At 39.0% G+C, this 144,179-nt stretch overlaps 1 protein-coding gene and 1 non-coding gene across 2 annotated transcripts; one reads left to right on the forward strand and one right to left on the reverse strand.

The window, feature by feature from the left end:
- Positions 1–5,389: 5,389 nt before the first annotated feature.
- Positions 5,390–89,996, forward strand: LOC129406440 (complement factor H-like). Its single transcript, XM_055144205.1, has 16 exons — positions 5,390–5,492; positions 13,989–14,081; positions 17,154–17,287; positions 19,787–19,932; positions 29,232–29,467; positions 59,283–59,465; positions 61,894–62,070; positions 63,977–64,153; positions 64,912–65,094; positions 65,198–65,377; positions 69,837–70,019; positions 70,471–70,665; positions 83,290–83,466; positions 85,494–85,673; positions 88,985–89,167; positions 89,794–89,996. Exons 1-16 carry the CDS (start codon positions 5,390–5,392, stop codon positions 89,994–89,996), a joined length of 2,733 nt encoding a protein of 910 aa, XP_055000180.1.
- LOC129406732 (U6 spliceosomal RNA) lies at positions 19,237–19,343 on the reverse strand. Its single transcript, XR_008631191.1, has one exon. It is a non-coding gene; the product is annotated as a U6 spliceosomal RNA (small nuclear RNA).
- Positions 89,997–144,179: the final 54,183 nt, after the last annotated feature.

Here is a 144,179-nt window from a genome sequence, read left to right on the forward strand (position 1 = left end):
TTATGGAAGAAAGTCAGTTTCTAAGTAGTGGAAGGACTGCTGATGATATTTAAGCTACTACATTCTTATGGTTAGGTAAATTATATATTTCATCTGAATATATTAATCCTAATTTAATGAAGAATGACAAATTACATTATTGAATATTCAATGCAAAACATCTGGAAATTCATAATATGTAGAGCAATTTTACGTAAGTTTGGGGCCAGAGAGATAGTTTAGCAGGTAGGGCATTTAATTTGCACCAGTACTCTTTTCTCAGGGATAGGTGTAGATCCATCAGCCACTGAGATCTTTTAAGTGACCCACTTGCTTTCTGTTCGAACTCTGTCATCTTTATATCATGGGAAGCCAGGGTGTTTTCAGTTCAATATACTAATTCTGTGGATTTGACTGATTGAGTCAGTCTCTCTAAGATAGGACAATATTCTTATTTCTGTTTTCTCACTGAAGCAGCCTAATTTTATAATGTGTTTGTGTGTGTGTGTGTGTGTTGCAGTTTTATGGGTTCTCTTAGTACAGGTGTCTAGGGACAGACTATTGGGTTTTTTCCCTGTGATGGATTGGAATTGGTAGCCATGACTCTGATGGCCAGCAGGGCTGCTCTTTCCACAATTTCTTCGAGATTCTTAGAGGAGACTGTGTGAGCAATTTCAGCACAGGAGATGCCCACGTGGATATGGAACTTCCGGAAGTACTGGGCAGCATGGGGTTCATTTACATGTTATCCTTACAATCAAATCTGAGCTTCAAGATTACACTTGAATAGATGTGGCTCACTGCTGGGAGTTTCTATATTTGTTGCCTACACAACACCATCCAACTACGACAGAGAAGAAACTGAGAAGTCTACATGGAGCTGGAGAAGTTCTATAAAGAAGACCACACCTTCTATAAGGTCATTGTTGGTGATTTTAAAGCCAAGATTTGTCAAAGAAGGCCTCCTGTAGAACTCCACATTGGATCCCATGGCCTAGAATGGAACAATCAGGGTGAGAGACTGTCTGAGGTCATCATGTTGACCAAGAGCATCCATGGTAACTCACAGTTCCAGGAGGCCAAATCGAAACATTGGAATGGAAGTCCTCAGGTGGACAGTTCCACAGCGAAATTGACCTCATCATAGTCAATCGAAGGTTTTGCCTGACCGATATCGCTGTTGTCCCAAAATTCCAAATGGGAATGGACCACCGTCTCCTTCATGCAAAATTCTACTTCACAGAGCATGGAGAAAGGTCTGCAAAGTTTAACTTTAAAAAGAGAACTTCCAGAATGACCACCAACTGGGAGCTCTTTGGCACTACTGGGGCAACATGGGAAGATGCTGTCATTGATGACATCAATGAGGATTACGATCGACTGGTTCAGCACCTTCATGACTACTAGAAGAATGCCAACAGTGAGAAAACTACAGACGCCTGTCTTAGGAAACTATCGAGCTCATTCGCCAACGCGGTTTGGCACGATCCTCAGAAAACCACAAGCTAACATCCAAGCTCGCAAAGCTGTGCAGAGAAGCGATAGAGGAAGACCTCAAACAGAGAAGAACAGCAGTGTTGGCTGATGCAGCAGACCCGGGAAAAGTATTCATAATGCTTGCCTGTCCTTCACCAACTATAAGACCAAGATGACTGCCCTCTGTTGCATACAATATAAGACTATAAATTATTGAACAGCTGAACAAACAATAAACTATTGGAAATTGATAACAGAACTAGGTTATGTGAGGAAATATAGGCAAAGTTCAGAAAAAGAGAAGAGCTATAAAGAAACTTCTGGCATTTAGTTTATAAAAAGTACATTTATGAATAAAAAATAAAAGCACAGCAAACAATAAAAAATGTTTATTTATCATAATAATGTTGGTCAAATAGAGTTTAAATATATGATTGGTTTTCATAGGAGGCTAAGGAACTAAATGTGTGAAGGTAAATAAATTATAAGAGAAAATCTACTGCCATGAATTCAAAACCTTTCATGTATAATTTGCTTGGTGAAGAAAGAATTCACCTATTTTAAGTAATGTATGATTTAAAAATTAATTTCTATGCCTGTTAAAATCAATCTCTGTAGCAAGTTCTTTCTCTTATGCAAGTTGCCAAAACATGAAGTATTGGGAAAGTACGTAGGAGCAGAGTTCGTGCAAATTTCTTTGAACTTTGATATTTACTAAGTGACCTGAGTTTTCTGGGTTTCTGGAACTTCACTTAAAATCAGAGTCAAGCTTGCTCTTAACTGTACTGAAGCAACAAACCTCTGACCTCAAACCTCGTCAAAGCTCAAGGAGCACAACTTGTCTGCTCAGACTCATCAGCTCTTGGGAACAGCTGAAATGTGGATGCTGATCAGTGTCATCCTCATCGGGTGGGGATCCTGTGCTCCCGGGCAAGGTCATGTCAACCGAACATCTGGACACTTAGCTTCACTGTAACCTTGTTTCTTATCTAATTTCATGTCTGTATTTTTTAAGATGCAAACAGAAAGGAATATCACTTCCTTGAGATTATCATTGCTCTAATGCCAGACAAGTGTTAGAAAGTGATGGTGTCACGAATGATGGCCAAGTTTTGGACAGAAAACTTGGATGAAGAGTGAGACTGCAGCACCCGATGGTCAGGCAGGGAAGGAAACTCAAAGGACTGGGGCACAGGCTCCTGTGTGTGAGAGTCAATCAGCTCTCACTGATGCAGAAAATCCCAGGTCAAGGCAAGCTCTAGACCATACCCAGTCCTTTTGGGTCCTTTGCTTTTACTCTCAGAAAAGAATCTCAGGAAGAGAGGGGCAATTTAGTAAAAGCAGGTATCATTTAGATGTGTTGAGAAAGGGGAAGGAAAGAGAAAAATCATTAATGCTCTCAGGCAAAAATGTTGGGCTTCTCCAAAGACAACTTGCTTTTATATCAATATTCTTCAAAATATTTCTTCAAGAATTGTTGGGCGAAGTGTGGCAACTTTCTGAAATCCTCTTGGCAGACACCTAGATATATGAATTTTACTTGAAGTTAGAATAAATCATATTTTTTGGGGGGGGTCACACCCAACGATGCTCAGGGGTTACTCCTGGCTCTTCACTCAGGAATTACGCCTGGTGGTGCTTGGGGGACCATATGGGATGCCGGGGATCGAACCAGGGTCGGCCGCGTGCAAGGCAAACGCCCTACCCGCTGTGCTATCGCTCCGGCCCCAGAATAAATCATATTTATTAAATTTTAGTCAACAGAGAGATTTTTCAGTTGCCATGGCATGGAGTTTTCTACGATATGAGAGCTAAACAGCTATTGTTAAAAATGAAGAGCTTTGAAGATTTTGGTGTTCTTCTTTTATGTCCTTATACCAGTGTTTTCCCCTGCTGTAATTTTTCCTCTCTGTAGAGGATCAAGCCTGCTTGGGTTCGGCAGTGGTGCTTGGGGTAGTTCTGCTCCGTCTTGAATTTCTGTGTTCACAACGTGAGATTTTTGTAGTCTTGGGTCTTGGTTTTTACTTTCTCTTAATTCATTTCATGGGGTTGGGAGGATGTGGAGGTCTGGGCTGGGTGCTTCCCTGAATGCCTGCATGCTTACCCAATGTATAAAGAAAATACAATATACATTTGCCAATATGAAACAGAGATGATCAAACCAGTTAATCTACAATAGGACATATTTATCATCCAAAGTAGTCTTTTGTAATCAAAGAAAAGAATGATCAGTAAACAAAGACAGCCCACAGAAATCACCTGTATCACTTTTCCTCCTGTGGTTCGTTGATTTGTTCGAGCTGGTGCCAGTAACGTCTCCATTTGTCCTTGTCACGTTCTAGAGTAGCCCAATGGCGTCTGCTTGCTCCAGGATCAAAAAGAGCCTCAAACCGTTCATTCAGGGTTTTGACGAAGAATCCTGACCATATCGTAGGTGGGTGACCATGTGGTCTTTTGACATTCGTGGAATCCAGTCGGTACAGCTCTAGTCCAGTGGTCGTCTCTAAATCGAATTAGATGTCCGGCCCATCTGATTTTTGACTCCTTGGCAAATGAGACAGCATCCCTGATTCTTGATCATTGATGGAGGTCAGAACTCCAGATTCCTTCTTTCACTTGAGTGAAACATGATACTCCAAGCAAAGCACTTTCGATTTCTCTTTGGGATGCCCTATTAGTGTTCTCATTCTGTTTTCATAGAGCCCAGGTCTCTGAGGCATATATGGTGCAGGGAGTACAGTGGAGTTGAAAAGATGTGTCCAGAGCTGGATGTTCTTCATCCTCTTAACCACTTCTTTGATGCTCTTGAAGGTGTTCCACGCTGCTCTCTTCCTCCTGCACAGTTCAGGTGCCAGGTCTCTTTACATCCATGATCGCTTCTTTGTAGAATGGTGGGATTATGGTGGTGAATCCGTAATACAACTCACAGAGGATCCTGATGTACTGAATTTGAACACCTGTTTGGCTAGGGTTTTGATGACTGCTTCAGTCTCAAAAGAGTCAAAGGCCTTCTTTAAATTAATGAATATTTGACAGAGCGGCATCTGGAACCCAAAAAGAGAGAAATTATTTGCTCACCACTAGTCTGAAAAGGGTTAATACCTAGCATTTATTCAGCTCCATTAGAACTTTACAAGAAAAAACATCTAACCCCATCAATAATTGGGAAATTTCTTTGAGGTTTTCTCATAGAATAAATACAACTGGCCAAATGCATATGAAGAAATACATTTCCCCCTAATTATCTGTGAATTACAAATTAAAACAACAAGATACCAGCACACAATAAAGACTGGCATTAACCAAAAAAAAAAAACATAGCAAAAAAACCAAACCAAAAATACCATGTGTTGGCAAGGATGTGAGGAAAAAGGATAGTCAATTCATTGCTCATGGGCATGCTGACTGGTTCCCTCCTTTTCGGAAGATATTTGATACTTCCTGCAAAAATTAGGATCACTCCTGGAATGCTCAGACCCAATGGGATGCTGGAGATTGAACCTGGGTCACCTGTGATCAAGGCAAGCACCCCACATACTGTACTATACCTCTGGCCCCAATTTTGATGATTCACTTCACTTTGTATTTAGTTCTTTTACCATTATTGAGTTATTATTCTCTAGCTTTTTTAATATTCCACATGTGAAAAAATTAATTCTCAAACATTGAATACCTGAAATTCAGGTGTAAATTTCTTTGAAAATCATGCCTTAATACTTTAAAAAAAAGAATTTCCTCTGCGTCAGTCCTCCTTTCTCTGGCTTATTTCACTCGATACAGTATCATCTCAGAATTCTCTGTCTCATATGTGGGATATACAGAAACCTTGTAGAGGAACATCCCATTTTAATAATCATTGGGAAAATGCCTCTTCAATTATTTGGAAAATGGAAAGGGGTCATGGAGATCATACACATATTTCCAAGGTGAATCGATGATACCTCAGTGCAATAGTGGCTTTAGTCTTTCAAATGGGGAGACAGTCATGACATGTACAGAGAATGGCTGGTCCCCACCTCCCAAATGCGTCCGAATCAGTAAGTAAAGGAGTCTGAGCCACCAGTTTACATTTATTTTTATGTTTTTAAATTAATTTGTATCAATTGCACATAGTTCATATGTGTAATTGATACTGTCTTATTTTTATGCTTATAAAACTTCCTTGGGCAGGAGCGATAACACAGCAGGTAGGGCGTTTACCTTGCACGCAACCAACCCAAGTTCAATTCCTCCGCCTCTCTTGGATAGTCCAGCAAGCTACCGAGTGTATTTCGCCTACAAGGCAGAGTTTGGCAAGCTACCTGTGGCATATTCAATATGCCAAAAACAGTAACAAGTCTTAAAATGGAGATGGTACTGGTGCCCATTTGAGCAAATCAAAGAACAACGAGATGACAGTGATACAGTGATAGAACTTTTTTAATTTTAAACTTTTGTTTCATTTTTATACTTAGGTTTTATTTTTCTGCTCATATACCTTTCTTACTTTAAACTTATGTTTTCTGTGTATGAGTGGATAGCACACATATTTCTTGATAAGTATGTGTCAAGAATGCAGTAAAATAGAAAAAAACATTGAAATCTGTAGGAAAGACTCAGATAAGCAAGATGGCAGGATAGGAATGACTTCTGCAAATGACCCACATGCTGACAATCACCTTGATGACTATCATTGTGGGATTCAGAGACTCTAGCAGAAATATTTTCACACAGTTGCTGAAAATTGATTCTGGCATTCAAAAAAGAGGCTCAAACATCACTAATGGATCTTACTAACCAGTTTTCTGAGCTTCTGGAAACCTCATTTCCAAGACTCATTAAAACCCTTGTCTGTTGATTCTTTTCACTCATGGATCCACCTAATTTCCTGCACAACTGACTCAACCCAATCCTCATGCCATGATCTGTCCCATTTTTCACTGCAAAAGCCAAGCATTTGTAGATGTCTAATGTTTGCACCCAAAGAGCCAACTCTCAGTCCTCTGGGAAGGAAGAAGGAAGACAGCATTCAGCATTGATCTTGAGAAAGCAAAGAGGATGCCACCTATAGGTGGGTTGGTTCTGCAAGTGTGAGGGAAGACTTACTTTCCTTTTTTTATTTATTCCTTTTTTTAAAATTTATTTATTTTTATTGACTCAACATGTGGCAAGTTACAAAGCTTTCAGTCTTAGGTCTCAGTTACACAATGCTCAAACACCTACCCCTTCACCAGTGCACATATTCCACCACCAAGAACCACAGTAAATCTCCATCCCCATCCCCTCCCCTCGCACGCCCCCTACCCGGGAAGACTTACTTTCACGTAACTTCTCCAAACAGGGTAAAAGACATGTAGAGTAGGAGGATTCGTAAACGGAAGCTCATAAGAAGTCTTAGAAATCCTAGTTTGGCTTATAGGATTTATTTCTCTCTGTAAGACTGTAAGTAAACTCTGTATGAGAAAACACAAAATCGATTCTAGGTACTTGATTTTCATAGGTACTATCATGAAAGTGATTGTTTTTTAATATCTCTTTCTTCTCTTTCATAATTTGTAGATTATGCAGCTGTTAGGATAGATGAACTCATGAAATTTGCTTATAAGTGATTGGTGATGGATAGTATCATGCTAAGTAGAATGAGTCAGAAAGGGAGGGACAGACATAGAATGATTGCACACATTTATGGAAAACAAAATAACATAACATGAGACGGACACCCAAGGACAGTAGACACAAGGACCAGGAAGACTGGGGGAAAAGGCAAGCTGGAATAGAGAAGGGATCACTAAGTCAGTGAGGGTTGAAGGGATCATTTGGAATGGGATACATATGCTGAAAGTAGATAAAGGACAAAACGTGATATCCTCTCAATATCTACATTGTATACCATGAAGCCCCAAATTAGAGAGAGAGTATGGGGGAAATTGTCTGCCACAGAGGCAGGGCGAGTTTGGAAATATTCAGAAGGGTATACAGGGAACATTGATGGTGAAGAATGTGCACTGTTGGAAGGATAGATGTTTGATCATTGTATGACTGAAACTCGAACATGAAAGCTTTGGAATCGTATCTCACTGTGATTCAATTAAAAAAATTTAAATCCCCCCCCCCATGAAATCATACAGTTTGTTTTTATGTGGATAGATCTTGAGTATTGTGCTCATTGTACTTAGTCATGGGAGAAGGGAAGAGAGAATGATCTCTCTCATCTGCAGGATATAAACAAATATAGTAGGGAAGTAACATGCATTCTCTAAGCTTTTTTAAAAAATATTTCGCATGTGAAAGAATTTATTCTTGAAGACTATATGCATGAAATTCAGCTATGAATTACATTTTTAACTCATGCCTTAATTCTTCTTTTTAAATAAAAGAATTCCCACTGTGTAAGTCCTCCTGCTGACTTATTCTAGTCAACACAGTTTCATCACAGAATGCTCTATCTCAGGGCTGGAGCAATAGCACAGCCGGTAGGGCATTTGCCTTGCACGCGTCCGACCCAGAATCCATACGGTCCCCTGAGCACCACCAAGGGAAATTCCTGAGTGCAGAGTCAGGAGTAACCCCTGTGCAGTGCGGGATGTGACTCAAAAAGAAAAAAAAATTAGAATTCTCTATCTCATATGTGTGATATGAAGAAACCTTATAGGTAAAATATCAAATGGCCAAAGTCAAAATAGAGGAAGGGCAGATGTGGTCTTCAGTAGGAAGATTGTCACTGGGGTAGGGATAAGTGGGATAAACTAGAGAAGGGAGTGCTAGGACAATAGATAGGTGGAAAATGCCAGCCGCAGAGGCAGGCTGAGGTTGGATGGAAAACTGTGGACCCTGCTGGAGGATAATGTACTAGAAAAGAGATAAAACTTCATATGTGTGAAACAAAAATGGAATACCACAATTTTTAAATCAAATATTATCAATAAAACTTAGCAATTTCAAACCAAAAGAAAATGTTTTATTAATAGAATGAGACCATAGTATTATCTCCCTCCATCCACATCGCAGCAAACTGCAGGATGTCACCAGTTCATATAGCTGAGCAGTCTTCTGTTGTGCATATGGACTTTCGTTTCTTTATCTACTCCTCTGTTCTTAGGCATGTGGGCTGTTCCTGGAACTTGGCTAATCTGGATCACCCTATATTAAACACAAAATTGCAAATGTCTTTTCTTGCAATAGTGGTTTTGGAACCTTCGGACTTATGCAAGAAGTGGAATTGCCGGTTGTGATTATTTTCCAAAAAGGCTGAAACAATGATCATTCTCATGAGCAGTGGATGAGGGGTCCTTTTCTATACATTCTTGTAGGCACTTGTTTATTCCCATCTTTTTGACAGGCCCTAGTCTTTCTGGTGGGAAGTCATATCTTGACTGGCATTTCCCTGATAAAGATAATTTGGGTAAAGAAAAGTTTCTAATCTTCTCTTTCCTGAAACAGGTTTAGCTATTCTGGGAAATTTATCACTTCATCTAACCTATTACTTCTATATCATTAGATATGCCATAAAAAGAGTTCAGTCCTTTTATGTCTGTCCCTCTATTTCTGACTCATTTTACTTATCATGATACTCTTCATGTCTATCCATTTATAAGCAAATTTCATAACTTCATCTCTCCTAACTGCTGCATAGTATTCCATTGTGTGATGTACCAACGTTTCTTTAACCAGTAATCTGTTCTAGAGCACTTGTGTTTTTTCAAGATTTTGGATATTGTGAACAGTGCTGCAATGAAAATTTAGGTAAAGATGTAATTTCTACTCTAGTTTTTTGCATTCTTGGGATATATTCCCAGAAGTTGTATTGTGGTGTCGTATGGAAGCTCAATTTCTAGTTTTTGAAGAATAGAATAACAATTACATGAGACTGACACCCAAGGACAGTAGACACAAGTGCCAGGAGGATTGCCCTATAGCTGGAAGACTGGTTCAAGAGCAGAGGGGAGAACACAGATGGAATAGAGAAGGGATCACTAAGAAAATGATGGCTACAGGAATCAGTTTGGAAGGGAGATGCATGCCATATAGTAGATAATGGACCAAACATAATGACCTTTCAGTGTCTGTGTTTCAAGCTATAATGCCCAAAAGTAGAGAGAAAGTATGGGGAATATAATCTGCCATGGAGGCAGGGGGGAAATGAGAAAAGGGGTGTATACTGGGATATTGGTGGTGGGGAATGTGCACTCATGGAGGGATGGGTGTTCGATCATTGTGTGATTGTAACCCAAATGTGCAACCTTGTAACTATCTCATGATGATTCAATAAAATTTAAAAAAAAGAGACGTACAATGGGCCAGAGATATACTACAATGAATAAGATGCTTATCTTAATTGTAGTTGCCCTGGTTTCAACGACTGACTTCCCATATGGTCCTTTGAACACTACCTGGAGTTTATATCTGAGTGCAGAGCAGGGCAGTGTCCTCTGAGCATTGCTGGCTGTGACAATCAATCAATTGAAATAATTATAAAAAGTCACATAAATATTTATAGGTATAGCACTGATAATATAATATGACTGTTTTAACAATAATAATCCTTCAAACCATTAACAGTGGATGTGTTTCAAATTCTTTGCATTTTCTTCTATGTCAATGATTGATAACTTATTTTTTTAATGTTTTCCATCTCTATGGTTTAGTGGATTTCCAAGTATTAGTTTCTTTAGGGTACAGTGTGAATGAGACTGCTTTACTTTAATTTTTCTCTTTTCCACTGTTAGCATATGAAATGCAATGGATTTCTGCCACTTTCCTGTATAGATATATTACTTCTAGGAGTTTTTCATAGTTTTTAGGCTTTTTTATAAGTATGATGTTATGTTACCTACAAAAAGTGTGATTCATTTTTCTGTCTGGATACCCTTTGACATCATTTCTTGTCCTGTTGCTGTGAAAAGACTTACAAGCTAGGTGGAATTGTGGTGAGGTAGAAATCCAATTCCTGGGCCTGATATTTGAAGAAGATCCTTTTTATACCATTGAGTATTATGTTAGCTTGAATTTGTAAATGCCTTCCAGTATATTGAGGAAAATTTCTCTCCCCATTTTGTTCTGGGTTTTTATCATAAATGGGTATTTTACTCTAAAAGGAAGGAAAGATTAAAGTCATAGATGCAGAAAAACATTGGACAAAATCCACGTTTCCTTGCTCATATTAGTGTGATATACTGTATTGATTTGCATGTACTTAACCAAACCTGTGTCTCTGATGTCAATCCGAATTGATCATGGTTTATAATTCCTTTAATGCTTTGTAGGCTGGGGTTTGGTTCATCTTGAATTTATTGAGGATCTTCCCATCTATGTTCATCATGGATGTTGTTCTTTAAGTTTCTTTTATATGCTGTTTCTGTCTGTTTTTGATATCAGGTAACAATGGCCTCAGAGGCTGAGCTAGAGAGACAGTACAGCAGGTAAGGCATTCTGCATGTGGCCAAACCACGTTCAATCTCAGGAATCCATATGGTTCCCTGACTAATGCCAGGAGTAATTCCTGAGAGCAGATCCTGGAGTAAATTCTGATCATGTAGGGATGTGGGATCCAGACAAAACAAAACAAAAAGTTTGCAGATAATTGTAGTTTCATTAGCCTTCTAAAAGAAATTTTTTAAATTGTCATTATATTTATTTATTTATTTATATATTTATTTACTTATTTCCTTTTTTGGGTCACACCTGGCAATGCACAGGAGCTACTCCTGGCTCTGCAGTCAGAAATTACTAATGGCGGTGCTCAGGGGACCATATTGGGTGCTGGGAATTGAACCCAGGTCGGTCGCGTCCAAGGCAAACGCCCTATCTGCTGCGTTATCACTCCAACCCCCCGTCTAAAAGAAATTTAAGAATAGAAGAAAGGAAAATTTCTTTAATAGTTTAGGAAAATTGTCTAGTAAAACCTTTTAAATGGGGCTTTTATTTTTAGTGTGACTTCTTTTGTTGGTTGTTTTGATTTGCTTATTTTTTTGTTGGGTGGAAACTGGGCATCAAAAGTGAAGCTCAGGGACTCAGGGGTCACACAGGAAAGTCATCGTTAGCTGTGGTGGCAGTTTAGTGTAAAACTCTGAAGATCTGATGTTGACCAGATCCTGTGAGGTTAGAGATACTAGGGATACTCCAGAGGACTGTGGGAAAAGCTCTCTTGGGTGACCGTTCAGAGCTGGGAGTTGAACTTGCATCTGGACCAAGCTAATTATGTGTCCTAATCACTGTATTATTTCCCAATCCCTTGAGGAGACAAAAAATTATTATTTTCACTGCCTCACTAGAAACTAATGAGGTATGCTGCTTCCTCCTGACTTAGCCTTGAGAGATTAAAGAATTCCAAGATAAAATATTTATATCTTTTAGGTTTTCCAAGTTCATGGCAATTTTTTAATAGAATCTTAGATGATACTGTGAAATATTTTGTGGTATTGTTTAGAACTTCCTTTAATTCTGATATGGTGTTTCATAATTTTCTGTGTTTTATTTTTTTCTAAATTGAATTAGAATGACTAGTTTCACAATCTTGTTTCTACTACTTAAAAGGCAATGCTGGTTTCGTTGTTATTCTGTAGAATTGTTTCAATTACATTGAATTTTCTTAAGTTTTGATATTTCTCCCCTTCTGCTTTGTTGGGTTTTATCTGTTGATCTTTTTCTAGTAATTTAAGAAGAGATGTGAGGTTATAATTTGGGCTATTTCTTGATGGATGCTTGAATTGTATGAACAAGTTATATTGCCAACTATATATTGATTTGGAAAGCTTTCAGTAACTAGCTGTGTAATGGGATTCTTTCCAACTTTCTTTTTTTTTACTTTCTTGCACTGAATTTGCTTAATCAGTATTCATTGTTCTTTTCATTTGTATAAATATAATGTTCAAATTTCTCTGTCATAACTACTTTATCCCATCTTATATAGTTTTATTTATGATGTTTTTCTTTAATCACTTCAAAATGTTTTGATCCATATACTACTGAATACATGTTGAGTTCTGGAAAGACAAGTAGTAACTGACATGAATGTGCTCTGAAGTAAAATGGCATTCTGTAAGTTTGGCTTTAGAAGATAGTTGAATGAATGTGCTGATATTCATCAAATTGATTGAAAAGCATAAATTCATATGGCATTAAGCAAGAATTTAAATCATTTAAAAATAAATAAATAAGAAGAAAAAGAATTTCCAAGACAAACATTTCGCACTCTCAGTGTCAAAAGCTGTAATAGCTGTTGTGAAAGGGCCTAAGCTGAGATGATCAGGGTCTAAATTGAGATGTGGCAATTGGGTTTCTTAAGAGAATCAGGCTAGGGGAATATGATGCCAAATACAGGTCAACCTATACCTCTGGGGCAAATGGAAGAGAAGCCTGATGATGTCTTTCGGCTTCCTAATACCCCAAAATTATTACTCTGCCTTTGGCCAGACCCCAGCAACTTGGGACCAAGTTTACTGGGAAATTAAAGGGTCAAAAGTTAGTTATATGGGAGTCACATCCACAAACCACCACCACCTCAGTTGTGACAGCTCATTTTTTGGCCTTATTTCAGAGACACGTAGATAAATCTCAAAAATTATCAAAAGCCAGAGTTCATCTTGGACCCACGCATGGCTGAACGGAATGGGGTAAATCATAGGTGGGCATGTTGGTCTGGTGGCTTGCCCAAGCAGAGCCCCCAGCAGCCTCTTGCTTATATAATCCCAAATCATCACCATACTCCTGGCCTGATTCCACTGTCTCAGGACAGACCTCACCAAGATATAATCTGTTGAAAATTCTGGCATACAGATTTTGTGACTGAAATCTCCTGTCTACCTCAAAGTTGGGATGGTCTATCTCCCCCCACTTTCTAATACTCATGGAAGCATTGGCAGTCACCACCACAAAACAACTCCAGCATCACCCTGTAATCTCTACCAGTGACCTTGCCTCAGGGACCCAAAAATAAATCTCAAAAGAAATCAAAGGCAGTATTTAAGCTCAGACTCACACATGTCTGAAGAGACAAGGGCAAATTGGAGGGGGTGTGGTATCCCTGTGACCACCCAAGCAGAGTCCTGAGCAGCCACTTGTTTCCACAATCCAAAATCTCTCATAATGAGAAACGTTACTGGTGCCCGCTCAAACAAATCGGTGAGCAACGGGATGACAGTGACAATATAATGATTCTCTCTCCAATGCAAATGTCTTCTCCAAATACGAAGATAAACTTGACTTACAGATACTTCTAGGATGCAAATGTAAGTTCTATTAATCAGGAAAATGTAACTGTGTTTGTTTCTATAATGTATCTTTCCTTTCAGGCCCAGAGACAAGGAAAACTATTGGACAAAATACTTGTTCTTCTCCCCTAATTATTCCTGCCTCACTCTACAAGGAGAGTGATCTATTCATTCTCTGTTAGATGCAACAGAAAGGAGATGGGTGGCTAGAAGACCTACTAAGCTGGTATTATACCTTATTCACAGGAGAATGACCAGTTATGCATGGAAACCAATTTGGTTCATTCTATCTACTGCCTAAGTGAATTTTTATTTTTCTAATTTACCATAATTTATCCTCAACAGTTTTCAATGGTCAACAAAAATTTTTGATCATGAAAACTGCTTTTCCTTTTAATAAAAAGATTCTTAACAAGAAGTACACTCTTCTAACCTCAGGTAAGTGAGATTTTGGTGAACAGATCTCAAAATCCATTAAGGTACAAAACTGCAATGTGTCTTCCAAAAATATGCACTAAAGTATTATTGTAAATGGGTCGTATGCTTAGACATTGTTGAATAGATGATGTTTCTTTTTTCATACTCATTTTTAAGACTCTGCATTGTGAAACACTAGAAAGCTTTACTAACTTTTTTATTTCTGGAACTTGCTCAACTCTTTTGCACCAGAAAGTTTGGCTTTATACTTCCAACCTCAGTGCAAAGTTCTGCAGGTCTTGAAACAAGTTATTTCTTTAACACCATGACAGAGACCTAGTGGACTATTTTTCATAAGTCTCTTGAATGTTTGTGGTGCATTCAATTTTTCTAGGATTATAAATAAGACTATGTTTCTAGGGAAAATCAGATAGAGAGAAAGAGCAACTCAAGTCAATGAAACAGTCTGTGTAAGACACAGTAATAAAGAAATATTAAGGTTAATGGACTCTACTAAAGATGGGGATGACATAAAAATGGAAGAGGAGAGGAGATATACAAACATAGACAAGCAGGTGTATAAAAGTTATTGTCAATTGTTTTCATGGAAATGCGAAACAAAACAATGAAATATTCACATCAGTGAGAATGGCATATACTTAGGTGGTAGACTGTGAAAAATCAGTGCTAGTGGGGTGTGCCCAAAAAGGAAACTTCACCCACTATAGATGTTAATGTTGTGTGTTTTAGCCTCCATGTAAAACAATATGCAGAAGGGCCACAGCTGTCATTCAGAAGGTAGGGGACTTGCCTTGCATGCTGTCGACCTGAGATCGATCACTGGCACCACATATGGTCCTCTGAGCAGTGCGGAGTGAGCCCTGAGCAGAGATACATATGGCCATAAAATAAATAACATGAAAAACTAAAAGAATGTTAGTGTATATAATAAAGGATATTCTGCAAAATCAGATTAGAAAAAAATCTCTAGGGATAACAGATGTTGTAGGAAAATTCTTAAAGAAGACATAAATTATTTAATGTTGAAGCCTACGGGGTGCAGCTAGATAGGTCCTAAATTTGATTCTGTCCTAAATGTGCATCTTAAAGCAGCAACTCATCTTTAGTGGATATCAGGATATTAGGTCTTCTGCTCCACCAAAGGTCTTCTGTTTCCTTTTGACCAAATAAACCAATAAACCAAATCTAAATGTACTAAAAGAATTAATAAAAGTTTTCATTTGAACTCTTATAATAATATCATTATGTTATAGTTGTTTTAAGTTTTAGAGTAATCTGGCTTTTGTCTGGAATGTTAAATGGATAATTTTACCTGATAAACAAAACAAATTTTAGACTTTCAAAGTCTAAAATCATTAATAAATTTAAACTATTTTACAAATGATTTGCAGGTATTAACTTGCATTCACTTGATTTAACTTAGAAATCTGGATGTCTTAAATCAGCTTTCAATGTACACTGTGTGGCCACAATGCACTTTTTGGTGATGTTACTTACATTGTGCCTAGTAATCCACCTTGAAATAGTTTTTTTCCTATGTGGCATTGACCTCTGCTGGACTGAAGTTGTTTATTCCAAAGGGAGCAATGTTCCATCAGAAGACATAATAATGATGGCTTTTAACAGATATTTGAGTGTTACCTACTTTGTTTCTTGGCTTAGAAGATTTTGATCCATATCTTTAGATATACCTCCTTGGAATACTGGAAATATTTTCTGCCCCCCCCACATAAACAAATGCTCTTTAATTTCACAATAAAATTGTAGATTTTTTAATTCTGAAATTGCTTCAAATAGTAGACTGTTCCTTCAGTCAGAAATCATATTCTAAATAGTTTAAGTTTGCTGTATGTTACAGTGGCTTGGCATTCTATAGAACCTTGCTAAATGGGAAATGATGAAGTAGGAGAATGCCTTGGTATGTGAACAACCCAGTCGTCATTGTCTCTATTCGAACTTTTAGCCCAAGGAGGAAGGAATCTTTTCTCATATCATTCCAGGAAGATGCCGAATATTTCAAGAGCATCTCTAAAACTTTAGTCAGACAAAATTCTTCAAACTAGCCCATGGCAATCAGTTCACTCTGTCCAGACCCAGGTTTGTCTACATGAAACTCATGAAGGTCAAAATCTTAACTTTTCTTTTCTTCCTACCTAGAGACTCTTCTTTTGTCTCTAGGACTTCTGAGGTAGTTTGCATTTTTCCTGAATGTATCATTGTACCTAGAAGAGCTTATCAAAAACTAATATGAACAATTTTTCAAGTGTACAAATACTAATCCTGATATTTTCAGAAAATGTTTTTACATTTTCATCTTTTATGGAGGGTTCTGCCAAGCAGTGCTCTGGCAACAGGGGGCCATATGAAGAGAAAATCAGCCAGCAGTGAGGGCTTGAGGAGGCTTGGTCACACCCAGCAGTGGATGTGGCCTTATGAGCTGGCCTGGGGAAATTGCAGTCATGAAAGTAATTTTGCAACTGTTTTGTTTTCTCAATATAATTAGCAATAGAACACCTACTACAGATATAGACCCCTCAGCCATCTACTGGGATAGAGAACTCCTAAAATACATCCTCTTAAGTTTAACTGTGCCATGTAACCCTGTCAATGGACAGCATCCAGAGACTTAAAAGCCAGCTCACAGAACAGAGCAATGCAATGCAGAGAGTCTCTTGCCTGAGTGCCTGGTTGTCTTCCCCGGGGCCTCCTTGGAGAGGATGGGCTCCAGCTTCCATCCCCACCCCGAGCAGAACTCCCCGCGGCCAAAGACCTCTGGAGTCTCGCCACAGCCATGCTCAAGGCTAACTCATCTTAAAATTTAAATATTCTTGAAAATGTAAGGTCTTAAATTACACCGAGGTCAACGTGTATTGTTAATACTTTAATATACACCTACTGAGAAAAATATATGTTAGCAATATAATGTTATGAATATTTCTCTCGCCAATGCAAATGTCTTCTCCAAATACGAAGATAAACTTGACTTACAGATACTCCTAGGAAGGAAATGTAAGTTCCATCAATCATAAAAATGTAACTGTGATTGTTTCTATAATGTATCTTTCCTTTCAGGCCCAGAGACAAAGAAAACTATTGGACAAAATACTTGCTCTTCTCCCCTAATTATTCCTGCCTCTCTCTACAAGGAGAGTGATCTATTCATTCTCTGTCAGATGCAACAGAAAGGAGATGGGTGGCTAGAAGACGTACTAAGCTGGTAGTATAGCTTATTCACAGGAGAATGACCAGTTATGCATGGAAACCAATTTGGATAATTCTATGTACTGCCTAAGTGAATTTTTATATTTTCTAATTTACTAGAATTTATTCTCAACAGTTTATAATGGTGAACAAAAATTTTTGATCATAAAAACTGCTTTTGATTTTAATTAAAAAATTCTTTTTTTATTAGTTTATTTTTAATTAGAGAGTCATCGTGAGGGTACAGTTACAGATCCATACATCTTTGTGCTCATGCTTCCCCCATACAAAGTTCGATAACCCATCCCTTCACCAGTGCCCATTCTCCACCACCCGTAAACCCAACATCCCTCGCCCCCTCCCCAGTCCCGTCTCCCCCCACCCCACCCTGCCACTATGGCAGGGAATTCCCTTTTGTTCTCTCTCTCTGATTAGGTGTTGTGGTTTGCAATAAGGGTGTTGAGTGGCCATTGTGTTCAGTCTCTAGTCTGTATTCGGCCCGCCTAACCCTTCCCCCACATGACCTCCAATCACATTTTACTTGGTGGTCCCTTCCCTGAGTTACCCAGAATGAGAGAACAGCCTCCAAGCCATGGAAACAATTTCCTGGTACTTATTTCTACTATTCTTGGGCGTTAGTCTTATAGTCTATTATTCTATATTCCATAGATGAGTGCAATCTTTCTATGTCTGTCTCTCTCTTTCTGACTCATTTCACTTAGCATGATACTTTCCATGTTGATCCACTTATATGCAAACGTCATGACCTCATTTTTTCTAACAGCTGCATAGTATTCCATTGTATAGAATACTATATACTATATGCAAGAGTTTCTTCAACCAGTCATCTGTTTTAGGGCACTCGGGTTTTTTCCAGATTCTGGCTATTGTAAATAGCTCTGCGGTGAACATATAAGTGCATATGTCACTTCGACTATACTTTTTGGCTTTTCTGGGATATATTCCCAGCAGTGGTATTGCTGGGTCAAATGGGAGCTCAACCTCTAGTTTTTTGAGAATCGTCCATGTTGTTTTCCAAAAGGGCTGAACCAGTCGGCATTCCCACCAGCAGTGCAGAAGGGTCCCTTTCTCTCCACATGCTCTCCAACAGCGGTTGCTTTTGTTCTTTTCGATGTGTGCTAGTCTCTGTGGTGTGAGGTGGTATCTCATTGTTTTTTTGATCTGCATCTCTCTGACCACTAGTGATTTAGAGCACTTTTTCATGTGCCTTTTGGCCATTCGTATCTCTTCCTTGGTAAAGTTTCTGTTCATTTCTTCGCCCCATTTTTTGATGGGGTTGGATGTTTTCTTCTTGTAGAGTTCAACCAGTGCTTTATATACCCTTGATATCAACCCCTTATCTGATGGGTATTGTGTGAATATCCTTTCCCATTCTGTAGATAGTCTTTTTCTTCTGGTCACTGTATCTTTTGCGATGCAGAAGCTTTTTAGTTTAATGTAGTCCCATTTGTTGATCTCTGTTTTTACTAGATTGCTTAGTTCCGTGTCATCTTTGAAGATACCTTTATCTTCAATATCCTGGAGGGTTTTGCCGACCTTGTCTTCAATGTACCTTATGATTTGTGGTCTGATGTTGAGGTCTTTAATCCATTTTGATCTGACTTTTGTACATGGTGTCAGGTCGAGTTCTAAGCCCATTTTTTTGCATGTGATTGTCCAGTTGTGCCAGCACCATTTGTTAAAGAGACTTTCCTTGCTCCACTTCACATCTCTTGCTCCTTTATCAAAGATTAGATGATCATACATTTGAGGTTGTGTGTGGGGATATTCCACCCTGTTCCATTGGTCTGCAGCTCTGCCTTTGTTCCAGTACCATGCTGTTTTAATTGTTACCGCTTTGTAGTAGAGTTTAAGGTTGGGGAGGGTGATGCCTCCCATCATCTTTTTTCCCAAGAATTGTTTTAGCTATCCGTGGGCGTTTATTGTTCCATATAAAAATATGGAACGCTTCACGAATTTGCGTGTCATCCTTGCGCAGGGGCCATGCTAATCTTCTCTGTATCGTTCCAATTTTAGTATATGTGCTGCCGAAGCGAGCACTAATTAAAAAATTCTTAACAAAGAGTACACTATTCTAACCTCAGGTAAGTGAGATTTGGGTGACCAGATCTCAAGATCCAATAAGGTACAAAACTGCAATGTGTCTTCCAAAAACATGCACTAAATTATTATTTTACATGGGAAAATACTTAGATGTTGTTGAGTAGAGGACGTTTCTTTGTTCATACTCATTTTAAGACTCTGCATTGTGAAACACTAGAAAGCTTTACTAACTTTTTTTATTTCTGGAACTTGCTCAACTCTTTTGCACCAGAAAATTTGGCTTTATACTTCCAACCTCAGTGGAAAGTTCTAAAGGTCTTGAAACAACTTTTTTCTTTAAAACAATGACTAAGATATAGAGGACTATTTTTCATAAGTCTCTTGAATGTTTGTGGTGCATTCAATTTTTCTACGATTATAAATACTACTATCTCTGTAAGGGAAATCACATAGGGAGATTAATTCAAGTCAAGGAAACAGTTTGTGTAAGACACAGTCGTAAAGAAATATTAAGGCTAATGGACTCTACTAAAGATTTGGATGACATAAAAATGGAAGAGGAGAGGAGATATGCAAACATGGACAAGTAGGTGTATAAAAAAATTATAGCACAGTGGGTAGGGCGTTTGCTTTGCCCTCGGCTGACCAGGGTTCGATTCCCAAATCCCATATGGTCTCCTGAGTACCACCAGTGGTGATTCCAGAGTGCAGAGCCAGGACTGACCCCTGTGTTTTGCTGGGAGTAAGCCAAAAAGCAAAAAAAAATATATTGTCATTCATATTCATGGAAATTAAAAACAAAATAATGAAATATCTCACGTCAATGAGAATGGCATATACTGAGGTGGTAGACTGTGAAAAACAGTGCTGGTGGGGTGTGACCAAAAAAGAAACTGCACCCAGCATTGATGTGAATGTTGTGTGGTTTAGCCTCTCTGTAAAACAATATGCAGAGGGGCTGGAGAGATCAATCAGCAGGTACGGAGTTTGCCTTGCAGGCTGTCAACCTGAGATCAATCCCTGGCACCACATGTGGTCCTCTGAGCAATGCCAAGAGTGAGCCCTGAGCAGAGATACATATCACAATATGAATAACGTGAACAGCTAAAAGAATGTTAGTGTATATAATAAAGTGCAAAATCAGATTACAAAAAAAAACCCCTAGTGATAACAGATGTTGTAGGAAAATTCTTAAAGAAGATATGAGTATTTAATGTTGAAACCTACTGAATGCAGCTCGGTAGATTCTAAATTTGATTCCATTCCTAAATGTGCATCTTAAAGCAGCAACTCATCTTCAGTGGATATTAGAATATTTGGTCATCTGCTCCACCAAGGTTTTTCCGGTTTGACCAAGTAAACCAAATTTTAGAAGTATTATAAATGTACAAAAGAATAAAAAACTGTTCTCACTTGAACACTCATAATAATATCATGTTATAATTGTTTTAGATTTTAGAGTAATCTGGCTTTGTGTCTGAATGATAAAGGGATAATTTTGCCTTAAACAAAACAAATTTTAGACTTTCAAAGTCTAAAATCGTTAATAAATTTAAACTATTTTATAAATAAGGACAGATCAGCAGGCATTAACTTACATTCACTTGATTTACCTTAGAAAACTGGATGTCTTAAATCAGCATTCAATGTATACTGTGTGGCTACAATGCACTTTTTGGTGATATTACTTATATTGTCCCTAGTAATCCACCTTCAAATCTTTCCTTTCCTCTGTGTTATTGTCCTCTGCTGGACTGAAGCTGTTTTTTCCAAACGGAGCAATGTTCCATTAGAAGGCATAATAATTATGGCTTTTGACAGCGATTTGAGAGTGTTTCCTATTTTCTTACTTGGTTTAGAACACTTTTTGCTTTTACATCCATAATTTTAGATATCCATTTTCTGTGGAATACTGGAAATATTTTCTAACACCCCCTGCAAACAATGCTCTTTAATTTCACAATGATATTGCAATTTTTTATAATTCTGACATTGCTTCAAATGATAGACTGTTCCTGTAGTAGGAAATCATATTCTAAACTGTTTTAAGTTTCCTGTATATTACAGTGGCTTGGCATTCTACAGAACCTTGCTTAATGGGAAATGATGAAGCAGGAGCATGCCTTGGTATGTGAACAACCTAGTCATCATCGTTTCTATTGGAACTTTTATTTTTTTAATATTTATTTAAATTTATTTACATATTTTATTTTAATTAGCGAATCACCGTGAGGTACAGTTACATACTTACAAATTTTCATGCTTGCGTTTCAGTCATGCAATGATCGAGTACGCATCCCTCCATCAGTGCCCATTCTCCACCACCAATGATCCCAGGAGCCCCCGACCCCATCCCCCTAACTACACCCCGCCTCTGTGGCAGGGCATTCCCTTTTTTATTTTATTTTATTTTTATATAATTTATTTCTTTTTAATTAGTGAATCACCGTGAGGGTACAGTTACAGATTTATATATTTTTGTGCTCATGCTTTCCCCATACAAAGTTCAAGAACCCATCCCTTCACCAGTGCCCATTCTCTACCACCAGTAAACCAAGCATCCTCCCACCCTCCCCAGTCCCATCTCCCACCCCCGCCACACCGCCACTATGGCAGGGTATTCCCTTTTGTTCTCTCTCTCTGATTAGGTGTTGTGGTTTGCAATAAAGGTGTTGCGTGGCCACTGTGTTCAATCTCTAGTCTACATTTGGCACACATCACCCTTCACCCGCATGACCTCCAACCACATTTCACTTGGTGTTCCCTTCTGTGAGTTGCCCAGAATGAGAGATCAGCCTCCAAGCCATGGAGTCAACCCCATTATATATTTATACTATTCTTGGGTGTTGGTCTCCTAGTCTATTATTCTATATTCCACAGATGAGTGCAATCTTTTTATGTCTGTCTCTCTCTGACTCATTTCACTTAGCATGATACTTTCCAGGCTGATCCACTTATATGCAAACTTCATGATCTCATTTTTTCTAACAGCTGCATAGTATTCCATTGTATAGATGTACAAGAGTTTCTTCAACCAGTCATCTGTTTTAGGGCACTCGGGTTTTTTCCAGATTCTGGCTATTGTAAACAGTGCTGCGATGAACACATAAGTGCAGATGTCATTTCGATTATACTTTTTTGTTCCTCTGGGATATATTTCCAGCAGTGGTATTGCTGGGTCAAATGGGAGCTCAACCTCTAATTTTTTGAGAATCGTCCATATTGTTTTCCAAAAGGGCTGAACTAGTTGGCATTCCCACCAGCAGTGTACAAGGGTGCCTTTCTCCCAACATCCTCTCCCTCCAACACTGGTTGCTTTTGTTCTTTTGGATGTGTGCTAGTGTCTGTGGTGTGAGGTGGTATCTCATGGTTGTTTTGATCTGCATCTCTCTGATGATTAGTGATGTAGAGCACTTTACATGCGCCTTTTGGCCATTCATATCTCTTCCTTGGAAAAGTTTCTGTTCATTTCTTCGCCCCCTTTTTTGAGGGGCTTGGATGTTTTCTTCTTGTAGAGTTCAACCAGTGCTTTATATACCATTGATATCAACCCCTTATCTGATGGGTATTGTGTAAAAATCCTTTCCCATTCTGTAGATAGTCTTTGTATTCTGGTCACTGTATCTTTTGCGGTGCAGAAGCTTTTTAGTTTAATGTAGTCCCATTTGTTGATCTCTGTTTTTGCTAGATTGCTTAGTTCTGTGTTATCTTTGAAGATACCTTTATCTTCAATATCGTGGAGGGTTTTGCGGACCTTGTCTTCAATGTACCTTATGGTTTGTGGTCTGATGTTGAGGTCTTTAATCCATTTTGATCTGACTTTTGTGCATGGTGTCAGGTCGAGTTCTAAGCCCATTTTTTTTGCATGTGGTTTTCCAGTTGTGCCAGCACCATTTGTTAAAGAGGATTTCCTTGCTCCACTTCACATCTCTTGCTCCCTTATCAAAGATTAGATGATCATACACTTGAGGTTGTGTGTAGGGATATTCCACCCTGTTCCATTGGTCTTCGGCTCTGCCTTTGTTCCAATACCATGCTGTTTTAATTGTTACCGCTTTGTAGTAGAGTTTAAGGTTGGGGAGGGTGATGCCTCCCATCATTTTTTTACCAAGAATTGTTTTAGCTATCCGTGTGCGTTTGTTGTTCCATATGAATTTCAGGATTGCTTGATCCGTTTCTTTGAAGAATGACATGGGTATCCTTATATGGATCGCGTTAAATCTGTATAATGCTTTGGGGAGTATTTGACAATGTTTATTCTCCCTATCCATGAGCAGGGGATATGTTTCCATTTCCTCATGTCCTCTTTTATTTCATGGAGTAGCGTTTTATAGTTTTCTTTGTAGAGGTCCTTTACTTCTTTAGTTTAGCTGATTCCAAGGTATTTGATTTTCTGGGGCAGGATTGTGAACGGGATTGATTTTTTCATGTCCCTTTCCTCTGTCTCATTGTTTACATATAGGAAGGCCACGGATTTTTGGGTATTGATTTTATAGCCTGCGACTTTACTGTACAGGCCAATTATTTCTAAGAGTTTCTTACTAGAGCTTTCAGGCTTCTCTATGTATAGTATCATATCGTGTGCGAATAGCGAGAGCTTGATTTCTTCCTGTCTGATCTGAATCCCCTTAATATCTTTTTCTTGCCTGATGGCTATTGCTAATATTTCCAGTACTATATTAAAGAGAAGTGGTGAGAGTGGGCATCCTTGTCTTGTCCCTGATCTTAGAGGAATAGCCCTTAGTTTTTCTCCAATGATGATAATGCTTGCCATAGGTTTGTTGTAAATGGCTTCAACAATCTTGAGGAAAGTTCCTCCAAAACCCATTTTGGTGAGAGTTTTTATCATGAATGGGTGTTGGATCTTATCGAATGCTTTCTCTGCATCTATTGATATGATCATATGGTTTTTATCTTTACTTTTGTTGATATGATGGATTATGTTGATTGATTTCCGAATGTCAAACCATCCTTGCATCCCTGGGATGAATCCCACTTGGTCGTGGTGTATGATCTTTTTGATGAGTTGTTGTTTTCTATTTGCTAGTATTTTGTTGAGGATCTTTGCATCGGTGTTCATCAAGGATATTGGTCTATAGTTTTCTTTGTTAGTGGAGTCTTTGTTTGCTTTTGGTATTAGGGAGATATGTGCCTCATAGAAACTGCTCGGAAGGGTTCCTGTCTTTTCAATTTCCTGGAAAAGCTTGAGGAGAACTGGCAATAAGTCTTCTTTAAATGTTTGGAAGAATTCCCCTGTGAATCCGTCTGGATCTGGGCTTTTGTTTTGGGGGAGACTTTTGATTACAGTTTCAATTTCCTTGATATTTATGGGCCTATTCAGAAATTTCAAGTCTTCTTGGTTCAGTCTTGGGAGATTGTGGGAGTCAAGGAATTTGTCCATTTCTTTTAGGTTCTCTTGTTTAGTGGCATATAGACTTTCAAAGTAGTCTCTGATGATCTTTTGAATCTCCTTGGTTTTTGTTGTAATGTCTCCCTTTTCATTTCTGATTCGGTTTATTAGGGTTTTCTCTCTTTCTTTCTTTGTGAATCTTGTTAGCGGTTTATCAATCTTATTTATTTTCTCGAAGAACCAGCTCTTTGTTTCATCGATCTTTCGGATTGTTTTTCGGGTTTCCATATCGTTAATTTCTGCTCTAAGTTTTATTATCTATTGGAATTTTTAGTGCAAGGAGGAAGGAATCTTTTCCCATATCATTCCAGGAATTCGATGAATATTTCAAGGGCATCTCTAAAACTTTAGTCAGTCAAAAGTCTTCATACTAGCCCATGGCAATCAGTTCACCCTATCCATACCCAGGTCTGTCTAGATGAAATTCATGAAGGTCAAAATCTTAACTTTTCTCTCCGTCCTCTCTTCTTTTGTCTCTAGGACTTCTGAGGTAGTTTGCATTTTTCCTGAATGTATCATTGTACCTGGAAGAGCTTTTCAAAACCGAATATGAAGAACTTTCCAAGTGTACCACTACTGATCTTGAGATTTTCATTATTGGTATTGTTCTTACATTTTCATCTTTTATGGAGGGTTCTGCCAAACAGTGCTCTGGGAACAGGGGGCCACATCAAGAGACAATCAGCCAGCGTGAGGGCTTGAGGAGGCTTGGTCACACCCAGCAGTGCTCTGGGGCCCCATGAGCTGGCCTGGGGAGATTGCAGTCTTGAAAGTCATTTTGCAACTGTTTTGTTTTCCAGATGTAGTGAGCAATAGAACCCCTACTACAGATATAGAGCCCTCAGACATCTAATGCGATAGAGAACTCCTAAAATACATCCTCTTAAGTTTGTAGGGCGCCCTGTAATCCTGTCAACGGCGACCATCCAGAGACTTAAAAGCCAGCTCAAGGAAGAGAGTGACACAGAGAGTCTCTTGCCCGAGGGCCTGGCTGGCTTCCCCGGGGCTTCCTTTGAGGGGTTGGGCTCCTGCTTCCTTCCCCACCCCGAGCAGAACTCCCGGCGGCCGAAGACCTCTCTGGAGCCTAGCCACAGCGATGCTCAAGGCCGCTTTCCCCATATTCGGACAAGCCTCACGCATGAAAGCAGAGGAATCCAGGTGTGTGGGACCCGGGGCTGCGACCTCCAAGGCTGCGCAGACCAAGACTGGGCCTCCTCTGCCCAGATTTCCCATCCCTCAGTAGCTAGGTGGTCACACCCAGGGCCTGCTCCCGGCGCTATGTAACTCTGTCAAGGGGCAGCATCCAGAGACTTAAAAGCCAGCTCCTGGAAGTGCTGAGACGCTTTGCGGCCACTCGACATCTTATAGCTTACTTCTCACTATGGGAGAACCTGGCAAACTACTTCTAAAATCTCAGGGCTTGGACGAATAGAGATGTTATTGAGACCGCTTGAGAAACTTCATCAATGGGATAAAGTTTAATCAGAGTGATTTAATCATACTGCCCTTGACCCTTACACTCTTCCTCTCCACAGAGTGTTATCTGAATGTTTCAGTTTTTGGTCTTGCAGCAGTTGCTTTCAACAGGGCTCCATGGAGTTTGACCCAGTGCAGGCTCAGCCTGTGTATAAGGGAATTTGACCCCCTGCTGTGCTCAGTGTAGATACAAGGGGAAATCAACAGGTTGAATCAGGATTCCTCATTGGGATGCCTGTGGTTTCTTTTCTCAGGGCAGATGTAGATCCATCAGCCACTGAGATCTTTTAAGTAACCCACTTGCTTTCTGTTAAAACTCTGTCATCTTTATATCATAGGAATTCAAGGTGTTTTCAGTGCAATATACGAATTCTGTGGATTTGACTGATTAAGTCATTCTCTCTAAGATTGGACGATATTCTTATTTCCGTTTTCTCACTGAAGCAGCCTAATTTTATAATGTGTTTGTGTGTTGCAGTTTTATGGGTTCTATTAGTACAGGTGTCTAGGCACAGATTATTGGGTATTTTCCCTGTGATGGATTGGAATTGGTAGCCATGACTCTGATGGCCAGCTGGGCTGCTCTTTCCACAATTTCTTCGGGATTCTTAGAGGAGACTGTGTGAGCAATTTCAGCACAGGAGATGCCCACATGGATATGGAACTTCCGGAAGTACTGGGCAGCATGGGCTTCATCTACTTGTTATCCTCACAATCAAATTTGAGCTTCAAGATTACCTTGAGTAGATGTGGCTCACTGTTGGGAGTTTCTATCTTTGTCACCTACACACCAAGATCCAAATATGATAAAGAAGAAATTAAGAAATTTTACATGGAGCTGGAGAAGTTCTGTAAAGAAGAACACACCTTCTACAAGATCATTGTTGGTGATTTTTATGCCAAGATAGGACTGAGAAGGTCTCCCAAAGAACTCCACATTGGGTCCCATGGCCTATAATGGAACAATCAGGGTAAGAGACTAACTTCATCATGTCGACCAAGACCATCCAAGGTAACTCAGTGTTCCAGAAGGCCAAATCAAAACATTGGACATGGTGAACATATCCACTACGAAATTGACCACATCATATTTGATCGAAGGTTTTGCCTGACCGATGTCGCTTTTCTCCAAAAATTCCAAGAGGGATCGGACCACCATCTCCATTGTGCAAAATTCTACTTCACAGAGCGGGCAGAAAGGTCTACAAAGTTTAAGTTTAAAAAGAGAACTCCAAGAATGACCACCAACTGGGAGCTTTTTGTCACTATTGCAGCAATGTGGGAAGGTGCTGTCATTGACAACATCAATGAGGATTACGATAGACTGGTTTAGCACCTCCATGACTGCGAGAAGAATGACAAGAGTGAAAAAAGTACAAACAGACACCTGTCTTAGGAAACTCTCAAGCTCATTCGCTAACGAGATTTGGCACAAACCTCAGGCAACCACAAGCTAACATCCGAGCTCGCAAAGCTGTGCAGAGAAGCCATAGAGGAAGACCTCAAAGAGAGAAAAGCAGCAGTGTTCGCTGATGTGGCAGAAGCCGGAAAAGGTATTCACAATGCTTACCTGTCCTTCGCCAACTACAAGACAAAGATGACAGCCCTCTGACGCATACAATATAAGACTATAAAATATTGAACAGCTGAACAAACAATAAACTATTGGAAATTGATAACAGAACCAGATTATTTCAGGTAATATAGGAGAAATTCAGAAAAAGAGAAGAGCTATACAGAATGTGCTGGCATTTAGTTTTTAAAATGTACATTTTGAATTAAAAATAAAAGCACAGCAAATAATAAGTAATTTTTATTTATTATAATGATGTTTGTAAAAATGGGTTTAAATATATGGTTGATTTTCATAGGTGGCTAAGAAACTAAATGTGTAAAGGTAAATAATATATAAGAGAAAATATACTGCCATGAAGTCAAAACCTTTCATGTACAATTTGCTTGGTGAAGAAAGAATTCACCCTTTTTAAGTAATGTATGATTGAAAAGTTAATTTCTATGCCTCTTGAAATCAATCTCTGAAGCAAGTTCTTTCTCTAATGCAAGTTGTCAAAACATGAAGTATTGGGAAAGTATGTAGGAATAGATTTCGTGCAAATTTCTTTGAACTTTGATATTTACTAAGTGACCTGAGCTTTCTGGGTTTCTGGAACTGCACTTAAAATCAGAGTCGAACTTGCTCTTGCCTCTAGTGAAGCGACAAACCTCTGACCTCAAACCTCGTCAAAGCTCAAGGAGCACAACTTGTCTGCTCAGACTCATCGGCTCTTGGGAACAGCTGAAATGTGGATTCTGCTCAGTGTCATCCTCATCGGGTGGGGATCCTGTGCTCACGGGCAAGGTTAGTCCATCTATATATCTGGACAGTTAGCTTCACTGTAACCTTGTGTCTTATCTAATTTCATGTCTATATTTTTTAAGATGCAAGCAGAGAGGAATATCTCTTCTTTGAGATTATCGTTGCTCTCATGCCAGGCAAGTGTTAGAAAGTGATGGTGTCATAGACAATGGGCAAGATTTGGACAGAAAACTTGGATGGAGAATGAGACTGCAGCAGCAGATGGTCAGGCGGGGAAGGAAACTCAAAGGACTGGGGCACAGGTTCCTGTGTGTGAGTCAATCAGCTCTCATGGCCACAGCAAATCCCAGAACAAGGCAAGCCTTAGACCTTACCCAGTCCTTTTGGGTCCTTCGTTTTTTTCTCAGAAAAAACATCTCGGGAAGAGAGGAGCAACGAAGTAAAAGCAGGTTTCATTATATGTGTTGAGAAAGGGGAGGGAAGGGGAAAAAGAAAGTAATTCATTCAGGCAAAAAATGTTGGGCTTCTCCAAAGACAACTTGCTTTTATATCAATATTCTTTAGAATATTTCTTCAAGAGTCATTGGCAGAAGTGTGGCAACTTTCTGAAATCCTCTTGGCAGACACCCCAAAATATGAGTTTTACTTGAAGTTAGAATAAATCATATTTATTAAATTTTAGCGAACAGACAGATATTTCAGTTTGCAATGGCCTGGAGTTTTCTATGGATATGAGAGCTAAAGAGCTATTGATAAAGAGGAAGAGCTTTGAAGATTTTGGTGTTTTTCCTTTGTGTCCTTATAGCAGTGTTTTCCCCCTGCTGAAGTTTTTCCTCTCTGTAAAGGATCAAGCCTCTTTGGGGTCTGCAATGGTGCCAGGGGTAGGTCTGATCCGTCTTGAATTTCTGTGTGCACAAGGTGAGATTTTTGTAGTCTTGGGTCTTGGATTTTTACTTTCCCTTAATTTATTTCATGGGATTGGGAGGGTGTGGAGGTCTGGGCTGGGTGCTTCCCTGAATGCCTGCATGCATACCCCAATGTATAAAGAATATACACCATACATTTGCCAATGTAAAACAGACGATCAAACCAGTTAATCTACAATAGGACATATTTATCATCCAAAGTAGTCTTTTGTGCTCAAAGGAATCCATGATCAGAAAACAAAGATAGCCCACAGAAATCAACTGTATCACTTGTCCTCCTGTTGAGCAGGCACCAGTAGCATCTCCATTTGTCCCTGTCGCGTGTTAGTGTAGCCCAGTGGCGTCTGCTTGCTCTAGGAGCACAAAGAGCCTGAAACCGTTCATTCGGGGTTTTGATGAAGAAGTCTGACCATATCATAGGTGGGTGGCCACGCGGTGTTTTGAAGTCCGAGGAATCCAGTTGGTAACAGCTCTAGTCCAGCGGTCATCTCTAAATCGAATTAAATGTCTGGCCTATCTGATTTTTGACTCCTTGGCAAATGAGACAGCGTCTCTGATTCTTGATCATCAATGGAGGTCAGAACTCCAGATTCCTTCTTTTACTTGAGTGAAACATCATACTCCAAGCAAAGCACTTTGGATTCCTCTTTGGGATACACTTATATTGTTCTCATCCTGTTTTCAGAGGGTCCAGGTCTCTGAGGTGTATATTAGTGCAGGCAGAACGGTAGAGTTGAAAATATGTGTCCGGAGCCAGAGTTTCTTCATCCTCTTAACCACTTCTTTGACTCTCTTGAAGGCGTTCCACGCTGCTCTCTTCCTCCTGCACAGTTCCGGTGCTAGGTCTCTTTACATCCATGATCACTTCTTTGTAGAATGGTGGGATCACAGTTGTGAATCCGTATTACAACTCGCAGAGGATCCTGATGTACTGAGTTTGAACACCCTGTTTGGCTAGGGTTTCGATAACCGCTTCAGTCTCTAAAGAGTCAAAGGCCTTCTTTAAATCAATGAACGTTAGAGCGGCATCTGGAATTCAAAAAGGGAGAAATTATTTGCCCACCACACATCTGATAAAAGTTTAATACCTAGAATATATTCAGCTCCAGTAGAACATTACAAAAAAAATCTAACCCCATCAATAATTGGAAAATTTCTTTGAGGTTTTCTCATAGAATAAATACAACTGGTCAAATGCATATGAAGAAATACTTTTTCCACTAATTATCTGTGAAATACAAATTAAAACAACTAAGTACCAGCTCACAACAAAGACTGGTATTCAGAAAAAAAAACAACAATACCATGTGTTGGCGAGGATGTGAGGAATAAAGATAGTCAACTCATTGCTGATGAGGATGCCGACTGGTTCCCTCCTTCTGGGAAGATATCTGATATTTCCCCCCAAAATTAGGATCACTCCTGGCATGCTCAGACCCAATGGGATGCTGGAGATTGAACCTGGGTCAGCTACGATCAAGACAAGCACCCCATCCATTGTACGATACCTCTGGCCCCAAGTTTGATGATTCACTTCACTTTTTATTTAGTGCTTTTACTGTTATTCAGTTATTAAACTCTAGCTTTTTAAATATTCCACATGTAAAAAAATTCATTCTCGAACATTGAATACCTGAAATTCAGGTATAAAGTAATTTGTAAGTCATGACTTAATACTTTAAAAAAATAAAAGAAGGACTCTGTATCAGTCCTCCTCCCTCTGGCTTATTTCACTCAATACAGTATCATCTCAGAATGCTCAGTCTGATATGTGGGATATACAGAAACCTTGTCGGGGACCATCAGATGCCCAAAGGCAAGAGAGATGAGGAACAGGGTATGTGGTCTTAAGTAGGAAGATTGGCACTGGGGTAGGGATGAATGGGATAAATCAGGAAAGGGAACACGAGGACAATGGAGAGAGGGAAAGGGCTAGCCACAGAGGCGGGCTGGGGTTTGAAAGAGAAACTGGGGACACTGGTGGAGGAAAGTGCACTGGAAAAGGGATTGAAATGTATATGTCTGACACCTACATGGAATACAGAAAACATACAAAAAATTGAAGATCATCAACAAGACTCAGCAACCCAAAATCACGTTAAAACATTTTATTAATAGATTAAAACCATAGTATCATCTCGCTCATCCACATTGCAGCAAAATACATGATTTCACGAGTCCCCATATCTGAATAGTCTTTCATGGTGCATTTGAACTGTGCTCTCTTTATTCACTCCTCTGTTTTTAGGCACTTGGCTTTTTTCCAGAACTTGGCTATTGTGAACACCGTATAATAGACACAAGAGTGTAAATAACTTTACTTGTGATAGTGTTTTGGGATTCTTGGGTTATTTAAAGAAGTGGAATTGCTGGTTCTGATTATTTTCCAAAGAGTCTGAACCAGAGCCCATTCATACTGACAGTGGATGAAGGTTCCTTTTATACAAATCCTTGTCAGCACTTGTTGGTTTGCCTCTTTTGACATGTCCCAATCTCACTGGTAGGAAGTGCTACCTTAATCTTTTGATTCATTTTCATGATAACAGAGAGCATGGGTAAAGAAGGTTTCTCATCTTTATTTTCCTAGAATTGCTTGGGATACTCTGGAAATTTATTACTCTATAAGTTACTCCACAGAAGTAACAACAAAAAACTAAAAACCAAACCAAACCACAACAAAAATACCAAAAACCTAAGGAATAAAAATTAATATGGGGACAATAAATAATTCCCTAACTTCTATTTATTAGAAAACAGAGGTTTTAGAAGAATTCTTTGAATTAAAAGACAGCCAGTTCTAAGGAGGATCAAGACCACTTCTGAAACTTAGAGAAGTTTTGGTAGACCCGAGACACAGTGGAGTAGTCAGGGCATTTGCTGTGCATGCAAATGGAGGAAAGTGCACTGGAAAAGAGATTGTAATGTATATGTCTGAAACCAACATGGAATACAGAAAACGTCCAAAAATTGAAGTCCAAGGTATTTCATCAACTTATTTTGTCATGATATTTACATTTTAGAACATAGTTCTTTAAACAAGGGGAACTTTTTAAAATGTGGCTTATTGCCACTTGTGCATCCACATCAAAGATTATACTCATATGAAACATTTTATTTTACAATTTATATAGTATTTGTGTCACAAACTACTCAAAACTATATATTGTGGGCTTTTTTAAAAAAAGACAAAACACTGAATGGGAATGTACTGAACTTAAATATTCTCTTCAACATAGTAACTTTTTAACATTGAATTAAAATTTATGTGGTTTACTCTAAATGAGAAAAGCATCTAACAGTGTTTTATTTTTGTTGAACTGAGCTTAAATTTATAGATATCAAGGAGCCTCTTATGAGTAGGAAACTCCTCTTTCATCTAATGTGTCACAAATACATTTCAGTTGCTTTCTGTGAAAACAAGACAGACCCTTTGACAAAGAAGACATTGTGTTAGGTCCCTTGAAGAAAGGAAGGAGGCCATAAGTCTCTTCATTTGGGAAATGCAAAAAGAAGTACACGAGGAGCTTGCAAACAGATTTCAGGCAATACTTATTTCCCACCACAGCTCTTAGTCCCAATGAAGAATGGCACCCATATAAGAACTCTGCAGCATAATATTTGTAACACAAGATAATTTATTAGCAAAGGAATATTACAATGAGATTCATTACTATCAGAGCAAAGTTGAGTGGACTAAGTAATTTATAAAACACAGGTTTTATTAGTTATCATGACCTAGTCGAAGGGATACATACAAACCATCACCCACAGGTAAAATCAGCCCATCAATTTTATAAACAGAGTTTTATTAGAACATTTTCATTTGGTTATGCATTTTTGTGGCCATATTTGCACAACACAGAGTTGAGCCATTGCTTGAGAATTTTTATTATTTACTCTTTGCAATAATAGTTTCCCCAAACACAATGCACTAAATTAGCTAATTGTAGTAAGGAACAGCAGCTATAAATGTACAAATGTTTATATATTTCAAATCTAACAAGTTTAATAAGCAAATTTACTTCTACCTATGTTCACTTCTAATGTAGTTTGTAAGGGAATCTGCTCACGATATTAACTGCAATAAACAGAATAAATCTATCTTATCAACTTATTTCCATAAGCTAGAATAGACAACTTTCTAAAATGCCTTTTCCCACTATAAGGGAATGGGAGACAACTTAAAAATTCATGACAGGACCTCCTCCTTAAGGGGGACATCTGACTTGCACATTCACTTCATGGTTCTGGTTTAGTCATTTGGTCATACCTACTTCACATGGGTAGAAAGATGCAATTTTACCACATGTCTTGAAGGAAAAGACAAGTGATTTTATTTTATTTATTTATTTATTGCTTTTTGCTTTTTGGGTCACACCTGGCGATGCACAGGGTTTACTCCTGGCTCTGCACTCAGGAATTACCTCTGGCGGTGCTCAGGGGACCATAAGGGATGCTGGGAATCGAACCTGGGTCGGCCACGTGCAAGGCAAATGCCCTACACGCTGTGCTATCGCTCCAGCCCCAAGACAAGTGATTTTAACAGCTTTATGAGAATTACAGAAGTTAAAGAAATTGAAGGGAATGAAAGAATAGTTGACATGATATTATTACTGAGCTTCTTGCCCTGTAGGGAATTGTGATGGTGAAAGAGAAGAAAAGATTCAAGAGACCAGGAGGGGAATGGTACATCATATCAAAAAGAATGGAGAAACTCTGAGTGATACAGCAGGAAATACCTGAGGCTGTGTATATTTTTAGCAGATACGAACAAAAAATTCCACCCATTACATTATTTTTATATAGTTGATTATTTCAATGCATACTGATTTCTACTGTTCACATATCTTTTTTTTCCTCTTCAGAAGTAACATGTACTCCTCCTTATATTCAAAATGGAATTGTCAGACCTAAAAAATCCACATATAGAGATTAAGGTTTAGTCACATACGAGTGCATAAATAACTTTTACCCTACAACTCGGGGAACAACAATAAACTTCACAGTGGCAGGATTGGTACCAAGTCCAAGATGTTCTTGTAAGTTCCACTTATTATTTACCACTTCGTTATGAAATCACTTCCTCTTAACCACAAAAACATAAAGATGGGGCCGGAAGGAAGTGTATTCGTCCAGCAGGTAAGTGTATTCGTCCTGCACACTGCTGAACCAGGCATGCTTCCTGGCACTGAAGATCGTCTCCCGAACCCTCACAGGAGAAATCCCTGAGCAAAGGGTCATGAGCAAGCTTTGAGCACTGCAAGATGTAGCACAGCAATAACAACAAAAACCAAAAGCCTAAGGAACAAAAATTAATATGGGCACAATAAATATTTCCCTAACTGCTATTTATTAGAAAATAGAGGTTTTAGAAGAATTCTTTGAATTTCAAGACAGCCAGTTCTAAGGAGGATCAAGAGCACATCTTAATATTAGAGAAGTTTTGGTAGAGCTGAGCCATAGTGGAGTAGTCAGGGCGTTTGCTGTGCATGCAGCTGACCAAGGCAGGATTTCTAGAGTCCCGTATGGTGGTCACTGGAGTACCACCACGAATAATTCCTGAGTGCAGAGCTAGGAGGAAGCCCTGTACACTTCCAGGTGTAACCCCAAACCAAAGAATAAAACATTTAAAAGTACAAAACTCTTAAAATTGCTATTTAATGTTAGGTTTGGATATATCTATTTTTCTAATATAATGTAATTTCATTAGAATGCAAACATACGAGAAAGATGCTGGGAAATCATAGTGCCATCTAACATTTATGTATTGGCTACTTATTCTAGGTATGAATTTTCCCCCAAACTATTGACTCGAAAGAACAATTATGTTCCCTCAGCCTTTCTTTGATTTGAGACTTTGGAAGTGATTTACCAGACTATTTCTGAGTCACACTCTTCTGGGCTGCAGAGGGGTTGCGGTCTAGGCTGTAAGTAGGTAATAGCTTGGCTAGGCAAGAGCACCACCTTTTTGGATGACATTCTCACATGGTTTGGGCAGGAAATATCAGCAGCTCACTACATGGCCTGGCGATAGGTTGCTGGAAGGACAGCTGATGTTCTCTAGGGTTAGTGTTCTGCAATCGGAGAGGAAGCTTCCATGCCAAATCTGGGACAAATGAGTCCAGGACAAATACTGACAAATACTGACACTACAACTGCATGACTGCCTTTTACTTAACTGATTTTGGGTTTTGCAGGCAGGACTTGAAGGTTACTCCTTGTTTAGTGTTTGAGGGATGCCCCTGATGATCAGGGCTACCATGAAGCACCAGAGAATGAACCTAGGCCTCCAGCATGCAGAGCATGTGTTCCAGTTTCTTGAACTCTCTCTTAGGCCCTGAGCCATATAAATTATTAAGAAGTGAGTCATTCAGAAGGGCTGAACTAGTCAGCATTCCCACCAACAATGTAGAAGGGTCCCTTTCTCCCCACATCCCCTCCAACATCAGTTGCTTTTGTTCTTTTGGATTTGTGCCATTCTCTGTGGTGTGAGGTGGTATCAAATAGTTGTTTTGATCTGCATCTCCCTGATAATTAGTGATGCAGAGCATTTTTTCCTGTGCCTTTTGGCCATTCGTATCTCTTTTTTGGGAAAGTTTTTGTTTATTTCTTTGCCCTATTTTCTGATGAGGTTGGATGTTTTCTTCTTGTAAAGTTCAACCAGTGCTTTATATACCCTTGATATCAACCCGTTATCGGATGGGTATTGGGTGACTTGTTCACCCCTTCTGGAAAATAATATGGACGTTTCTCAAAAAATTATAAATTGAGCTCCCATTTGATCCAGCAATACCACTTCTGGGGATATATCCCAGATACGCAAAAAATATATAGTCTAAATGACATTTGCACTTATATGTTCATTGCTCCCAGTTGGTGGTCATTCTGGGAGTTGTCTTTTTAGACTTAAATTTTGCAGACTTTTCTCCCAGCTCTGTGAAGTAGAATTTCACACCTAACGTCTGAGCTTACAAAGCTGTGCAGAGATTCGATAAAGGAAGACCTGAAAGAGAGAAGAGCAGCAGTTTTGGCCAGTGCAGTAGAAGCCGGGAAAAGTATTCACAATGCTCGCCTGTCCTTTGCCAACTACAAGACCAAGATGACTGTCCTCCAACGTCCCGATGGATCTATCACATCCTCCAGAAATGCAATGGAGAAAATTATTCATGACTTCTACTTGGATCTCTTTGACAGCCATGTCCACCTGCCCACATACCAAAGTCTGCAGGATGTATATGTCGTTCCCAGTGTTCTCTCTTCTGAAATCCAACACGCCATTTCACTGGTAAAGATTCGAACAGCATCTGCTCCGGACAAGTTCAGACCCAAACACCTGAAGAATCTGCCGTCAGTACTCATCAATACACCGGTTCGACTCTTCACACGTTACCTGTCTGAATGCAAGGTTCTGTCCCAGTGGAAAACCAGTAGGACCGTTCTGTTGTACAAGAAGGGAGACATCCACGACATCAGCAACAATCGCCCAATCTGCCTGTTGTCTGTCATCTACAAGTTGTTCACTTGTGTCATCCTGAATAGAATAGGCAGAGCACTTGAAGAAGGACAACCATGCGAGCAAGCCTGGTTCCGAAGAGGATTCAGCATGATAAACCATATCCACACAGTGACCAAACTCATTGAAGTTTCACGAGAGTTGAAGATGCCACTCTGTCTAACATTCATCAACTTAAAGAAGGCTTTCGTTTCTGTTGAGACTGAGGCAGCCATCAAAGCCTTGGCCAAACAGGGAGTTCAAACTCAGTATATCAAAATCCTCCGTGAGCTGTACTGTGGATTCACCACCAGGATCTCACCATTCTACAAGGAAGTGATCATTGATGTAAAGAGAGGGGTGCGGCACAGTGATACCATTTCACCGAAACTCTTCAGTGCCGCCCTTGAGAACATCATGCGACGACTGGAATGGGAAGAAATGGGAGTGAAGATAGATGTCGGCAATTACACCACCTACACTTCGCTGATGACATCGTTCTCATAACGCCAAACATAAGCCAAGCGGCACAAATGCTGGCCGACTTCGACCTCGAGGGTGGAAGGGTCAGATTGCAGCTGAATCTCAGCAAGACGATGTTCATGAAAAATGAACTGGTCCCTGAAGCTCCATTTGCTCTCAATGGAACGAACCTCTTCGAATGCAGCAGCTATGTGTACCTGGGTCGGGAAATCAACATGAGGAATGACTTGGTGCCAGAACTGCTCAGGAGGAAGAGAACAGCGTGGAATGCCTTCTAGAGCCTCGAAGAGGTGGTTAAGAGAATGAAGAACCTCCGACTCTGGGCACATCTTTTCGATTCCACCATTCTTCCTGCACTAACATATGTCTCAGAGACCTGGACCCTACACAAGCAGGACGAGAATGCTATTAGGGTATCCCAAAGAGGAATCGAAAGAGCTACGCTGGGAATATCATGTTTCACTCAAGTGAGAGAAGGAATCCTGAGTTCTAACCTCTGTCGATGGTAAAAAATCAGGGATGCTGTCTTGTTTGCCAAGGCATCAAAAATCAGATGGGCCGGTCATATAATGCGAATCAGAGATGACCGTTGGACTAGAGCTCTTACAGACTGGATTCCACGGGACGTTAGAAGACCTCATGGCTGCCCACCAACTAGATGGTCAGATTTCTTCGTCAAATCTCTGAATGAACTATTTGAGGTGCTTTCTGTTCCTGGAGCGAGCAAGTATCATTGGGGTACACTAGCTCACAACAGGAACAAATAGAGATTTTACTGGTGTCCGCTCAAGCAAATAGAAGATCAACGGGACTATAAGTGATGCAAGTGAAGTGTTCATTGCAGCACTGTTCACAATAGCCAGAACCTGGTAAAATCCGAGTGCCCAAGAACAGATGAGTGGCTAAAGAAACTTTGGTACATGTATACAATGGAATACTATGCAACTGTTAGAAAAGATGAAGTCATGAATTTTGCATATAAGTGGATCAACATGGAAAGTATCATGCTAAGTGAAATGAGTCAGAAAGATGTAGAGAGACATAGAAAGATTGCACTCATCTGTGGAATATAAAATAACAGAGTAGGAGAATAAAACCCAAGAATAGTAGAAATGAGCACCAAGAATTTGGGTCCATGGTTTGGAAGCTGGCTTCACATGTTAGGGGAAAAGGCAGTTCAGATAAAGAAGGAAACATCAAGTAACCTCCGATTGGAGGATCCTCTTGGGAGGGGAGATGCGTGCTGAAAGTAAACTATAGATTGAACAAGATGGCCAGTCAATACCCCTATTACAGACCACTACACCTCCAAAGAGAGAGAGATCAAAAGGGAATGCCCTGCCACAGCGGCAGGGGCGGGGGAGAGGGGATGGGATTGGGAGGTGGGAGGGATATAGGTACATTGTAGTAGAGAATGGACACTGGTAGATGGAGGGGTGTTCCAACATTGTATGAGGGAAACACAAGTATGAAAATGTGTAAATCTGTTACTATACTCCCACGGTGATTCATTAATTAATTAAATAAATAAATAAATTTAAAAAAAAAAAGTGAGTCACTCAGCCCACCACCAATAAGGAGAAGTGCAATTAGTCTTCACTTTGTCAAGGGATGAGAATGGAAGATGGAGAATTTCCTAAAATCGGACTGGATTCCACTGGATGCCTCATGATATTCCTAAAACTATAATTAATATATTTCATTCAGTATTTCATTTCAGTTTTTAGAAATTCATTTCTGTGTGTGCAATAAAATTCCTTTTCTTTATATTTCACAGCTTATTGAGAAGTGGTACCATAATTAAATTGGAACTCCCATGAAGAGAATGTAATAATGCAGTTATTAAGTAAAAGACAAAATTTTAAATAACTCAGCATAAGTTCAAGATAAGTTTACAAAGCATGAATTTGAAGAAAATATCACTATCAGATAATGTGTGTAATAATTATCAGGGAGTTATTTCATTTTCTATGATTGGTTTATGAAATGGTAGAGCACCACACTGAATCTCAATATCAACAGGATTCTTCACAAGAGACTTGTGAAATTCTCATCGACAGCACAGGGAGACTGCCAGGTCGATAGTTTATTAGAAAGTTCCCAACTCATTAAATACATCTGTCAGATACTTAAGAGATATTTGGTAAGTTGTTTTTTGATAAGTCCTCAGGCCTACTCTATTCTTTATTTTCTCCAGCAATTTAATGGAATGGAGGAAATGCAATAAAAATTAACAGTTCAGAGTATAAGAATAACTCAATAAATATAATAACATTCCTATTTTGAAAATAAGAATTAAAAGTTCCCTGTCCTCCAGCTGCAATATTAAAAAATATTTCTCATTATCTTAGATACCTGAAAACTAAAAATTATAATGTGGGGCCAGTGAAGGTACAGGAGTTGCATGCATGCTGCCAACTTTGCTTAATTTCCAGAACTAAATATTGTTTCCAGAGCACTACCAGGAATGTTCTCTGAGCTCAGAGCCAGGAATAAGTCCTGAGCATTGATAGGTGTGACCTATAATTCTCTCTGCATTACCCTCTCAAAAAAAGATCCCCCAATGAACAAAGCAAGAATGTTATTTCCATAAATAAATTAATTAATTCATGGATTAATTCATTGATTTGAATTATGGATAGAAACCTTTTTTCATTTTTTATCTTTTCTCTCCTTTCCTTTCCTTTCTTTTCTTTTCTTTTTCGAACCACACCTGATGATACTATAGTGTTACTCCTAACTCAAGAATCAATCCTGGTGGATTGTGGGAATTATATGGAATGTTGAGATCAAACCCTGGTTGGCTATTTGCAAGACAAGCACCTAATGTGATAAACTCTCTTTCAGCCCCAGAAATACTACTCCGGCCAATATGTTCAACCAAACATTCTGTTTCTCTATATTTAATGTTGTTTCTGCAAATTAAAAGAAATAGCTAATAGTTATTAGTTTCTACAGCAAATAAACCCTGCTATCTGCCTACATTGCTTTGTATTAGAGAAAAAGACATACCTATGATTTCTAATGATGTCGAAAAATATAAAGAAGAAATTGTGAATGATGAAATCAATATTATTATCACACAAGCAGAATGGGACTAGGCTTAAAGACAATTCATTAAATATATGTGAGCAATTTTTATCTTGGAGAGTCTAAAAAAAGTTTAGGCATTGCATGTCTCATAAGATACACACATACATATATGTTTGAACAGGTATGCGTGTATGTGTAACATTGGGAATCAAACAGAGACCTTTAACATGCAAGGCACAAGATTTATCACTGATGCTCATACTAAGCCCAAAGATATACCTTTATTAGCAAGGACCTCATGCTCACATACCTCTGTTCTTGTCCTTGAAACCCATGAAATAAGTATAAACATACAGGACATACTTTATGCACAGGAAGATTTCTAATTGATTCCTTTAAATCTCTGACTATAGTTACTCTTTTTTTTACATTACAAGTCAAAAATTGTGAATTTCCAAACATAACACATGGATTCCTATATAAGGAAAGCAGATACAAACCAGAGTTTCCAGTACCTGTAGGAAAACAGTACTACTATAGATGTCATGAAAATTTTGCGACGCCTTCCGACTCCACCTGGGAATACATCAAGTGCACACAAACAGGATGGAAGCCAGAAGTGCCTTGCCGCAGTGAGTCACTGTCACTGTCACTGTCATCCCATTGCTCATGTATATGTTCAAGAGGGCACTAGTAACATCTCTCATTGAGAGACTTATTGTTACTGTTTTTGGCATATCCAATATGCACGGGTAGCTTGACAGGCTCTGCTGCATCGCAGTGAGTAAATGTTGTTTTGATTGTGTATGTTGCAATAAGACAATGAGATGAGATTTGATGTGGATGGGAGTGGAGAAAATCTCCCCAGCAGTGTTGGGGCTACCCGGGCTATATGCAGTTTATGCAGGATCGGGGATGCAACCCAGAACCTAGTACATGCCAGGCCTGCATTCCAGCTCTTTGGACCTTTTCCCCACATCCCAGCATTGAGGAGGCAAAGTAAGTCTTTGTACTAGGATTGTTTCTTCATGGAAAATTATCTAGAATATCAATAGAAAATTTATAACTGTAACGTATACATATTTTAACTACAAAAAAGATAAATATAGTGAAAATTAATTTGTCTTTTAAAAAAATATTGTATAGGGGCTAGAGTGATTGCACAGCGGGTAGTGCATTTCCCTTGCACACGGTTGGCCTGGGTTCAATTCCCAACATCCCCAATGGTCCCCTGAGCACCGACAGGAGTAATTCCTGAATTCAAAGACAGGAGTAACCCCTGTACATCCCCAGGTGTAACTCAAAAAGCAAACAAAAATTATTGTATACTAAGAAGCATTAGATAATCCCTATGCTTATGCATCCTCAGCTGACACTGAGGTGAAATTACTAAACTTTTATTTTTCATTTTAATAATCATTAGGAAAATGCCTCTTCAATTTTTTGGAAAATGGAAAGTGGTCATGGAGATCAAAAGAATATTTCCAAGGTGAATCGATGATACCTGAGTGCAATCCTGGCTTTAGTCTTCCAAATGGGCAGATAGTCATGACATGTACAGAGAATGGCTGGTCCCCTCCTCCCATATGCGTTCAAATCAGTAAGTAAAGGGGTCTGAGCGGCGAATGTACATTTGTTTTTATGTTTTTAAATTAACTTGTATCAATAGCACATAGTTCATATGTGTAATTGATACTTTCTTATTTTTCTGCTTATAAAACTTCCTTGGGCTGGAGCAGTAACACAGCGGGTAGGGCGTTTGCACACATTTATGGAATACAAAATAGCATAACATGACTGACACTCAAGGACATTAGAGAAACGGACCAGGAAGACTGGGAGAGAAGGGAAGCTGGAATAGAGAAGGGAACGCTAAGTCACTGATGGTTGAAGGGATCATTCGGGATGGGAGATATGTGCTGAAAGTAAATAAAGGACAAAACGTGATAGCCTCTCAGTATCTACATTGTATACCATAGAGCCCCAAATTAGAGAGAGAGTATGGGGGAAATTGTCTGCCACAGAGGCTGGAGAGTTTGGAAAAGGGAGAAGGCTATACATGGGACATTGTTGGTGAAGAATGTGCACTGTGGGAAGGATGGGTGTTTGATCATTCTATTACTGAAACTCGAACATGAAAGCTTTGTAATCGTTTCTCACAGTGATTCAATTAAAATAATGAAAAAATTAACCATGCAATCATACAGTTTTTTTTTATGTGGATAGATCTTGTGTATTGTGCTCATTGAACTTAGTCAGGGGAGAAGGGAAGAAAGAATGATCTCTTTCATCTGCAGGACATGAACAAATATAGTAGGGAAATAACACATGCATTCTCTAAGCTTTTTAAAAAATATTCCATATTTGAAAGAATTTATTCTGGAATATAAAATTCAGCTATGAATTCCTTTTTTAACTCATGCCTTAATTCTTCTTTTAAAATAAAAGAATTCCCACTGTGTAAGTCCTCCTGCTGACTTATTTCAATCAATACAGTTTCATCACAGAATGTTCTATCTCAGGGCTGAAGCAACAGCACAGCAGGTAGAGCATCTGCTTTCCACATAGCTGACCAGGTTCAATTCCCATGATCCATAAGGTCCCCTGTGCACCACCAGGAGTAATTCCTGAGTGAAAAGGCAGGAGTAAACCCTGTGCATCGCCAGGTGTGACTCAAAAAGAAAAAAAAATTATTGTATAGTTAAGAAGAATTAGATATTCCCTATGCTTATTTATCCTCAGCTCACACTTATGTGAAATTACTAAACTTTTATTTTTCATTTTAATATTCATTAGGACAATGCCTCTTCAATTTTTTGGAAAATGGAAAGTGGTCATGGAGATCAAAAACATATTTCCAAGGTGAATCGATGATACCTGAGTGCAATCCTGGCTTTAGTCTTCCAAATGGGCAGACAGTCATGACATGTACAGAGAATGGCTGGTCCCCTCCTCCCAAATGCGTCCGAATCAGTAAGTAAAGGAGTCTGAGCTGCCAGTTTACATTTGTTTTTATGTTTTTAAATTAACTTGTATCAATTGCACATAGTTCATATGTGTAATTGATACTTTCTTATTTTTCTGCTTATAAAACTTCCTTGGGCTGGAGTGATAACACAGCGGGTAGGGCGGTTGACTTGCACGCAGCCAACCCAAGTTCGATTCCTCCGCCCCTCTTGGAGAGTCTAGCAAGCTACGATAAGTATTTCCTCAGCAAGGCAGAGCCTGACAAGCTACCCATGGTGTATTAGATATGCCAAGAAACAGTAACAAGTCTTACAATAGAGATGTTACTGGTGCCCGCTTGAGCAAATCAAAGAACAACGAGATGACAGTGACACAGTGATAGAACTTTCTTAATTTTAAACTTATGTTTCATTTTAATCTTATATTTTATTTTTCTGTTCATATACCCTTCTTATTTTATTTATTTATTTATTTATTTATAATTTATTTATTATTGAGTCACAGTGAGGGTACAGTTACAGATTTATACATTTGCGTGCTCATATTTCCCTCATACAAAGTTCGAGAACCCGTCCCTTCACCAGTGCCCATTCTCCACCACATATAAACCCAGCATCCCTCCCACCCACCCCCAATCCCATCTCCCTCACCCTACCCTGCCACTGTGGCAGCATATTCCCTTTTGTTCTCTCTCTCTCTAATTAGGTGTTGTGCTTTGCAAATAAAGGTGTTGAGTGGCCATTGTGTTCAGTCTTTAGTCTACATTCAGCAGGCATCACGCTTCCCCTGCATGGCCTCCAACCACATTTTACTTGATGTTGCCTTCTCTATCTGAGTTGCTCTCTCCCCAAAACGTTAGGCCAGCTTCCAAGCCATGGAGTCAACCTCCTGATACTTATTTCTACTATTCTTGGGTGTTAGTCTCCTACTCTGTTATTCTATATTCCACAGATGAGTGCAATCTTTCTATGTCTGTCTCTCTCTTTCTGACTCATTTCACTTAGCATGATACTTTCCATGTTGATCCACTTATATGCAAACTTCATGACCTCATTTTTTTCTAACAGCTACATAGTATTCCATTGTATAGATGTACAAGAGTTTCTTCAACCAGTCATCTGTTCTAGGGCACTCGGGTTTTTTCCAGATTCTGGCTATTGTAAATAGCGCTGCGATGAACATATGAGTGCAGATGTCATTTCCATTATAACTTTTTGCTTCTCTGGGATATATTTCCAGCAGTGGTATTGCTGGGTCTAATGGGAGCTCAATTTCTAATTTTTTGAGAATCGTCCATGTTGTTTTCCAAAAGGGCTGAACCAGTCGACATTCCCACAGCAGTATAGAAGGGTCCCTTTCTCTCCACAACCTTTCCTACAGCGGTTGCTTTTGTTTTGCTTTTGTTGCTTTTGTTCTTTGCCAGTCTCTGTGGTGTGAGGTGGTATCTCATGGTTATTTTGATCTGTATCTCCCTGATGATTAGTGATGCAGAGCACTTTTTCATGTGCCTTTTGGCCATTCGTATCTCCTTTTTGGGAAAGTTTCTGTTCATTTCTTCACCCCATTTTCTGATGGGGTTGGATATTTTCTTCTTGTAAAGTTCAACCAGTGCTTTATATACCCTTGACATCAACCCCTTTTCGGGTGGCTATTGGGTGAATATCCTTTCCCATTCTATAGATTGTCTTTGTATTTTGGTCACCATATCTTTTGCGGTGCAGAAGCTTTTTAGTTTAATGTAGTCCCATTTGTTGATCTTTGTTTCCACTTGGTTGGCCAGTTGCATGTCATCTTTGAAGATACCTTTATCTTCAATATAGTAGAGGGTTTTGCCGACCTTGTCTTCAATGTCCCTTATGGTTTGTGGTCTGATGTTGAGGTCTTTAATCCATTTTGATCTGACTTTTGTGCATGGTGTCAGGTCGAGGTCTAAGCCCATTCTTTTGCATGTAGTTGTCCAGTTGTGCCAGCACCATTTGGAGGCTTTCCTTGCTCCACTTCACATTTCTTGCACCACTTCACATTTCTTGCGCCCTTGTCAAAGAATAGATGATCATACATTTGGGGTTGTGTGTAGAGATATTCCACTCTGTTCCATTGGTCTGTAGATATGCCTTTGTTCCAGTACCATGGTGTTTTAATTGTTACCGCTTTGTAGTAGAGTTTAAGGTTGCGGAGGGTGATGCCTCCCATCATCTTTTTCCCAAGAATTGTTTTAGCTATCCGTGGGAATTTGTTGTTCCATATAAATTTTAGGATTGCTTGATCCATTTCTTTGAAGAATGTCATGGGTGTCCTTATAGGGATCATGTTGAATCTGTATAATGCTTTGGGAGTATTGCCATTTTGACAATATTAATTCTCACTATCCATGAACAGGGTATATGTTTCCATTTCCTCATATCCTCTTTTATTTCATGGAGTAGTGTTTTATAGTTTTCTTTGTAGAGGTCTTTTACTTCCTCGGTTAAGCTGATTCCGAGGTACTTGATTTTCTGGGGCACAATTGTGAATGGGATTGCTTTTTTCATGTCCCTTTCCTCTGCCTATTGTTTGTGTATAGGAAGGCCATGGATTTTTGGGTATTGATTTTGTAGCCTGCAACTTTAATGTATAATTATATTGTTTCTAAGAGTTTCTTAGTAGAGGCTTTAGGCTTCTCTAGGTATAGTATCATATCGTCTGTGAATAGTGAGAGTTTGATTTCTTCCTTTCCTATCTGGATGCCCATAATTTCTTGTCTAACAGCTATCGCAAATACTTCCAGGACTATATTGAACAGAAGTGGTGAGAGTGGGCATCCTTGTCTTGTGCCTGATCTTAGAGGAAAGGCCCTTAGTTTTTCTCCATTGATGATAATGCTTGCCATAGGTTCGTGGTAGATGGCTTCGACTATCTTGAGGAAAGTTCCTCCAAAACCCATTTTGGTGAGGATTTTCATCATGAACGGATGTTGGATCTTGTCAAATGCTTTCTCTGCATCTATTAATATGATCGTATGGTTTTTATCTTTACTTTTGTTGATAGATGGATTATGTTGATTGATTTCCGAATGTTAAAACATCCTTGCATCCCTAGGATGCATTCCACTTGGTCATGGTGTATGATCTTTTTGATGAGTTGTTAGATCCTATTTGCTAATATTTTGTTGAGGATCTTCTCATCGGTGTTCATCTGGGATATTTGTCTATAATTTTCTCTTTCTTGTCTTCGTTTGCTTTTGGTATTAGGGAGATACGTGTGTGCTTCATAGAAACTGTTTGGGAGAGTTCCTGTTTTTTCAATTTCCTGGAAAAGCTTGAGGAGAACTGGCAACAATCTTCTTTAAATGTTTGGAAGAATTCGCCTGTGAATCCATCTGGACCTGGGCTTTTGTTTTGGGGAAATTTTTGATTACCGTTTCAATTTCCATAATATTAATGAGTCTATTCAGGTATTCCAAGTCTTCTTTGTTCAGTCTTTTGAGAGTGTAGGAATCAAGAATTCATCCATTTCTTTTAGGTTCTTTTGTTTCGTAGCATACAAGCTTTCGAAGTAATCTCTGACAATCTTTTGAATTTCATTGGTTTCTATTGTGATGTCCCCCTTTTCATTCTTGATTCGGTTTATTAGGGTCCTCTCTCTGTTTCTTTTTGAGTCTTGCTAGTGGTTTGTAAATCTTGTTTATTTTCTCAGAGCCAGATTTGGTTTCATTGATCTTTCGGAATGTTTTCTGGGTTTCCATGTCGTTAATTTTTGCTCTAATTTTTATTATTTCTTTCTTTCGTTGTAGTTTGGGTTCCTTTTTCTGATCCTTTTCTAAGGCCTTGAGCTGTGAAGACAAGCTATCTATGTAGACCCTTTCTTTCTTCCTAAGGAATGCTTGCAGAGCCACAATTTTTCCCCTTAACACAGCTTTATCTGAGTCCCATAGGTTTTGGTAGCTTGTGTCTTCTTTTTCATTTGTTTCGAGTTATCTCGTGATTTCTTCCTTGATTCCCTTGCTGACCCACTTGTTGTTCAACATTGAGCTGTTTAATTTCCAGGTGTTTGCTTTGATTCTCTGCGTCTGTGTGTGATTAGCTTCTATCTTCAGTGCATCATGGTCTGAGAAGATAGTTGATACAATTTCTATTTTTCTGATTTTATTGAGATATGTTTTGTGACCCAGTACATGGTCTGTTTTGGAGAATGTTCTATGTGCACTGGAAAAGAATGTGTATTCTTTCTTTTTGGGGTGTAAAGCCTTGTATAGGTCTATTAGGTCTCTCTCTTCTATTTCTTTCTTCAGAGTCGGTGTTTCCTTGCTGAGTTTTGTTCTTGTCGATCTATCCAGAGGTGATAGGGCAGTGTTGAAGTCTCCGACTACTATTGTGCTGTTAGCGATATCCTTTTTAAAGTCTGTTAGGAGTTGTTTTAAGTATTTAGCCTGTCTCTCATTAGGTGCATATAGGTTTAAGAGTGTGATTTCTTCCTGTTGTACATATCCCTTGATAAATAGGAAGTGACCTTCATTGTCCCTCCTAATCTTTTCAACCTGAAATCTATGTTGTCCGATACTAGTATTGCCACCCCAGCTTTATTGAGGGAGTTGTTTGCTTGCGGGATAATTTTCCACCCTTTGACTTTGAGTCTGTGTTTGCCCTGACTGTTCAGGTGTGTTTTTTGTAGGCAGTATGTGGGTGGACTCTTTGGAGATTTTGGAATCTTTTCTTCATCTTCTCTTCATGGAGGGGATTTTAGCTGTTTCTTCATATTGTTGTGGAAGTCTAGAGTTGTAGCCTTCTAGTTGTCTATCCCTATTCCTTCTTTCTGCAGGGGCGATTCTGTTAGTGCTAAGTTGATGTTGGAGGCTTTATACCAATTCCAGAATACTTTCTTTTTTTTTTTTTTTTTGCTTTTTGAGTCACACCTGGCGATGCACAGGGGTTACTCCTGGCTTTTCACTCAGGAATTACCCCTGGCTGTGCTCAGGGGACCATATGGGATGCTGGGATTTGAACCTGGGTCGGCCCATTGCAAGGCAAACGCCCTACCCGCTGTGCTATCTCTCCAGCCCCTCCAGAATACTTTCTTATTCTCACAATCTCCTCTTGGTTTATGTGGGGCCTTTAGTGATGACATAAGGCCATGCTGTCTTTATGAGGAGTTTGTGGAGATTCTATTATCCACTGACAGCTTTTGGGAAGTACAACTCAGCTAAGGGACTATTTTTGCAAAAAATGATTCAGATGAACAGGGTGATATTCAAAGAAACAGGTTATAGAGTATGTAATGTAAGAAAAATTAAAACTGCGGCCACATAAGCGGCTGACACTCTGTAAGTGACCACGCCCCCTTTGAGGCCACGCCTCTGAGCTACAGGCCACGCCCCAAGTAAACTTTGGGGGGCAGGGCCGGGTAGTCTGGTGGCAGAGTGCCCTTTGGGTCGGTAGTTGGAGTCCAGATCCTCTTTGTCAGTACCTGATTGGGAGTTTCAGCATTACAGAGGAGCTGAGAGGCACTTCCATGCACCGCAGGGAGTTGGGGGGGGGGGTTTCCAGGGGAGCCCTACCCTTCTTATTTTAAACTTATGTCTTCTGTGTATGAATGGATACCATACATATTTCTTGATAAGTATGTGTCAAGAATGCAGTAAAATAGAAAAAAACGTTGAAACTTGTAGGAAAGACTCAGATAAGCAAGACGGCAGGATAGGAGTAACTTCTGCAAATGACCCGCGTGCTGACATTTACCCTGATGACTATCATTGTGGGATTCAGAGACTCTAGCAGAAATATTTTCACACAGTTGCTGAAAACTGATTCTGGCATTCCAAAAAGAGGCTCAAAAGCCATTAATGGATCCTACTAACCAGTTTTCTGACCTTCTGGAAACCCCACTTCCAAGACTCATAGAAACCCTTGCTATTGATTCTTTTCACTCATGGACCCACCTAATTCCCTGCACACCTGACTCACACCCAATCCTCATGCCATGATCTGTCCCATTTTTCACTGTGAAAGCCAAGTATTTGTAGATGTCTAATATTTGCACCCAAAGAGCTAACTCTCAGTCCTCTGGAAAGGAAGAAGTCAGCGTCCAGCATTGATCTTGAGAAAACAAAGAGAATGCCACCTATAGCTGGGTTGGTTCTGCAAGTGTGAGGGAAGACTTACTTTCATGCAGCTTCTCCCAACAGGGAAAAAGACATGTCGAGTAGGAGGATTCATAAATGGAGGCTCATTAGAAGTCTTAGAAATCCTCCTATGGCTTATAGAATTTATTTCTCTCTCAAAGACCATAAGTAAACTCTGTATGAGAAAACATGAAATTGATTCCGGGTACTTGATTTTCATAGGTACTATTATGAAAGTGATTGTTTTTTAATATCTCTCCTCTTTCATAATTTGTATATTATGCAGCTGTTAGGAAAGATGAAGTCATGAAATTTGCTTATAAGTGGATGGTCATGGATAGTATGCTAAGTAGAATGAGTCAGAAAGAGAGGGAAAGACATAGAATGTTTGCACACATTTATGGAATATAAAATAGCATAACATGAGACTGACACCCAAGGACAATAGAGAAATGGACCAGAAAGACTGGGGGAGAAGGGAAGCTGGAATAGAGAAGGGAACGCTAAGTCACTGATGGTTGAAGGGATCATTCGGGATGGGAGATATGTGCTGAAAGTAAATAAAGGACAAAACGTGATAGCCTCTCAGTATCTACTTTGTATACCATAGAGCCCCTAATTAGAGAGAGTATGGGGGAAATTGTCTGCCACAGAGGCTGGAGAGTTTAGAAAAAGGGAGAAGGGTATACAGGGGACATTGATGGTCAAGAATGTGCACTGTGGGAAGGATGGGTGTTTGATCATTCTATGACTGAATCTCGAACATGAAAGCTTTGTAATCGTATCTCACAGTGATTCAATTAAAAAATTAAAAAAGAACCCCATGAAACCATACAGTTTGTTTTCATGTGGATAGATCTTGTGTATTGTGCTCATTGAACTTAGTCAGTGGAGAAGGGAAGAAAGAATGATCTGTCTCATCTGCAGGACATGAACAAATATAGTAGGGAATAACACATGCATTCTTCTAAGCTTTTTCAAAAAATATTCCGCATGTGAAAGAATTTATTCTTGAACACTATATACATGAAATTCAGCTATGAATTCCTTTTTTAACTCATGCCTTAATTCTTCTTTTAAAATAAAAGAATTCCCACAGTGTAAGTCCTCCTTCTGACTTATTTCTATCAACACAGTTTCATCACAGAATGCTCTATCTCAGGACTGGAGCAATAGCACAACCGGTAGGGCATTTGCCTTGCACGCATCCGACCCAGGTTCAATTCCCATGATCCATACGGTCCCCTGAGCACCGCAAAGGGTAATTCTGAGTGCAGAGCCAGGAGTAACCCCTGTGCATTACAGGGTTGACTCAAAAAGAAAAAAATATTTAGAATGCTCTATCTCATATGTGTGCTATGAGGAAACCATGTAGGGAACCATCAAAGGGCCAAAGTCAAGAGAGAGGAAGGATAGAAGTGGTTTTCAGTAGGAATATTGTCACTGGGTGAGGGATGAGTAGGATAAACTAGAGAAGGGAGTACTAGGACAATAGAAGGGGGAAAGTGCCAGCAGCAGAGGCAGGCTGGGGTTGGATGGAAAACTGGGGACCCTGCTGGAGGATAGTGCATTGGAAAAGGGATAAAACTCTACATGCCTGGAACAAAAATGGAATACAACAATTTTTTAAATTGAATATTATCAATAAAAGTTAGCAATTTTAAACCAAAATAAGTGTTTTATTAATAGACTGAGACCATAGTATGTGTCATCTACCTCCACCCACATTGAAGCAAATTGCAGGATGTCACCAGTTCATATAGCTGAGCAGTCTTCTGTTTTGCATACGGACTTTTGTTTCTTTATCCACTCCTCTATTCTTAGGTATGTGGGCTTTTCCTGGAACTTGGCTATTCTGGATCACCCTATATTAAATACAAAAGTGCAAATGTCTTTTCTCGCAATAGTGTTTTTGAAGCCTTAGGATATATGCAAGAAGTGGAATTGCCGGTGTGGAGGTCGATGTGGAGGTCTCGTTCTGTTCAGCAGGGAGAACCCTTCATGGGGCTGAGAAGGGGACGCAGCTGAATGAAAAGATGCAGAGCCCGGAGGAGGGAGAAAAGGCATTGATTCTGAGGCAGTTATTATTTATACCTCCCTGCTGGGAGGAGGTGGTATAGTATGCATGCCTGCACCCCCAATTGAAATGCAGGGTGTGGCATGGGCTTTGGCTAATAATAAACAAATTCTGATAGGATAAGATCAGTAAGATTAGGAGTGGCAACATTTGCTAGGTGTGGCATGGGGTTAGCTAGTGATAAACAAATAGTGACAGGATAAGATCAGTAAGATAAAATGGCTCCCTACATACTGGTTGTTATTATTTTCAAAAGACGCTGAACCAAGGATCATTCTCATCAACAGCGGATGAGGGTTCCTTTTCTATACATTCTTGTCAGCACTGGTTTATTCGCATCTTTTTAACAGGTCCTAGTCTTACTGGTGGGAAGTCATATCTTGACTTGCATTTCCCTGATAAAGATAATTTGGGTAAAGAAAAGTTTCTCATCTTCTCTTTCCTGAAACTGCTTTGGCTATTCTGGGAAATTTATTACTACATTTAACCTATAACTTCTATATCATTAAAGCTACCTTACAAATCAGTGCAGTCCTTTTATGTCTGTCCCTCTATTTCTGACTCATTTCACTTAGCATGATACTCTCCATGTATATCCATTTATAAGCAAATTTCATGACAGCTGTATATATTCCATTGTGTAGATGTACCAATGTTTCTTTAACCAGTCCTCTGTTCTAGGACACTTTGGTTGCTTCCAGATTTTGGCTATTGTGAACCATGGTACAATGAAAAAATCTAGGTACAGATGTCATTTTTACTGTATTTTTTTTGCATTCTCGGGATATATTCCCGGAAGTGGTATTGTTGGGTCATATGGTAGCTCAATTTCTAGTTTTTGAAGAAAAGAATAACAATTACAAGAAACTGACACCCAAGGACAGTAGATACAAGGGCCAGGAGGATATGAGGTCATATTCATTATCAACAATGAAAACAAATTATCAAAAGCTTCTTTCCAGCAAGTCTTAATTTGTTGGTGGTGGGGGGGGGGACTCCAAACAATAATACTGAGATTTTTGTGGAAATATTGAATATAATCAAAGTAAAGAGAAAGTAAAGTGAAATTTATCAGCTACACAGGTGGGGTGAGGGGCTGGGGAGGGGGGTGGATGTTTACTGTGGTTCTGTGGTTCTTGGTTGTGGAATATGTGCACTGGTGAAGGCATGGGTGTTTGAGCATTGTGTAACTGAGACTTAAGCCTGAAAGCTTTGTAAATTTCCACATGGTAATTCAATAAAAAAAATAATTAAATAATTAAGTAAATAAATAAATAAATAAAGGGCTAGGAGGATTGTCCCATAGCTGGAAGACTGCTTCAAGAGCGGAGAGAAGAAGGCAGATGAAATAGAACAGGGATCACTAAGAAAATGATGCCTGAGGAATCAGTCGGGATGGGAGATGCATGCCGAAAGTAGATAATGGACCAAACCTGAGGACCTTTCACTGTCTCTATTGCAAGCCATAATGACGAAAGTAGAGAGAGAGTATGGGGAATATTGTCTATCATGGAGGTAAGGGGAGGGTGGGAAAGGGGGGATATACCGGATATATTCGTGCTGAGGAATATGCACTGGTGGAGGGATGGGTGTTTGACCATTGATCATTGATAGTTTGTCCATTGGATAGTTCCATACAAGGTTTCTTCATAGCTCACATATGAGTATGATAGTTTGATAGTTACATGAAAGCTTGTAACTATCTCACGATGATTCAATAAATTTTTTTGAAAATGCCCTACAATGGGCCAGAGAGATACTACAATGAGTAAGATGCTTATCTAACTTTTAGTTGACCTGGGTTCAACAACTGACTTCCAATATGGTCCTTTGAACACTGCCTGGAATTTATACCTGAGTGCAGAGCCGGGGAGTGTCCTCTGAGCATTGCTGGGTGTGACAATCAATCAATTGAAATAATTATAAAAAGTCACACGAATATTGATAGGTATAGCACTGAATATGTAATATCACCATTTTAACTATAGTAACCTTCAAACCATTAACAGTTTATGTGTTTCAAATTCTTTGCATTTATTTCTATTTCAATGATTGATACTTTTATCTCTTTTGTTTAGTGGATTTCCAGGTATTAGTTTCTTTAGGGCACAGTGTGAATGACATTGCTTTATTTTTATTTTTCTCTTTTCCACTGTTAGCATGTAAAATGCAATGGATTTCTGCCACTTTCCTGTATATATATATTATTTCTAGGAGTTTTTCATAGCTTTTAGGGTTTTTGTAAGTATGATATTATGTTACCTACAAAAAGTGTGATTCATTTTCCTCTCTGGATTCTCTTTAATATCATTTCTTGTCCTGTTGCTGTGAAAAGACTTAGAAGCTAGGTGGAATTGTGATGAGAGTGGAAATCCATTTCCTGGGCCTGATCTTTAAAGAAAATCTCTCCATCTTATGCCATTGAGTATTATTTTAGCTTGAATTTGTAAATTCCTTCGAGTATATTGAGGTAAATTTCTCTCCCCATTTTGGTCTGGGTTTTTCTCATAAATGGGTATTTTACTCTAAAAGGAAGGAACGATTAAAGTCATAGATGTAGAGAAATATTGGACGAAATTAATGTTTCCTTGCTCGTGTTGTTGTGATATACTGTATTGATTCGCATGTACTTAACCAAACCTGTCTCTGATGTGACTCCGACTTAGTCATGATTTATTATTCCCTTAATGCTTCGTGGGCTGGGGTTTGGTTCATCTTGAATTTATTGAGGATCTTCCCATCTATGTTCATCATGGATGTTGTTCTTTAAGTTTCTTTTATATACTGCTTCTGTCTGTTTTTGATATCAGGATAACAATGGCCTCAGAGGCAGAGCTGGAGAGATAGTACAGCAGGTAAGGCATTCTGCATGTGGCCAACCCAGGTTCAATCTCAGGAATCCATATGGTTCCCTGACTAATGCCAGGAGTAATTCCTGAGGGCAGATCCAGGAGTAAATTCTGAGCATGTAGGGGTGTGGGATCCAGACACAAAACAAAATAAAAAGTGTCCAGATAATTCCAGTTTCATTAAGCTTCTGAAAGACATTTGAGAATAAAAAAAGAAAAAGTTCTTTAACAGTTTGGAAAAATTGTCTAGTAAAATCTTTTGGTTGGGGCTCTTATTTTTAGTACTATTTTTTGTTCGTAATTTTGATTTGCTTATTTTTTCTTAGGGGGAAACTGGGCATAAAAAGTGAAGCTCAGGGGGCTGGAGAGATAGCACAGTGGGTAGGGCGTTTGCCTTGCATGCGGCCTACTCGGGTTCGATTCCGAGTATCCCATATAATCCCTTGAGCATGGCCAGGTGTAATTCCTGAGTGCAAAGCCAGGAGTAACACCTGTGTATCGCCAGGTGTGACCAAAAAACTAAAAAAAACCCAAAAAACCAAAAAAACTGAAGCTCAGTGACTCAGTGGTCACACAGGAAATTCATCATCAGATATTGCAGCAGTTTAGTGTAAAACTCTGAAGACCTGATGTTGACCAGATTCTGTGAGGATAGAGATACTTGAGACACTCCAGAGAACTGTGGGAAAAGCTCTCTTGGGAGACCGTTCAGTGCTGGGAGTTGAACTTGCATCTAAACCAATTTCTCAAACCCTTTAGGGCGACTTACAATTATTATTTTCATTTCCTTATTAATAACTAATGAGGTATGCAGATTCCTCCTGACTTAGCCTTGAGAGATTAAAGAATTCCAAGAAAAAATATTTATAGGTTTTTGTTTTTCCAATTTCATGGAAAATCTTTTTTATAGAATCTTGGATGATACTGTGAAATTTTTTGTGTTATTTTTTAGAACTTCCTTTATTTCTGATATGGCATTTTTGAATTGTCTATCTTTTGTTTCTTTCTAAATTGAATTAGAATGACCAGTTTCACACTCTTGTTTCCTCTACTTAAAAGGCAATGCTGGTTTTGTTGTTATTCTACAGAATTGTTTCTATTTCATTGAATTTTCTTAAGTTTTGATATTTCTCCTTTTCCACTTTGTTGGGTTTCCTTTGTTGGTCTTTTTCTAGTAATTTAGGAGGTGCCCTGAGGTTATAATTTGGGCTATTTCTTGATGGATGCTTGAATTGTATGAACAAGTTATATTGTCAATTATATATTGATTTAGAAAGCTTTCAGTAACTAGCTGTGTAATAAGATGCTTTCCAACTTTCTTTTTTTACTTTCTTGCAGTGAATTTGGTTTAGTGTTCTTTTCATTTATATAAATATAATGGTCAAATTTCTCTGTCATAACTACTTTATCCCATCTTATGAAGTTTTATTTATGATGTTTTTTAAATCATTTTAAAATATTTTGATCCATATACTACTGAATAAATGTTGAGTTCTGGAAAGAGAAGTAGTAACTGACATGAATGTGCTCTGAAGTAAAATGGCATTCTGTAAGTTTGGCTTTAGAAGATAGTTAAATGAATTTGCTGATATTCCTCAAGTTGATTGAAAAGCATAAATTCATATGGCATTAAGCAAGAATTTAAGTCATTTAGAAGTAAAAAAAATTCGAAAAAGGAAAAGAATTTCCAAGGCAAACATTTTGCACTCTCAGTGTCAAAAGCTGTAATAGCTGTTGTGGAAGGGCCTAAGCTGAGATAATCAGGGTCTAAATTGAGATGTGGCAATTGGTTTTCTTAAGAGAATCAGACTAGGGGAATATGATGCCAAAAACAGGTCAACCTGTACCTCTGGGGCAAGTGGAAGATCAGCCTGATGGTTTCTTTGGGCTTCCTAATACCCAAAAATTATTGCTCTGCCTCTGGCCAGACCCCAGTAACTTGGGACCAAGTTTACTGAGAAAATAAAGGGCCAAAAGTTAGGTATGTGGGAGTCTCACCCACAAACCACCTCCAACTCAGTTGTGACAGCTCATTTATTGGCCTTATTTCAGAGACCCATATAAATCTAGAAAGAGATCAAAGGTCACAGTTCATCTCCGACCCACACATGGCTGAACAGAGTGGGGTAAATAATAGGGGGACAAGTTGGCCTGGTGGCTTGCCCAAGCAGAGCCCCCAGCAACCACTTGTTTATATAATCCCAAATCATTGCCATACCCCTGTCTGATTCCACTGTCTCAGGACAGACCTCACCAAGATATAATCTGTTGAAAATACTCGTATACAGATTTTGTGACTGAAATCTTCTGTCTACCTCAAAGTTGGGATGGTCTATCTCCCCCCACTTTCTAATACTCATGGAAGTACTGGCAGTCACCACCACAAACCAACTCCAGCATCACCCTGTAAGCTCTATCACTGACCTTGCCTCAGGGACCCATAAATAAATTTCAAAAGAGATCAAAAGCAGCAGTTAAGCTCGGACTCACAGATGTCTGAAGAGACCAGGGTAAATTGGAGGGGGTGTGGTTTCCCCTGTGACCACCCAAGCAGAGTCCTGAGCCGCTGCTTGTTTCCACAATTCAAAATCGCCTCCATACACCAAGCCTGACTCCACCACCTCAGGACAGATCTCACCAAGACACAATCTGCTGAAAATTTTTTATGCGAGTTTTGGGACTGAAATCTCCAGGCTTTCTTAGTGTTGAGATGGGCTACCTCCCCAACCCCCCTCTGTACTTCCAGAAGCCTCAGCAATCAAATCCCCACTCTAAGCTTCCACCCAATTGAAAAGCTACTCCAGCCTTACCATTCTGATAAAAATATCAAATGCCTTCAACAAACATCATGATGTCTTAGCACCTGTCCTGAAAACTATAATGCATAAAACAAAAAGGAGAGAGAGAACAAGAAGGAAAGTGACTTTCATAGAGGTAGGCTTGGGGCATGGGGTGGGGGCTTAGGGGATGGTGGTGGGGAAAGGGAGGACATTGGTGGTGGGAAAGGTACACTGGTGGAGGGATGGGTGCTAGATCTTTGTATGACTAAGAAAACCAATTATGAACAGATTTTTAATGGTCTATCTCAGATATCCAATAAAATTTTTTATAAAATGTAGAGTTCATATCCAATTAAATCATCTGAATCAATAACTGAATAAATAGCAGCACTCCTACATTAAAGAGAGAGAGAGAGAGAGCCAAACTATGCAGTATTTAAAATAAGACCTAGTACAGAACTCAATATATAAAGAGCTCTGGGATATAATTGTATTCATATAAAAGAAGGGCTCCATGCTTCTTAAACAGGCAAATCTCTCATGATTCCAGATTAGAAAATGGAGTGTTGTCATATTGCTTTGCTTCAACCTTGTTTGTTTAAGTTTCCCAACCAGGGGCCCCCAACCAGTAGCAGTTCAATGCAAAGACTAGAGTGTTCATTGGTTCTCTGGCCCTGCAGTTCATGGGATACCTGCCCACCTCAACAGGGTTCAGAGCCCTTCAGCTCTGCACACAGGATGCCCTCAGTACCACATGGCATGGAGCTGGGACCATCCATAGACAAAACATGTACCTTAGCACCTGTACTGTTGTTCCTCCAGGCCTCAATAAATTTTTCATGATATATGCTGATAAAATCTCTTGAGAAACTCAGTCTATTTTCTCTGACAAAGGAACTGGCATATTACAATCTTTTCTTTTTTTTAACAGATATTTATTTTTATTTATTTATTTATTTATTTATTTATTCTTTAATTTATGTTTTTTATTGAATCACTATGTTGAAAGTTACAAAGCTTTCAGGCTTAAGTTTCAGTTACATAATGCTCGAACACCCATGCCTTCACCAGTGCACATATTCCACCACTGAGAACCACAGTAAAGCTACCCCCGACCCCCAACCCCCCAACCCCCCACCCCATCCTCTGTAGTTGATAAATTTCACTTTACTTTCTCTTTACTTTGATTACATACAAACAAAAAAACCCTCACTATTATTGTTTGGAGTTTCCCCCCCCAGATTCGGACCTGTTGGAAAGGAAGCATTTGATAATTTGTTTTCCACTGCTGAGAATGAGGAGATATGAGGTCATGTGGCCACAGTAGCGGTAGTGAGGTTCTAGATTTCTGTATTTTAGTATTTTAATGACTAAGTCCACAGAGCTTTCTGCCAGAGGTTGCATCATTGCTAGCTCGTACTCTCTGATACTTTATATTCCACATATGAGTGCAATCTTTCTGTGTTTGTCTCTTTCTTTCTGACTCATTTCACTCAATATGATACTTTCCATGTTGATCCAATTATATGCAAATTTCATGACTTCTTGCTTTCTAATAGCTGCATAGTATTCCATTGTGTAAATGTACCAAAGATTTTTTAACCAGTCATCTATTCTCAGGCATTCGGTTTTTTTTCCAGATTCTGACTATTGTAAACTGTGCTGCGATAAACATACAGGTGCAGATGTCATTTTGACTATACTTTTTTGCTTCTCTCGGGTACATTCCCAGGAGTGGTATTGCTGGATCTAATGGGAGCTCAATTTCTAATTTTTTGAGAATCGACCATATTGTTTTCCAAAAGGGCTGAACCAGTCAACATTCCCACCAACAGTGTAGGAGGGTTCCTTTCTCCCCACATTCAAGCGGTTGTTTTTGTTCTTCTGGATGTGAGCCAGTCTCTGTGGTGTGAGGTGGTATCTCATTTTCTTTAAAATTTTGTTTTATATGATTATGTATTATTTGACTTGTTATGAAAACAATTATTGAATGCATACTTTTCTTTTCTTCATGCTTTCTCCTTTTTAGAAACATGTTCACATTCAGACATAGAAATTCAGAATGGTTTTTTTTCTGAAGCTACTACTCAATATCCCTTAAATAAACAAGCAGAATACAAGTGCAAACCAGGATTTGCAACAGCAAATGGTGAAACTTCAGGAACAATTACCTGTCAGCTAACTGGATGGTCAGCTCAACCTAAATGCTTTAGTAAGTAATTGTTAGCATTCATGGTCTTAGTCACCATTACACAAAGGATTACTGTTAATAATGTCTCAAAAGTTGGGGTGAGGTGCTCATGTACTTTCAAATTTCAGAAAATATAAATACTGGTCGTATGAGCCCTCCAGAGTAATTTGAACATAGAGCCAATATTGATGCCTGAACTATACTGAGTGTCATCCAAAACCCAAAGAAAATTAGAAAATTAAGTATTAAAAATAAATAAATTTCTTCTTAAACATAGAATAACGTAGGGCATTTAAGATAAATGTTATGTAAGGGAAAAATATCAGCATACCTTTCAGTTCAAGTAATTTTCACTTTGAAACACAGCATACAGGCTAGAGAGATAGTATAGCAGATCACCTTGCATGCAGCACATCTGAGTTTCATCTCTGGCTTCCCAAATGGACCTCAAAGAATCAAAAGCCGTAATTTCTGAGTGCAGAGGCAGGAGCAACCCCTGAGTATCTCCATGTGTGAGCCAAAGGCAAATAGAAAAAGTACAATGTAATTGAGAACTCATTCAAACGGTAAAAAAGTTTTTGTGTATTTTTATTTAAGTTCCATGTGACTTACTCAGTGTCACAATCTCTACTCCAAAATAGGAAATTTATTTTTTTTATTTTTTTGTTTTTTTTTAAATTTATTTATTTTTAATTAGAGAATCACCGTGAGGGTACAGTTACAGATTTATACACTTTTGTGCTTATACTTCCCTCATACAAAGTTTGGGAACCCATCCCTTCACCAGTGCCCATTCTCCACCACCCCTAAACCCAGTGTCCCTCCCACCCTCCCCAATCCCATCTCCCCCCCACCCCACCCTGCCACTGTGGCAAGGCATTCCCTTCTGTTCTCTCTCTCTAATTAGCTGTTGTGGTTTGCAATAAAGGTGTTGAGTGGCCGCTGTGCTCAGTCTCTAGCCTTCATTCAGCCCGCAACTCCCTTCCCCCACATGGCCTTCGACTACAATGTAGTTGGTGATCGCTTCTCTGAGTTGCCCTTTCCCCGGAACGTGAGGCCAGCCTCGAAGCCATGGAGTCAACCTCCTGGTACTTATTTCTACAGTTCTTGGGTGTTAGTCTCCCACTCTGTTATTCTATATACCATAGATGAGTGCAATCAAGTATGGGGGCTGGAGCTATAATACAGTGGGTAGGTTGTTTGCCTTGCAAGCCACCCACTTGGGTTCCATCCCGTATGGTTTCCCAAGCACCGTCTGGAGTAATTCCTGAATGCAGAACCAGGAGTAACCCCTGTGCATCGCAGGATATGAACCAAAAAGCAAAATATATATATGCATATGTATTTACAATTACATGATGAATAATTTTTCTGTCATATAACCTGGATGATTTGTTTCTTATTTTTCATTTTTATTCTATGTATATTAACCAAAAAAAAAAGAAAAGAAAATATTGCCCTCAAGTCAAAGTCATTTTACACTAATTGATATTCGATTCAAGATTGTAACACACTTATTATGGGAGACAAATATTTTTAATATTTATTTTATTAGCATTGACTATATATTTGTAAATTTCAACCTACCTGGGTATTTAACAAATTTTCATATTTGACATAAATCAGTAAATCTTTATAAGCTTTATCAACATCACTGTAGTATAACTTTCTTTAAAATGGAATTTTCTTGTCATTTTACTTTTTTCACACTTATTCTAAACAATAGAACTATGTATGTATTCAAATTAATAGGCATAAAAACCACTAGTAAAATATTTAAGAAAACAAAATTGTATGTGCATTATAAAATTGCATATATTAAAAAATAAGAGATTTATGGAATATTTAAAAATTTAATTTCCTTATTAAAATTAATCCTTTTATTTAATAAATAATTTTTCACTGTTATATATATTAGAACTTCTAATATTGTTGGTACAGTACTACACTAAATGAATTTTAGTTAGTGAAAAAATGCACAAATCTGAGCTAGAAAGATAGTGTAATGTGTAGTGTGCTTTTCTTACAAGTGACCAACATGGGTTCAATCCCAAGCATCAGAATATGGTCCCCTTAGCAACACCAGGAGTGATTCCTAAGCTCAGTGTGACCCCTCACCTTCACTAGCTGTGGGCAAAAACCACAACAAACAAATGCAATTTCAAATACATAAATCTGTTATGACACAATTTATTATCAGTATGCTATGAATCTATAAGTCTAAATGAAAATAATGTGGTTTAATTTTTCAAGAAGGCAAATATAGAAACTTTTGTTTCCTCTTGAGTAACTCCAATCAGTGGTCTGCCATTGATTTTTCTGGATAATTTTATGATACCTTTGAAAAGCATACTAATGAATACGTCTTTAACCCCTTTGGGATGGGAGTTGCACCATTAGATTACTTCATTAGGTAAGAATAGGAACATCTAATTCTCATATGCATTAGAATCTTGTGATAGGCCGGGATTTGAAAATGCTCTAATTAAAAGAATTGGTGCACGGTTTATGCTCAATGACCAGCTGGAGTATCAATGCAAACCTGGCTATGAAACCAAAGCAGGAAGGACCGGTGGTTCCATAGTGTGTGAGCTCAACGGTTGGTCTGATCAACCTTTATGTCTTGGTAAGTCCTGTTTCTGTGTTTTTATTCTTTTACAGAATCATCAGATGAATAATTATCTAGAGGTATTTTTAAGAAATGATGATATAAATCAAGGTGCTGTCTTGCAAATTGATGTAAACTAGGAAAAATGGGTGTTTTGAAGCACAAAGAGGGTGATCTATGTTGAACACAATGCATTGTTACAGTACTATACTTTCTGGATCCAATATGTTATGGCATTGTGAGTGAAGGATGATTATTTTGTTATCCTAGTTAAAGATCTCCACATTAAGTAAATATAGAAACTTGTTCTCTCTCTCTCTCCTTTTGGGAATTATGGCTTGTAATACAGATGATGAAGGTTATCATTTTTGTTCCTTTACCTATTTTCAGCTCACAGTGCTTATTCAGAGCGATCAGATTCAACCAACTTTAATTCAAAGAAGCAAAAGAATTCAAGGATTTAGAAAATAGAGATGTGGGTATTTTAATTCAATTTAGTAATGCAGCTTTGCAAAGAAGCATTCCTAAATAAAAGTTTTCTGGGTAGAGAGTTATGTGCAACAGGTGAGGGAGCAAAGAAGTGGACCTAGTTTTAAGCATCTAGACTGGAACAAGAGTGCAGCAGGTAGGGCATTTGCATTGCAAGCTGCAAACCTAGGTGGCATCCCTGCCTCCCTGACCCCGGACCCCCTATGTTTACTTGAGCCCTTCACGGAGTGATCCCTGATCCCAGAGCTGGGAGTAAGTGCTGCGCTTCTTGATTTAAAACAACAACAACAACAACAACAAAACACAAAAAAACTCAAGCATTATAAAGCCTGAGACTGGATTCACATTGAAGCTAGAGATAATATGGAAAGAATTGTATCATAAGAGCTAAATCAGACTCTCACTCAATGGTGAGTACTTTTAAAAAGAAATTATGATAGGGGAGATTAGAGGCAATTTGATATCTTATGAGTAGCCTATATCCAGGCTCTCTACTTTTTTGGCTCATGCCTTTGGGTGTTTGGGCCACACCTGGCTGGCTGTGCTCAGGGCTTACTCCTGGCTCTGCAGCATCCAGGGATCACTTTTTCAGGTGCTCCGGGAACCAGATGCCCTGAGGACTGCACCTGAGTCAGACACATTAAGGCGAGAACTTTACCTTCTGCACTAGCTCTCCGACCCTCTAATAAAGCTCTTTTAGTTGCTGTTGAGGCCATGTTTTCCCAACAATGACCCAGAGATGCTGGAACAAGAAATCCAGAGCAGCATCAGGTCCTTGAGTCCTTATACTGAATCAACCCCTGGTGGACAGCAGATGCATCTTTGTACTCTTGAGACCCACTTTGAGAACACCCCCTCCCAATGTGAACAAAAATACAAACAAGAGAGGAAGAACACAAGAGTATATTATGTATACATTCAGGACGCCTAATGTATACCCAGTCATCAGCTCTGAGCACCATACTTTTCATGTTTAAATGAGATGGTTTTTAAGTTTAATTTCTCCATTACAGATGATTTTATTTGTCATCTAGGGTACATTGAAACGCCTTTATGCCTTCAAGTTTTATAATTATTTTAAATAGGCATAGTGTTCTTGTTTCTTTGCAGCTTAAAGATTGTGGAATTTTTTAATATGAAAGGTTACTTTTATGGTTTAATAATACAAGTGTTTACACTAATATATATGTTGATAAATTTACATTCAGTCAAGGAAGTTGATTTCCCAAATATTGATGGGATCTATTGCTGCTCAGTAAATTAGCATCACTCAGATGCCAAAACTAAATTACAGGACACTTAAAATAATGATTATTTATTATTTCCAAGAAGAGGAATTATTTGACATTGTAGACCTCCTATTCACGTGACATGTGATGTTTACTTTCCAATGATTGTGTTCATATTTTCATTTAGCTGCTCTATCATTTTATAGAAAAACAATGCACTGTTCCGAATTTAGATGAAAACATATTGGCTATGCCCTCAAAAAGAAAATATAGAATTGGAGAGGTGTTGAAATTCTCTTGTCGAAATGAACTTGAGAGAGTTGGACCAGATTCAATTCAGTGCTATCACTTTGGATGGTCTCCTAGTCCTCCAACATGTAGAGGTAAATATTTATCTTACAATTGCTGAATGAAGAATTCAGATTTTTTTGCACCAACATTTTTTCTTCTCAGTTTTATGCTGGCTTCTAGTGTTGCTGTGATGTAATACAATTAGACAGATTCTTTTCCATGAAGGATGTATATTTGGTAGCAGATATCTCACATTTCTTTATTAAAGAAATTAATTTATGATTTTTCCATGAAATATTTAGTGTGAGTATAGTTAGACACTGTGTGATTTCTAATATGTTGCTCCTGCCAACCATTGCACCAACAACATTGAATCTAATTCTCATCTTTGGCTTCATTTCAAATTTCATTTAGCACTTGAGTATTTCTAAATAATATTCTAGAAGGTCATATTCAACTCATTAATATGTATGGCTTAAACAATATCCAAATAGAGTAAAAAAATGGAAGCATCAATGAAGGCATTTTAAATATTTTAATGTTTTAATTGAATATGAGCATTGGATTTTGCAATTTATGTTGAAATACATATGAGTGGAATTTAAATCAAGTTTATAATAATTGGATTCATGAATGCATTTTCTGGACTTAAACATAGTTATAATATTTAAGTTCAATATTAGAGATCTGAGAAACATCAATCTTGTATAATGATATATTTTTTGCACAGCTTGCTTAAGAATGCTATAATAAATTATTAAATAAATATATCAAGGAAAAATTACCATGAAGTCAATATCTATGTTCGAAATATTATAAATCAATCAATTGTCACACATTTCTGCTACAGATCGTGTTAAACGTTGTGGTTCCCCGCCTTCACTTTTGAATGGAAAATCGACAGAAGTGGAGAGAGAAGCCTATGAACACAGTGCCGTGGTGGAATATGTTTGTGATCCTCAGTTTCTGATGATAGGTTCTAGGAAGATTCAGTGTGTTGATGGAAATTGGACACCTCTGCCTATATGCATTGGTACTGTCTAAGCACTAATGAAATGAAGACTTTTGTGTTTTTATATGTATAAGTATAACTTGCATCCTGAGGAGAAATAATAATTTTATGACAATTTTTGCAGCGGAGAAGAGTACATGCCGAGATAAACCTGAACTTGAGAATGGCTTTGCTGATTCCTCTGCTCCTTTTTATTATCATGGAGAGTCAATCGAGTTCAAATGCACAGATGGATTCACAATGATTGGAGAGAAATCAGTTACATGTTTCCGTGGAAGATGGACCCAACTTCCTACGTGCATCGGTATGAGCATATCTCTCAAATTTCATTATTAAATGTATGGTTTTCATATGAAAACCCATTTTTAATTTAAATATTTATTCTTGAATATGTGTATAGTTTTGTTTGTAATTTGGTGTAGAGGGCTTCCCTGGCTTTCACCAGGGAATTCTGGAAGTTGACTTGTTTTGTTCTATATTACATTTTTTCAATTTGTGCAACTCAGAGGTTTTTCCGAAGTTCAGATTTAATCAGCCCAGACTTATGTCAGTGACTTGTCATTACCTTTTGTAATTAAGACCAAACTCCTCCTTCTGAGATGCTGCTCATTTTAGTTTAATCTATGTATTTCAAAGTTAGAAAAATGGCCCAATAAGATAATCCTCCAAATCCTCTTTATAAGAACAGAAAGGAAATACAAACATGACCAATTTTACAAGCATAAAGCTTGAAGTTCTGTCAGGAAGTATGCAAGGTCATTTTTAAATTTTTTTTCTAGGGCTGGAGCGATAGCAGGCCCAAAACAGTAACAACAAATTTCACAATGGATACATTACTGGTGCCCACGCAAGCAAATCGATGAGCAAAGGGATGACAGTGATACAGTGACAGCGATGTACAATCTTAACTTACAACAGTCACACTGTCACTGTCACTGTCATCCTGTTGCTCATTGATTTATTTGCTCAAGCAGGGCTCAGTAATGTCTCCGTTGTGAGACTTGTTACTGGTTTTGGCATATCGAGTACACATGGATTGCTTGCCAGGCTCTGCCGTGTGGGCTAGATACTCTCGGTACCTTGCCGGGCTCTCCGAGAGGGGTGGAGGAATCAGAACCCCGGTCGTCTGCATAATAGGCAAGCGCCCTACCCACTATGCTATTGCTCCAGCCCAATTACAACAGTAATTGCACAAAATCTTTCAATAGAGGAAAAGTAGAAATTGAGGATACTATCTCATGAATCTCTCTATCCCTGATATAAAATTATTTACAAGTGTTGAGCTATGTCTTACTCATGAATTAAACTACTAGTTCTAATAAAAAGGAGAAAATGATGGCTTCTAATACAGTATCTTTTCTTTTGGCCCCTGAAACGAAAAAACATTTACTTGTTCTACTCCTCATAGGAGTTTTGCCTCTCTAAAAATGATAGTGAGCAATTTTCTTTCAATTTTCTTTCAGATACAACAAAACAGAAGTTAATATTCAGGGCAGAACCAGGAATAGCCCCTGTGCATTGCCGGGTGTGACCCCCAAAAGAAAAAAAAAACATAAAACACCAAAAATAATCTCAACCCCCACCCCGAAAAAATACCTGTCTATCCTCATTCCATTCTCATTCTCTAAGGACACTTGTTCTTTTTTTCTTTTTTTTATTTAATTAATTTATTTTTTAATTAATGTCTTTAATTGTGTTTTTTTCATTGGGATTGGTTCCCTGTGGTTCTGGTACTCCAATGATTCTTATGCTGTTTCTCTTGAGGTCATCCCCTAGGACTCTAATTTGCTCTAGAGCCATTTTGAGGTCTTTTTCCATTATTTGTTGTTGCCTATATGCTTTCTACAGGTTGTCTTCAAGCTCACTGATTCTATCTTTGGCTTGTAGTCATTCTACTATTGAGGGCTCCTACCAAGTTTATAATTTCATCTACTGATTCTTTTAATTGTGTCACTTCTGTTCGTAGCTTTGAAATTTCTGCTCTCATTTCTTCCTGGATTATCTTTGTGGACCATTCCAATGCTGCATCCAAATCATCCCTCAATATATTGGATGTTCATTCCATAGTTGCTTTGAGTTCATCAACCATCTTCACGATTTCCTCTATGAATTCTTTATCCAAGAGAAGGTTGTATTTCCTGGAAGTTGCTGCTGAGGCTACTGAGATCCACTCTTCCATCTCTCCTGGTGGTGGGGATTTTCGCTGTTTCTTCATGTTGTTATGGGCTTTACTATCAGGCGCTCTCCTTAGCTTGAGAGGGGCCTCAACTGAAGACATGGGGCTATGATCTTTTTACAAAGGACTTTATGTTCAGCTTGATGCATTCACTGAAATTTTTTGTGGAGTTACGATAGGCTAGGCTAGTTGACTATCAAAACATAGTGACTAAGATGACCAGGGTATTCTTCAAAGGAATAGATTACATCAATTATGGCCAAAGCACAAAGCATTGAATTGGAGAAATAAATGCGGCCACTCCAGAAATACGCCACGCCCATTTTTGAAGCCATGCTTTCTGACGTGATGACATGCCCATAACCTGGGGAAGAGGGAGGGGTCAGGGTGGTCTTTGAGGTGGATCAAAGGGGCCAAGCAGGGCTGGGGGCTTCCGAGTGAGCCCCAAACCACAAGCAGGGGACTAGGGAAGGGCTTCTGCACGTTGGGCGTGATCTCCAAAGACACTTGTTATTTTGTAATCTCACAAATCTGGAATGATAAGCAAGTTCTTAAGTAAATTCTTAAGAATTTAGTAGTAGAAAATACTTTAAATAAATAAAATTAACATGATGGCAGAACACACTGAAATCTATGGGTATAGTGTAAGCCAAGGTACCTATAGCTTTAAAACAGACATGAGAAAACAAGGAACAAAGTTAAAGCAAGATTGCAATCTAATGCCTAGAAAATCAAAAGGACACAAATGCTAACTAGAAGTAAATTGACACAAACATTTAAAAACTTAAACAGGTGATATATAAAATGATGAGAGATGTCTTATGGTTGGTCCAGCAAATGGCATAGCTACCAAGGCACAGTGCAGAATAAGGTGTTCCTTGTGAACATATTGAAAAGAAAACTCCACCAAGATATTAAAATCAGAAATAACAAAGTAGTTTTGCGGGGAGTTGGGCCACATCCAGGTAGAGTGCTGCCTCTGCACTCAGAGATTTGTTTCTGGAAACATCAGGGGTCCACATGAGATTCTGAGGATTGAACCAGGGTCGGCACATACATGACAAGTGCTTGTGTATTATGCTGTGCTCAGCCACAGGAAAAATATTTTGGTTAACTTCAAAGTTCTAAATCTGATGATATTAATAATTATGAATAAACTATACTCAGTCAGTCAATTATTTTTTTGAGTTGAATATGCCATTTTGGAAAATTGAGAAGTCTTTTAATTTTCACTCTATGTATTTCAATATAGCTTTCAATGAAATCAAGATTTACTACGAAAGAAGAGAGCAAAACTCAAGGAGCAATAGTGGAGTCAAAACTTTTCTAGGTACAAACATCCAGGATCCTTCTCATTTGAAGACGTCTTCAGAATATGTTATGTTTTATAGGAACTCATGATTATATGATTATAGAGGAATCTTTTAAATTCTGCTGCTCTTCAAACTAATATCAGACAGATGATCTGTTAACCAGGTGCATTTTGTCAAGCTATATGTTTCTTTCTAGACAGTGCAAAAGAACAGTTATTGTACCTCTGGGGAAGTTTTACATTTTTAATCTTATAACTAGGGATCATATTTCCTTCTTATCTTGGCCAAAAACTTGTTTGTATGTTTTGTTATCTTCTAAATAGATTCTTTCCCTGATAAATCAGCATCTCTTGGTAGACTATATTGAAAAGTTTTTGTTCTTTTAAAAAGTTACTTTTGGTAGGGCTGGAGTGATAGCACAGCAGGTAGGGTGTATGTAGGACAAATCCTTGCACGTGGCTGACCCGGATTCGATTCCCAGCATTTCATATGGTCTCCCAAGCACCACCAGGAGTAATTACTGAATGCAGAGCCAGGAGTAACCCCTGAGCAATGCTGGGTGTGACCCCCCCCAAAAAAAAAGAAAAAGCAAAATTTAAAAAAGTTGCTTTTGGCCCACACCCAGAGGGGCTCAGGGACGATTCCCGGGTCCTGTGTGTTAGCAGTTGCTCCTAAATGTGCTCAGGAGACTATGTGGTGCCAAGGAGTGAACCTTGGCCTTCCCAAAGCAGCATGAACTCCAGTCCTTTGACTTATTCTTTCCCCCACCTTTAAGATGGTTTTAATCCAATCCTTAAGCATTGTTGTAGTCATATATGTATATAGATTTGTTTAAAAACCCTAGATCAATATTTAGTGTCTATGAAAGAATCTGTAATAGGTATGAAATTTAAAAAATTTGAAGATTATTAAATCTGCCCACAATGCTATAAAAGTACAAAACTCCAGGGGCTGGAGTGATAGCACAGTGGGTAGGGTGTTTGCCTTGCACGAGGCTGACCCGGGTTTGATTCCCAGCATCCCATATGTTCCTCCGACAACACCAGGAGTAATTCCTGAGTGCAGAGCAAGGAGTAACACCTGTGCATCTCTGGGTGTGACCTGATTGACAAAAACAAAACACTGAAAATCTCCAAAATCACGACATATTATACATAGAGCATATAATCACATAAAAATTATGATACTTTATTACTGAATTTTGCATTTCTTAAATTAGTTTTGTATTCTTTTAACCTGATTTTTATCAAGAAATTTAATTTTAATAATTTTAGGTCAAACAATACAGGTCTGCCCACCTCCACCTCAGATTCCCAATAGTCAAATTATGACGACCACAGTCAATTACCGGGATGGAGAAAGAATATCAATTCTCTGCCAAGAAAATTATGTAATGCAGGAATCAGAAGAAATGGAGTGCAAAAATGGAACCTGGCAGTCAATACCACGCTGTGTAGGTCAGTATTATCTAGTTTGCAACAACTATTCCCAAAACGGTTGGTTTGTTTAAATGAAAGTAGTGAAACTTGTTCATTTACTTTCTCTTAAAATAGCAAATTACCAATACAAGCAAACAGATCAATTAAAATTTTTCTATTTGTCCAGAGAAACTAAAGGGAAAAAATGGAGGTTTCTATGTAAAACAGCTACAAGTTTTACTTATGACTATTTTTACTCCTCATGAAAAAAAAATTGGAGAAGTCGGTTGGGGCAAGTTGAACATATATGGGAGATTTGCTAAGGATATCTAATCATGCAAGCTTCATGTTTTTTGACCTTGTAATTTATTTTTGTTGACGTTTCTCTCAGATGAAATGCCATTGTTGGATTGATTTTTTCAATTTCATATTTTAATTGATACCAAAGTTATACAACACATTTTCTTTTGGATCTCTGTTGTTCCTCCAGAAAAACTTCCATGTTCTCAGCCACCTCAGATTGAACATGGAAGCACTACATCAGCTAGGTCTTCACTGGGGCCCGAAGTTTACCCACATGGCACCATACTGAATTACACTTGTCAAGCTGGCTTTAAGATATTTGAAGAAGACAACAAGATAACGTGCTCCCTGGGAGAATGGAGTATTCCACCTCGGTGTGTAGGTGAGCATAGTGCAACAACTAATTTTTTTTCAGTTAAATTTGTAAAAAGAATCATTTCCCATCAAAATAATATGGGAGAACTATTCTGATTTATAAATTTATATTCTTTGACATGTTAGAATGGATTTTTGCACTCTAGCAAAGAATTTTGGTATGATCAAATCATCTACTATTGGCAACCACATAGGCTCATTATAAATATCAATTGTAATTCTGGCAATTTTTGTATTGTAACTCAGTATAGAGTGAAATTAAGTTTACCACTTCATATACAGTGCTTCTGAATACACATAACTTATGGGAACTATGCAGTGTTTTGTTTGAATGTAGTGATTACTTTTCAGTCATGTTTCTTTTTTAAATCACTAATTATAATTTTATTTTTTATTTTATTTTATTTTATTTTAAATTTTTTTATTGAGTCACCATGTGGAAAGTTACAAAGTTTTCAGGTTTAAATCTCAGTTATACAATGCTTGAATACCCATCCCTTCACCAGTGCACATATTCCACCACCAAGAATCCCAGTATAGCTCCACCCTGCACCACCACACCCCTAACCTCCCCAAGCCCCTAGCCCCCCCCCCTTATTTCCCTGCCTGTGTAACTAATAAATTTCACTTTACTTTCACTTTGATTACATACAATATTTCAACAAAACTCAATATTATTGTTTGGAGAGTCTCTCCCCTAAAGTCAGACCTGCTGAAAAGGAAGCATTAGATAATTTGTTTTCCATTACTGAGGATGAAGAGGTATGAGGTCGAGTGAGCACACTTAGCGGCCTCTCGGTTTTGGTTTTCTGTATTTTAGTAACTAAGTCCAGAGAGATATCTGCCAGAAGTTGCATTGTTGCCAACTTGTACTTCTCAGTTACATTATATTCCACATATGAGTGCAATCTTTCTATGTCTGTCTCTTTCTTTTTGACTCATTTCACTCAACATGATACTCTGCATGTTGATCTATTTATATGCAAATTTCCTGACTTCATGTTTTCTGACGGCTACATAGTATTCCATTGTGTAGATGTATCAGGGTTTCTTTAACCAGTCATCTGTTTTGGGGCACTCTGTTTTTTTCCAGATTCTGGCTATTGTAAACAGTGCTGCAATGAACATAGAAATACATATGCCATCTCTACTATACCGTTTTGCCTCTTCGGGATATATTCCCAGGAGTGGTATTGCTGGGTCAAATGGAAGCTCAATTTCTAAATTTTGAGAATCGTCCATATTGTTTTATAAAAGGGCTGAACCAGTCGGCATTCCCACCAGCAGTGAAGAAGAGTCCTTTTCTCCCCGCATCCACGCCAACACCGGTTGCCCACAGGATGTGGGCCAGTCTCTGTGGTGTGAGATGATATCTCATGGTTGTTTTGATCTGCATTTTCCTGATGATTAGTGATGTGGAACATTTTCTCATGTGCCTCTGAGCCATTCGGATTCCTTCTTTAGGAAAGTTTCTGTTCATTTCATCACCCCATTTTTTGATCGGGTTGGCAGTTTTCTTCTTGTGGAGTTCAACCAGGGCATTGTATATCCTTGTTATCAACCCTTTATCAGATGGGTACTGCATAAATATCCTTTCCCATTCTGTAGATTGTCTTTGTACTTTGGTCACTGTTTCTCTTGAGGTGCAGAAGCTTCTTAGTTTGAGATAGTCCCATTTATTTATCTCTGTTTTCACTTGCTTGGCCAGTGGCGTGTCAGCTTTGAAGATACCTTTGGCTTCAATGTCATGGAGGGTTTTGCCGACCTTGTCTTCAATGTACCTTAGGGATTCTGGTCTGATGTTGAGGTCCTTAGTCCATTTTGATCTGACTTTTGTACATGGTGATAGGTGGAGGTCTAAGCCCATTTTTTTGCATGTAGCTGTCCAGTTTTGCCAGCACAATTTGTTAAATGTGCTTTCCTTGCTCCACTTCACCTTTTTCGCTCCCTATCAAAGATTAGATTGTCATATATTTGGGGGCATGTGTCAGAGTATTCAACCCTGTTCCATCGGTCTGCCGCTCTGCCTTTGTTCCAGTACCAAGCTGTTTTAATGACTACCGCTTTGTAGTGGAGTTGGAAGTTGGGGATGTTGATTCCTCCCATTTTCTTTTCCCCAAGAATTGCTTTAGGTATTCGTGCAGGCTTATTGTTCCATATGAATTTCAGGAGCGCTTGCTCCATTTCTTTGAAGAATGACAAGGGTATCCGTATAGGGATCGCATTGAATTTGTACAATGCTTTGGGGAGAATTGCCATTTTGACAATATTAATTCTTCCAATCCATGAGCAGGGGATATTTTTCCATTTCCTCATGTCTTCTTTTATTTCCTGAAGTAGCGTTTTGTAGTTTTCATTATACAAGTCTTTTACCTCCTTAATTAAGCTGATTCCGAGGTATTTGATTTTCTGAGGCACAATTGTGAACGGGATAGCTTTTATCATGTCGCTTTCTTCTCTCTCACTATTTGCATATAAGAAAGCCATGGACTTTTGGGTATTGATTTTATAGCCTGCAACTTTACTATATTAGTCTATTGTTTCTAGGAGTTTCTTGGTAGAGGTTTTAGGGTTTTCTAAGTATAACATCATTATCATCAGCCAATAGTGAGAGCTTGATTTCTTCCTTTCCTACCTGAATGCCCTTAATATCTTTTTCTTGCCTAATCGCTATTGCAAGTGCTTCCAGTACTATATTGAACAGAAGAGGAAAGAGTGGGCATCCTTGTCTTGTCCCTGTTCTCAGAGGGAAGGGTCTTAGTTTTTCCCCATTGAGTATGATGCTTGCCGTAGGCTTGTGGTAGATGGCTTTGACTATATTGAGGAAGGTCCCTTCTATACCCATTTTGGAGAGAGTTTTCATCATAAAGGGGTGCTGGATCTTGTCAAATGCTGTCTCTGCATCTATTGATATGATTATATGATTTTTATCTTTTCTTTTGTTGATATGATGGATTATGTTGATTGATTTCCGAATGTTAAACCATACTTGCATCCCCGGGATGAATCCCACTTGGTCGTGGTGTATGATCTTTTTGATGAGTCGTTGAATTCTGTTTGCTAATATTTTGTTGAGGATCTTCGCATCTGTGTTCATCAGGGATATTGGCCTGTAATTTTCTTTTTTTGTGGTGTCCTTGTTTGCTTTCGGTATTAGGGAGATGTAAGCCTCATAGAAACTGTTTGGGAGGGTTTCTGTTTCTTCAATTTCCTGGTAAAGCTTGAGAAGTACTGGCAATAGGTCCTCTTTAAATGTTTGGAAGAATTTGCTAGTGAATCCGTCTCGGCCTGTGCTTTTGTTTTTGGGAAGACTTTTGATTACCATTTCAATTTCCTTGATGTTAATAGGACTATTCAGGAACTCCAGGTCTTCTTGGTTCAGCCTTGGGAGATTATAGGAATCCAGGAATTTATCCATTTCTTCTAGGTTCTCTTGTTTTGTGGCATACAGATTTTCAAAGTAGTCTCTGATGATCTTTTGAATTTCATTGGTTTTATGTTGTGATGTCCCCCTTTTCATTTCTGATTCGACTTATAAGTGTTCTCTCTCTCTCTTTCTTTGTGAGTCTTGCTAGTGCTTTATCAATCTTATTTATTTTCTCAAAGAACCAGCTCTTGGTTTCATTGATCTTTCAAATTGTCTTTTGGGTTTCCATGTCATTAATTTCTGCTCTAAGTTTTATTATCTCCTTCCTTCTGCCTGGTTTGGGCTCCTTTTGTTGGTCCTTTTCTAAGGTCTTGAGCTGTGAAGTCAAGTTATTTATGCGGGCCCTTTCTTCCTTCCTGAGATATGCTTGCAGAGCTATAAATTTTCCCCTTAAAACGGCTTTAGCTGTGTGCCACAGGTTCTGGTAGCTCGTGTCTTCATTCTCATTTGTTTCCAGGTACCTTTTGATTTCCTCCTTGATTTCCTTCCTGACTCACTCATTGTTCAACATCGTGCTATTTAATTTCCAGGTTTTAATTTTTAATTTCCAGATTTAATTTTCTGCATCTGTCCATGATTAACTTTTATCTTCAGTGTATCATGGTCTGAAAAGATAGCTGGTACAATGTCTATTTTGTTGATTCTGTTGAGGTATGTTGCGTGGCCCAGCGCATGGTCTATTCTGGAAAATGTTCCATGTGCGCTGGAAAAGAATGTGTATTCCCTTTTTTTTGGATATAGAGCCCTGTATAGATCTATTAGCCCTCTCTCTTCTATTTCTTCCTTCAAAGCCATTATTTCCTTGGTGAGTTTTAATCTTCTTGATCTGTCCAGAGGTGATAGGGCGGTGTTGAAGTCTCCAACTACTATTGTGTTGCCGACAATGTCCTTCTTAAGGTCTGTTAGCAGCTATTGTAGGTATTTAACTTGTCCCTCATTGGGTGCATACACGTTTAGGAGTGTGATTTCTTCCTGCTGTACATATCCCTTGATTAATAAAAAGTGTCCTTCACTATCCCTTCTAATCTTTTTCAACCTGAAGTCTATGTTGTCTGATACTAGTAAAGCCACCCCAGCTTTTTTAAGGGAGTTGTTTGCTTGCAGAATTGTTTTCTATCCTTTGACTTTGAGTCTGTGTTTGTTCTGGCTATTCAGATGTGTTTCTTGCAGGCACCAGAATGCTGGGTTGAGTCTCTGCATCCATTTTGCCAGTCTGTGTCTCTTAATTGGTGAATTAAGACCATTGACATAGAGAGAGATTATTGTCATAGGGATTTGTGCCATCTTTGTGTAAATATTTGTTGTGCTTGTAGGGGTTTTTCTTGTCTTATAGTAGCCTCTTTAGACCTTCTTTTAGGTTTGGTTTAGAGTCTATGAAGTTCCTGAGTTGTTGTTTATCCCCAAAATAGTGTATAATTCCTTTGAGTTTGAATGAGAGTTTGGCCGGATAAAGTATTCTTGGTGAAGCATTCATCTCATTGAGTTTTTTCACTATATCCCACCACTGCCTTCAAGCTTGAAGGGTTTCCTCCGATAGGTCTGCTGTGAACCTAAGAGGTGCTCCATTGTATGTGATTTCCTTCTTCGACCTTGTGGCTTGCAGTAATGTGTCTCTATCTGTTACGTGCATCATCCTAACTATGATATGTCTTGGAGTTTTTCTGTTAGGGTCTCTTTTAGCTGGTACCCTTCTGGCTCCTTGAATCTGGATGTCTGCATTGTCCAGCTCTGGGAACTTTTCAACAATGATTTTTTTTGACTGTGGCTTTTCATTGGGGTTGGTTCCCTGTGGTTCTGGTAGTCCAATGATTCTAAAGTTGTTCCTCTTGAATTCATCCCCTAGGACTCTAATTCTCCCTAGAGCTATTTTGAGGTCTCTCTCTCCCCATTGATTGTTGTTGCCTATAGGCTTCCTGGAGCTGATCTTCAAGCTCACTGATTCTGTCCTCTGCTGCAGTCATTCTATTGTTGAGGGCACCCACTGAGTTTTTTAATTCATCTACGGAATCCTTGATTTGTGACATTTCCTTCTGTAGTTTTTTTCTTTCTGTTCTCATTTCTTCCCGTAATTTCTCAGCTGTCTGCTGTATCGTTTCTGTGAGGTCTGCCTTTAATGTAACGAATACCTTGTCAAACTTTCGATTGAGTTGATTGAACATCTTGAGGATTTCATCTCTGAATTCTTTATCGGACAGCTCCAGTTTGTAGGTAAGGTCTAGTGATGCATCAAGACTCTTTTCTTCGTCCTCCCCTTGTGGCGGGGATTTTCGCTGTTTCTTCATATTGCTGTGGTAGTATGGCAAAGAGGCCTTGAAGTTCACCTCTGGTTGTGAAAAAGGATTCTGAATGGGCTTGGTCAGTGGTGATCAATTTCTTCTGTACTCCCTCTAGAAGATGTCCCTCTCTGATGTTCCTCTATTATTTATGTGAAAGTTCAAGCAATGCTTTTTGAGAGTGAGGTCCGTTAGGTTTGGCTTGAATAGCTGCTTCTACTCATTGGTAGTTTTTGAAATTTGGAATTAGCTAGGAAGTCATTTAGGAAGTATTTTGAGGCCCTCGAAGATGATAATCAGGGATATAGGTGATGAATATTGGAAGTACCAAATAATTGCTTGGTATTTGAAAAAATATAACTGGCCGCATTAGCGGCCGCCGCTCCGGAGGAGGCCACGCCCACTTTGTTGAAGCTACGCCCACTTTTGTTGAGGCCACACCCACTAACACAATGTGCTGGGGTCACCTCAGGGGGTGGGGAGGTGCAGGCGCAGATGGGATGCCGCCCATTCACTCCACTAACCTGAAAAGGGGAGTGGAGCAGTGGGCTGGCGCTGGAAGGTGATGAGGGTCTAGATGGGCGTTGCTCAGAAAGGGTGGAGCCAGGGTCCGAGGAAGACGGCGCGGAGGGGGGGGAGGTGCAGGCGCAGATGTGATGGGGCCCGTTCCCTCCACTAACCTGAAAAGGGGAGCGGAGCAGTGGGCCCTCAGCCAGGTTTTTATATTATTTCCCTACATTGTCCCAATTTTTTACACTATAAGGTACATTTGTTAAGATGGTTAATTCCTATTGTGTTTCCCTTTTTCTGTTATTTATTGGTTAGGAAAGAATTTATAGTTTCTCCTATATACATTATGATATATACATTCTCATATCTATATACATATGTAGATATATACATTCTTAGCTACAAGTTTTTGCTCAGATTAACATCTGGCTACATGCTAGGAGGCTGATTTGAGGACCTATATGTGAACCTTCTATGTGATATCATCTCAGCTCCTGAGTTGTGGTTTAGTATTAAATAAAATTTGGTTATTGAGCAAAAGCACAAAACGTTTGCTTTGCAGTCTGCCGACCTGGGTTCAATCCCAATACCACATGCAGTGCTCCCAGTTCATGAGGAGTGATTCCTGAGTGTAGAGCCAGGAGAAAGCCCTGAGCACTGCCACTTGTGGTCCCCAAACCAGATATTAATTAAATAAAAAGAAACTCAAATTGTTAAGTGTTAAAACTACATATTAAATTTCATTATCAGTTAATAAAATCAACAAATTTCAAAGTTAGGCAAATATAGAGTCATTCTTTCCTTTTTTTTTTCTTTTTTTAAATTTATTTTATTTTTTAATTAGTGAATCACCATGAGGGTACAGATACAGATTCACACATGTTAGAACTTATTTTTTTCTCATAAAATGTTCACACACAAATCCTTCCACCAGTGCCCGTTCTCCATCATCAATAAACCCAGTATCCTTCCCCCCCATCACATCTCTCCACACTCCACTCTGCCTCTGTGGCAGGATAATCCCTTTTGATCTCTCTCTCTCCAATTAGGTGTTGTGGTTTGCAATAGGGCTATTGAGTGGTCATTGTGTTCAGTCTCTAGTCTACTTTCAGCACACATCTCCCTTCCTGGGCAGGAACTACAACCACATTTTACTTGGTGTTCCCTTCTCTATCTGAGCTGACTTTTCCCGCAGCATATGAGACCAGCTTCCAAGCCATGGAGCCAACCTCTTGGTACTTATTTCTACTATTCTTGGATATTAGTCTCCTACTCTGTTATTTTATATTCCACAGATGAGTGCAATCTTTCTATGTCTGTCTCTCTGTTTCTGATTCATTTCACTTACCATGATACTTTCCATGTTGTTGCATTTATATGTAAAGTTCATGACTTCATGTTTACTAACGGCTGCATACTATTCTATTGTATAGATGTACCAGAGTTTCTTTAACCAGTCATCTGTTCTTGGGCACTCGGGTTTTTTTGAGATTCTGGCTGTTGTAAACAGTGCTGCGATGAACATATAAATGCAGATGTCACTTCGACTATACTTTTTTGCTTCTCCGGGGTATATTCCCAGTAGTGGTATTACTGGGTAAAATGGGAGCTCAATTTCTAACTTTCTGAGAAGAGTCCATATTGTTCTCCAAAAGGGCTGAACCAGTCGGCATTCCCACCAGCAGTGTAGAAGGGTCCCTTTCTCCCCACATCCTCTCCAACAGCGTTTGCTTTTGTTCATTTGGATGTGTGCCAGTCTCTGTGGTGTGAGGTGGTATCTCATGGTTGTTTTGATGTGAATCTCCCTGATGATTAGTGATGTAGCGCACTTTATCATGTGCCTTTTGGCCATTTGTATCTCTTCCTTGGGAAAGTTTCTGTTCATATCTTCACCCCATTATCTGAGGGGGTTGGATGTTTTCTTCTTGTAGAGTTCAACCAGTGCCTTATATACCCTTGATATCAACCCCTTATCTGATGGCTATTGGGTGAATATCCTTTCCCATTCTGTAGACTGTCTTTGGATTCTGGTCACTGTGTCTTTTGCAGTGCAGAAGCTTCTTAGTTTAATGTAGTCCCATTTGTTTATCTCTGTTTCCTCTTTGTTGGTCAGTTGCGTGTCATCTTTGAAGAAACTGTTAGCTTCAATATCATGGAGGGTTTTGCCAACCTTGTCTTCAATGTACCTTATAGCTTGAAGTCTGATGTTGAGGTCCTTAATCCATTTTGGTCTGATTTTTGTGCATGGTGTCAGGGCGAGGATTAAACCCATTCTTTTGCATGTGGTTGTCCAGTTGTGCCAGCACCATTTGTTAAAGAGGCTTTCCTTGCTCCATTTCACATTTCTTGCTCCTTTATCAAAGATTAGATGGTCATACATTTGGGGTTGTGTGTAGGGATATTCCACCCTGTTCCACTGGTCTGAGGCTCTGCCTTTGTTCCAGTACCATGCTGCTTTATTACCGCTTTATAGTAAAGTTTGAGGTTGGGGAGGGTGATGCCTCCCATCATCTTTTTCCCAAGAATTGTTTTAGCAATCCATGGGTGTTTGTTGTTCCATATGAATTTCGGGATTGCTTGATCCATTTCTTTGAAGAATGTCATGGGTATCCTTATAGGGATCGTGTTGAATCTGTACAATGCTTTTGGGAGTATTGCCATTTTGACAATGTTGATTCTCCCTAACCATGAGCAGGGTATATGTTTCCATTTCCTTACATCCGCTTTTTTTTCATGGAGTAGTGTCTTGTAGTTTTCTTTGTAGAGATCTTTTACTTCCTTAGTTAAGCTGATTCCGAGGTACTTGATTTTCTGGGGCACAATTGTGACTGGGATTGCTTTTTTTAATGTCCCTTTTCTCTGTCTCATTGTTTGCAAATAGGAATGCCATGGATTTTTGGGTATTGATTTTATAGCTTGCAACTTTACTGTACAAGTCTATTATTTCTAAGAGTTTCTTAGTAGAGGATTTTGGCTTCTCTATATATAGTATCATGTCTTCTACAAATAGTGAGAGTTTGATTTCTTCCTTTCCTATCTGGATGCCCTTGGTATATTTTTGTTGTCTAACAGCTATCGAAAGTACTTTAGGACTATATTGAACACAAGTGGTGAGAGTGGGCATTCTTGTCTTGTGCCTGATCTTAGAGGAGAGGCCCTTAGTTTTTCCCCATTGAGGAAAATGCTTGCCATAGGCTTATGGTAGATGACTTCGACTATCTTGAAGAAAGTTCCTCCAAAACCCATTTTGGTGAGGGTTTTCATCATGAATGGATGTTGGATCTTGTCAAATGATTTCTCTGCATAAATTGTTATATTCATATGGTTTTTATCTTTACTTTTGTTTATATGATGGATTATGTTGATTGATTTCCAAATGTTAAACCATCCTTGCATCCCTGGGATGAATCCCATTTGGTCATGGTGTATGATCTTTTTGTTGAGTTGTTGGATCCTATTTGCTAATATTTTGTTGAGGATCTTTGCATCGGTGTTCATCAGGGATATTGGTCTATAATTTTCTTTCTTAGTGGTGTCTTTGTTTGCTTTTGGTATTAGGGAGATATGTACCTCATAGAAACTGTTTGGGAGAGTTCCTGATTTTTCAATTTCCTGGAAAAGCTTGAGGAGTATTGGCAACTAATCTTTTTTAAATGTTTGGATGAATTCGCCAGTGAATCCATCTCTACCTGGGCTTTTGTTTTTGGGTAGACTTTTGATTACAGTTTCAATTTCCTTGATATTAATGGGACTATTCAGAAATTCCAAGTCTTCTTGTTTCAGTCTTGTGAGATTGTAGGAGTCAAGGAATTCATCCATTTCTTTTTGGTTCTATTGTTTTGTGGCATATAGATTTTCAAAGTAGTATCTGATAATCTTTTGAATTTCTGTTGTGATGCCCCCTTTTTCATTTCTGATTCAGTTTATTAGTGTTCTCTCTCGCTCTTTCTTTGTGAGTCTTGCTAGCGGTTTATCACTCTTGTTTATTTTCTCAAAGAACCAGCTCTTGCTTTCACTGACCTTTCAGATTGTTTTCTGGGTTTCCATGTCATTAATTTCTGCTCTAATTTTTATTATTTCCTTCCTTCGTTCTGGTTTAGCTTCCTTTTTCTGGCCCTTTTCTAAGACCTTGAGCTGTGAAGTCAAGCTAAGCTATCTGTATAGGCCCTTTCTTCCAGCCTAAGGAACGCTTGCAGAGCAATAAAATTTCCCCTTAACACAGCTTTAGCTGCATCCCATAGGTTTTGGTAGCTCCTGTCTTCATTTTCATTTGTTTCAAGGTATCTCTTGATTTCTTCCTGATTTCCTTCCTGACTCACTCATTGTTCAACACTGAGCTGTTTAATTTCCAGGTGTTTGCTTTGATTCTCTGTGTCTGTGTTTGATTAGCTTCTATCTTCAGCACATCATGGTCTCAGAAGGTTGTTGGTGCAATTTCTATTTTTCCGATTCTATTGAGGTATGTTTTGTGGCCCAGTACATGGTCTATTTTAGAAAATGTTCCATGTGCACTGGTAAAGAATGTGCATTCTTTCTTTTTTGGGTGTAAAGCCCTGTATAGGTCTATTAGGCCTCTCTCTTCTATTTTTTTCCTGCAATTTCAGTATTTCCTTGGTGAGTTTTATTCTTGTCGATCTATTCAGAGGTGATAAGGCAGTGTTGAAGTCTCCAACTGCTATTGTGTTGCTAGCAATGTCCTCCTTAAAGTCTGTTAAAACTTGTTTTAAGTATTTAGCTCGTTGCTTATTAGGTGCGTATAAATTTAAGAGTGTGATTTCTTCCTGTTGTACATATCCCTTGATAAATAGGAAGTGACCTTCGCTGTCCCTTCTAATCTTTTTCAACCTGAAATCTATGTTGTTGGAAACTAGTATAGCCACCCCAGCTTTTTTGAGGGAGTTGTTTGCTTGCAGGATAGTTTTCCATCCTTTGACTTTGAGTCTGTGTTTGCTCTGACTGTTCAGGTGTGTTTCCTGTAGGCAGCAGAATGTTGGGTTTTGTTTCTGAATCCATTTTGCCACTCTTTGTCTTTTAATTGGTGCATTTAGGCCATTGACATTGAGAGAGATTATTGTCATGGGATTTTGTGTCATCTTTCTGTGGGGTTTGTTTTTCTTGTAGGATTTTTCCTGTACCCCTTTAGTCCTTCTTTTAAGCTTGGTTTTGAGTCCATGAAATTCCTTATTGTTGTTTATCCATGAAATTGTGTATGGTTCCTTCGAGTTTGAGTGAGAGCTTAGCCGGATAAAGTATTCTTGGTGAGGCGTTCATTTCATTGAGTTTTTTCACTATATCCCACCATTGTCTTCTGGCTTGGAGGGTTTCCTCTGATAAGTCTGCTGTGAATCTAAGGGGTGCTCCTTTGTATGTGATTTCTTTTTTTGACCTTGCTGCTTGCAGTATTGTATCCCTATCCATGGCATCCATCATTCTGACTAAGATATGTCTTGGTGTCTTTTTATTAGGGTCCCTTCTAGCTGGCACCCTTCTGGCTCCTAGGATCTGAAACATCTGCCTTATCCAGCTCTGGGAAGTTTTCAGCAATGATTTCTTTAACTGTGGCTTTCTCATTAGGGTTGCCTCCCTGTCCTTCTGGAACTCCAATTATTCTTATGTTATTCCTCTTGGCATCATCCCCTAGGTCTCTGATTCGCTTTAGAGCAATTTTAAAATCTTTTCCTATTGTTTTTTGTAGCCTTTGGGATTTCTGTTGCTCATCTTCAAGGTCACTAATTCTCTCTTCAGCTGCAGCCATTCTACTGTTGAGGGCTCCAACTGTGTTTTTAATTTTGTCTACAGTGTCTTTTATTCGTGACATTTCTGAATGTAGCCTTCCTATTTCTGCTCTCATTTCTTGCCGTAATTTCTTCGCTGACTGCTCCACCGTTTCTTTAAGTTCGATGAAAATTCTCAGAATTTCTTCTCTGAATTCTTTATCATAGAGATCACATTTGTGGGAAACTCCTGCAGAGGTTTCTGGACTCTTTTCTTCATCTTCTCCTTGCTGTGGGGATTTGTGCTGTTTCTTCATGCTCTCACGGTTGTATGGAGGCGGGACCTTCCAGTTCACTAAAGCTAATCTCTCTTTTCCTGAGTTTTCGATATTTTGGTGCAATTGGAGTAGGCTAGTGGTTAATTTAGTCTTTTGTGTTTGAGGTAACTGGGGAGATCTCCACAGAGTAAGTTAATGGGGATTGTGATGTCTCTCAATTATACTAGTAAAGAGGAAAATAACTGAGGCCAAGTAAGCGGCCACCGCTCCTGGCGACCACGCCCACCGAAGAGGGGCCACGCCCACTAGCAAAGAGGCCACGTCCCTTTTGCTACTGGACACTGGCTGGAGATCGGTCTGGGAGCTGCTGGAGCAGTGAGCAGGCAGGGAAGGTCGGGGAGGGAGAGGGCTCATTATTTTTTTTTTCAGGACTTCCTTGTGGAACTCCACCTCAGATTTCCCATGGTATACCTCAGTTACACAACGGAGATGGTTACCAATACGGAGAAGAAGTTATGTACAGCTGCGCTGACGGTTATAGAATTGATGGATCTGCAATCGCAACATGTTTAGGAGGAAAATGGTCCAGTCCACCAGAATGCATAGGTATAGTGTACTATATTCTTCTAAGGCTGACAGATATCTTTAATTCAGAACTTAGATAATAGAAATATTAATCTAAGTAGTAATTCTAAAATTTATAAAACTATCTCTGAGAAGTTCTTGAAATTGGTAGAAGTATTTTCCCCAGGGATAAAAATTGACAACGTGAGCTAAATTATGACATTTTCACATCACCTTTGTTAAGGTTTCAACATCCTCCCTCTCCAATACACATTTTACTTTACAGTGAGGTACACAGTTACAAAGGTGTTCGCAATTGGCTTTCAGTCATACACTGGTCCAACACTCATCCCTCTACCAGTGTACATTTCCCACCACCAAGGTCCCCAGTTTTCCTCTTTCGTTCTTCCACCCCCACTGTGTCTATGGCAAGCACTTTTCTTCTTTCTCTCTCTTTCTCTTTTTCTCTTTCTCTCTTTGTCTTTCTCTCTTTCTTTTTCACCCTGTCTCCAATCCTCTTTCTTTTTTTTTTTGCTTTTTGGGTCACACCTGGCGATGCACAGGGGTTACTCCTGGCTCTGCACTCAGGAATTACCCCTGGCGGTGCTCAGGGGGCCATATGGGATGCTGGGATTTGAACCTGGGTCGGCCGTGTGCAAGGCAAACGCTCTACCCGCTGTGCTATCTCTCCAGCCCCTCCAATCCTCTTTGTAATATTTGTACTTCTAATATAACATTTCTACTTCTAATATACATTTGCCATTCGATGTTTCCTATTTCTTAAATAGCTCATCAAATTTAGTAGTATGCACATTTCTATGATTTCTTTATTAAAAAATATTAATAAGTATTTTATTAAAGCTAACAGATTATCACAGACAGTATACACATACACATGCATATACACACATGTTTTGGTGCTGATCTATGTTGGCAGAAAAGAATTTGAATATAAGAAGTATGACCTCAATAATACATGTATTCATACATATTTAGGTCTTCAATATCACCATATCCATGTTGTACTTTGGATAAATGTGTAACAAATCATTTGATACAGTTAAGTCAGTATGTTGGTATTTTGGAAATTATAATAAAAATTATAATTATGGACTGGAGTGATAGCACAGCGAGTAAGGCGTTTGCCTTGCAAGCGACTGACCCGGGTTCGATTCCTTCATCCCTCTCAGAGAGCCCGGCAGGCTATCGAGAGTATCCTGCCCGCATGGCAGAGCCTGGCAAGCTACCCGTGGTGTATTCACTATGCCAAAAATAATAAGAACAAGTCTCACAATGGAGAAGTTACTGGTGCCCACTAGAGCAAATTGATGAACAATGGAACAACAGTGCTACAGTGCTACTACTAATAATTATATTAGACTATTAGACATATATGTTTTGAATGCTTCTATTATTCTAGGATTTAACTAAAGGACATTATGGGTATTCTCTTGACATATTTCCTAAATATCTCCAAATACATTGTTTGAATCCTCTCGTCATCCTTTTCCTTCAAGTTTGTCTTCTAAATTGTGTTCATTGCTGTTGTCCCTAAGGTATGTGCTTTAAATTATGGTTCACTAAAATACTGATTACAAACCTAATTCTGATGTCAATAAATTCATTATAACATTTCTTATAATCTATTTATTTAAAATTTATATAGTTAATAACATGAATTTGATTAGACCAAAGGGGAACAAAGAGAAATTCTTATTACTCACTTTCCTTAAAGAGTCTATTAACTATCTGTGAAGGATAGAAGACAAAAATTGAAATAGGGGCTGTGGCCCTTTGACACATAACAAGCTTGCATGCAGGAGGGTCAGATCTGTGGCCAGGACTGTATCTTGGACAGCAAACTAGGAGTAGTCCCTGGGCGTGACACCAATTCCAAAATATTAAAAAAAAAGAAAAAGATTTGAACCACAGAATTGATTTGATTAGCTATGTTACTCCCCAGTCCCCTGAAGTTTGGATTTTTAATCTCCTTAAACTATGATTCAAATTCCATTTGTAGATTTCATACTTAGCCATTGCACTGTAGGTTCTTTTTGCTTTCCCTATAGAAAGTGTTGCTTGTAGTCCTCCACCCAGGGTTGAACATGCTATCATACAAAATGAGATGGTGAGGTATCCATCTGGTGTGCAGGCGCGTTATGAATGTGAAAAGCCTTTTAAACTCTATGGAAACACAGCAGAAGTGCAGTGTTTAGATGGCAAATGGACAACACCTCCTCAATGTAAAGGCAGCGTATCTGACTTGCGCTTTGCTATTATCCAACATATTTTGGGATAATAGCAGCAAATAATAAAATATGCTAGGGTAATATGTAGTGATAGCACAGCCATGGGTCGTTCCCCTTTCATGAGGTCGACCTGTGTTCGAATCCTCTGCCCCTCTAGGAGAGCCCGGCAAGCTACCTAGAGTATCGCGCCCGCACGGCAGAGCATGGCAAGCTACTTGTGGCATATTGGATATGCCAAAAACGGTAACAATAAGTCTCTCAACGAGAGACGTTACTGGTGCCCGCTTGAACAAATCGAGCAACCAGATGACAGTGACAGTGATACATACTGGAGCGATAGCACAGTGGGTAGGGCATTTGCCTTGCACGCGGCTGACCTGGGTTCGATTCCTCCATCCCTCTTGGAGAGCCTGGCAAGCTACTGAGAGTATATCGCCTGCACAGCAGAACCTGACAAGCTCCCCATGGTGTATTCGATATACCCAAAATGGTAACAATAAGTCTGATAATTATGGGCTGTTACTGTCGTCCGCTTCAGCAAATCGATGAACGAGACAACAGTACTACAGTGCTACAGACATACAAGCATATGTGGGAAATCCTATGACATATTTTAACAAAGTGAGTATGTTGAAAATCAAATTATCTTTATGAAATAATAGCTGATTTTTAGGAAATATTTTATCTGAGTGTTAGAAAATTAGTACCAGACTTAAGGTCTCAGGCTCTTATTTCCTGAGTTAAATAAAAACGTATTAAAATTGCTGAAGTGTGGGGCTGGGGAGACAGATAGTGGTAGGGTCCCTGCCTTGCACATGGCTCACTCAGATTTGCAACCTGGAACCCCTAGGGTCACCAAAGCTTGCATGCTCAGGTGATCCCTGAGCACAGAGCCAGCAGTCAGTCCTGAGCATGATGGGTGTCTTTTCCCAACTAAAACAAACAAATAAGTAAAGTGAATAGGATTTAGGTGTATTTGGAGTCGAAACACTTCACTTGGAGGCATAGACTAGGCAGAGAGTCATCCTAGAAAGTATAATGAAGTGGGACTTCTCCAGTACATGGATTACATTTAAAGACCTGCTGTCATGCTGAGCTCATGGAGGAAATTAATAGATCTATAGAGAAGTGTGAGATCTAGGTCATGGGGCACTCCTGAATTGAGTGTCCAGGAAATCAGGAGAGCCAATGAAGAAATTAGGACATGGGCCACTTCTAGCTTTTCAAGATAACTTTTCCTGGTACATATACATTTCCAAGCCCTTTCTTTGAATCCACTTATGTTTTTAAGTGTGAAGAATTCCTTGAATATGGAACACAGACAGATCTTGTCTTTGTGTCCTCCTTGCCAGTTTTAGCCCATTTCCTATCATACTAGACTTTTTATCAGTAATTACTGCTATTAGAGGCAGGGTTCCTCATTATCAGGTGAGTTTCTTATTCTTTTGTTTCTCTTTCTTTTTTGTTATCTTCCATCTGGGTTTCTGGAACACTTCTTTCTGGCTACTTGGTCAGGCTGAGGGGCCTCAGGCATGTCTGTGGGGCAGAATGATGTTAAAGGCACATATCTAAACCACAGAGCCAGCCAGGCTGTCAGCAGGAGATCCAAGCCACAGAAACCAAATTTTAAAATGTGTCTGTCCAGGATACAGAATGGTGGGAGGGAATGTGGGGACACTCGGAGAAGGAAGGTGACACTGGTGGTGGGACTGATGTTAGAACACTGTATTCCTGACACTCTACTCTGAATTATTTGTAAATCAGTGTGTCTCAATTAAAAATCATGAATCACAAATCATTAAATCCCGTTGATAGTCGATTTCTCGAGCAGGCTCAGTAACCTCTCCATTCGTCCTATCCCTGAGATTTTTGAAGCCTCTCTCCATGCTATCTTCCCAAAGATGTTGCACTGGAGGCTCTTTAAGGATCAGGGGAATGAGATCCTGCTTGTTAAGGGCTTTAGCATATGAATACACCATGGGAAGCTTGCAAGGCTGTCTTGTCCCAGGTGGGTAGGAAACTCTCAGACGCTTGCTAGTTTCTTCCACTGGGAGAAATAGGTTACAATACCACTGGAATCTAGCCACAACCTTGCTTGAGGCCCCTCTCCACACATTTGGACAGTCCTCACGCATGAAGGTACAAATAAAAATAAATTGGAATAATCAATAGCAGTAAAATTTTAGATATCCCATGCAAACTGTAGTGTTTTTTATGAAAACCAGATACTTCATTTTATTCTGTGAAATTGGATTATCTCTTAGATGTGCCAATCCTTGAGTAGTGTATGAAATATTCACCTTCAAAGGCTTAGATTGATGATCACCATTCATTACAGTTTAAGTAGGATGGTTTAGGTCCTTCCCCCACGTCTTGGTCTCATTCTTTTACCTACTTGTGGCGTGACTTCACCCGTTTATCCCGTATTTCCCAGTGTCCAAAGACCAGTTCCTGTCCCCCATCACACTTGATCTAGAGTCTGGCTTCTGGGTTTGAGCGCAGTGACTAGAGCCTGACACCTGTATCTTCATGCTGGTGACAGCAGCTCTGTCTTCTTTCACTGGGGTCTTGCATCTCCTCAGCTCTTTGACCCATGAGTTTGCTTTGTTCTTGGGTCCTGTACCACTTTCCTGCCGTCCACCCAGGCACAGAGGAGGGGTCAAAGAGGCTGGTACCAGCCATAAACCCTCTGATGTCACATTGTTTTGCACTCCCCTAACCATTTTCATTTTTTATTTCACTGAATTACTTCTACTTCAGTGGTAAAAACTTAAAAGACCAACTAAATTTTAAGGAGAAGATTTCACCACATAATCACGAGATGATGTGGTGCCCTTCACCTTTCCTCCACTTCCACTATAAGAGATGTTTTTTGTCCTGCACAATTGGTATATAAATTTTTTTTTCTGCTTTTTAGGCCATACCTGAGAGACTGGGGGGGACCATATAGCACGCTGGCGATTGAACCTGGGTCAGCTGTGTGCAAGGCAAACACCCTGTCCTCTATACTATCACTCCAGTCCTTGAAAAAATACTTGTAATAGTAGAGTCCCTAAAGCAAACATATTCGCTAATGCTCTATCTGCTTTTATGTAGGCTGAAAGGAAACAGTTATAAGCATGACAATTTATAAATTGAAAGTTCTTCATTGAATCTTTTCCATCATGTAAAATTATGACACTTTACATTATGTACGTTATAGTTTGACCCATTTATTTTTTATCCTAAACATTTGTTCTTTCTCTCCTAGTAAATGTAATGGATATTACCATGAAATCAGTAAGTTTCAATAAACCAAATATTTTTTTCAGACGCTGTAGGAAAGTGTAGTCCCCCTCCACCTATAGCAAATGGAGATACTATTTCACAGCAACTTAAGGAATATGCTCCAGAATCAAGAGTTGATTACCAGTGCCAATCTTATTATAGACTCGAAGGACACAGGACTATAGTATGCCGCAATGGGCAGTGGTCAGAACCACCCAAATGCATAAGTAAGTATTTTAATATGCCTGGGGCTGGAGCCATAGTACAATGGGTAGGACGTTTACCTTACATGTGGCCGATTCGGGTATGATTCCCAGCATCCCATATGGTCTCCTGAGCAATGCTAGGAGTAATTCCTGAGTGCAATGCCAGGAATAACCCCTGTGCATTGCCAGGTGTGACCCAAAAAACTAAAAAAGAAAGTATTTTATTTTAATTATTTATTTTTTTTAAATTATTTTAATATGCCGAAGGAGTCAAGGAAAATGATCGGCTGTAAATGAAAATTTGATGTTTCGAAAAAAAAGTTCACAGATTCACAAAATCTTACTGAATACATAACTACAAAATATGAATATAAAAAAATAAAATTTGAATACTTGTTTGAAGCACAACAGTGAAACTTCTTTTAACATGGGCTCTTAATATGATAAATGGCATTAGGAAACTTTCATTATAAATCTTAATTTCACACTTTAAACGTTTTAAATTCACATGATGGGTTGTCAATATTTTGGTTTGTCAAAAGTTTGGTATTAAATTCTTGGATGAGTGTAGGAAACTCAGCTTGAAAGTCTGACGTTTGTGAGTAGTATTTATATACTATTTAAAGTTTATAATTTTTCCTTTTCAGGTCCCTGTGTAATATCAGAAGACATCTTAAATGAACATAATATAACCTTCCGATGGGTGGATACAAAGAAACTTTATACTGAGTCAGGAGACTTTGTTGAATTTGACTGTAAACGGGGATATCGTAGAACGTCACCAGATGAAACATTTCGAACAACCTGTCATGATGGAAAATTAGCATATCCCACTTGTGCTTTAAATTAATATTTAAAGAAATATTAATTTTAAAAATAAATTAATATTTTAAATAATATTTCTAGTGCAATCAGAAACTTAAAATATATACATTTGTTCTGAATATTCATTTGTAATTCATTCTTCTCAACTCATTGTTTAAACTTTATTCGTAGTTAGAAAGCTAGGTACACATCATGTGGCTGATGCAGTTTTAATCTGAGAGACCCGTAATTATTTTTTAAAGGTAACACATTGAAAGTTTGTAAAAAATAATGTATGTATCCTATTTGTAAAATGTCTGTGTTTTGAAATTTGATGTAGAGTCTTTTCTGCCTACTTCCTCCTGTCATTCTGCTAATATTGTTTCACCTCTTTCTAGAACTTTCAGGGATTTCTGAGACTCTATTTCAAAGAAACTGTAGAAATATTCATGCTTTCAAAATACTGCCAATTACAAACACTTATAACTCGGGCTAAATTAAATGTCTATGCTAAGAACAAAATATAACTACCTCACTATTCTTCATTTGTGACTAGATTCCAATTCCAAAATCATGCAATAATCTTCACACTTTTGTTGATACATGACTAAATTGCAATTTTAATATAATGCTGATGATTAGAAGATTGGGAAAGAGCCTGTGATACAAGAGTTAGGAATCATATGTAACACTTGAAATTTCATAGAAGCAGATTGTTGTAGTCATTATGAAAAGTCATAATTCATGAAAATGAAAAGTCTCTTCTAGTATTCTCTCTTGGGTACTTACTAAAAGGGGACAAACACTAAGTCGAACAATATAAACATTGCCATGTTCAAAGTATCATTATGTACAAGAGTAGACTGGGGAAAACAGAAGTTTCCACAGACATGTGATTGGATAAGGAACATCACGATCACTATAGCCCGTTAAACACCAATTTCTCAGGCGGGCCCAGTAGCATCTCATTTCGTCCTTTCCCTGAGATCTTAGAAGTCCATCTGGACTTGGCCCTCCCAACGATGTTGCACTGAGGGATCTTCAGGGTCAAGGGAATGAGATCCACTTTGTTACTGGATTTTGCATATAAATACACCATGGGAAGCTTGCAAGGCTGTCCCATGTGGGCAGGAAACTCTTGGAAGATTGCCTGTTTCTCATAGAGGGAGAAGTAGGCTACAAGATATCGCTTCTGAGAGCTTGCTTTTAAGTCTATGGATGTTGACCATTAATGGGATTACACACACCTGGGTTCCTCTGCCGGTACCTTCATGCATGAGGCCTGTCCAAACGTGTAGAGAGGAGCCTCCAGCATGGCCGCTGGGAGCTCTGCTTTGGGTGGGGAGGGAAGCTGGAGCCCATCCCCTCCGATAGGTCCGGGGAAGACAGTCAGGTGTGTGGGCAAGAGACTCTCTGGATAAGTAACATACCGTTTCTAATCTCAATGCAATACTGACAGTTATTTTAACAGAATGAGATATTGCCGTTTTTGAGCACATGAATGACTATGATTTATTAATGGAATCCGATGGAGAAAGATAAGTAATGCATGATTTCACTTATATGTGTTTCATACATGAGATGGATTAACAAAATTAGGTAAAAAAAGACTTATAAACTATAAGCTTGTAGATTATTTGCAAACTATTAACAAAAACAACTTAGAAACTATAAAATCTAGTGTTTATGGTTGGAAGAATGGAAAAGGAATGGTTGGGATATTTCAGGAATTTCAAGACATTGCATGATCTGGTCGAATCTTCATCACCTTGTTATTCCTCAGCACTGTTAGATGTCGGTCCAGAGAGCTGGATTACATAGCAGAATGTCACTCTGGGGACAAGGAGCACTGGAAGGGTAGCTCAAGTGATTTACAGCAATGCATGGCCACAAGTGAACTGTTACAAGGTTGGCAGAGTAAGTGGAAAAGTGGCTTTGGAGACTCTGAGCAACATTTAGTAGCACCACTATGTCTGCCCCTCAAGGAAAGTGGAAGGCAAAGGAGGGGGTTACATTGTGGAAAATATGTCAATTATTTCAAAACGGCTAGAAATGCACTCCATGGTGAACTTCTGTATTGAATTATAATGACACACCTGAAACTTACACAGAGTTTATACAGTGCTACTTCCATTTTTGAAGAATTGGTAATCCAGGGAGTGTCTTTGGGGAGGGGTGCATGTTATGTCCATGTGACTGTTCTTACTTCATGAATCACAAATCACGAAATCCTGTTGATCGTTGATTTCTCGAGCGGGCTCAGTAACCTCTCCATTTGTCTTATCCCTGAGATTTTAGAAGCCTCTCTCCACTTGGTCCTCACAAAGATGCCACACTGGAGGCTCTTTCAGGGTCAGAGGAATGAGATCCTGCTTGTTACTGGCTTTAGCATAGGAATACTCCATGGGAAGCTTGCAAAGTTGTCCCATGTATCCCATGTGGGCAGGAAACTTTCAGTAGCCTGCTACTTTCTCCCAGAGGGAGAAGTAGGTTTTAAGATATCTCATGGCCGGGGCTGGAGAGATAGCAGCGGGTAGGACATTTGCCTTGCACGGGGCCGACCCGGGTTCAAATCCCAGCATCCCATATGGTCCCCTGAGCACGGCCAGGGGTAGTTCCTGAGTGCATGAGCCAGGAGTGACCCCTGTGCATCGCCAGATGTGACCCCCCCACAAAAAAAAAAGCAAAAAAAAAAAAAGATATCTCATGGCCACTTTGTGGCCATGTGCTTCTGGGAGCTTGCTTTAAAGTCTCTGGATGTTGGCCATTGATGGAATTACACACACCTAAGTTACTCTGCCGGTACCTTCATGCATTTGGCTCATCTGAACGTGTGGAGTGGGGCCTTGAGCATGGCTTTGGCTAGGTTCCGGTGGTCTTCGGCCACCGGGAGCTCTGCTTAGGGCTGGAGGGAATCTGGAGCCCATCCTCTCTGAGGGGCCCCAGGGAAGACAGCAGGCATGCGTGAAAGAGACCCTCTGCATCCCTCTCTTCTGGGAGCTTGCTTTTATGCATGTTATGTCCATGTGACTGTTCTTACTTACAGGAACTTACTCCTGGATCTATGCTCAGGGATCACTGTGGTGGTACAAAGGGAGCATGTGCTGTCCTGAGACTAAACCAGAGTAAGCTGCATGAAAGGCAAGCACAGGATCATCTAAAATATCGGTCTAGCTCCCAGAAAATTTTGGGGGAGATCTGAGGTCACCCCTGGTGGTGTTGTGGGCCTATTTTTGGCTATATGATCATCGTTCATTATGAACCAGGCTTGGAAGACCACTTGGGGTGGTTGTGATTGTATCCACTCAGAGCCATTCAAGGCAAACACCATGCGGTTTGTACTCTCTCTCCAGCCACAGTTAAAATATAAATGTAAAGAATTTTCTGAAAACATCTATTTTGTGCATTCATCAGTTTCAAGGGTTTTTAAGAATTGTTTTTATTGTATATATTTTCTTTAAACTTATTTATTCATTCTTTCTTTCTTTTTTTTTTTGCCTTACCAACAGTGCTCAGGGCATGTAAGTCAAGCACTCTACCTGTTGTATTCTCTCCTGCCCCACATTTTGAAACATAGCATAGGAAAAGACAAATACACTAAGAGTATCAACAATACAAAATAAAAATGAGTTCATGTCTCTGAAATGAAGAGTCATTGGTATAACTCAAAGTCTTTCACTGAGTAGACAGTTTCAGTATAAAAGGATTCTTGGCCAACTGAATTTCACCTGCCAGGAAATGAATCTGACCCATTCCTCACATAATAAAAATTATTTCATAATGCATCATGGTCCTAGATGTGAGATGTGAAAATACACACTACTTACATCAAAAAGTCAAAGGAATGAGTCCTAATGACCTTAGATTCTGCCATAGACTTCTAGCTATTACACTATAGTTGCACCAAAAAAGGAAAAAATAGAATATGTGAGTCAAAAAGCACCAATTTTGTAGAAGAAAATACATTATAGTTGCCAGAGCGATAGCACAGCTGGTAGAGTACTTGCCATGGATGTGGACAACTGGACTTTGAATCCTAGCACCACATATGGTCCCCCGAGATCCCATCAGGTATGATCACTGAGCACAACACAAGAGTAAGCAATGAACACCAAAGGATGTGACCCCCAAGCCAAGGAAATAATTACATTAATAAAAGATATGTATAAGATGATAAGGTAATCTACAGAATGGAAGAAAATATTTTCTACTCATACATCAAAATAACCAGGATTTAGAATATATGCAAATATATCTCACAACTCTGTAAACTAGAGACAAATGGATTGAGAAAGTTAGCAATCTGTTTAAAAGGACACTTCTCAAAAGAAAAACATAGAAAATGGTCAACGAAAACTTAATTTAAAATGATGACCTCAAAAATTGGACACAATACTCAATGCACTGTTGATGATGATTAAGTATTGCAAAAACCTTCACTTTCTAACATAGGAGTGGATTAACAACAAATATATGGTTAAGCAAGTAAATTCATATTCTGATAAAATTATTCGGACATGAAAATACATGTAGTATTGATTACAGAAATAGTGCAGACTTCTGAAACCTGAGAGACTTGGAATGGAATTTGGTGGTGGCAGGGACTCTTGCTTGTAAGCCCTGCCCAGGTTGTGACTCCTGGTCTCAAACAGGGCAAAGTTCAGCATCACTGTCCCATTGCACAGGACTTCAGCCATAGCAGTAATAAAACGATAAATCAACCCAAACACTATGATAACAGAAGCAAGCCTCAAGAGTCACACATTATGTCCTTCCTTCCTTCCTCCCTCCCTCCCTCCCTCCCTTCCTTCCTTCCTCCCTCCCTCCCTTCCTTCCTTCCTCCCTCCCTTCCTCCCTCCCTCCCTTCCTTCCTTCCTCCCTTCCTTCCTTCCTTCCTTCCTTCCTCCCTCCCTTCCTCCCTCCCTCCCTCCCTCCCTCCCTCCTTCCTTCCTTCCTTCCTCCCTTCCTTCCTCCCTCCCTCCCTCCTTTCTTCCTTCTTTCTTTCCTACGCTCCCTCCCTCTCTCCATCTCTCCCTCCCTCCCTTCCTTCCTTCCTTCTTTCCTTCCTTCCTTCCTTCCTTCCTTCCTTCCTTCCTTCCTTCCTTCCTTCCTTCCTTCCTTCTTCCTTCCTTCCTTCCTTCCTCCTTCCAAAGTAAAATAAAACAAGACAAAAAATTAAACATCCTAAAGCCTGACTGTGAATTTAGAATGAAGCTAGAGATAATATTGTAAGAATAGCATCAGAAGCAGGTAAATTATAGTCTGAATTATTGGTGAGGGTTTTTTAAATAATCATAACAGGGAAGATTAGAGGTAAATTAATATTTTATGAAAAACCAACAATGAGGCTTTCTCCGTTTTTCTTTCTCTGTTTCTCTGTCTATTCCACACCCCGCTTCTCCCTTTGGCTCATGGATTTTGTTGTGTGGGCCACAGCTGGCTGGCTGTGCTCATGGCTTACTCCTGGCTCTGCAGCATTCAGGGATCACTCCTGGAGAACTCAGGGAACCAGATGCCCTTAGGACTGAACCTGAGTCAGAAACATTAAAGCAAGAACCTTACCTTCTGTACTAGTTCTCTGACCCCTCTGTTAAAGCTCTTTGTTACTGAGGCCGTGTTTTCCTGACAATGACCTGGAGATGTTGGAAAGGAGAGCCAGAGCAGCATCAGGTCCTCAAGCCCTACTGCTGAATTAACTTCTGGTGGACTGAAAATAGCAGATATGTCTATTTATTCTGAAGGCCAATTGGGCGAACACTTCCCTCCTCTGCCCCTGGAAATATGAACAAAAAACTAAACAAGAGAAGAAGAACACAATGGTCTATTATGTATATGTCTAGGACAACTTATCTACACCCTGACATTAGCCCTGAACACAATGCTTACATCATTTTACATTGAAATATATGATACAAATTTAATTTGTTTTAATAATGATTCTATTTCCTAACTAGAGTACATTGCAAAGTCTTTTGCCTTCAAGTTTAACAGTTATTTTCAACAAACATAATTTTCTGTTTCTATGCAGTTTAAATTTTGTAGAACTTTTTTAATATTACAGATAAATTCTATAATTTAAAATACAAAATTTCATATGAAAATTATACATGTTGGGGGTAGGGTGTGGGTGGTGAGAGGGATACTGGGAACATTGGTGGAGGAGAATGGGCACTGGTGGAGGGATGTATATGAAATGCAAACATGACTATACTTTTTTTCTTCTCCGGGATATATTCCCAGAAGTGGTATGCTGGGTAGAATGGGAGCTCAATTTCTAAGTTTTTGTGCAGCGTCCATGTTGTTTTCCAGATGACACCTGCACTTATATATTCATTGCAGCACTGTTTACATAGCCAGAACCTGGAAAAGTCTCGAGTTCCGAGAACAGAAGACTGGTTAAAGAAACTTTGGTACATCTACACAATGAAATACTATGCAGCTGTTAGAAAAGATGAAGTCATGAATTTTGCATATAAGTGGATCAACATGGAAAGTATCATGCTAAGAGAAATGAGTCAGAAAGAGAGAGACAGACATAGGAAGATTGCGCTCATCTGTGGAATATAAAATGACAGAGTAGGAGACTAACACCCAAGAATAGTAAAAATAAGTACCAGGAGCTTGGTTCCATGGCTTGGAAGCTGGCCTCACATGCTGGGGGAAAGGCAGTTCAGATAGAGAGTGGAACATAAAGTAAGCTCTGGTTGGAGGACCCGCTCGGGAGGGGACATGCGTGCTGAAAATAGACTATAGATTGAACAGGATGGCACTCAATACCCCTATTATGGACCACAACACCCCAAAGGAGAGAGAGAGAGAGAATAAAAGGGAATGCCCTGCCACAAAGGCAGGGCAGGAGGCTGGGGGGAGGGGGATGGGATTGGAGGTGGGAGGGATACTGGATTCACTGTGGTGGAGAATGGACACTGGTGGAGGAAGTGGTGCTCAAACATTGTATGAGGGAAACTCAAGTATAAAAATGTGTAAATCTGTTATTGTACCCTCATGGTGACTCACTAATTAATAAAAAAATAATAATAATAAATGCAAACATGAAAGTTCATAAGATTGTTACTGTACCTCACAGTTATTCACTAATAAAAATTAAAAAATAACTTTGGTACATTTACACAGTGGCATATTATGCAGCTACTAGGAGAGATGAAGTTATGAAATTTGCTTATAAATGGATACATATGGAGAGTATTATGCTAAGTGAAATGAGTCAGAAAGAGAGGGACAGACATAGAAGGACTAAACTAATTTATGGAGTATAGAATAACATCACATGAAAGTGACACCCAAGGACTGTAGATACAAAGGCGAGGAAGATTGTCCCAAGGCTGGAAGACTGTTTCATGATCAGAGGGGAGAACACAGATGGAATAGAGAAGGGATCACTAAGAAAAGGATGGCTGTATGAATCAGTCGGGATGGGATATTCGTGCCCAAAGTAGATAATGGACCAAACCTGATGATCTCTCAATGTCTGTGTTGCAAGCTATAATGCCCAAAAGTAGAGAGAGAGTATGGGGAATATTGTCTGCCATGGAGTCAGGGGGAGGGTGGAAAGGGGGGATATACCGGGGATATTGGCGGTGGTAATGTGCACTGGAGGAGGGATGGGTGTTTGATCATTGTGAGATTGTAACCCAAACATGAAAGCTTGTAACTATCTCATGGTGATTCAATAAAACTTAAAAAAATCATACATGTCATTAATAAATTTATTTAAAGTCAAGCAAGTTGATTTCTCAAATATTGTCAGGCATCTGTTGATGCTCAGTAAATTAACATACTTCAGACTCCAATATCAAATTTCAGGACCTGTAAATGATGACTATTAAATATTTCCAGAGGGGCCTTGTGCATGTTTGTGGCTAGGTTCCGAAGGTCTTTGCCTGCTGGACGCACTGCTCAGGACAGGGAGGGAAGCCGGAACCCAAGAGGCCCTGGGAAGACAGCCAGGCACGCGGGGCAAAAGGCTTACAAATCAAGTAACCTTCATAGGAACCCAGGTGTGTGTAATCACATCCACATCCAGAGACTTAAAACCAAGCTCCTGGAAGCGCGAGGCCGCAAAACGGCCATGCAATATCTTATAACCTACTTCTCCCTCTGGGAGAAACTGGCAGGCTACTGAGAGTTTCCTGCCCACATGGGAGAGCCTCACAAGCTCCCCATGGTGTATTCATATGCCAAAACCAGTAACATGCTGGGTCTCATTCCCCTGACCCTGAAAGAGTCTCCACTGCAGCATACTTGGGAGCGACAAATGGAGAGACGCTTCTAAAATCTCAGGGCTAGGACCAATGGAGACATTACTGAGACTGCTCGAGGAATTTGACAATCCACGGGATGATGAATATTTCCAGGAAGAAGGCTTATTTGACATTGTAGACCGCATTTTCATAGGATGCATGAAGTTTCTTTGCCAATGCTTATTTCCATCTTTTCATTCATGTAATTCACCTTTGAATAGAAAGAGAATGCTCTCTTTTGAAATTAGATACATATATAATTGCTACAGCTAGAAAATTAAAATATAAAGGTGGAGAGGTGTTGAAATTCTCCTGCAGAAATATAGGTATAAGAGTTGGACCACATTCAATTCAGTGATACTCCTTTGGATGGTCTCCTAATAATCCAATATGGGGCGGTAAATGTTTATCTTACAATTGCTAAATGAAGAATTCAGAGTTTTTGCATCAACATTTTTCTTTTCACTTGCACATTGGTTTTTTCTGTGTCAGTGATCTAATGTAATTAGACAGATATATGTCCGTGAGGGATATATTTCAGGTAGCAGATATCTGACATTTCCTTATTTAAGAATGCAACTTACAATTGTTTGATAAAATATGTAGTGTGAGTATAACTATGTGTAAACATTATAACTGTGTATAAACACTATGTGACTGCTAATATTTGGCTTTTGCCAACAATTGCACCAGCAACATGGGATCTAATCCATGTCTTTAATGTGAACTCAAATTTCGCTGAGCATATGAGTATATCTAAAATAATATTTAGAAAGTCCTGATAAATTAATTCACATGTACGGCTGAAATAATTTTCAAATATCGTAATAAAATGGAAACATCACTATGGAATTTGTACATATTTTGATGTTTTAATTGAATATGGGCATTGGATTTTTAATTTTTTGACAAAATATGTAAATGGAATATAATGAGGTATATATTAATATTTTGATTTGTGAATGTATTTTCTGGGTTTAAATGTAGTTATAGTAAATGAATTCAATTTAGCAGAAGTAAGATATGAATTTTGTATATCATCATACTTTTTATAGCTTTAGATAGCTATAATCAATTATTTTATAAATATATTAAAGAAAAAATATCATATACTGAATTTTTCTGTGGTAAAATATAAACATTATCCATCTATTATACATTTCTACTGTAGAACATGTAAAGCATTGTGGTTGCCTCATTAACTTTTCAAAGGAAAGTCAACAGAAATGGAGAGAGAAGTCTATGAACACAGTGGTGTAGTGGAATGTGTTTGCGATCCTGGGTTTCTGGTGACGTGTTCTCATAAGATTCAGTGCCTTCATGGAGTATGGAAAGCTCTGTCTATGTGCATCAGGAAAGTAAAAATGTAAACCTAATGAAAAACTAACACGTTTTGTTCATATTTATAAGTATGATGTATTTTCAGGCAAACGTTATTTTGAGAATCCATTTTAATAGAAGAGAAGGATATATGTCAGGCTACACCTAGGCTTGAGGATGGCTTTTAAGAACCTACTGTTCCTCACTCTAACCATGGAGATTCAGTAAAGTTCAATTGCAGAGAAGCAATTACAATAATTGAACCCAGATCGGGTACACCTGTCAGTGGAATGTGGACCTAGCTTCCTAAGTGCATTGGTATGAGTATATCTCTCAAATTTTCATCTACCAAAAATTATCATTTTCACTGGAAACTCATCTAAAAATTTGATATATTCTTGAAATGTAAGGTCTTAAATTACACTGAGGTCAACGTGTATTGTTTATACTTTAATATATACCTACTAGAAAAATATGTTAGTAATATGTTATGAATATTTCTCTCCCCCATGCAAATATTTTCTCCAAATATGAAGATAAACTTGACTTACAGATACTCCTAGGAAGGAAATGTAAGTTATATTAATCAGGAAAATGTAACTGTGCTTGTTTCTATAATATATCTTTCCTTTCAGGCCCAGAGACAAGGAAAACTATTGGACAAAATACTTGTTCTTCTCCCCTAATTATTCCTGCCTCACTCTACAAGGAGAGCGATCTATTCATTCTCAGGCAGATGGAACAGAAAGGATATGGGTGGCTAGAAGACCTACTAAGCTGGTATTATAGCTTATTCATAGGAGAATGACCAGTTATGCATGGAAACCAATTTGGATCATGCTATCTACTGTCTAAGTGAATTTTTATATTTTCTAATTTACCATAATTTATTCTCAACAGTTTACAATGGTCAACAAAATTTTTTTTTATCATAAAAACTGCTTTTGCTTTTAATAAAATGATTCTTAACAAGGAGTACACTATTATAACCTCAGGTAAGTGAGATTTGTGTGATCAGATCTCAAGATCCAATAAGGTACAAAACTGCAATGTGTCTTCCAAAAATATGCACTAAAGAATTATTTTACAAGGGTTGTATACTTAGATGTTGTTGAGTAGAAGAGGTTTCTTTTTTCATACTCATTTTAAGACTCTGCATTGTGAAACACTAGAAAGCTTTACTAACTTTTATATTTCTGGAACTTGCTCAATTCTTTTGCACCAGAAAATTTGACTTTATACTTTCAACCTCAATGCAAATCTTCTGCAGATCTTGAAAATAGTTATTTCTTTAACACCATGACAAAGATTTAATGGACTATTTTTGATAAGTCTCTCTAATGTTTGTAGTTCATTCAATTTTTCTAGAATTATAAATAAGACTATTTCTGTACGGGAAGTCACATAGAGAGAGTAATTCAAGTCAAGGAAACAGTTTGTGTAAGACACAGTAATAAAGAAATATTAAGGTTAATGGACTCTACTAAAGATGGGGATGACATAAAAATGGAAGAGGAGATGACATATATAAACATGGACAAGTAGGTGTATAAGAAATTATTGTCAGGGCTGGAGAGATAGCACAGTGTGTAGGGCATTTTCCTTGCTCGAAGCTGACCCGGGTTCGATTCCTAGCATCCCATATGGTCCCCTGAGCACATGTACAGAGCAAGGAGTGACCTCTGTGCATTGCCGGGTGTGAGCCAAAAAGCACAAAAAATGTTGTCATTAATTTTCATGGAAATGCAAAGCAAAACAATGAAATATCTCACATATGAGAATGGCATATACTGAGGTGGTAGACTGTGAAAAAAGCAGTTCTGTTGCGGTGTGACCAAAAAGGAAACTTCACCCACAATTGATGTGAAAGTTTTGTGGTTTAGCCTCTGTGTAAAACAATATGCATAGGGGCCGAACAGATTATTCAGCAGGTAGGGAGCTTGCCTTGCATGCTGTCAACCTGAGATCAATCTCTGGCACCACTTATAGTCCTCTGAGCAATTCCAAGAGTCAGCCCTGAGCAGAGATACATATCCCAAAATAAATAATGTGAATAGCTAAAAGAATGTTAGTGTACATGATAAAGGAAATCCTGCAAAATCAGATAAGAAAAAAAAACCCTAGGGATAAGAGATGTTGTAGGAAAATTCTTAAAGAAGATATAATTATTTAATGTTCAAGCCTACGGGGTGCAGCTAGGTAGATCCTAAATTTGATTCCATTCCTAAATGTGTATCTTAAAGCAGCAACTCATATTCAGTGGATATTAGGATATTTGGTCATCTGCTCCACCAAAGCTGTTTCCGTTTTGACCAAGTAAACCAAATTTTTGAAGTATTCTAAATGTACAATATGATTAAAAACAGTTCTCACTTGAACACTCATAATAATATTAGTTATAATTGTTTTAGGTTTTAGAGAAATCGGGCTTTGTGTCTGGAACGTTAAAGGGATAATTTTGCCTTAAACAAAACAAATTTTAGACTTTCAAAGTCTAAAATCATTAATAAATTTAAACTATTTTACAAATAAGGACAGATCAGCAGGCATTAACTTGCATTCACTTGATTTACCTTAAAAATCTGGATGTCTAAAATCAGCATTCAATGTATACTGTGTGGCCACAATGCACTTTTTGGTGATATTACTTATATTGTCCCTAGTAATCCACCTTCAAATCTTTCCTTTCCTCTGTGTTATTGTCCTCTGCTGGACTGAAGCTGTTTATTCCAAAGGGAGCAATGTTCCATCAGAAGAGATAATAATGATGGCTTTTAACAGCTATTTGAGAGTGTTTCCTATTTTCTTACTTGGTTTAGAAGACTTTTTGTCTTTACATCCATATCTTTAGATATCCATTTTCTGTGGAATACTGGAAATATTTTCTTCCACCACCCTGCAAAGAAATGCACTTTAATTTCTTAATGAAATTGTAATTTTTTAAATTCTGATATTGCTTCAAATGATAGACTGTTCCTGTAGTAGGAAATCATATTCTAAATAGTTTAAGTTTCCTGTATACTACAGTGGCTTGGCATTCTACAGAACCTTGCTAAATGGGAAATGATGAAGCAGGAGCATGCCTTGGTATGTGAACAACCCAGTCGTCATCGTCTCTATTCGAACTTTTTAGCCCAAGGAGGAAAGAATATTTTCCCATATCATTCCAGGAAGATGCCAAATATTTCAAGAGTAACTCAAAACTTTAGTCAGACAAAATTCTTCAAACTAGCCCATGGCAATCAGTTCACTCTGTCCAGACCCAGGTCTGTCTAGATGAAACTCATGAAGGTCAAAATCTTAACTTTTCTCTTCCTCCTGTCTTCTTTTGTCTCTAGGACTTCTGAGGTAGTTTGCATTTTACCTGAATGTATCATCGTACCTGTAAGAGCTTTTCAAAACCTAATATGAACAACTTTCCAAGTGTACAACTACTAATCTTGAGATTTTCAGGTTAGGTATTGTTCTTACATTTTCATCTTTTATGGAGGGTTCTACCAAGCAGTGCTCTGGGACATGGGGCCACATCAAGAGACAGTCAGCCAGAGTGAGGGCTTGAGGAGGCTTGCTCACACCCAGCATTGTTCTGGGGCCCTATGGGCTGGCCTGGGGAGATTGCAGTCTTGAAAGTCATTTTGCAACTCTTATGTTTTCTAGATGTAGTGAGCAATAGAACCCCTACTACAGATATAGAGCCCTCAGCCATCTACTGGGATAGAGAACTCCTAAAATACATCCTCTTAAATTTATAGGGCGCCCTGTAATCCTGTCAATGGACAGCATCCAGAGACTTAAAAGCCAGCTCCCGAAAGAGAGTCTCTTGCCCGCGCCTGGCTGTCTTCCCCAGGGCCTTCTCCGAGGGGTTGGGCTCCAGCTTCCCTCCCCATCTTGAGCAGAGCTCCCGGTGGCCGAAGACCTCTGGACCCTAGCCACAGCCATGCTCAGGGCCACTCTCATGAATGAAGGAAACGGCAGAGGAACCCAGGTGCGATGGACCCGAGGTTGAGACCTCCAAGTCTGCTCTGATTGGGACTGGGCCTCTTACGCCCAGATTTGCCATCTCCCAGTAGTTATGCAGTCACACCCAGGGACTGCCCCTGTCGCCATGTAATCCTGTCAACGGCCAGCATCCAGAGACTTAAAAGCCAACTCCCGGAAGCACCTGGCCACTTTGTAGCCATGCAATATCTAATAGCTTACTTCTCCCTCTGGGAAAACCTGGCAAACTACTGGGAGTTTCCTGCCCACATGGGAGAGCCTGACAAGGTCCCCATGGATTATTAATATGCCAAAACCAGTAACAAGCTGGGTCTCATTCCTCTGACCCTGGAAGAGCCTCCAGTATGGCATCATTGGAAGGACGAATAGAGATAGGCTTCTAAAGTCTCAGGCTGGAAGAATGGAGATGTTACTGAGACCGCTTGAGAAACTTCATCAACGGGATAAAGTTTAATCGGAATGATTTGATCATACTGCCCTTGATCCTTACACTCCTCCTCTCCACAGAGTGTTATCTGAATGTTTCAGTTTTTGTTCTTGCAGCAGTTGCTTTCAACAGGGTTCCATGGAGTTTGACCAGGTGCGGGCTCAGCATATGTATAAGGGCAAACAGACAAATGGGGTTTTCCCTGCAGAGAACTAGACACGTGGGAATTTCCCCACTGATTTACCTTCTCAGTGAGTGATGTGGATGCAGACTCCACTCTGATGTCACATTGTTCCCTAGTCAGTCTCTTGCTTCCTACTTGAGCTCTATATACTTTATGCTAAGCGAGGTAAGGGTGTTCCTAACCTCCAAGATAGGAAGACAGCAGATTCCACACTTTATCTCATTCTTTCAAAGGTTTTCTATTTTGTGGGCTTTTACTTGTTTTCTCAAGAAGCACTTTGTTTCTCTTTGTGATTTGGATATAGACTTGTCTAATGTAATCTATGTAGTAATTCTGGAAATAATAATTGTATAAACATTACTAGGTTATGTAGTATTGTGAAATTATGGAAAAATTAAGAGTTAGAATTATTCAATGCATTTTTTTCTGAAAATAGTTACAGATTTATGTATTATCTGCTTGGAAGAATTTTTTTATATCATATGTCTCTTAAAAGATTAGTACCATTTAAAACTCAAAAATTATGGCAGAAAGTCAGTTTCTAAGTAGTGGAAGGACTGCTGATGATATTTAAGCTACTACATTCTTATGGTTAGGTAAATTATATATTTCATCTGAATATATTAATCCTAATTTAATGAAGAATGACAAATTACATTATTGAATATTCAATGCAAAACATCTGGAAATTCATAATATGTAGAGCAATTTTACGTAAGTTTGGGGCCAGAGAGATGGTTTAGCAGGGAGGGCATTTAATTTGCACCAGTACTCTTGTCTCAGGGACAGATGTAGATCCATCAGCCACTGAGATCTTTTAAGTGACCCACTTGCTTTCTGTTCGAACTCTGTCATCTTTATATCATGGGAAGCCAGGGTGTTTTCAGTTCAATATACTAATTCTGTGGATTTGACTGATTGAGTCAGTCTCTCTAAGATAGGACAATATTCTTATTTCTGTTTTCTCACTGAAGCAGCCTAATTTTATAATGTGTTTGTGTGTGTGTGTGTGTTGCAGTTTTATGGGTTCTCTTAGTACAGGTGTCTAGGGACAGACTATTGGGTTTTTTCCCTGTGATGGATTGGAATTGGTAGCCATGACTCTGATGGCCAGCTGGGCTGCTCTTTCCACAATTTCTTCGAGATTCTTAGAGGAGACTGTGTGAGCAATTTCAGCACAGGAGATGCCCACGTGGATATGGAACTTCCGGAAGTACTGGGCAGCATGGGGTTCATTTGCATGTTATCCTTACAATCAAATCTGAGCTTCAAGATTACACTTGAATAGATGTGGCTCACTGATGGGAGTTTCTATATTTGTTGCCTACACAACACCATCCAACTACGACAGAGAAGAAACTGAGAAGTTCTACATGGAGCTGGAGAAGTTCTATAAAGAAGACCACACCTTCTATAAGGTCATTGTTGGTGATTTTAAAGCCAAGATTTGTCAAAGAAGGCCTCCTGTAGAACTCCACATTGGATCCCATGGCCTAGAATGGAACAATCAGGGTGAGAGACTGTCTGAGGTCATCATGTTGACCAAGAGCATCCATGGTAACTCACAGTTCCAGGAGGCCAAATCGAAACATTGGAATGGAAGTCTTCAGGTGGACAGTTCCACAGCGAAATTGACCTCATCATAGTCAATCGAAGGTTTTGCCTGACCGATATCGCTGTTGTCCCAAAATTCCAAATGGGAATGGACCACCGTCTCCTTCATGCAAAATTCTACTTCACAGAGCATGGAGAAAGGTCTGCAAAGTTTAACTTTAAAAAGAGAACTTCCAGAATGACCACCAACTGGGAGCTCTTTGGCACTACTGGGGCAACATGGGAAGATGCTGTCATTGATGACATCAATGAGGATTACGATCGACTGGTTCAGCACCTTCATGACTACTAGAAGAATGCCAACAGTGAGAAAACTACAGACGCCTCTCTTAGGAAACTATCGAGCTCATTCGCCAACGCGGTTTGGCACGATCCTCAGAAAACCACAAGCTAACATCCAAGCTCGCAAAGCTGTGCAGAGAAGCGATAGAGGAAGACCTCAAACAGAGAAGAACAGCAGTGTTGGCTGATGCAGCAGACCCGGGAAAAGTATTCATAATGCTTGCCTGTCCTTCACCAACTATAAGACCAAGATGACTGCCCTCTGTTGCATACAATATAAGACTATAAATTATTGAACAGCTGAACAAACAATAAACTATTGGAAATTGATAACAGAACTAGGTTATGTGAGGAAATATAGGCAAAGTTCAGAAAAAGAGAAGAGCTATAAAGAAACTTCTGGCATTTAGTTTATAAAAAGTACATTTATGAATAAAAAATAAAAGCACGGAAAACAATAAAAAATGTTTATTTATCATAATAATGTTGGTCAAATAGAGTTTAAATATATGGTTGGTTTTCATAGGAGGCTAAGGAACTAAATGTGTGAAGGTAAATAAATTATAAGAGAAAATCTACTGCCATGAATTCAAAACCTTTCATGTATAATTTGCTTGGTGAAGAAAGAATTCACCTATTTTAAGTAATGTATGATTTAAAAATTAATTTCTATGCCTGTTAAAATCAATCTCTGTAGCAAGTTCGTTCTCTTATGCAAGTTGCCAAAACATGAAGTATTGGGAAAGTACGTAGGAGCAGAGTTCGTGCAAATTTCTTTGAACTTTGATATTTACTAAGTGACCTGAGTTTTCTGTGTTTCTGGAACTTCACTTAAAATCAGAGTCAAGCTTGCTCTTAACTGTACTGAAGCAACAAACCTCTGACCTCAAACCTAGTCAAAGCTCAAGGAGCACAACTTGTCTGCTCAGACTCATCAGCTCTTGGGAACAGCTGAAATGTGGATTCTGATCAGTGTCATCCTCATCGGGTGGGGATCCTGTGCTCACGGGCAAGGTCATGTCAACCGAACATCTGGACACTTAGCTTCACTGTAACCTTGTTTCTTATCTAATTTCATGTCTGTATTTTTTAAGATGCAAACAGAAAGGAATATCACTTCCTTGAGATTATCATTGCTCTAATGCCAGACAAGTGTTAGAAAGTGATGGTGTCACGAATGATGGCCAAGTTTTGGACAGAAAACTTGGATGAAGAGTGAGACTGCAGCACCCGATGGTCAGGCAGGGAAGGAAACTCAAAGGACTGGGGCACAGGCTCCTGTGTGTGAGAGTCAATCAGCTCTCACTGATGCAGAAAATCCCAGGTCAAGGCAAGCTCTAGACCATACCCAGTCCTTTTGGGTCCTTTGCTTTTACTCTCAGAAAAGAATCTCAGGAAGAGAGGGGCAATTTAGTAAAAGCAGGTATCATTTAGATGTGTTGAGAAAGGGGAAGGAAAGAGAAAAATCATTAATGCTCTCAGGCAAAAATGTTGGGCTTCTCCAAAGACAACTTGCTTTTATATCAATATTCTTCAAAATATTTCTTTAAGAATTGTTGGGCGAAGTGTGGCAACTTTCTGAAATCCTCTTAGCAGACACCTAGATATATGAATTTTACTTGAAGTTAGAATAAATCATATTTATTAAATTTTAGTCAACAGAGAGATTTTTCAGTTGCCATGGCATGGAGTTTTCTACTATATGAGAGCTAAACAGCTATTGTTAAAAATGAAGAGCTTTGAAGATTTTGGTGTTCTTCTTATAGCAGTGTTTTCCCCTGCTGTAATTTTTCCTCTCTGTAGAGGATCAAGCCTGCTTGGGTTCGGCAGTGGTGCTTGGGGTAGTTCTGCTCCATCTTGAATTTCTGTGTTCACAATGTGAGATTTTTGTAGTCTTGGGTCTTGGTTTTTTACTTTCTCTTAATTCATTCATGGGGTTGGGAGGATGTGGAGGTCTGGGCTGGGTGCTTCCCTGAATGCCTGAATGCTTACCCAATGTATAAAGAAAATACAATATACATTTGCCAATATGAAACAGAGATGATCAAACCAGTTAATCTACAATAGGACATATTTATCATCCAAAGTAGTCTTTTGTAATCAAAGGAAAGAATGATCAGTAAACAAAGACAGCCCACAGAAATCACCTGTATCACTTTTCCTCCTGTGGTTCGTTGATTTGCTTGAGCTGGTGCCAGTAACGTCTCCATATGTCCCTGTCACATTCTAGAGTAGCCCAATGGCGTCTGCTTGCTCTAGGATCACAAAGAGCCTCAAACCGTTCATTCAGGGTTTTGACGAAGAATCCTGACCATATCGTAGGTGGGTGACCATGTGGACTTTTGACATCCGTGGAATCCAGTCGGTACAGCTCTAGTCCAGTGGTCGTCTCTAAATCGAATTAGATGTCCTGCCCATCTGATTTTTGACTCCTTGGCAAATGAGACAGCATCCCTGATTCTTGATCATTGATGGAGGTCAGAACTCCAGATTCCTTCTTTCACTTGAGTGAAACATGATACTCCAAGCAAAGCACTTTCGATTTCTCTTTGGGATACCCATTAGTGTTCTCATCCTGTTTTCATAGAGCCCAGGTCTCTGAGGCATATATGGTGCAGGGAGTACAGTGGAGTTGAAAAGATGTGTCCGGAGCTGGATGTTCTTCATCCTCTTAACCACTTCTTTGATGCTCTTGAAGGTGTTCCACGCTGCTCTCTTCCTCCTGCACAGTTCAGGTGCCAGGTCTCTTTACATCCATGATCGCTTCTTTGTAGAATGGTGGGATTATGGTGGTGAATCCGTAATACAACTCACAGAGGATCCTGATGTACTGAATTTGAACACCTGTTTGGCTAGGGTTTTGATGACTGCTTCAGTCTCAAAAGAGTCAAAGGCCTTCTTTAAATTAATGAATATTTGACAGAGCGGCATCTGGAACCCAAAAAGAGAGAAATTATTTGCTCACCACTAGTCTGAAAAGGGCTAATACCTAGCATTTATTCAGCTCCATTAGAACTTTACAAGAAAAAACATCTAACCCCATCAATAATTGGGAAATTTCTTTGAGGTTTTCTCATAGAATAAATACAAATGGCCAAATGCATATGAAGAAATACATTTCCCCCTAATTATCTGTAATTACAAATTAAAACAACAAGATACCAGCACACAATAAAGACTGGCATTAACCAAAAAAAAAAAAAAAAAACAAAGAAAAAAAACCAAACCAAAAATACCATGTGTTGGCAAGGATGTGAGGAAAAAAGATAGTCAATTCATTGCTCATGGGCATGCTGACTGGTTCCCTCCTTTTCGGAAGATATTTGATACTTTCTGCAAAAATTAGGATCACTCCTGGAATGCTCAGACCCAATGGGATGCTGGAGATTGAACCTGGGTCACCTGTGATCAAGGCAAGCACCCCACATACTGTACTATACCTCTGGCCCCAATTTTGATGATTCACTTCACTTTGTATTTAGTTCTTTTACCATTATTGAGTTATTATTCTCTAGCTTTTTTAATATTCCACATGTGAAAAAATTAATTCTCAAACATTGAATACCTGAAATTCAGGTGTAAATTTCTTTGAAAATCATGCCTTAATACTTTAAAAAAAAGAATTTCCTCTGCATCAGTCCTCCTTTCTCTGGCTTATTTCACTCAATACAGTATCATCTCAGAATTCTCTGTCTCATATGTGGGATATACAGAAACCTTGTAGAGGAACATCAAATGCCCAAAGGCAAGAGATGAGGAGCAGGGGAAGTGGTCTTCAGTAGGAAGATTGGCACTGGGGTAGGGAAGAGTGGGATAAATTAGGAAAGGGAGCACTAGGACAATGAAAAAACCTTGTAGGGAACTATCAAATGGCCAAAGTCAAGAGAGACGAAGGGTAGAAGTGGTGTTCGGTACCACCAGGAATAATTCCTGATTGCAGAGCCAGGAGGAAGCCCTGAGCACTTCCAGGTAAAACCCCAAACCAAAAAATAAAAAATTTAAAAGTACAAAACTCTTAAAATTGCTATCCAATATTAGGTTTGGATATACCTATTTCTCTAACATAATGTAATTACATTAGAACGCAAACATACAAGAAAGATGCTGGGAAATCATAGTGCCATCTAACATTTATGTATTGGCTACTTATTCTAGGTATGAATTTTCCCCCAAACTATTGAATCAAAGGAGCAATTATGTTCCCTCAGCCTTTCTGTGACTTGAGGATTTGGAAGTGATTTACCACGATATTTCTGAGTCACAGTCTCTTGGGATGCAGACAGGTTGTGGTCTAGGCTGCAATTAGGAAATAACTCGGTAGCCAAGAGTACCAGCTTCTAGGCTGACACTCTCACAGGATTTGGGCCAGAAACAACAGCAGCTCATTACCCGGCCTAGCCATAGGTTGCTGGAAGGACAGCTGATGTTCTCTAGGGTTAGTGGTCTGTAATAGGAGAGGAAGCTTCCATGCCAAATGCGGGACAAATGAGTCCAGGACTAATACTGACACACTGACACTACAGCTGCATGACTGCATTTTGCTTATCTGATTTTGGGTTTCGCAGGCAGGACTTGAAGGTTACTCCATGTTTAGTGTTTGAGGGATGCCCCTGATGGTCAGGGCTACCATGAAGCACTAGAGAATGAACCCAGGCCGCCAGCATGCAGAGCATGTGTTCCAGTTTCTTGAATTGTCCCTTGGGTCCCCATTGATATAAATTCTTAAGAAGTGAGTCACTGATTCAACAGAGAAGCGGCCAGGCATTCTGGTGAGCAACACGGCCCAGAAAATGCTCCGGACCCGAATTGGGGCCAGCAACACCAGGGAGCCGGACGGAGTAGGTGCAGCCTGCACACCTTCTCCAGATAGAGCCCTGGCAAGACTGAGCAGCAACTAACACGGCTCCGGGATTCGGGACTGGGACACATCCAAGCCGCGCGGCCGCTAGTGTGGCCCTGCGACCTTTTCTAAAACCTGAAAACATACAATCTTTTAATGGAAAACTAATTATCAAATGCTTCCTTAGGAGGGCTATCTTGTTTGGGGGTATAACTCCCACAACAATAGTAAGTTTTGTGTTGAAATATGGAATATAATCAAGGTAAAGAGAAAATGAAGTGAAATTCATCAGTTATACAGTTGGGGTGTGGGGCGGGGGCCTGGGGTATACTGGGGATTTTGGTGGTGGAATGTGGGCACTGGTGAAGGGATGGTGTTTGAATACGGTATAACTGAGACATAAACCTGAGAACTTTGTAACTTTCCACATGGCGATAAAATAAAAAAAATAAAAATAAAAAAAAAGAAGTGAGTCACTAAAACCACCACCTATACAGAGAAGTGCAGTTAATCTTCACTTTGTCAATGGATGAGAGTGGAAGATGGAGAACTTCCTAAACTCATGGCTTGTGATATTCCTAAAACTATCATTGATATATTTCATTCAATATTTCATTTCAGGTGATAGAAATTCATTTGTACACGTGCTATTGTATTCCTTTTCTTCATATTTCACAGCTTATTGAGAAGTGGTACCATAATTAAATTGGATCTCCCATGAAGAAAATGCAGTTATTAAGTAAAAGGCAAAATGTTAACTAACTCAGCATAAGTTCCAGATAAGTTGAAAAAGCATGAATTTAAAGAAAACATTTTCAGTATGAGATAATGTGTTTAACAATTATCAGGCAGTTATTTAGTTCGTTATGATTGGTTTATGAAATGGTACAGCACCACACTGTATCTCAGTATCAACAAGATTCTTCACACGAGAGTTGTGAAATTCTTGCGGACAGCATAGCGAGGCTGCCAGACCGGTAGTTTATTAGAAAGTTCTCAACCCATTAAATATATATGTCAGATACTTAAGATGTATTAGGTAAGTTGTTTTTTGATAAGTTCTCTGGCCTACTCTATTATTTATTTTCTCCAGTAATTTAATAGGATAGAGGAAATGCAATAAAATTCACAGTTCAGTGTATAAGAATAACTCAATAAATATAATAATATTCCTCATTTGAAAGTAAAAAATTAAATATTCCCTGTTCTCGAACTGCAATATTAAAAAAATATTTCTCATTATCTTAGGTACCTGAAAACTAAAAATTATTATGTGGGGCCAGTGAAGGTACAGGAGTTGCATGCATGCTGCCAACTTTGCTTAATTCCCAGCACTAAATATGGTTCCCAGGGCACTACCAGGAATGTGCTCTGAGCTCAGAGCCAGGAATAAGTCCTGAGCATTGATAGGTGTGACCTATAATTCTCTCTGCATTACCCTCTCAAAAAAGATCCCCCAATGAACAAAGCAAGAATAATGTTTCTATAAATAAATAAATTAATTAATGGTTTCATTCATTGATTTGATTATGGATAGAAATCTTCTTTCCTTTTGCACCTTTTCTCTCCTTTTCTCTCCTTTTCTCTCCTTTTCTCTCCTTTTCTCTCCTTTCCTCTCCTTCCCTTCCCTTCCCTTCCCTTTTTCCTTTCCTTTCCTTTCCTTTCCTTTCCTTTCCTTTCCTTTCCTTTCCTTTCCTTTCCTTTCCTTTCCTTTCCTTTCCTTTCCTTTCCTTTCCTTTCCTTTCCTTTCCTTTCCTTTCCTTTCCTTTCCTTTCCTTTATCCTTTCCTTTCCTTTCCTTTTTCCTTTCCTTTCCTTTTTCCTTTCCTTCCCTTTCCTTCCCTTTCCTTTCCTTTCCTTTCCTTTCCTTTCCTTTCCTTTCCTTTCCTTTCCTTTCCTTTCCTTTCCTTTCCTTTCCTTTCCTTTCCTTTCCTTTCCTTTCCTTTCCTTTCCTTTCCTTTCCTTTCCTTTCCTTTCCTTTCCTTTCTTCTTTTCTTTTCTTTTCTTTTCTTTTCTTTTCTTTTCTTTTCTTTTCTTTTCTTTTCTTTTTTCTTTTCTCTTCTGAACCACACCTGATGATACTCTAGGGTTACGCCTAACTCAAGAATCAATCCTGGTGGATTGTGGGAATCATATGGAATGTTGAGATCAAACCTGGTTTGGCCATTTGCATGGCAAGCACCTAATGTGATATACTCTCTTCCAGCCCCAGAAATACTACTCAGGGCAATACATTCAACCAAACATTCTGTTTCTCTATATTTAATGTTGTTTCTGCAAATTAAAAGAAATAGCTAATAGATACTAGTTTTTCCAGCAAATAAAACCTGCTATCTGCCTACATAGCTTTGTATTAGAGTAAAAGACATACTGATGATTTCTAATGATGAAAAAAACCATAAAAAGGAAATTGTGAATGATAAAATAAATATTGTTATCACACAAGCAGAATGGAACTAGGCTTAAAGACAATTCATTAAATATTTGTGAGCAATTTTTATCTTGGAGAGCCTAAAAAAAGTTTATGCATTACATGTCTCATAAGATACACACATACACATATGTTTGAACAGGTATGTGTGTGTGTGTAACCTTGGGGATCAAACAGAGACCCTTAACAGGCAAGACACAAGATTTATGACTGAAGCTCATTCTAATCCCAAAAATATACCTTTATTAGGAAGGACCTCACGCTCACATACCTCTATCAATTAAATGTTATAACGTTTCTTGTCCTTGAAAGCCAGGAAATAAGTGTAAACATACAGAATATACTTTATGCATAATAAGATTTCTAATTGATTCCTTTAAAGCTCTGACTATAATTACACTTCTTTTTACATTACAAGTCAAACCTTGTGAATTTCCAAACATAACACATGGATTCCTAGATGACACCTACAATCCAGAGTTTCCAGTACCTGTAGGAAAAGGGTACTACTATAGCTGTTATGAAAATTTTGTGACGCATTCGAAACACACCTGGGAATACATCAAGTGCACACAAACAGGATGGAAGCCAGAAGGGTCTTGCCAGAGTGAGTAAATGTTGTTTTGACTGTGTTTGTCGCAATAAGACAAAGAGATGAGATTTGACGGGGATGGGAGTGGAGACCCTCTCCCAGCAGTGTTGGGGGCTACACGGGCTATCAAAGGTTATGTAGGATCAGGGATGCAACCCAGAACCCAGTACATTCCAGGCCTGCATTACAACTCTTTCAACCTTTTCCCCACATCCCAGAGATGAAGAGGCAAAGTAGGTCTTTGTACCAGGATTGTTTCTTCATGGAAAATTATCTAGAAATATCAATGGAAAATTTATAACTAATATACACATATTTTAACTACAAAAAGTAAAGATAAATAATAGTGAAAATTAATTTGTCTTAAAAAAGACTAATTGGTAAGGGGCTGGAGTGATAGCACAGCGGGTAGTGCGTTTGCCTTGCAAGCGGCTGACCCGGGTTCAATTCCCAGCATCCCACATGGTCCCGTGAGCACCGCCAGGAGTAGTTCCTGACTGCAAAGGCAGGAGTAACCCCTGTGCATCGCCAGGTGTGACTCAAAAAGCCAAAACAAATTATTGTATAGTAAGAAACATTAGATATTCTCTACGCTTATGCATACTGAGCTGACACCGATTTAAAATTACTAAACTTTCATTTTTCATTTTAATAATCATTGGGAAAATGCCTCTTCAATTATTTGGAAAATGGAAAGGGGTCATGGAGATCATACACATATTTCCAAGGTGAATCGATGATACCTCAGTGCAATAGTGGCTTTAGTCTTCCAAATGGGGAGACAGTCATGACATGTACAGAGAATGGCTGGTCCCCACCTCCCAAATGCGTCCGAATCAGTAAGTAAAGGAGTCTGAGCCACCAGTTTACATTTATTTTTATGTTTTTAAATTAATTTGTATCAATTGCACATAGTTCATATGTGTAATTGATACTGTCTTATTTTTATGCTTATAAAACTTCCTTGGGCAGGAGCGATAACACAGCAGGTAGGGCGTTTACCTTGCACGCAACCAACCCAAGTTCAATTCCTCCGCCTCTCTTGGATAGTCCAGCAAGCTACCGAGTGTATTTTGCCTGCAAGGCAGAGTTTGGCAAGCTACCTGTGGCATATTCAATATGCCAAAAACAGTAACGAGTCTTACAATGGAGATGGTACTGGTGCCCACTTGAGCAAATAAAAGAACAACGAGATGACAGTGATACAGTGATAGAACTTTTTTAATTTTAAACTTTTGTTTCATTTTTATACTTAGGTTTTATTTTTCTGCTCATATACCTTTCTTACTTTAAACTTATGTTTTCTGTGTATGAGTGGATAGCACACATATTTCTTGATAAGTATGTGTCAAGAATGCAGCAAAATAGAAAAATACATTGAAATCTGTAGGAAAGACTCAGATAAGCAAGATGGCAGGATAGGAATGACTTCTGCAAATGACCCACATGCTGACAATCACCTTGATGACTATCATTGTGGGATTCAGAGACTCTAGCAGAAATATTTTCACACAGTTGCTGAAAACTGATTCTGGCATTCCAAAAAGAGGCTCAAACATCACTAATGGATCTTACTAACCAGTTTTCTGAGCTTCTGGAATCCTCATTTCCAAGACTCATTAAAACCCTTGCCTGTTGATTCTTTTCACTCATGGATCCACCTACTTTCCTGCACAACTGACTCAACCCAATCCTCATGCCATGATCTGTCCCATTTTTCACTGTAAAAGCCAAGCATTTGTAGATGTCTAATGTTTGCACCCAAAGAGCCAACTCTCAGTCCTCTGGGAAGGAAGAAGGAAGACAGCATTCAGCATTGATCTTGAGAAAGCAAAGAGGGTGCCACCTATAGGTGGGTTGGTTCTGCAAGTGTGAGGGAAGACTTACTTTCCTTTTTTTATTTATTCCTTTTTTAAAAATTTATTTATTTTTATTGACTCAACATGTGGAAAGTTACAAAGCTTTCAGTCTTAGGTCTCAGTTACACAATGCTCAAACACCTACCCCTTCACCAGTGCACATATTCCACCACCAAGAACCACAGTAAATCTCCATCCCCATCCCCTCCCCCCGCACGCCCCCTACCCGGGAAGACTTACTTTCACGTAACTTCTCCAAACAGGGTAAAAGACATGTAGAGTAGGAGGATTCGTAAACGGAATCTCATAAGAAGTCTTAGAAATCCTAGTTTGGCTTATAGGATTTATTTCTCTCTGTAAGACTGTAAGTAAACTCTGTATAAGAAAACACAAAATCGATTCTAGGTACTTGATTTTCATAGGTACTATCATGAAAGTGATTGTTTTTTAATATCTCTTTCTTCTCTTTCATAATTTGTAGATTATGCAGCTGTTAGGATAGATGAACTCATGAAATTTGCTTATAAGTGATTGGTGATGGATAGTATCATGCTAAGTAGAATGAGTCAGAAAGGGAGGGACAGACATAGAATGATTGTACACATTTATGGAAAACAAAATAACATAACATGAGACGGACACCCAAGGACAGTAGACACAAGGACCAGGAAGATTGGGGGAAAAGGCAAGCTGGAATAGAGAAGGAATCACTAAGTCAATGAGCGTTGAAGGGATCATTTGGAATGGGATACATATGCTGAAAGTAGATAAAGGACAAAACGTGATATCCTCTCAATATCTACATTGTATACCATGAAGCCCCAAATTAGAGAGAGAGTATGGGGGAAATTGTCTGCCACAGAGGCAGGGCGAGTTTGGAAAAATTCAGAAGGGTATACAGGGAACATTGATGGTGAAGAATGTGCACTGTTGGAAGGATAGATGTTTGATCATTGTATGACTGAAACTCGAACATGAAAGCTTTGGAATCGTATCTCACTGTGATTCAATTAAAAAAATTGAAATCCCTCCCCATGAAATCATACAGTTTGTTTTTATGTGGATAGATCTTGAGTATTGTGCTCATTGTACTTAGTAATGGGAGAAGGGAAGAGAGAATGATCTCTCTCATCTGCAGGATATAAACAAATATAGTAGGGAAGTAACACATGCATTCTCTAAGCTTTTTTAAAAAATATTTCGCATGTGAAAGAATTTATTCTTGAAGACTATATGCATGAAATTCAGCTATGAATTACATTTTTAACTCATGCCTTAATTCATCTTTTTAAATAAAAGAATTCCCACTGTGTAAGTCCTCCTGCTGACTTATTCTAGTCAACACAGTTTCATCACAGAATTCTCTATCTCAGGGCTGGAGCAATAGCACAGCCGGTAGGGCATTTTCCTTGCACGCGTCCGACCCAGGTTCGATTCCCAGAATCCATACGGTCCCCTGAGCACCACCAAGGGAAATTCCTGAGTGCAGAGTCAGGAGTAACCCCTGTGCAGTGCGGGATGTGACTCAAAAAGAAAAAAAAATTTGAAATCTCTATCTCATATGTGTGATATGAAGAAACCTTATAGGTAAAATATCAAATGGCCAAAGTCAAAAGAGAGGAAGGACAGATGTGGTCTTCAGTAGGAAGATTGTCACTGGGGTAGGGATAAGTGGTATAAACTAGAGAAGGGAGCGCTAGGACAATAGATAGGTGGAAAATGCCAGCCGCAGAGGCAGGCTGGGGTTGGATGGAAAACTGGGGACCCTGCTGGAGGATAATGTACTAGAAAAGAGATAAAACTTCATATGTGTGAAAACAAAATTGGAATACCACAATTTTTAAATCAAATATTATCAATAAAACTTAGCAATTTCAAACCAAAAGAAAATGTTTTATTAATAGAATGAGACCATAGTATTATCTCCCTCCATCCACATTGCAGCAAACTGCAGGATGTCACCAGTTCATATAGCTGAGCAGTCTTCTGTTGTGCATATGGACTTTCATTTCTTTATCTACTCCTCTGTTCTTAGGCATGTGGGCTGTTCCTGGAACTTGACTAATCTGGATCACCCTATATTAAACACAAAAGTGCAAATGTCTTTTCTTGCAATAGTGGTTTTGGAACCTTCGGACTTATGCAAGAAGTGGAATTGCCGGTTGTGATTATTTTCCAAAAAGGCTGAAACAATGATCATTCTCATGAGCAGTGGATAAGGGGTCCTTTTCTATACATTCTTGTAGGCACTTGTTTATTCCCATCTTTTTGACAGGCCCTAGTCTTTCTGGTGGGAAGTCATATCTTGAATGGCATTTCCCTGATACAGATAATTTGGGTAAAGAAAAGTTTCTAATCTTCTCTTTCCTGAAACAGGTTTAGCTATTCTGGGAAATTTATCACTTCATCTAACCTATTACTTCTATATCATTAGATATGCCATAAAAAGAGTTCAGTCCTTTTATGTCTATCCCTCTATTTCTGACTCTTTTTACTTATCATGATACTCTTCATGTCTATCCATTTATAAGCAAATTTCATAACTTCATCTCTCCTAACTGCTGCATAGTATTCCATTGTGTGATGTACCAACGTTTCTTTAACCAGTAATCTGTTCTAGAGCACTTGTGTTTTTTCAAGATTTTGGATATTTTGAACAGTGCTGCAATGAAAATTTAGGTAAAGATGTAATTTCTACTGTAGTTTTTTGCATTCTTGGGATATATTCCCAGAAGTTGCATTGTGGTGTCGTAGGGAAGCTCAATTTCTAGTTTTTGAAGTATAGAATAACAATTACATGAGACTGACACCCAAGGACAGTAGACACAAGGGCCAGAAGGATTGCCCTATAGCTGGAAGACTGGTTCAAGAGCAGAGGGGAGAACACAGATGGAATAGAGAAGGGATCACTAAGAAAAGGATGGCTACAGGAATCAGTTTGGAAGGGAGATGCATGCCATATAGTAGATAATGGACCAAACATAATGACCTTTCAGTTTCTGTGTTTCAAGCTATAATGCCCAAAAGTAGAGAGAAAGTATGGAGAATATAATCTGCCATGGAGGCAGGGGGAAAATGAGAAAGGGGGTGTATACTGGGATATTGGTGGTGGGCAATGTGCACTCATGGAGGGATGGGTGTTCGATCATTGTGTGATTGTAACCCAAATGTGCAACCTTGTAACTATCTCATGATGATTCAATAAACTTTTAAAAAAAAGAGCCGTACAATGGGCCAAAGAGATACTACAATGAATAAGATGCTTATCTTAATTGTAGTTGCCCTGGGTTCAACGACTGACTTCCCATATGGTCCTTTGAACACTACCTGGAGTTTATATCTGAGTGCAGAGCAGGGCAGTGTCCTCTGAGCATTGCTGGCTGTGACAATCAATCAATTGAAATAATTATAAAAAGTCACATAATATTTATAGGTATAGCACTGATAATATAATATGACTGTTTTAACAATAATAATCCTTCAAACCATTAACAGTGGATGTGTTTCAAATTCTTTGCATTTTCTTCTATGTCAATGATTGATAACTTATTTTTTTAATGTTTTCCATCTCTATGGTTTAGTGGATTTCCAAGTATTAGTTTCTTTAGGGTACAGTGTGAATGAGATTGCTTTACTTTAATTTTTCTCTTTTCCACTGTTAGCATATGAAATGCAATGGATTTCTGCCACTTTCCTGTATAGATATATTACTTCTAGGAGTTTTTCATAGTTTTTAGGGATTTTTATAAGTATGATGTTATGTTACCTACAAAAAGTGTGATTCATTTTCCTGTCTGGATACCCTTTGACATCATTTCTTGTCCTGTTGCTGTGAAAAGACTTACAAGCTAGGTGGAATTGTGGTGAGGTAGAAATCCAATTCCTGGGCCTGATATTTGAAGAAAATCCTTTTTATACCATTGAGTATTATGTTAGCTTGAATTTGTAAATGCCTTCCAGTATATTGAGGAAAATTTCTCTCCTCATTTTGTTCTGGGTTTTTATCATAAATGGGTATTTTACTCTAAAAGGAAGGAAAGATTAAAGTCATAGATGCAGAAAAACATTGGACAAAATCCACGTTTCCTTGCTCGTATTGGTGTGATATACTGTATTGATTTGCATGTACTTAACCAAACCTGTGTCTCTGATGTCAGTCCGAATTGATCATGGTTTATAATTCCTTTAATGCTTTGTGGGCTGGGGTTTGGTTCATCTTGATTTTGTTGAGGATCTTCCCATCTATGTTCAACAAGGATGTTGTTCTTTAAGTTTCTTTTATATACTGCTTCTGTCTGTTTTTGATATCAGGTAACAATGGCCTCAGAGACTGAGCTGGAGAGACAGTACAGCAGGTAAGGCATTCTGCATGTGGCCAAACCAGGTTCAATCTCAGGAATCCATATGGTTTCCTGACTAATGCCTGGAGTAATTCCTGAGAGCAGATCCTGGAGTAAATTCTGATCATGTAGGGATGTGGGATCCAGACAAAACAAAACAAAAAGTTTGCAGATAATTCTAGTTTCATTAGCCTTCTAAAAGAAATTTTTTTAAATTGTCATTATATTTATTTATTTATATATTTATTTACTTATTTGCTTTTTGGGTCACACCTGGCAATGCACAGGAGCTACTCCTGGCTCTGCAGTCAGGAATTACTAATGGCGGTGCTTAGGGGACCATATTGGGTGCTGGGAATTGAACCCAGGTCGGTCGCATGCAAGGCAAATGCCCTATCTGCTGTGTTATCACTCCAACCCCCCGTCTAAAAGAAATTTAAGAATAAAAGAAAGGAAAATTTCTTTAATAGTTTGGGAAAATTGTCTAGTAAAACCTTTTGAATGGGGCTTTTATTTTTAGTGTGACTTCTTTTGTTGGTTGTTTTGATTTGCTTATTTTTTTGTTGGGTGGAAACTGGGCATCAAAAGTGAAGCTCAGGGACTCAGGGGTCACACAGGAAAGTCATCGTTAGCTATGGTGACAGTTTAGTGTAAAACTCTGAAGATCTGATGTTGACCAGATCCTGTGAGGTTAGAGATACTAGGGATACTCCAGAGGACTGTGGGAAAAACTCTCTTGGGTGACCGTTCAGAGCTGGGAGTTGAACTTGCATCTGGACCAAGCTAATTATGTGTCCTAATCACTGTATTATTTCCCAATCCCTTGAGGAGACAAAAAATTATTATTTTCACTGCCTCACTAGTAACTAATGAGGTATGCTGCTTCCTCCTGACTTAGCCTTGAGAGATTAAAGAATTCCAAGATAAAATATTTATATCTTTTAGGTTTTCCAATTTCATGGCAATTTTTTTTAATAGAATCTTAGATGATACTGTGAAATTTTTTGTGGTATTGTTTAGAACTTCCTTTATTTCTGATATGGTGTTTCAGAATTTTCTGTGTTTTATTTTTTTCTAAATTGAATTAGAATGACTAGTTTCACAACCTTGTTTCTACTACTTAAAAGGCAATGCTGGTTTCGTTGTTATTCTGTAGAATTGTTTCTATTACATTGAATTTTCTTAAGTTTTGATATTTCTCCCCTTCTGCTGGGTTTTCTCTGTTGATCTTTTCCTAATAATTTAAGAGGAGATGTGAGGTTATAATTTGGGCTATTTCTTGTTGGATGCTTGAATTGTATGAACAAGTTATATTGCCAACTATATATTGATTTGGAAAGCTTTCAGTAACTAGCTGTGTAATGGGATTCTTTCCAACTTTCTTTTTTTTTACTTTCTTGCACTGAATTTGCTTAATCAGTATTCACTGTTCTTGTCATTTGTATAAATATAATGTTCAAATTTCTCTGTCATAACTACTTTATCCAATCTTATATAGTTTTATTTATGATGCTTTTCTTTAATCACTTAAAAATGTTTTGATCCATATACTACTGAATACATGTTGAGTTCTGGAAAGACAAGTAGTAACTGACATGAATATGCTCTGAAGTAAAATGGCATTCTGTAAGTTTGGCATTAGAAGATAGTTGAATGAATGTGCTGATATTCATCAAATTGATTGAAAAGCATAAATTCATATGGCATTAAGCAAGAATTTAAATCATTTAAAATAAATAAATAAGAAAAAGAATTTCCAAGACAAACATTTTGCACTCTCAGTGTCAAAAGCTGTAATAGCTGTTGTGAAAGGGCCTAAGCTGAGATGATCAGGGTCTAAATTGAGATGTGGCAATTGGGTTTCTTAAGAGAATCAGGCTAGGGGAATATGATGCCAAATACAGGTAAACCTATACCTCTGGGGCAAGTGGAAGAGAAGCCTGATGATGTCTTTCGGCTTCCTAATACCCCAAAATCATTACTCTGCCTTTGGCCAGACCCCAGCAACTTGGGACCAAGTTTACTAGGAAATTAAAGGGCCAAAAGTTAGTTATATGGGAGTCACATCCACAAACTACCACCACCTCAGTTGTGACAGCTCATTTTTTGGCCTTATTTCAGAGACACATAGATAAATCTCAAAAAATATCAAAAGCCAGAGTTCATCTTGGACCCGTGCATGGCTGAACGGAGTGAGGTAAATCATAGGTGGGCATGTTGGTCTGGTGGCTTGCCCAAGCAGAGCCCCCAGCAGCCTCTTGCTTATATAATCCAAAATCATCACCACTCCCATGGCCTGATTCCACTGTCTCAGGACAGACCTCACCAAGATATAATCTGTTGAAAATTCTGGCATACAGATTTTGTGACTGAAATCTCCGGGCTACCTCAAAGTTGGGATGGGCTACCTCCCCCCACGTTCTAATACTCATGGAAGCATTGGCAGTCACCACCACAAACCACCTCCAGCATCACCCTGTAATCTCTACCAGTGACCTTGCCTCAGGGACCCAAAAATAAATCTCAAAAGAAATCAAAGGCAGTATTTAAGCTCAGACTCACACATGTCTGAAGAGACCAGGGCAAATTGGAGGGGGTGTGGTATCCCTGTGACCACCCAAGCAGAGTCCTGAGCAGCCGCTTGTTTCCACAATCCAAAATCTCTCATAATGAGAGACGTTACTGGTGCCCGCTCAAACAAATCGGTGAGCAACGGGATGACAGTGACAATATAATGATTCTCTCTCCAATGCAAATGTCTTCTCCAAATACGAAGATAAACTTGACTTACAGATACTTCTAGGATGGAAATGGAAGTTCTATTAATCAGGAAAATGTAACTGTGTTTGTTTCTATAATGTATCTTTCCTTTCAGGCCCAGAGACAAGGAAAACTATTGGACAAAATACTTGTTCTTCTCCCCTAATTATTCCTGCCTCACTCTACAAGGAGAGTGATCTATTCATTCTCAGGCAGATGGAACAGAAAGGAGATGGGTAGCTAGAAGACCTACTAAGCTGGTATTATAGCTTATTCATAGGAGAATGACCAGTTATGCATGGAAACCAATTTGGTTCATGCTATCTACTGCCTAAGTGAATTTTTATTTTTCTAATTTACCATAATTTATCCTCAACAGTTTTCAATGGTCAACAAAAATTTTTGATCATAAAATCTGCTTTTCCTTTTAATAAAAAGATTCTTAACAAGAAGTACACTCTTCTAACCTCAGGTAAGTGAGATTTTGGTTACCAGATCTCAAGATCCAATAAGGTACAAAACTGCAATATGTCTTCCAAAAATATGCACTAAAGTATTATTTTAAATGGGTCATATGCTTAGACGTTGTTGAATAGATGACGTTTCATTTTTCATACTCATTTTAAGACTCTGCATTGTGAAACACTAGAAAGCTTTACTAACGTTTATATTTCTGGAACTTGCTCAACTCTTTTGCACCAGAAAGTTTGGCTTTATACTTCCAACCTCAGTGCAAAGTTGTGCAGGTCTTGAAACAAGTTATTTCTTTAACACCATGACAGAGACCTAGTGGACTACTTTTCATAAGTCTCTTGAATGTTTGTGGTGCATTCAATTTTTCTAGGATTATAAATAAGACTATGTTTCTAGGGAAAATCAGATAGAGAGAGAGAGCAATTCAAGTCAAGGAAACAGTCTGTGTAAGACACAGTAATAAAGAAATATTAAGGTTAATGGACTCTACTAAAAATGGTGATAACATAAAAATGGAAGAGGAGAGGAGATATACAAACATAGACAAGCAGGTGTATAAAAGTTATTGTGATTTATTTTCATGGAAATGCAAAACAAAACAATGAAATATTTCACATCAGTGAGAATGGCATATACTGAGGTGGTAGACTCTGAAAAAATCAGTGCTAGTGGGGTGTGCCCAAAAAGGAAACTTCACCCACTATAGATGTTAATGTTGTGTGTTTTAGTCTCCGTGTAAAACAATATGCAGAAGGGCCACAGATGTCATTCAGAAGGTAGGGGACTTGCCTTGCATGCTGTCGACCTGAGATCGATCACTGGCACCACATATGGTCCTCTGAGCAGTGCCGAGTGAGCCCTGAGCAGAGATACATATGGCCATAAAATAAATAACATGAAAAACTAAAAGAATGTTAGTGTATGTAATAAAGGATATTCTGCAAAATCAGATTAGAAAAAAATCTCTACGGATAACAGATGTTGTAGGAAAATTCTTAAAGAAGATATAAATTATTTAATGTTGAAGCCTACGGGGTGCAGCTAGATAGGTCCTAAATTTGATTCTGTCCTAAATGTGCATCTTAAAGCAGCAACTCATCTTTAGTAGATATCAGGATATTAGGTCTTCTGCTCCACCAAAGGTCTTCTGTTTCCTTTTTGACCAAATAAACCAAGGTTTAAAAGTATCCTAAATGTACTAAAAGAATTAATAAAAGTTTTCATTTGAACTCTTATAATAATATCATTATGTTATTGTTGTTTTAAGTTTTATAGTAATCTGGCTTTGCGTCTGGAACGTTAAATGGATAATTTTACCTGATAAACAAAACAAATTTTAGACTTTCAAAGTCTAAAATCATTAATAAATTTAAACTATTTTACAAATGATTTGCAGGTATTAACTTGCATTCACTTGATTTAACTTAGAAATCTGGATGTCTTAAATCAGCTTTCAATGTATACTGTGTGGCCACAATGCACTTTTTGGTGATGTTACTTATATTGTCCCTAGTAATTCACCTTGAAATTGTTTTTACCTCTGTGGCATTGACCTCTGCTGGACTGAAGTTGTTTATTCCAAAGGGAGCAATGTTCCATCAGAAGACATAATAATGATGGCTTTTAACAGATATTTGAGAGTGTTACCTACTTTGTTACTTGGCTTAGAAGATTTTGATCCATATCTTTAGATATACCTCCTTGGAATACTGGAAATATTTTCTGCTCCCCCCACACACATAAACAAATGCTCTTTAATTTCACAATAAAATTGTAGATTTTTTAATTCTGAAATTTCTTCAAATAGCAGACTGTTCCTTTAGTCAGAAATCATATTCTAAATAGTTTAAGTTTACTGTATGTTACAGTGGCTTGGCATTCTATAGAACCGTGCTAAATGGGAAATGATGAAGCAGGAGAATGCCTTGGTATGTGAACAACCCAGTCGTCATCGTCTCTATTCGAAGTTTTAGCCCAAGGAGGAAGGAATCTCTTCTCATATCATTCCAGGAAGATGCCGAATATTTCAAGAGCATCTCTAAAACTTTAGTCACACAAAATTCTTCAAACTAGCCCATGGCAATCAGTTCACTCTGTCCAGACCCAGGGCTGTCTAGATGAAACTCATGAAGGTCAAAATCTTAACTTTTCTTTTCTTCCTACCTAGAGACTCTTCTTTTGTCTCTAGGACTTCTGAGGTAGTTTGCATTTTTCCTGAATGTATCATTGTACCTAGAAGAGCTTATCAAAAACGAATATGAACAATTTTTCAAGTGTACAACTACTAATCTTAAGATTTTCAGAAAGTGTTCTTATACATTCATCTTTTATGGAGGATTCTGCCAAGTAGTGCTCTGAGAACAGGGAGCCACATGAAGAGATGATCAGGCAGCTTGAGGGCTTGAGGAGGCTTGGTCACACCCAGCAGTGGGCGTGGCCTTTTGAGCTGGCCTGGGGAAAATGCAGTTGGGAAGGTAATTTTGCAACTATTTTGTTTTCTAAATGTAGTTAGCAATAGAACACCTACTACAGATATAGACCCCTCAGCCATCTATTGGGATAAAGAACTCCTAAAATACATCCTCTGAAGTTTAACTGGCATCATGTAATCCTTTCAGTGGACAGCATCCAGAGACTTCAAAGCCAACTCCCAGAAGAGAGAGATGCAGAAAGTCTCTTGCCCATGCGCCAAGAGCCTCCAGTGTGGCCTCGTAGGAAGGACAAATAGGGAGACGCTTCTAAAATCTCAGGGCTTGGACGAATGGAGATGTTACTGAGACTGCTTGAGAAACTTCATCAATGGGATAAAGTTTAATCGGAATGATTTAATCATACTGCCCTTGACCCTTACACTCCTCTCTCCACAGAGTGTTATCTGAATGTTTCAGAGTTTTTGTTCTTGCAGCATTTGCTTTCAATAGGGCTCCATGGAGTTTGACCCAGTGCAGGCTCAGCATGTGTATAATGATAAACAGACAAATGGGGATTTCCCCACAACAAAATAGACATGGAGATTTCCCCACTTATTTATCTTCTCAGTGAGTGATGTGGATGCAGACTCCACTCTGATGTCACATTGTTCCCTAGTCAGACCCTTGCTTCCTACTTGAGCTCTACCAACTGTATGCTAAGCGAGGTAAGGGTGTTCCTAACCTCCAAGATAGGAAGACAGCAGATTCCACACTTTATCTCATTCTTTCAAAGTTTTGCTATTTTGTGGTATTTTGCTTGTTTTCTCAAGAAGCGCTTTGTTTCTCTTTGTGATTTGGATATAGATTTGTCTGATGTAAGCAATGTTGTAATTCTGGAAATCATAATTATATAAACATTACTAGGTTATCTAGTATTGTGAAATTATGGAAAAATAAAGAGTTAGAATTGCTCAATGCATTCTTTCTGAAAACAGGGACAGATTTCTGTATTATCCGCTTGGAACAATTCTTTTTATATCACATGTAACTTAAAAGATTAGTACTACTTAAAACTCAAAAATTATAGAAGTCAGTTTCTAAGTAGTAGAAGGACTGCTGATAATATTTAAGCTACTACATTCTCATGGTTAGGTAAATTATTAATTTCATCTGAATATATTAATGCTAATTTATGAAGAATGACAAATTATGTTAATGAATATTTAATGCCCAAACGTCTTGAAATTCATAATTTATAGAGCAAGTTTACATGAGTTTAGAGGCCAAAGAGATAGTTTAGCAGGTAGGACATTTAATTTGCAGCAGTGCTCTTGGGTTTCCAGTAAAGCACCTGGGAATGTATTTTTTTCTAAAGATGGGAGTTCTATTTTGTTTAAATACTTGAAATTTTTATTAGAAGTATACAGTCGCCAGCCAATTCCTAGTATAGAGTATTTACTACAAAAGCATATTTATTTAATGACAGTATGACAGTTGTACTGAAGGCTTTTAAGTAACATGTTAGGATTTGGATTATACAGTATTGAATTCCTTGATTTTCTCTCGTCAGTTCCTAGAAACTCTTTATCTTAAACTATCTTACAAACAGCATCAGTTTGCTACATGAAATTCTGAGGCACTCTGAAAATGACTCCTCAGATACAAGCAGGGACAATGCTTACAATTCTTTGTAGCCCCAAAAAGGAAAGAGTCACCCATTTTCTCAGGAAGAGGACATAGTCCATTTTCACACTCAAAGTGCTGGTCTTTCTACTGCAATGTGTCAGCACTAGCACAGCCTGAGGCCTCCAAAAGGCCCAACTCATAGTCAAAGCAACAGAGCGGAGGTGAGGTGTTGACAAATGACAACTGAGTCATGTCTTCAAAATCCTATCTAGAGATGTCAAAGTACCCTAACTCAGAGAGGCATTTAAAATAGAAAACTGGTAACATTAGTATTCATAGAGCAGTGGCACAATTTAGTGTCATGGGAAGAGAAAGTACACAAATCCTAAACAACCTTTTGCTACACTCTGATGACCCTGGGAATTGGGAATCCCTTCTATCTTTACTACTAATAACTTGTGGCTTCTTTACTACTTTAAATCTTGAGTCTTGTAGCCAATTTCTGGTGAGCCTGGACAAATCCAGAATAGCTAGACACTGGCTTCTTTGCACAGACTTACAGATCTTTGTCGACAACAATATTTGCCTTGAACTTTAAACTGCTTTTCTTCACCTGATGATACATGAATATTTCAAAACTGCCTCCCGGGGTGCTGCATGGAATTTGACACCCTGTTGTGCTCAGTGTAGGTCAGGAATCACGAATCACGAAATCCCGTTAATCACTGATTTCTCAGGCGGGCCCTGTAACATCTCATTTCATCCTTTCCCTGAGATCTTAGAAGTCCATCTACTCTTGGCCCTCCTAAGGATGTTCCACTGGGGGCTCTTCAGGGTCAGAGGAATGAGATCCAGCTTGTTACTGGATTTTGCATATGAATACACCATGGGAAGCTTGCAAGGCTGTCCCATGTGGGCAGGAAACTCTCAGAAGATTGCCAGTTTCTCCTAGAGGGAAAAGTAGGCTACAAGATATCGCTTCTGAGAGCTTGCTTTTAAATCTCTCTCTTGATGTTGAACAGTTGTTGGAATTACACACACCTGGGTTCCTCTGCCGGTACCTCATGCATGAGGCCTGTCCGAACGTGTAGATCGGGGCCTCCAGCATGGCTGTAGCTAGGTTCCGGTGGTCTTCGGCCGACAGGAGCTCTGCTCAGGGTGGGGAGGGAAGCTGGAGCTTCAACAGCCATCACCTAGAGATAGATTTAAAAGCAAGCTCTCAGAAGAGAGTGACACAGAGTCTCTTGCCCGCACACCTGGCTGTCTTCCCCGGGGTTCCTCGGAGGGGATGGGCTCCAGCTTCCCTCCCCATCCCGAGCTCAGTGTAGGTAGAAGGGAAAATCAACAGGTTAAATGGGGATTCCCCATTGGCTCACCAGTGGTTTCTTTTCTCAGGGACAGATGTAGATCAATTAGCCACTGATATCTGTTAGGTGACCCACTTGCTTTCTGTTTGAACTCTGTCATCCTAATATCATGGGTAGTCAGGATGTTTTTAGTTCAATATACTAATTCTGTGGATGTACCTGATTAAGTCATCCTCTCTAACATTAGACAATATTTTTATTTCTGTTTTCTCACTGAAACAGCCTAATTTTATCATGTGTTTGTGTGTGTTGCAGTTTTATGGGTTCTATTAATATAGGTGTCTAGAGACAGATTATTGGGTTTTTCCCCTGTGTGGGTTGGAATTGGTAGCCATGATTCTGATGGCCAGCTGGGCTGCTCTCTCCACAATTTCCTCGGGATTCTTAGATGAGACTGTGGAAGCAATTTCAGCACTAGGAGATGCCCATGTGGATCAGGAACTTCCAGAAGTACTGGGCAGCATGGGCTTGATTTACTTGTTATCCTCACAATCATATTTGAGCTTCAAGATTATACTTGAATAGATGTGGCTCACTGCCGGCAGTTTCTACCTTTGTCGCCTACACACCAACATCTAACTACGATAAAGAAGTTGAGAAGTTCTACATGGTGCTAGAGAAGTTCTATAAAGAAGTTATATAAAGACATGATTCTACAAGATCATTGTCAGTGATTTTAATGCCAAGATAGGTCTGAGAAGGTCTCCTGAATAACTGAACATTGGGTCCCATGGCCTAGAATGGAACGAACAGGGAGAGAGACTGTCTGAGTTCATCATGTTGACCAAGACCATCCATGGTAACTCACAGTCCCAGAGGGCGAATCTAAACACTGGACATTTGAGTCTCCCGGTGGACAGTTCCACAACGAAATTCACCACATCATATTCAATCGAAGGTTTTGCCTGACCGATATCGATGTTGTCCCAAAATTCCAAACAGGATCGGACCACCGTTTCCACCATGAAAAATTCTACTTCACAGAGAGGGGAGAAAGGTCTGCAAAGTTTAACTTTAAAAAGAGAACTCCCAGAATTACCACCAACTGGGAGCTCTTTGGCACTATTGCAGCAACGTGCGAAGATGCTGTCCCTGACAACATCAATGAGTATTATGATCGACTGCTTCAGCACTTCCATGACTGCGCGAAGAATGCCAAGAGTGAGAAAACTACAAACAGACACCTGTCTTAGGAAACTCTTGAGCTCATTCGCCAATGTGGTTTGGCACGAGCCTCAGGCAACCATAAGCTACTGTCCGAGCTCACAAAGCTGTGCAGAGATGTGATAAAGGAAGACCTCAAAGAGAGAAGATCAGCAGTGATGTCCAGTGCAGTAGAAGCCTGGAAATGTATTTGCAACTCTCACCTGTCCTTCGCCAACTACAAGACCAAGATGACTGCCCTCTGACCCATACAATATAAGACTATGAATTGTTGAACAGCTGAAAAAACAATAAACTATTGCAGCCCGTCTCCTCCGCGCCCCAGCTCCTGACCTGGCTCTCTAACTGCGGCCCGCCCTCGCAGGTACCGTCCCAGACCCTCAGCTCCGCCCTCCCGGCCCCGCTTCCCGCCGCCTGGACTCCCCGAGACCCTCCAGCCACCCCAGCCCGTCTCCTCCGCGCCCCAGCTCCTGACCTGGCTCCCTAACTGCGGCCCGCCCTCGCAGGAAGACACTGGGGGCGTGTCCGTATCTTAGTGGGCATGGTCTAAAAGTGGGCGTGGCCTCCTCTCAGAGCGGCCAACGCTAACGCGGCCGCAGTTATTCATTGTTACCTCAGCTCACTCGGTACTTGTATATTTTTGAAAATTCACTTTTGCGATCTCAAACACGCAAAATAGCCATTAGCTTAGTCTGACACTATAAAAGCTGTCAGTTAATAAGGGAAGTTTAGCACTATCAGAAAACCTTTCCACAAGAAGAAAAAGGAATAGTAACTACAAAGCTCCAACTCTATACTCCCGTAACAATATGAAGAAGCAGCGAAAATCCCCTCCGAGAAGAGAGGGGGAAGAAAAGATACCAGAAACCTCAACAGGGGCTTCTCACATCTACGACCTCTCAGATAAACAATTCAGAGAGGAAATCTGGAGGAGAGTCGACCTACTCCAAGCAAATATGGAACAGACATCCAATAAATTAAGGGAGGAGATGAATGAAGCGCTGGAACGGTCTACCAAGAAAATACAGGAAGAAATCAGAGCAGAAATGAGAGCAGAAATTTCAAACCTTCGAACGGAAGTCTCACAAATAAAGGAATCGGTAGATGAAATAAAAATCTCACTAGATGCCCTCAACAGTAGAATGACTACAGACGAAGACAGAATCAGTGATCTGGAAGATGAGCTGCAGAAAGCTTATAGACAACAACAAATCATGGCCAAAGACCTCAAAATGGCTATAGAGCGAATCAGAGCCCTGGGGATGACTTCAAGAGGAACAACATAAGAATCATTGGAGTACCAGAACCGCAGGGAAGCAACCCCAATGAAAAAAACACAGTCAAAGATATCATTGCTAAGAAATTCCCAGAGCTGGAGAAGGCCGGCATCCAGATACAAGGAGTCCGAAGAGTACCAGCAAAAAGAGACCCGAATAAAAAGACCCCAAGGCATATCATAGTCAGAATGACGGATACCATGGATAGAGACACAATTCTGCAAGCAGCAAGGTCAAGGAAGGAAATCACATACAAAGGAGAACCCCTCAGATTTACGGCCGATCTGTCAGAAGAAACCCTCCGAGCCCGAAGACAATGGTGGGACATAGTGAAAAAACTCAACGAAATGAATGCCTCACCAAGAATACTTTATCCGGCTAAACTCTCACTCAAACTCGAAGGAACCATACACTACTTCTCGGATAAACAACAGCTCAGGTCCTTCATAGACTCAAAACCAATCTTGAAAGAAGGTCTAAAGGGGCTACTGTAAGACAAGGAGGAGCCCCATAAGAACAACAAATCCCACAGAAAGATGACACAAAACCACATCACAATAATCTCTCTCAATGTCAATGGCCTAAATGCACCTATCAAGAGACACAGAATGGCTAAATGGATCCGGAAATTAAACCCAACATTCTGTTGCCTGCAAGAAACACACCTGAACAAACAGAGTAAACATAGACTCAAAGTCAAAGGATGGAAAACAATCCTCCAAGCAAACAACCCCCTTAAAAAAGCTGGAGTGGCCATCCTGGTATCCGACAACATAGATTTCAGGATGAAAAAGATCAAAAGGGACAGCGAAGGTCATTTTCTGTTTATCAAGGGATATGTACAACAGGAAGAAATCACACTCTTAAACGTATATGCTCCTAACGAACGACCGGCTAAATATTTAAAACAACTCCTAACAGACTTCAAAGAGGACATCACTAACAGCACAATTGTAGTCAGAGACTTCAATACGGCCTTATCGCCTCTAGATAGATCCACAAGAACAAAACTCAACAAGGAAACGCTGACTCTGAAAGAAGAAATTGAAGAGAGAGGCCTAATAGACCTATACAGGGCCTTACACCCCAAAAAGAAAGAATACACATTCTTTTCCAGTGCACATGGAACATTTTCTAAAATAGACCATGTACTGGGCCCCAGAACATACCTCAATAGAATCGGAAAAATAGAAATTGTATCAACCATCTTTTCAGACCACTATGCACTGAAGATAGAAGCTAACCACTCACAAACACGGAAAATCAAATCAAACACCTGGAAATTAAACAATTCAATGTTGAACAATGAGTGCGTCAGGAAGGAAATCAAGGAAGAAATCAAAAGATACTTAGAAACAAATGAGAATGAAGACACGAGCTACCAAAACCTATGGGACGCAGCTAAAGCCGTGTTAAGGGGAAAATTTATAGCTCTCCAAGCATTCCTCAGGAAGGAAGAAAGGACCCACATAGATAGCTTGACTTCACGACTCAAGACCTTAGAAAAGGACCAGAAAAAGGACCCCAAACCAGACCGAAGGAAAGAAATAATAAAAATTAGAGCAGAAATTAATGACATCGAAACCAAAAAAACAATCCGAAAGATCAATGAAACAAAGAGTTGGTTCTTTGAGAAAATAAATAAGATTGATGAACCGCTAGCAAGACTCACAAAGAAAGAAAGAGAGAAAACTCTAATAAATCGAATCAGAAATGAAAAGGGGGACATCATAACAGAAACCAGTGAGATTCAAAAGATCATTAGAGACTACTTTGAAGGTCTTTACGCCACAAAAAAAGGAGAACCTAAAAGAAATGGATGGATTCCTTGATTCCTACAATCTCCCAACACTGAAGAAAGAAGACCTGGAATACCTGAATAGACCCATCAATGTTAAGGAAATTGAAGCGGTAATCAAAAACCTCCCCAAAAACAAAAGCCCAGGCCCAGATGGTTTCACTGGCGAATTCTTCCAAACATTTAAAGAAGACCTATTGCCTGTTTTCCTCAAACTTTTCCAGGAAATTGAAAAGACAGGAACTCTCCCAAACAGTTTCTATGAAGCACATATCTCCCTAATACCAAAAGCAAACAAAGACACCACTAAGAAAGAAAATTACAGACCAATTTCCCTGATGAACACCGATGCGAAGATCCTCAACAAAATACTAGCAAATAGGATCCAACAACTCATCAAAAAGATCATACATCACGACCAAGTGGGATTCATCCCAGGGATGCAAGGATGGTTTAACATTCGGAAATCAATCAAAATAATCCAGCATATCAACAAAAGTAAAGACAAAAACCATATGATCATATCAATAGATGCAGAGAAAGCATTTGACAAGATCCAACATCCTTTCATGATGAAAACCCTCGCCAAAATGGGGTTTGGAGGAACTTTCATCAAGATAGTCGAAGCCATCTATCACAAGACTACGGCAAGCATTATCCTCAACGGGGAAAAACTAAGGGCCTTTCCTCTGAGATCAGGCACAAGATAAGGATGCCCACTCTCACCACTCCTCTTCAATATAGTACTGGAAGTACTTGCGATAGCTATTAGACAAGAAAAAGAGATTAAGGGCATCCAGATAGGAAAGGAAGAAATCAAACTCTCACTATTTGCAGACGACATGATACTATATCTAGAGAAGCCTAAAACCTCTACTAAGAAACTCTTAGAAACAATAGACTTATACAGTAAAGTTGCAGGCTACAAAATCAATACCCAAAAATCCATGGCCTTCATATATGCAAACAATGAGGCAGAGGAAAGGGACATGAAAAAAGCAATCCCATTCACAATCGTGCCCCAGAAAATCAAGTACCTCGGAATCAGCTTAACCAAGGAAGTAAAAGACCTTTACAAAGAAAACTACAAAACGCTACTCCATGAAATCAAAGAGGACATGAGGAAATGGAAACATATACCCTGCTCGTGGATAGGGAGAATCAATGTTGTCAAAATGGCAATACTCCTTAAAGCATTATACAGATTCAATGCAACCCCTATAAGTATACCCATGACATTCTTCAAAAAAATGGATCAAGCAATCCTAAAATTCATATGGAATAACAAACGTCCAAGGATAGCTAAAACAATTCTTGGGAAAAAGATGATGGGAGGCATCACCCTCCCCAACCTCAAACTTTACTACAAAGCAGTAACAATTAAAACAGCATGGTACTGGAACAAAGGCAGAGCCGTAGACCAATGGAACAGGGTGGAATATCCCTACACACAACCCCAAATGTATGATCATCTAATCTTTGATAAGGGAGCAAGAGATGTGAAGTGGAGCAAAGAAAGCCTCTTTAACAAATGGTGCTGGCACAACTGGACAACCACATGCAAAAAAATGGGTTTAGACCTTGACCTGACACCATGCACAAAAGTCAGATCAAAATGGATTAAAGACCTCAACATTCGACCACAAACCATAAGGTACATTGAAGACAAGGTCGGCAAAACCCTCCACGATATTGAAGATAAACGTATCTTCAAAGGTGACACGGAACTAAGCAATCTAGTAAAAACAGGGATCAACAAATGGGACTACATTAAACTAAAAAGCTTCTGCACCGCAAGAGATACAGTGACCAGAATACAAAGACTATCCACAGAATGGGAAAGGATATTTACACAATACCCATCAGATAAGGGGTTGATATCACTGGTATATAAAGCACTGGTTGAACTCTACAAGAAGAAAACATCCAACCCCATCAAAAAATGGGACGAAGAAATGAACAGAAACTTTACCAAGGAAGAAATACGAATGGCCAAAAGGCACGTAAAAAAGTGCTCTGCATCACTAATCATCAGAGAGATGCAGATCAAAACAACCATGAGATACCACCTCACACCACAGAGATTAGCACACATCCAAAAGAACAAAAGCAACCGCTGTTGGAGAGGATGTGGGGAGAAAGGGACCCTTCTTCACTGCTGGTGGGAATGCCGACTTTTTCAGCCCTTCTGGAAAACAATTTGGATGATTCTCAAATAAATTAGATATTGAATTCCCATTTGACCCAGCAATACCACTGCTGGGAATATATCCCAGAGAGGCAAAAAAGTACAATCGAAACAACATCTGCACATGTATGTTCATCGCAGCACTGTTTACAATAGCCAGAATCTGGAAAAAACCCGAATGCCCCAAAACGGATGACTGGTTGAGGAAACTTTGGTACATCTATACAATGGAATACTATGCAGCTGTTAGAAAAAGGGAAGTCAAGAATTTTGTAGTTAAGTGGATGGGCATGAAAAGTTTCATGCTGAGTGAAATGAGTCAGAAAGAGAGAGACAGACATAGAAAGACTGCACTCATCTATGGTATATAGAATATCAGAGTGGGAGACTAATACCCAAGAACTGTAGAAATAAGTACCAGGAGGTTGACCCCATGGCTTCGAGGCTGGTCTCATGTTCCGGGGAAAGGGCAACTCAGAGAAGCGATCACCAACTACATTGTAGACGAAGCCCATGATGGAGAAGGGAGTTTCGGGCTGAATGAGGGCTAGAGACTGAGCACAGCGGCCACTCAACACCTTTATTGCAAACCACAACAGATAATTAGAGAGAGAGAACAGAAGGGAATGCCCTGCCACAGTGGCAGGGTGGGGTGGGGGGGAGATGGGATTGGGGAGGGTGGGAGGGACGCTGGGTTTACGGGTGGTGGAGAATGGGCACTGGTGAAGGGATGGGTTCCCAAACTTTGTATGAGGGAAGTATAAGCACAAAAGTGTATAAATCTGTAACTGTACCCTCACGGTGATTCTCTAATTAAAAATAAATAAATTATTAAAAAAAATAAACTATTGGAAATTGGTGACAGAACTAGATTATGATAGAAAATACAGGTGAATTTCAGAAAGAGAAGAGCTATACAGAAAGTGCTGGCATTTAGTTTTTAAGAAGGACATTTTGAATTAAAAGAAAAATCACAGAAAAAATAAATAAAGTTTATTTATTATAATAATGTTGGTCAAGTAGGGTTTAAATATATGGTTGATTTTCATAGGTGACTAAGGAACTAAGCAGTTAAAGGCAAATAAAATATATGAGAAAATATAGTGCCATGAACTCAAAACCTTTCATGGATGATTCACTTGGCTAAGAAGGTATTCATCTATTTTAAATAAGGTATAATTTAAAAATTAATTTCTATGACTTTTGACAATAATCTCTGAAGCAAGTTCTTTCTCTAATGCAAGTTGTCAAAACATGAAGTATTGGGAAAGTACATAGGAATAGAGTTCGTGCAAATTTCTTTGAACTTTGATATTTACTAAGTGACCTGAGCTTTCTGGGTTCCTGGAACTGCACGTAAAATGAGAGTCAAGCTTGCACTTACCTCTAGTGAAGCGACAAACCTCTGACCTCAAACCTCGTCAAAGCTCAAGGAGCACAACTTGTCTGCTCAGACTCATCGGTTCTTGGGAACAGCTGAAATGTGGATTCTGATCAGTGTCATCCTCATCGGGTGGGGATCCTGTGCTCACGGGCAAGGTCAGTCCATCTATATATCTGGACAGTTAGCTTCACTGTAACCTTGTGTCTTATCTAATTTCATGTCTATATTTTTTAAGATGCAAGCAGAGAGGAATATCTCTTCTTTGAGATTATCGTTGCTCTCTTGCCATACAAGTGTTAGAAAGTGATGGTGTCATGAACTATAGCCAAGTTCCGGACAGAAAACTTGGATGGGGAGTGAGACTTCAGCACCAGATGGTCAACTGGGGAAGGAAACTCAAAGGACTGGGGTACAGTTTCCTGTGTGCGAGAGCCAATAAGCTCTGAGGCCACAGCAAATCCCACTTCAAGGCAAGCCCTAAAACTTACCCAGGCCTTTTGGTCCTTAACTTTTACTCTCAAAAAAGAATCTCAGGAAGAGAGGAGCTATGAAGTAAAAGCAGGTTTCATTTAGATGCTTTGAGAAAGGGGAGGGAAGGAGAAAAGAGTAGTGCACTCAGGCAAAAAATGTTGGCTTCTCCAAAGACAACTTACTTTTATATCAATATTCTTCAGAATATTTCTTCAAGAATTCTTGGCTGAAGTGTGGCAACTTTCTGAAATCCTCCAGGCAGTACCCAAAAATATGAATTTTACTTGAAGTTAGAATAAATCATATTTATTAAATTTTAGCCTAAAGAGAGATATTTCAACTTTCCATGGCCTGCAGTTTTCTATGGATATGAGAGCTAAACAGCTATTGGTAAAGAGGAAGAGCTTTGAAGATTTTGGTGTTCTTCCTTTGTGTCCTTATAGCAGTGTTTCCCCCGGCTGAAGTTTTTCCTCTCTGTAAAGGATCAAGCCTATTTGGGGTTTGCAATGGTGCGGCGGGGTAGGTCTGATCTGTCTTGAATTTCTGTGTGCACAAGGTGAGATTTTTGTAGTCTTGGGTCTTGGTTTTTTACTTTCCCTTAATTTATTTCATGGGGTTGGGAGGATGTGGAGGTGTGGGCTGGGTGCTTCCCTGAATGCCTGCATGCTTACCCCAATGTATAAAGAAAATACAATATGCATTTGCCAAAATGAAACAGATGATCAATCCAGTTAATCTACAATAGGGTATATTTATCATCCAAAGCAGTTTTTTGTAATCAAAGCAAAGAATGTTCAGTAAACAAGGACAGCCCACAGAAATCACCTGTATCACGTGTCCTCTTGTTTTTCATCGATTATTCGAGCGGGTGCCAGTAACATCTCCATTTGTCCTTGTCGAGTGCAAGTGTAGCCCAATGGCGTCTGCTTGCTCCAAGACCACAAACAACCTCAAACCGAATTGTGATGGTGAAAGAGAAGAAAAGATTCAAGAAACCAGGAGAGGAATGGGGACATCAGATCCAAAAGAATGTTGAAACTCTGAGTGATACAGCAGGAAATACCTGAGGCTGTGTTTATTTTTAGCAGATACGAACAAAAAATTCCACCCACTACATTATATTTATTATATACTTGATTATTTCAATGCATACTATTTTCTACTGTTCACATATATTTTTTTTCCTCTTCAAAAGTAACATATACTCCTCTTTATATTCAAAATGGAATCATCAGACCTAAAAAATCCACATATATAGGTGAAGATTTAGTCACATATGAGTGCATAAATAACTTTTACCCTATAATTCGGGGAACAACAATAAAATGCACAGTGGCAGGAAGGGTACCAAGTCCAAGATGTTCTTGTAAGTTCCACTTTTTTTTTACCACTTAGTTATGAAATCACTTCCTCTTAAGCACAAAAACATATAGATGGGGCCAGAAGTAAGTGTATTCGTCCAGCAGGTAAGTGTATTCGTCCTGCACACTGCTGAACCAGGCATGCTTCCTGGCACTGAAGATCGTCTCCTGAACCCTCACAGGAGAAATCCCTGAGCACAGGGTCATGAGCAAGCTTTGAGCACTGCAAGATGTGGCACAGCAATAACAACAAAAAACCAAAAACCTAAGGAACAAAAGTTAATATGGGCACAATAAATATTTCCCTAACTGCTATTTATTAGAAAATAGAAGTTTTAGAAGAATTCTTTGAATTTCAAGACAGCTAATTCTAAGGAGGATCAAGAGCAAATCTTAAAATTAGAGAAGTTTTGGTAGAGCCGAGCCATAGTGGAGTAGTCAGGGCATTTGCTGTGCATGCAGCTGACCAAGGCTGGATTTCTAGCGTCCCATATGGTGGTCCCCGGAGTACCACCAGGAATAATTCCTGAGTGCAGAGCCAGGAGGAAGCCCTGAGCACTTCCAGGTGTAACCCAAACAAAAGAACAAAAAAGTTAAAAGTAAAAAACTCTTAAAATTGCTATCCGATGTTAGGATTGGATATATCTATTTCTCTAATATAATGTAATTACATTAGAACACAAACATACAAGAAAGATGCTGGGTAATCATAGTGCTATCTAACATTTATGCATTGGCTACTTATTCTGGGTTTGAATTTTCCACCAAACTATTGACTCAAAAGAACAATTATGTTTCCTCAGCCTTTCTGTGACTTGAGAATTTGGAAGTGACTTACCAGGCTATTTCTAAGTCACAGTCTCTTGGGTCGCAGACAGGTTGTGGTCTAGGCTGCAATTAGGAAATAGCTTGGCTAGGCAAGAGCACCAGCTTCTAGGATGACATTCTCACATGGTTTGGGCAGGAAATATCCGCAGCTAACTACATGGCAGGGCCATAGGTTGCTGGAAGGACAGCTGATGTTCTCTAGGGTTAGTGTTCTGCAATAGGAGAGGAAGCTTCCATGCCAAATCTGGGACAAATGAGTCAAGGACAAATACTGACAAATACTGACACTACAACTGCATAACTGCCTCGTGCTTATATGATTTTGGGTTTTGCAGGCAGAACTTGAAGGTTACTCCAGGTTTACTGTTTGAGGGATGCCCCTGATGATCAGGGCTACCGTGAATCACCAGAGAATGAACCCAGGCCTCCAAATGCAGAGCATGTGTTCCAGTTTCTTGAACTGTCCCTTGGGCCCCAAGTCATATAATTTCTTAAGAAGTGAGTCACTCAGACCACCACCAATACAGAGAAGTGCAGGTAGTTCTTCACTTTGTCAAGGGATGAGAGTGGAAGATGGAGAATTCCCTAAAATCATGCCTTGTGATATTCCTAAAACTATCATTGATATATTTCATTCAGTATTTCATTTCAGGTGATAGAAATTCATTTCTACACGTGCAATTATATTTCTTTTCTTTATATTTCACAGCTTATTGAGAAGTGGTACCATAATTAAATTGGATCTCCCATGAAGAGAATGTAGTAATGCAGTTATTAAGTGAAAGACAAAATGTTAAGTAACTCAGCATAAGTTCAAGATAAGTTTACAAAGCATGAATTTGAAGAAAATATTATCAGTAGGAGATAATGTGTGTAACAATTATCAGGGAGTTATTTTATTTTTTATGATTGGTTTATGAAATGGTACAGCACCACACTGTATCTCAATATCAACAGGATTCTTCACAAGAGAGTTGTGAAATTCTTGTGGACAGCATAGGAAGACTGGCAGGTCGGTAGTTTATTAGAAAGTTCCCAACTCATTAAATACATATGTCAGATACTTAAAAGATATTTGGTAAGTTGTTTTTTGATAAGTTCTCTGGCCTACTCTATTATTTATTTTCTCCAGTAATTTAATGGGATAGAGGAAATGCAATAAAAAATCACAGTTCAGTGTATAAGAATAACTCAATAAATATAATGATATTCCTCATTGGAAAATAAGAAATTAAAAATTTCCAGTTCTCCAACGGAAATATTAAAAAAATTCTCATTATCTTAGATAATGAGAATTATCTGAAAGCTAAAAATTATGATGTGAGGCCAGTGAAGGTACAGGAGTTGCATGCATGCTGCCAACATTACTTAACTCCCAGCACTAAATTAGTTCCTAGGGCACAACCAGGAATGTTCTCTGAGCTCAGAGCAAAAAATAAGTCCTGAGGATTGATAGCTGTGACCTATAATTCTCTCTGCATTACCCTCTCAGAAAAGATCCCCCAATGAACAAAGCAAGAATAATATTTCTATAAATTAATAAATTAATTAATGGTATCATTCATTGATTTGATTATGTATAGAAATATTTCCTTTTCTATCTTTCCTTTCCTTTCCTTTCCTTTCCTTTCCTTTCCTTTCCTTTCCTTTCCTTTCCTTTCCTTTCCTTTCCTTTCCTTTCCTTTCCTTTCCTTTCCTTTCCTTTCCTTTCCTTTCCTGTCCTTTCCTGTCTTTTTTGAACCAATCCTGATGATACTCTAGGGTTATTCCTAACTCAAGAATCAATCCTTGTGAATTGTGGGAATCATATGGAATGTTGAGATGAAACTGGGTTGGTCATTTGCATGGCAAGCACCTAATGTGATATACTCTCTTTCAGCCCCAGAAATACTACTTAGGGCAATATGTTCAACCAAACATTCTGTTTGTCTACATTTAATGTTGTTTCTAAAAATTAAAAGAAATAGCGAATAGATATTAGTTTGTACAGCAAATAAACCCTGCAAGCTGCCTACATTGCTTTGTATTAGAGTAAAAGACATACCAATGATTTCTAATGATGACAAAAAACATAAAAAGGAAATTGTGAATGATAAAATTAATATTGTTATCACACAAGCAGAATGGGACTAGGTTTAAAGAGAATTCATTAAATGTATGTGAGCAATTTTTATCTTGGAGAGTCTAAAAAAAGTTTATGCATTACATGTCTCATAAGATACACATATACACATATGTTTGAACAGGTATGTGTGTGTATGTGTGTGTGTGTAACCTTGGGGATCAAACAGAGACCCTTAACAGGCAAGACACAAGATTTATGACTGAAGCTCATTCTAATCCCAAAAATATACCTTTATTAGGAAGCACCTCACGCTCATATATCTCTATCAATTAAATGTTATAACTTTTCTTGTCCTTGAAAGCCAGGAAATAAGTGTAAACATACAGAATATACTTTATGCATAATAAGATTTCTAATTGATTCCTTTAAAGCTCTGACTATAATTACACTTCTTTTTACATTACAAGTCAAACCTTGTGAATTTCCAAACATAACACATGGATTCCTAGATGACAGATACAATCCAGAGTTTCCAGCAACTGTAGGAAAAGGGTACTACTATAGCTGTTATGAAAATTTTGTGACGCATTCGAGACGCACTTGGGAATACATCAAATGCACACAAACAGGATGGAAGCCAGAAGGGTCTTGCCAGAGTGAGTAAATGTTGTTTTGACTGTGTTTGTCACAATAAGACAAAGAGATGACATTTGATGGGGATGGGAGTGGAGAATTTTTCCCCAGCAGTCTTCGGGGCTACCAGGCTATAGAAGGTTATGCAGGATTGAGCATGCAACCCAGAACCTAGTACATGCCAGGCCTGCATTCCAGCTCTTTCAACCTTTTCCCCACATCCCAGTGGTGAACAGCAAAGTAGGTCTTTGTACCAGGATTGTTTTTGTGGAAAATTATCTAGAAACATAAGTAGAAAATTTATGACTGTAACATATACATATTTTAACTACAAAAAGAAAAGATAAATAATAGTGAAAGTTAATTTGTCTTTAAAAAAATTATTGTGTAGGGGCTGGAGCGATAGCACAGCGGGTAGTGCATTTGCCTTGCACGCGGCCAACCCGGATTCAATTCCCAGCATCCCATATGGTCCACTGAGCACTGCCAGGAGTAATTCCTGAGGGCAAAGCCAGGAGTAACCCCTGTGCATCACCAGGTGTGACTCAAAAAGCAAAAAAAAAAATTATTGTATTGTAAGAAGCATTAGATAATCCCTACACTTAGCATCCTCAGCTGACACCAATGTGAAATTACTAAACTTTTATTTTTCATTTTAATAATTATTAGGAAAATGCATCTTCAGTCATTTGAAAAATGGAAAGGGGTTATGGATACCAAAAACATATTACCAAGGTGAATCGATGATACCTGAGTGCAATCCTGGCTTTAGTCTTCCAAATGGGCACACAGTCATGAAATGTACAGAGAATGGCTGGTCTCCTCCTCCCATATGCGAGCAAATCAGTAAGTAAAGGGGTCTTCGCCACCAGTTTACATTTGTTTTTATGTTATGTTTTTAAATTAATTTGTATCAATTGCACATAGTTCATATGTGTAATTGATACTTTCCTATTTTTCTGCTTATAAAAGTTTCTTGGTCTGGAGCGATAACACAGCGGGTAGGGCTTTTGCCTTGCATGCGGCCAACCCGGGTTCAATTCCCAGCATCCCATATGGTCCCCTGAGCACCGCCAGGAGTAATTCCTGAGGACAAAGCCAGGAGTAACCCCTGTGCATAACCAGGTTTGACTCAAAAAGCAAAAAAAAAAAATTATTGCATTGTAAGAAGCATTAGAAAATCCCTACACTTAGGCATCCTCAGCTGACACCGATGTGAAATTACTAAACTTTTATTTTTCATTTTAATAATTATTAGGAAAATGCATCTTCAGTCATTTGAAAAATGGAAAGGGGTTTTGGATACCAAAAACATATTACCAAGGTGAATCGATGATACCTGAGTGCAATCCTGGCTTTAGTCTTCCAAATGGGCAGACAGTCATGAAATGTACAGAGAATGGCTGGTCTCCTCCTCCCATATGCGAGCAAATCAGTAAGTAAAGGGGTCTTCGCCACCAGTTTGATTTGTTTTTATGTTATGTTTTTAAATAAATTTGTATCAATTGCACATAGTTCATATGTGTAATTGATACTTTCCTATTTTTCTGCTTATAAAAGTTTCTTGGGCTGGAGCGATAACACAGCGGGTAGGGCTTTTGCCTTGCATGCGGCCAACCCGGGTTCAATTCCCAGCATCCCATATGGTCCCCTGAGCACCGCCAGGAGTAATTCCTGAGGGCAAAGCCAGGAGTAACCCCTGTGCATAACCAGGTTTGACTCAAAAAGCAAAAAAAAAAAAATTATTGCATTGTAAGAAGCATTAGAAAATCCCTACACTTAGCATCCTCAGCTGACACCAATGTGAAATTACTAAACTTTTATTTTTCATTTTAATATTTATTAGGAAAATGCATCTTCAGTCATTTGAAAAATGGAAAGGGGTTATGGATACCAAAAACATATTACCAAGGTGAATCGATGATACCTGAGTGCAATCCTGGCTTTAGTCTTCCAAATGGGCACACAGTCATGGAATGTACAGAGAATGGCTGGTCTCCTCCTCCCATATGCGAGCCAATCAGTAAGTAAAGGGGGCTTTGCCACCAGTTTACATTTGTTTTTATGTTTTTAAATTAATTTGTATCAATTGCACATAGTTCATATGTGTAATTGATACTTTCCTATTTTTCTGCTTATAAAACTTTCTTGGGCTGGAGCGATAACACAGCGGGTAGGGCTTTTGCCTTGCACGCAGCCAACCCAAGTTCGATTCCTCCGCCCCTCTTGGAGAGTCCAGCAAGCTACCGAGAGTATTTCGCCAACAATGTAGAG

Source organism: Sorex araneus, chromosome 7 (assembly GCF_027595985.1).
Source record: "Sorex araneus isolate mSorAra2 chromosome 7, mSorAra2.pri, whole genome shotgun sequence".
Lineage (NCBI taxonomy): Eukaryota > Metazoa > Chordata > Mammalia > Eulipotyphla > Soricidae > Sorex > Sorex araneus.

Coding starts and splice junctions, on each gene's coding strand:
- LOC129406440 (XM_055144205.1), top strand. CDS start 5,390: ATGATACCTCAGTGCAATAGTGGCTTTAGTCTTTCAAATGGGGAGACA. Junction 65,095..65,197: donor ACCTCTGCCTATATGCATTG/GTACTGTCTAAG, acceptor CAATTTTTGCAG/CGGAGAAGAGTACATGCCGA. Junction 70,020..70,470: donor GTCAATACCACGCTGTGTAG/GTCAGTATTATC, acceptor TTGTTCCTCCAG/AAAAACTTCCATGTTCTCAG.